The 144179-nt window shown below is 36.2% G+C and overlaps 1 protein-coding gene and 1 long non-coding RNA gene across 3 annotated transcripts; one reads left to right on the top strand and one right to left on the bottom strand.

Moving 5' to 3' along the window:
* Window positions 1-16072: 16072 nt before the first annotated feature.
* On the top strand, window positions 16073-44445 carry LOC149794938 (uncharacterized). The gene is made up of 3 exons (XR_016422075.1): window positions 16073-17483; window positions 18129-18439; window positions 43716-44445. It is a non-coding gene; the product is annotated as an uncharacterized LOC149794938 (long non-coding RNA).
* A 20791-nt stretch (window positions 44446-65236) lies between these two features.
* On the bottom strand, window positions 65237-143895 carry LOC149794937 (DNA replication complex GINS protein SLD5-like). Of its 2 annotated transcripts, XM_089964599.1 has the most exons (7): window positions 143715-143893; window positions 141524-141670; window positions 129319-129372; window positions 120668-120765; window positions 114169-114257; window positions 84021-84111; window positions 65237-65780 (listed from the first exon to the last, which is right to left on the bottom strand). In XM_089964599.1, exons 1-7 carry the CDS (start codon window positions 143796-143798, stop codon window positions 65684-65686), a joined length of 660 nt encoding a protein of 219 aa, XP_089820725.1. In that variant the 5' UTR covers window positions 143799-143893; the 3' UTR covers window positions 65237-65683. The 2 variants fall into 2 exon arrangements, with proteins under 2 accessions (XP_089820725.1, XP_089820726.1); XM_089964600.1 differs by lacking the exon at window positions 129319-129372 and having other exon boundaries at window positions 143715-143895.
* Between the last annotated feature and the right edge of the window lie 284 nt (window positions 143896-144179).

Here is a 144179-nt window from a genome sequence, read left to right as displayed (position 1 = left end):
ATACTGAATAGTAAGGAACCCTGGCGGAATAAAGAATCCAAACCTGAACGAAGAGAGATGACCAGATGAAACAGAGTGCTGCTGTACAAGTCGACCCCAACCGTCAAGCTATGTAAATTCACAGAGTGCTGCTGTACAAGTCGACCCCAACCGTCAAGCTATGTAAATTCACAGAGTGCTGCTGTACAATTCGACCCCAACCGTCAAGCTGTGTAAATTCTGGAGGGTGGCCAGCAATCAGATGAGATTATCCAGATATGTAGGACAATTCGGTTCGAAACGTTCGCTGATTCGTACTGAAAATTTGCTATATCTAAGTAAGCGGAACTGCTAATTGCAATAAAGAAATTTTGATTCGTTTATTTTCTAGTAGATGTGTATCGTACAAATGGTCTAGTGTTATTTTGTTTATCTGATGTATTAAATTTTTATACTCTGTACATGGAGCTCGTGTTGGTCTATTTTATATCTCTGATCAGATATCCATTTATTCCAACCATTAATTTCATATTTCTATATTCGCTCGATCCGGGCTATGACACCGAGGTTAACCATCTCTTTGACATCGATACCGTTATCAAAAATGGGAAATAAAATGAAACAACCACCCCACCTTCACAGATACTCAATGGCCAGCTATAGACTGCTCTTGTTACACTCTGTTTAATTACATATGTGATAGTAACTTCTAATGGTAATTTAATACATGCATTACTAGCTTCGGTAGTTGACACATACACCAGTCTAAATAACCCCCTATAGCTTCTTACCTATTAATTTCGGTTCATGGGACTGAGCAGTGTTGTATAGACGCTTGCTTAAACTGACATTGCCCGGGTTATTACCCGGTCGATTTTTTAAAAGCTAGGTTAATCTTTGTGAGGGGGAGAGACGGTCGGTCACCTCAGTTGTGACGGGACGGAACACGAATATATCTACTGCAGCATTGTTCCATTTAACCCCAGTAATGACGGTCAATAGAAGATATCCAGAGGTGGTTGTCTCTGGCGCATTTACCAGAACAAACTGATTCTCCTTTCAATTGTTGTCTGAGTGACCTTGTTTATTATTAAACTGTGCAGTGGGTTGGTCAGTCACCTCGGCTGCATATGGATGAGGCACTGACTAGTCTATTCTTGTTTGGAAAGAGAAGATAATATTGCTTACAATTTATCTGAACCAAGGTCACCAAAACATCTTAGTAGCTTGAAAAGCCCCTTAAGCATTCTTTTTAAAAAAATGTACACATGTGTAACAGTGTGACTTAATAACACATATGTGAAAAAATTAATTTCACACATATGAACTAAAAAAAATATATGAGAAAAATAATTTCACATATGTACAAAAAGACTTCAATTCACATCTGTCACTTTTATGTGAGACTGCTTTAACATATGTGAAACTTTCTTACATGTGTAAGATACGTGATTTATTTTATACTACTGCAAAAGATTTTTTTTACCTATGATGAAAAGAATATTACATATCCGAAAAAAGACAGATATAGAAAAACGCCTTTATTATGCATACGCACATATCTTCTTCATATGTCAAATAGTTTTTGTTACGTATCTGAAATAGCTTTTCTTGACATGAACAAGTAAATTTGTTGATATCTTTGAAGCAGTATTTCACATATGATAAATATTAACTGCCTTTTAATATATCAAATAGGTTGACTTTATCTCATATGTCGACAAAACATCGAAAACTAGTATTTGATATGTATGTATGTATTAGTAGGAAACTAATCTTTCGATGGAGAATATAAAACATCCTTTATTTAGCTTATCTAACCGCTAAACACTAGCAGATGCCCCCCCCCCCCTCCTCAATAACATAACATATTAAATCGTCCGCGGCGGACGCTCTAACCACTTAGACCACCTGAGCGGTCGGTCTGGAAATTAATAATGTTCCAAGAAAATAAATACTAACATTTCGGGAATTTTTTTTTCATATAAAAAGGCATAATTCTACTTGATATAAAAAAATATTGAAGAAATGTGAACGATAAGTCTTGTTTGAGTGAAACTAGTTATTTTAATTAAGGTAGCTCGCAATGTACTGAAAATATACCATTTCTCAAATCTGTAGTAAAACAAATTCAGTATTCTGTTCCCGTGAATTTAATGACTTGATTTGATCTGGATGTACATGTGAATTTATTTACATTGATTTGCATTGGGCGAACAGGTGAATTTTTTTTCTTCCGTTGATTTCTACTGGATGTACAAGTGCAGTCTGTTCTGACACTGACATAACATTTTGTTCGTTCTTGACATTTTATACCTGGAGGAATTGCATGTGATGTTGTATGCATGATATTTAGCTCACTGGCTAAGTGAGTTTATGGCATGGTGTTGTATATGTCGCGCGTCCGTCCACAATTGCTATTTAAAACAATATACGAAAAACAAAACCTAAGAGATACATTTTAGCCAAGTCTGACAGAAAGCATCCTAGAATAAAGTGCTTTCATATTTATACAAAGTATAGCTATTTGCCATCAAATGCAGTCACCATTACTTAAAAATAGGAAACATTTAAAAGACTTCTTCACCAAAAATATGGCCACATTTGACAAAAGTCCTGCTGGTGTAGAATTAGATAAACATTCAAATGACCCCTCATGAGAATCTGCTCAATATAATTAGAGAAAATTTCACAAAAAGCATCCGGGCATAAAGGGCTTACAAATTTAGGAACTGTCTGGTGATATGCGAGTGGGGGCTCTGAAAGGCACAAAGGTACTGTCTCAAATGCATACAATATGATCATTGATGTAATATTTTATATTATTTGCTGAATTTATTCATTGTAATTAATGCTCAAGTTAATTGCTGCTTTTATTTGTCTTGAATATAATAGAAATAATGTACTGTAGAAATTTCATGCATTACTCTGATAAAAATTGTGAGAATAAAAAGTCTTAAATGATATGTAGCCTGTATGTTTAGAGTAAATTTTACTATATATGAGTCAATTTATAGCTAATTAGCAAAGTGACGTACTTACGACAAAAAAGTGAATACAATTAATTCGTTTGTATAATTAAGTTGTGAATTCTTTTCAACCGAGAAGAGATGTTGTTAGCATTAGGAACGTGTGCCGACTGACATGGTCAGCTAGTGATTTACGGCCCACAGTGGCGTGTTACGGCTTATTTAGGAAGTCTAATTATGTCATGGTCCCAGTAGGAATGATAGCAACAGTTAGAAAAGATATTAATTTATAGTAATAGGGTTGTTAGTGTGTATTAAGTTGCGAACTGATTATAGCTTAGTTCTGTTGAATTACCACTGTCGATATCTGACGATAAAAGAGTGGGAATAGTGTTTGATTCCAGAAGGGAAAAACCTGACACCTATTTCGGTTGGATAATATATTTTATTTGAAGGAAAAAATAGCTCCGCAACTGTACTGCACAGTGAAAAAGAGCGCAGTCTATAACCAAAACTGTTTGATAATCCGAAGAGGCTAGAGGGGGAGAGAGAGTGAAGGTAAAGAAATACGACAACACTGACCTATCACCAATAGTGACTTGGAAAAGTTCAGAAGCAACCAGGTGATACTGACAAGGCGGCAATTTATGTTCGAACAGTCACTCGATTATATGATGAAATGGTTTCGTGGATGTCACAGAATGGCTACTTGAATTTCGAATAAATTTTGTAACACTATTTCTAAGAGCAAGTGAATTATTATTCAGGTGCCATGTTCAGTTTCATAAATGATTTAATTGTTATAATTTTCATACGGGGGCTCGTGTCATTCTATTCTATTCACATATATGTTATTCCATCCATTAATTTGATATTTTATTTTATTGTTTACTCCATCCGGGAAATAACACCGTTGATCGATCATCTCCAAGATAACGATAACCAAAAACCATTAGGAGTGGGGAGGTCGCATATATCCCACCTCTGACACAAACATTTTATTTATTGCTATTTAAATATACCTTCCATCGAAGTGTCCTTTAACAGCTCTCTCGGATTATATTTGTCAGATTTCAGAGATTTCAGTAAGACTTTCTTATATATGTTTTTGTTTCATACGCTGTAGAAAAAACATGTAAGTTTTTCCAACGAAGTACATACATTTCGTAAATATTCACTTTTTGGCAATTTCTAGTGAAAATTAAATTAAAACTTACCTTACTTTTGGATCACAGCTATGTTTCTGTCTGTCTGTCTGCCTCACTGCCTCATTCCCTCTCTATCTCATATATATATATATATATATATATATATATATATATATATATATATATATATATATATATATATATATATATATATATATAATAGTAGGAATCTGTTCCTAACATCTGTATAACAGGGGCATTGTAAAACAGTGATATTAATCTTCTATTATACGTTGATTGGGGGTGGGGTGCGATAATTCCGTCCTTCCTCTAGAGCTAAATTAGTAGCGGAACAACGGAGTCTGCTAATTGCATTTTGTAGATCAGTAGGTATTGATGATTATATAAGCCTAAACGGACAAAGTATCATAAAATTTAGTATAGTTGATATGCCTTCTGTGATTTATTTATGGCTGAATTCTAATCAGGAATTAAAATATCTTTAAGACGTTGTCTAAAATTCAACAAAAGTACTTTTTTCATCTCCTATATCACGTGCGAACCAGTAATAGCCCAATCCGTATTTGAAATGTATGTCTTTAACATTCGAAATCAACGTAACTTACCCGACTCGTCCATTTCTTTCAGCATTATATAACATTGTCTTGGATATTTATCATCCATTCTAATCATCAATTCGTAATATATTTACGGTCATTGTTAAAACAAAGAGGTAGTTCTCGACATTCTACTTCTGTTTTCTTCCAGTTTTATTAAACGTAAAGTATTCATCTGCAAAACCGTCAAATTGACTTACTTTTCCCCAAGTTTGACAAACGTTGCAGGTGTCAAATCTTGTGATAAACGACTGGGAGTTAGAGTGAGATTTACATTTGAACAAGCCTTTAGTATTCAAAACACATGCATATTGTTGTTTTCGTATGATGCGCGTCGGGTCCTTGACCGTATTCCTATGTATGTGTTGGTCATTGTGGCGTTGCAGATCTCGCTAGGTGCTTAATATCCATCCTCCTCGTCCGTGGGCGTTCCGCTGTCATCACGTGGGTTGTGGTAAACAAAGCCAAGTGCACCGACACCAGTTTGCTCAGATCGCGCGTATATTCTATCGTATTTCTCAACCAGATTTCCGTCGGGGTTTCGAATGACATTCAGTTCACCTTTGATTGAAGGTAAAATGAACAATTTTCCGTCTATAACCAGCTTATAGAATGAAAGATACACCATTCGATTGTTGTTTCTAGCTTTTATAATGAATTGTATCAACGTCCTACTAATCGTCTCTTACTTAAGATATGATGTAGATAGTGCCAGTCTATACCAAAAAATGCGGTTACAACACGACACACACAAACAGCATCACACCGGACTTTATGGCAAGTCACTCCAAAATAATACCGATAACGAAATGTTGATGGGAGCGGAAACTTTCACCCTGAACCTTCGCAAAGTGAAAACGAGTACGATCCTAAGTTTCATGCATGTCGGGTTCAAGGCAAGAAAAGAATCACAAGCACTAGTGTTGCAAGTATTGACCTGAGAATGGAAACCGACCTACATACCGAGTGGGAACGGAGTACAACTCAGAACCCGCATGCAAGGACAACTCGAAAAAATATGACAAAACGAAACAAAGATCAACCCTGACGAAAACTAAAAAATAAATAAATGAATACAAATAAAACAAAATCACACACGAAATCCACAATTGGGAGGACGGGGGATACATAAATCACAAACCATGACCTTTAGAAACGAAAAACAGGGTGACACCTCCAGCTCATTACCAGCATCTGCTGGAACGGAGTCATGGGGTGCCAACATAACTATTGTCTCTTACGTTTTGTGTGTAGTCTTTGTTGACGGGGTGGGGATTTGACCAGTTTGTACATTTTTTCTTTCTGTTTTTTTTTTTTTTTTTTAAGAGTTGACTGCACATTTTATTTATATTTAAAGTTTGCAAATTAGGCAATTGATTGGTCATGGCTTCGTACCGCTTCCAAGCCTATGTACACTATCTATCTGTACTGGATCAATATCCTTCTCAAGAACGTCCCGTATGCATGTTTTGATTTTCTCCTCGTACTATTCTCAGGTTTCTTGCTGATTCGGTTCATCGAATCATTCAATAATAGGTTATTCCGCGGAGACTGAGATTCTAGTGGTCACGGCGTTTCTTAAGGGTATGAAAACTGAACTGCAAGTCTCATGATCTTTCCGCTGGCGTTCATATTCGCAGGCGTTCATATTCTTCCCTTATCTATTTAAATAAACTTTCAACTTTACTATTCAAGCTTGAATAGTTGATTGAGTGATCTGAGTTATTGCTGTATGTCAGATAAAACGACCATAGCAACAGCCTCTCCATGCTCAAAAACACTTCGGCCTCGCCAAAAATACTGTCTCGGAATCCTTACCAACATCCATAGCTAAACCACCGTCTGTATTGACATACAACCTCGTCTGAGAGGGTTCTTTGTAAGTTCTTTGTTTCTGATCATTTTGTCTGGGGCCTGGGCTTTGCTCAATATCCGCCATTATCAGAAGAAGACCGAGTGGAAACAAGAGTCTGATTATTCTGTTTTCTTGACTCGCAGAAACTTTCAAACCTTGCACTCTCACATTCCTCTTGTCCGGTTGTATGAAAGCAGCCTACCTTACGTTTCCAAACTTTTGTAGAGATTCACATTTTCAGTCAAATTGATAGATTTTACTCAGCTGTGATTTAATCACTGATATAGAGAACAGTTTTGCTTCGAAATTCAACAGTTTGATTGATGTTTTTATACAAAAGAACAAGTACAAATATAAATTTCATTTGACGTGCAGATGGATTCGTATCGGGACTTTTTAATGTATTTGGTCAGTCAGTTGTGTACATGTGTTAAATTATATTACTCACGTGTAGAATCATTTTTCAAGTGTGTATTATTTGCTTTATATATATATATATATATATATATATATATATATATATATATATATATATATATATATATATGTGTGTGTGTGTGTGTGTGTGTGTGTGTGTGTGTGTTAAATTATTTATTTCACATATGGGGAAAACTATTTCAAATATGTAAAATTCTTTTTCACGAATGTGAAATATAGTCACGCGATTTTACACATAAAAAAGAATACGACGTAAAGGTTTTCCACACTAATCTGATGTTTTGCTTACCATAGTTCAGTTGAGAACCCCATGGATCAGTGGTTTTTCTAAGGGTTTTACTGAGTTCATCCTCCTTTAGCTGTGTATAGCCTGTCACTTGCTGGAAAATGGCGTCAAATGTCATTAGTGAAACAAACTCCATGATAAGACTAGACGGGTCAACGTCCCGTCCATATAGAAATGAGGTGACTGACGATCCCCATATTAGGGTTTAAATGAAATGTGTTTTGGTATGTATTCGTTTGTTTTCATAATAATCAAGGTCATCAAAGGACCCAAACAAGAATTAAATGGTGAACCAATTTGTCGGGGCACAGCGCCAGAACAATCATCTGAGGATAACTTGTATTGACTGACAGTCAGAAAAGCTATCTCCTTAATTGTTTTTCTTATTTCCTAAACGAATTAGAACATCTTTAACAAGTAAAGGTGTGTTAAGGATGCGCCGTACCCTCCATATGTGCTGACATGGTAAATATATGTTATGCTATGTTGCTTTTACACGCTGATGACACCGTACTTGTCGCAGATAATCCTGTTTACATGCAACACACTCTTGATTTATATAGTAGATACTTCGATAACTGGAAAATTACAATCAATACAGAGAAAACAAAAATTATAGCAAGTGGTTAAAAAAGACGCATACATAAAAATTTAAGATAAGGGATGTCGATATCGATGTTGTACATGAATATAAGTACCTAAGTCTTATATCTCAAGGAATGGAAAGTTCTCCAACGGCCTGAGTAATCTAGGATCCGTAGCGAATACAGTTACTTGAAATGCGTATGCACAAGTTAGATCGGACTATCTATCGATTGTCAGTTGAAACTGTTACATCAAACCATTGTACCGTTTTTAATGATTGCTTGTGAAATCTGAGGATGTATGAAATCTGATATAGTCGAAAAACTCATCTTTCTTTCCTCAGAAGCACGCTGAATATAAAATAAATTACCATTCATTATCAACATTAAAAAAAAAGTCCTATCATATACTACGGGGCGAAATTGGTTAGTGGTTGTGAAGAAAAATATCGCATGTGTCCTCTATTGTACAAACATTGGTATAATTCCTATGACAATAAATGTTTATCAGAAGTAAAATATAAATTAGATGATGTTGGCTTAATCTGTATATGGAGAAATCAAAGTTTTGTGTCAGTTTAATGGTTTATAAATTCGGTAGAACAACGACTAGAAGATCATCCATACACACAAGCCTGGGCAGCTAACATCAGTATGTCGTCTAAAGGTCTTAGTGACAGGTTTAAATAGCTAGTTTGGATTTGAAAAGATCTATTTCTCATTACAAAATCATATATTTAATATTTAATTAAATTTAGAACTACAAATCATAAGTTTCCCGTTGAAACTAATGTTCCTTATAATTACAGACATTGCCCACTCTGTCAGTCTCAAGACGTAGGGATGAATATCACTATATACTGTCATGTTTTTATTTTCTTGATGAAATACAAACATCTATACCTCATTTTTGCGCATCCAGACTAACGTTTATAAATATAATCAATTAATGAATACAGGTAACGTACGAATCTTAAAAGATGTACATGTATGGTTGTATATTGTATTTTCCAAATTTGTAATCCCTGTTGAGCATTATGTACTAATATCGCACGCTATTTCTTTTCCTAATCATTTTCTTGTATTCCTTATATGTTGTAACCTTTACAACCCGAGTGCAATAAATTCTTGTCTTCTCTCGTCCGCCCCTATACAGCCTAGGTGACTGACCATAGTACCAACTGATAAACATTTTCCCGAAATATTTGCTTTTAAAATGAGGCTAGTTAATGACCCCGGTAAGGTCAGTTCAGCAGGTGTCAGCCACATTCAACAAACAGTCCTAACGAGAACTGTCAGAAGTGGAGAATAATAGACGAATAGGAAGACACCGGGGCAATTTAGACTTGCGGTGGCCAGAAATGTATCTGCACATTAATGTATGTAGAAGTTTGACCTTTAATTGAACAGTATAAAACACGAGCAAATTTCACTGTCCATCAATTATCCGTATTTTCTATGTCACAGCTTTATATACTTCTATTTCGAGTAATTAAATTATTATTTCTTCTTTACACTTTATAATTTTTTTGTTCTTTTTGTGCAAGTATAACTACTTTTAATCATGGAATGCAAATCTGATGTAAAAAGAAAAATATTGGAGTATGGCCAGTGATCTTTAACATTAAATTCTATATAAACAATTGAAATGTAAACTTCTGTCAGAAATAATTTAACGTTGCAACTTTTGGACCACAGCTTTCAATCTGATTTGATAGTAAACGCATTTTCATCAGTTCCCTTGTTTACTTTAGTAAGTACGTTGATTTTGTGATTAAAAAATTTAAATATGCATTTTACATATTTCATGTTTGAAAGAGTAATGATATAGATCAGAAACTTCGTATTTAATATACGTCGACAACATACCTACGAACAAAATAAGTAATAAAGAAAAATAAGCTGATTGCCAAACTACAATAAAAAGTCAAGATACGTATCCTTTTACCCGTTAAAAAGAACCTGAAATAAAGCAATTTTTCTTTCGTCCATTAATAACATTCATTAATTGTTAAAATGTGTGAAAACTTTCGTTCTATATCAATTTATGCACTGAATTATGAATAAATTTCTGATTGCGAACGATGGGATATGCTCTGTTTGGAGCATGAGTGGATTTTAATTAGGACCCTTTCCGTTAAAGATTCGACAAATATGTCAGTGATGGGATGTATGGTCCGGGGAATGATAGGGTTGATACAAGCAATGTTCCCTCTAAGGTGCGCGCGCGCGTGGCCGTGCAGCTGCTCAGACATCTCCGCGCAGCTGAATTGTTCTCCGCGCAGCAGATCAAAATTACCAATTATTCAATCCAACATTAATGCTCAAGTCACCTTAATGCTTGCACAATGCAGCGCGCATAGCATGCACATCTACCATTCTCTTAGAGGGAACGTTGGATACAAGCCAGGACAAATTTGGGAAATCGTCGGCCATTGAAATAGGTGTCATAACATGATATTTTCCAGAATAGTTATTAATAAAGGCGGACTATAGAGAATTATTTTGGCTTCGATGGGCGTGTTAAGTTTTTGGCGGTTAGAGAAAATTAATCCTATATGGTGATGCTAAGCGAGGCTGGGTGGGTGTTCCTAGACAAAATCCAAGCGTTTAAGTAATCTCTGTCGCGAAATTAGTCAGTCCAAGGTTTTCTGCTGAAGCAAGAACATTGGTGAAAGTTTAACTGTATACATGTAGTAATATTATTCTTATTTGACAATGTACACGGCACATCACGGCGAATCCATAATGTTTGTCCTGGCAATACTTTAACTTGGAACTCAGTAAAAAAAAAAGCCTTGATTGAGAACAGGTCTGGTTTGAGCGGGTGAGGGGGCGGGGTAAGGAATCGATCTACGTCCGTGCGCACAAACCGACGCTGAACAGGGACGGGGGCCGTTAAAACCTGCCGCATATCTGAGACAATCTGTTAACAAAGCTCACCATTCCATCAAGCGATGTTACCAGTCATTGGAGATTAAATCAGTCTGCTGATGAAATCCTTAGCCTGAGGACGTAAGCTTCGGCTTAGCATTCTCTATATTGTTTGTGTGTCTTGGCTGAAAAGTTAAAAACAATGTCACATATGAAGCAAGAACTTCTTGACTCCATGGAAGTAGACACTGATCTCCCGTTATAAATTGTCCAAGAGGCAGGGAGTATGGAAATATGAGAGAACCGGTACCAGAGAAGAGACAGAGGAAATTCTCAGTAGATAAGCGAGCGAGGGATCGGGAAGCACAAGGAAAAATAGCTCCATACCTGTACCACGTAATGGGAGAAGACCGGAGACGGTTGGTGACCCGAAGAGGCTGAGAGAGAGAGAAGAGAAGAGAAGAGAAGAGAAGAGAAGAGAAGAGAAGAGAAGAGAAGAGAAGAGAAGAGAAGAGAAGAGATGAGATGAGATGAGATGAGATGAGATACAGCAGTGCTGACCTGTCACCTACAGTGCTATGGAAATGACCGGAAGCAATGAAGTTATTCTGACATACCGGCAATTTGAGTTTGATAAGTCACTCGATACTATGATGAAATTTGTTTTATCAAAGAAAACAACAACCGGCTAATTGGATTTCACATAAATTTTGTAATTATATTTCTAAGAGAAAATGTATAATACAAACTTTATTATCAATATCATTTTATTTATGTGATTTTTTAAACTGCTCGTGTTGTTCTGTTTGTTATCTGTGTTTGCTTAGATCTCTGTTATTCCATCAATTAATTTAATATGTTATGTTATTGAGAGAGAGAGAGAGAGAGAGAGTTATATGCTATCCAAACGTAAGGTCAGTTTGAATTTAAGTTCCTGCGCAAATTGCCAGAGGTGAATATACAAGAAACTTACTCACTTCATTAGAAAACTGTTACATATTTGTACCATTACAAGTCTACGTAGGCCTATCTCACCTATGACTCTCCATTTCTGAGTTTCATGTCGGACGTGAGGACTGTTATAGGTATAGGCGACGACTTCAACTGACATTGCTGAGGTCATTAGCCAGCCGACATTTTTTTTTTGGTAATGAAATCAGTTTGGGAAATCTGTAGCAGGTAGTGCGAAAGGTCAATCACCTCAGCTGTGAAAGATCGGGACGTTGATCGCTCTAGGGTTACAATACAGTTTAACATTTAGCTCTGACTGACTGTCAGTACAAGCTATCTGGAGGTATGGTTTGTTCTGGCTGCGTGCCCGAAGAAAAATTGATTAACCTTTTAATTGTTGTTTGGGTGATTGGGTGACCTTTCGTTTAAACCCTGCAGTGGGAAGGTCAATCAACTCAGTTGCACATGGACAGGACAATGACCCGTACACTATTATTATGAAAAGAAACCGTCTTCCGTAGTCTGTTTGTTTTGTGGGTTTAACGTCATTTTCAGAACATGATAGGCTATATACATAGTGACCAGAATGGCCGGTACAACTTTGGGAAGAACCACCAACCTATGTATTATTAGTGAAAGCCATTTTAATATGTATTATTTTGTATTTAACTGTGTAACCCTATTGCATATAGGTGAAAAAGTTTTATATCTATCTATCTATCTATCTATCTATCTATCTATCTATCTATATATATATATATATATATATATATATATATATATATATATATATATATATATATATATATTAATAGTTGTTCACATATGTCGAATAAAGTATTACAGAACTATGAAAACGAATTTCGCTCATATGCACAAGAATTGTACACATGAGAACAAGTTTTACTTACGTACAAAGACCTTGATTCACGTAGGTGTAATTTGTTTCGTATACGTGGACTTCTTTACGTATCTGTAAAGCTTTTAAAACATATGTAAATGAATGATCTCATGTCGATTTTTTGCAAAAGAGTTTAACCCACCTGAACAAGAATATAACCCACTTGAAAAAAAAGTTCACGCATCTGAACAAGAAATTTACGTATATGTGAAAAAGTCATGTATAAAAAACAAGCCCAAAACAAGCCTTTATTTCACATGTTTCAGTCTTTTTCACATGTCAAATAGTTTTTGTCACATATCGGAAATATATATTTTCTGACACGTGCAACTATTTTTGTCACCAATCTGAATTTAATTTTGATTTCTCGACACGTGTACATAGATTTCTTCACAGCTTCGAAATGTGAAATATCAATTTCCTTTTTAAATATGTGAACTAGTTGCATTTTATTTCGCATATTTGAAAAACAATATCACAAAATGGTATCTAACATAAATGACATAAATACTTCATTACATATATACATAAGAATTTCATACATGTAAAATTATACGTAAGTGGAAATTGTGTGCTCATATGCAAAATTGTGTGTGTGTGTGTGTGTGAATATTCTGTATACTAAACATAAGATCAACTTTTGTTTCTTATATAAAAACTTAGTTTTCTCAGGTGTAAAATAGTGTTTTATGTTATATGTGATCTAGTATTTATGCTAAAAAGGCAGAAGTCAACATATAATATTTGTTTACTTTATAAGATTTCACTTGGTGCGCCGACGACTGCGTAAGTCAAAATATATTTGCTTACTTTATAATATTTCACTTGGTGTGCCGACGGCTGCGTAAGTCAACATATATTTGCTTACTTTATAAGATTTCAGTTGGCGTGGAAGTAAAGACAGAATATTTGCTTTAAAAATTCATAATTTTCCCTTCCTTTTGTGATAGAGCAGACCGAGCTTCTTCAGTTCTGAAATTCTTTGAGGTGATTGTAACGTTGTCTCCTAGGGCATTATTGCTATTATCGTAGGAGGGCGTACAATTTTAAATTTTAAATAGATAGATATATAACTCCGAACCCCAGTCAGCAATGCCGAAGGTCTAGAAGATAATATACAAAATACAAATAAAATGTGAATAAAATGTGAGGAATGACAATTTAAAAACAGATCTAAATATTCAAAGAACACAAGTAAATTTCCACAATTTCTCCACCAGCCCATATTTCCCTAATTCAGCCCTGATTTTATACTGGGGTGTCTCTGAACTGTAATCTGCCTAGTTTCTCACGCGCATGTCAATTTTCTTTCTATCGCGGCTAGGCCACGGCTTGGGTGTGAATCAACAGCCTCTTTCGGTTTTACCAGTTACTTCGTCTCTTTGAAGACAGCCCCCCCCCCGCTTTGTTCCTTCCAGTGTCGATTCAAGCCTCAATCTTGCACAACAAAGGTCAGTTGTCTATGTCGTGGCGACATTATCCACCCCCAAGTAAGTTGTATACACAAGGGCTGTCTTTACAACGTGACAGTGATAAAGAATGGAGTTCGATTAGAAAGCAATTACAATCTACCGTGCTGTGTAAGTCTCTGTGCCCAAGAATCATACAGAATTACAACGCAACCACTCTCCCAGTTCGATTACACGGAAAGTTATACTTCATCCTGCGAAAAATAATACCTTTCTTAAATCTTGTACCAAAAATGCGACATATATGTTTGAATGATCACATGACCATACCTACCTAATGTTACACTGCCCCATCCTCATAAAGAAACAAAACCCAATAAAACGACTCGTTCTCGCACAATAATGACAAATTTAAGTGGTACGAGTAGGGATTTAGATTTTCGTTGTGCTGTAAATAGCATTATATCCATTCTGCCAGCGGTCGTTCACCTTTGCAGCTGGAACATTTGATCAATAGAAGTCATCTGATTTTCGTTCTGTTCCTCATGATTATTATTGTGAAAAGGGATCAATTCAAGAATAAATTTGATTATTATAATTGTGTTCGTTTTTAAGTAAGGTAGCACGTTACACTTAAACATACTCAACTAGCCGCGGTAGCTCATTTGGTAGAGGACACGGGTACTAATGATATGGTACAATGGGGACCAGTCTCGAAATGTGCGTACTTTTAATAGAGTATATATGGATCCTCTTGCCGAGATAGGTTTATAATAAAAACAAGATTTCAGTAAAAAGAATCTTTTGAGATATTATTCTAGCTGTAACTGAAAAAACTGAACATGCTTTACAGAAGGAATTGTATTCATTTACAGACTTGTTTGGAAAACTCATTACTGAAATTAGCACATGACCAATTGGTACGGAGGAAAAACATATGTAGATCCAGAAAAATGCCAAAGGCTCGTATCGTTTTCTACACAGAAGTGATCTTCAAGGCTATGTTTATAATGATTAATATAAGTTTGATCATGAACTTTCAGAAATTTAACGCTAATGATTTTTTAATATAGTAGTATTTGCAAAGATTTACTATGGGAGCTAAATTAATACAATGAGTCCTAGAAAATCAGACTCGTCTTTCAAGGGTATATTGCAAAGGGTACGCATTGCTTGCTTCTGTACTAATTCATTCTACGACTTTTAAAGTATATCACAAATATGTTTACATTTGTCGCTTATGCACAAATATTGTTGATGGAGTTTACTGTACAGATTGTGTATTTTTCGGACAGAAGAATTAAACAAAAGAACAACACATATTGCAAACAATTAATTGAACTTACATTACAAGGCTCTCGCTCGATGTAGATCTCTGTGTCTCGCGAGACTCAGGTTGAACGAGATTAATACATCTCTCGTGAGTTGTCTAAAATGCAGCTTTATCTCGCTGAACGAGATTCTTCACACTTCATATTACATTAACTGGAAGGTGAATTTTGTAATAATATTTTATATTTCGTCATTTCTATACGAGCCTATTTTCGCATAACTCCTTTTCAGCGACATAAATAACGACCAACGATCTGTCGACCAAGGGACCAATATATCAGAATTTTCTGACCATGTGCTTCTTCAAATTTATTCCAGTTTCCAAACACAGGTTTACATTTGCTTTTGTTTGAAAATGGAACAACAAATTGCAAAATTCCAATAAGCAGTCTTTGTAGAATATATCAAAACTGACTTCAAATCTGAATATTTTTAAAAATACTTGTGTAATCATAAACATAGACCAACTCTGACAAAACTCCAGGTGTCTTCTCATAAACTGAGAACTGAAAGTAGATGTCAAAACAACAAAATTGATAGTAGTGAAAGATATTGTATAGTATATAATTACCATGATACTGAAGATGAATAGTGTGTGTGTGTGTGTGTGTGTGTGTGTGTGTGTGTGTGATTATCATTTTCAAAGGGAAATTTATATGCACCGTAGTTCACAGATTCTATGCTGTCTAATTCTGACAAAAGAAATGATTATCATGGGAAATATTTAGGAACTGCTGCTTACAATTGGCCAGAGTAAATTAAGGCGTACACTTTGAAAGTAAATTGAATATAAAGTGACGACCTTGGTCGAAATTCTTTAGTCTTAAATATCCTGAGAGAGAAGAAGTCTGACAACGCGGAAGCCAAAAAAAGAATAGCGCTTTCCTCTTTAAACAAGAAAAGGGGACCAGGTGGCTCTCTTGTAAGAGAAGACAGGTTTTAGTGCTAGGACGCACAATTTCTGAAGGAGAACAGCATTAAGGTATGAAAATTTAATTTTCCACGTACTTTTCTATTTTTGATTGTTTGTTTTATGCAAATGTTGTTGATATGACTAGGATTCGTATTATGTATGGTTTATTCAATTTCATGGAAATCTGTTAATGCTATAGTTGTGTTGCAGTTTATCTCTTTCATTTTACAGTTACTAATTCATTGATAGAATTGACTATTGCATACTATGAACATTTTCTGTTGGGACGATATTGATTATCGTAAGTTAACGATATCCGCATATTTATATCTGATTTTGTAATGTTGAAATAATCTTGTAAGTTAGGGATTGCTGTGAGCTAGAACGTTGTGAATTTTATGCAATAGTAATCCGCATGTGGTAGCGTAGGTAAAGAGATACGTTAACGTTAAATATACCGCTAACGTGTTATTTATGGCTGGTCGCTGTGAAGCGAGGGTGATGTCCTATCGGATTAGTTCAGAATTTATGCAGTGTGAATAGCTAGTATTCTTACGCAAGTGAGGGAATTTTATATACGTGAAGAAAGTTGCGCATACTAAGATTTAGGAGTAATTTTGTCCTTTAAGGAACAACTTTCTGGGGAGAGACGGGACAGTCCGAAGACGGACGTCCGAAAAAAAGAAGTGACGAGTTCAGAATAAAGGACTAGGAAGTCCAGGAAGGGGTGAAGCGTAGAGAATAGGAAGGCTCGGGGAAATTGTTAGACGTTGATGCAGGGTCAAAGGAGGAAGGTGATGCAATCAGTCGTTGACAATGGTCTTTTTCACCACTCGTTATTATGATGAAGTAAATCCAAATTAGATACTGCTATTAAATTATGTTGGCATAACTTAGATTGAATTGGAGTTGCTGCTATTAATAGTTATTGATTTAAATTTTGCTATTTTTCTTGTCGAAGGGGGCTAGTAGTGCATTATTTCTTCCCAATAGTCTTGCTCAGTTCTCTGTTCAAATTCTATCTTTCCACTCCCACCGGGCTATACTATCGAGGGAGGCCATCCTTTAGATAACGCCAGCCAAAACCAATTAACCACCCCTCTTACTAAGAGGGCGACGTTACAGAGACACTAGACTGCGCTCCGAGTGCCGATGTTGCGCGCTCGTTAAAAGAGCGGGAAAGGGAATTCGAGGAACTTCAGAAGAGATTGGAACCAGGCTTCTGAGGTAAAATATCTTCGTCTGGATCGGCGTCACTTTCGTAATTAAGTGTCGTAAGATTTATAAACTATTATGTGCATTTAATTTAGTAAAAATGTAATCTTCCATATCTAGCTGAAGTATCAACATGTAATTTAGTGTATAGCGAATTGGTATTATTGAAGATTAATGTGTGTAGTTGTTAGGATAAATCGAAGTGGATGGTTTAATCTGCTGCGATGTTGCATCGTCGTGCAGAACTGAATTTAATAGTGAGTAGTTAGACCTTGTACTTGTTTGTTTTTGAATATATAGTTGTGGATTGTGCAGTTAGGCGTTGTTGGCATTGTGCACGTAACATCTAGTATTTATATTTGTATGCGTCTTTTATAATATGTAAGGTAGGAAATGGGTGGGAATATTGTTGATGTTGACAGTTTATTATATAGAAAATTAGGGATATGTATGTATGTATCAAAAGTCGTGAATTTATTGTTGTTGTTATAGCCTTCATTATAGAACAAGCATATGTGGAATATTTAGATGTGAGTGTACGAGTTGACCTAATGATTTAATTGCCATTATGTTGATGAAAGATCTGTGAGAGTGTATTAATTAATTCTTTTATGTTCGAACAAGGAGGCACAGTTATACGTCCCTTCTAATCCACAGGAAACTTTCCGCGTGGGAACGTACGCCACCGAAGATTAGAAAGGTGAAGACGTGGAGAGCACGTAGAGACTGGCAGTTGTACAAGAAAAAAGAAGGGCCGGAAGATGGAAAAAGGATACCGGAAGTACCGATAAGGAGGGCCGAGAGAACGAAAATGAGAGTATCGAAGTATAGACAAGGAGAGTCGGGAAACGGAAACAATGATACCGGAAGTACCGAAAGGAATACAAGACGGAAGTTACAGATGAGTAACAATGAAGGGACATGGGACGGAAACACTCTCACCTTTAATTTCGCGGGAAGAAGCTGCAGTGAGTATGATTTCATTCTTAGTACATATCATAGTACCTGTTAGTAGTGACAGTTGGCAAGAACAGTAATCCCGGCATTCTGGATATTTGATACCAGAGCATGTCATCATGTGGGATTTTATTGTTTATATTCCCTTGGCTAACTGAGCCTGGACCAGTTCATGCCCTTTGATAAGGCACAAATGTTAAATTAATTAAAATCCCTTATCTCTAACTTTTACTAAAATAAGAGCAGAGTGGGAGACGCAGGCAGTAATGTGACTGGGCTTGGTGCTATAGTCAACACTGATTTTACTTTTGTGTGTAGATTTTAGCTTTCAGTTTACATAAAGTTGAAGGACCCTTACTTGGTGTTTGTGTGTCCCTTGAATACGAATGTAGCTAAGGTATTGATGTTTTTCATTCGGTTTGGAATAAATGTCTATATGATGTGTGTTATTGACAATTTTAGTTTTTGTATCCAAAACTATATGGCCCAGCCGAAAGAAATATCAGAATATTTGGACTTCTGTATAAGTCCCCCTGTCTTTATAATACCGTCCTACCTTCAGGATACAACGGACTATCTCGTGAAAAGTAAAGCCACTTAACCGTCACCACCACCTGAAACAATTCTTGTCTCACTAGACGAAACATTGCTTTATACCTATATTCCGCGTGATAAGTGAATTCATGCATGAAAAGAAACCTGGAAAAAAGGACCTTTAAAAATGCTACCGACGGAATTTCTAGTTAAACTCCTGGAACTAGTTTTTAAACTCAACAACTTTAGTTTGATGTCAAGAATTACCTCCAGCTAAACGGAACAGCCATGTGGACTATGATGGCCTAATCATAAACAAATATCGTTATGCGTAGCTTAGAAAGCCGTCTTTCTGTAAGCCATAAACCATGCCTGTGGCTACGTTTCGTGGATGAAGTGCAAATACGGTGGAACGACGGGAAGGAAAAGCTAGACGAATTCATCATGCAGATCAGAACGTTCCATCATTCGATCAAATTCACTGCCAACATTTCAGACACAACTCAGACAGCTGGTGCGTCGCGTTCTTGACGTATAAGACTTCATTCATCAATATTTGTCTCTAACTCTTTGCAATATCGTTGTTTTATGACGTGGGACATTTGTATAATGGAGGAAGTACTGGGCTTCCGGGAGGTTTCCAAGGCTATATCAGAGGGCTCCCCATGTCCATGGCTTCTAGATTTCCAAACTTATTGAAATGCCTGATATGGTCTCTGTATATTTAATTTGCATTGTTTGTATTGTTTCTCAAAATTAAATAACCTCTTTAAAATTTCATTATATGATATTGTATTGTAACATTGCATGTTGGACACGGCCTTGTCCAAAGTTAAGTTCATTTTCTACCTGGCCTGAATTATTGATTTTGGCTTTGTAGTAAATGCATTTGTTTATCTCAATCTGTGTCTTGAACTTTGGCAATTCCTTATGAATTGCAGGGTCTACTTGTTGTTTACTACACATTTTATAGCATAATTTTAGTAACAGACTGCTAATTATAGCCCCAAAAAAATGTTGTAAACATTAAGAACTTTCTAGATGGTTATTTTCCATTAGGTAATGTTTTCTTTATTATAAAAAAAGTTAATAGTGTCCTGAGGTCAAATAGAGGACAATATAATCTTGGCACTGGAAATATTATTCATTCGTGCTTACATCTAGCAAAATCAATGTGTATTATTGTTGTGTTCAGTATTTATTTGGGTTGGAATCTATTTCTTCAAATCTTCAATTCTCTTTGGCAATAAAACGTGCTTTTATAACATTCCACCAAATAGATACCTGGATTTATAGCTAATTCAAACCTGGAATTCTATTACTGTGTTTCAACAAAAAACTGTCGGCACATCAACATTATACTGATCATCACAGGCACATTAACACCTCAACGTTGGACTTAATTTTGGATTTCTATTTAAGTTTATGTAGAACATTAAATTATTAGGACTTGTGTCTGTAATTCTGTAGTTATTTTGGGATTTAATTAGCAATACCGTAAGTTCTTTTTCCATTTTCACTTTTTATTCCTGGGAAATAAATTATTTGTTGAATTTTACAAAGCTTTTTACTTTTCACTCTTTTCTGTTACTTATTTTAAGAGCATAGACTCGTAACAGATCGTTAGCTCGTTTCGGAAGCTAGTAGATGATTCTTTCGTTCATTCTTTACTCAGCTTTGGATAGTGTGAAAGTAGTTGTACAACAATACAAACACGCACACGTATTTAGACAGACAGAATCACATAACTGATACCTTTTTATGAGTTCAGTGGTAATGATAAGTTTTCTGTCCCAGAGATGTAACAAGCTTTTTGTTATTAGACTACAATATACCGTTTAACCTTTTCATGAAGATCATCCCCGAGATTACAATGTGCTCTCTAAACTTTCCATCAAGTTCAATCCCTCCAGTGCTTTGTGCTTTCTAATCTTTCCTCAAGTTCATCCACTTAGACTACAGTGTTCTCTTTAACTTTTCCAAGAAGTTCGTCCCTGAGATTAGAGTGAACAGTCTTATCTTTCCAAGAAGTTCGTCCCTGAGACTAGAATGAATAGTCTTATCTTTCCAAGAAGTTCGTCCCTGAGATTAGAGTGAACAGTCTTATCTTTCCAAGAAGTTCGTCCCTGAGATTAGAGTGAACAGTCTTATCTTTCCAAGAAGTTCGTCCCTGAGATTAGAGTGAACAGTCTTATCTTTCCAAGAAGTTCGTCCCTGAGACTAGAATGAACAGTCTTATCTTTCCAAGAAGTTCGTCCCTGAGAAGTTCGTACATGGCGTGTGTGTGTGTATGTATGTATGTATGTATGTATGTATGTATGTATGTATGTATGTATGTATGTACATGCAAAGGAATATTCTAAATGTAAAATGAGAAATAATACTGTATGTATGTATGTATTTAGGTAGGTAAGTATGTATGTATGTATGTACGTACGTACGTACGTACGTACGTACATAGGTAGGTATTTAGGTAGGTAGGTATGCGTGTATGTATGTATGAATGTATGTATGTGAGCATGCGTGTATGTATGTATGTATGTATGTATGTATGTATGTATGTATGTATGTACATGCATAGGAACATCCCAAATGGAGAATTATAAATGAGTCTGTCTGTACATACATACATACATGCGTGTATGTATGTATGTATGTATGTATGTATGTATGTATGTATGTATGTATGTGCAAAAGGACATTCAAAATGGAGAATCAGAAATGTCTCTATAGGACACACAGTACTAATTATATGGAAGAACTGTGAACCAGTCTAGAAATGATAGAGTATATACGGGTTTGGTGGTCTGTAATTGGTTAATAATAAAAATGTAAGTAAATGTAAGAAGATGTAAGTAAACGAAAAACAAATACATCCAAAACCTTCATGTAGATATTATATGAATATTACTGTGATAATTGATCCAAGGTTAAAGAGGAGAAAAATCATGTCGTTGAATTAAGGTTCGCACATTCATTCATGTATAGAATCGTCATGTCCAGCGGAGAACAGAGACAATGCTATCTGCATCACTACGTGACTGCTGTCTGTCCTCTCATAACCTTGAACTGCAAACATAGTACAAGTAAAGTGTCACTCTTCAATTTCCATCGTCACTTGAACATTCTTTCTCGGTAATCAAGATGGGCATTACTTCCAACAGTTCCGTACTAAACGAGAGGCGGTTGAAAGGAGCGTCCCCGCAAACAGGATGTTTCGCAATGATGGGCCAAGCTACATGTACAGTTCTTGCAGTCCTATTTCTACTCTAAATGCCAGTGTGGTGATAGTTATATTTTAAACAAATAATATTCTCATTATTATATATGATGCGTATTGAATCAGTTTGAGATCAAAGTTTGATCGATGACTATATCATTATTTTTGTCTGTTTTGATCAATCTTATGGTATTGTTTAAAGTACCCAAAAGGACGAGAGTGAAATATTGCATGAAATCTGAATTCAAACTAAATGAAATTGTTTCTCCCTTTTCAAGCTTTAAATTAGATATAAAGTTGAAGTCTGTGTTTAGAATGAACCAACATGAAATTATGTTGAATTATGTTTTGTCTGTTTGGCCTTTATTGTACATAATCCAAACACTTTTTATCGGTGTAAACAGAAGTAATAGATTTGAATGCACCCATGAAAATATATAACCATACACGCAACAGTGTCTAGGAAACGAAGGTACCAGCGATAAAAGTGTCTGGCATACTTTGCCAAAGCATTTATGATAACGAGTGGCATACTTTGCCAAAGAATTTATGATAAAGAGTGTCTGGCATACTTTGCCAAAGCAATTATGATAAAGAATGTCTGGCATACTTTGCGGTATATATCTAACAACAGTGGGGTGGGGTGGGGGTGGAGAACGTTAGGGTAAAGGTTCACTCAGTAACAGATTGAATGAACCACATGATCATATTACACAACAAATGACATTTTTATACATTCCTCTTAATATTGCGGATCAAATCTACTTTGCTCCTTGGATATACATTTTGCAAGGGTGCACACTTTTGTAGAGTTTTCACGGAACATTTTGATGGGGTCCGCGTGACACGTACCCATTAAGATTGCTGTAGCCCCGCAGTAAACTGGTGACCGTGAGGGATATAATCTGTTATTCTTGTGGCATGAATTAAATTTTAATTAGGATTCACTTTTTAACAGTTAGAACAGAGAGGCTTGCTGTTAACGTGGGGGGGGGGGGGTCATAGGGGTAAACTGTCCAGGTTGACTTGTACCAGAGAAGAGTCTTAGGAAGTTGTGGGTCTTTGAAACAGGTGCCATACGATGGTATTTTACAGAACAGTTATTAATAAAGGCGGCCTATAGGAAGAACTTTTTGATTTCTATGAGACTGTTACAAATTTTGGCGGGTAAAGTAGTAGTCCTGACTGACTAGCTAAGCTAAACGTGGTGGTGGTGGGGCGTTCCCAGACGGAATTAAGGGGTTTTAAGATAGTCCCCTCGTAGAATTAAGAAGTCTAAGTTTCTGCTTGAAGGTAAAACATTCTTGACGGGAGGGGGAGCAGTAGGTGTTTTCCCGTTATAAATTGTCAAAGGGACAGGGGTCTGGAAGAGATCCCTATCCGGAGACAGAGGTAATTCTCTAATGTTAAACTAGCTAAGGTTTGGAGACGTGCAAAGGGAAACAAAATAGCTCTACACACACCTAACTACACAATGAGAAAATAAGGCGCACTCCGCAACTAAGAATTTGATGACCCGAAGAGGCTAGTAGTAGTAATAGTAGTAGTAGTAGTAGTAGTAGTAGTAGTAGAGAGAGAGAGATGCGAAAACGCCGACCGATCACCAGCAAAGATTTTGAGTATGACCGGAAACATTAGGTGGCGCTGTCATGCCAGGCAATCTGAGTTCGATCTGTCACAAGACCATATAATAAAACTTGTTCTATCGCTAATAGGTTATGTATATTTGATTTGATTTTTGTGTCTGATTTAATTGTTTGCAAGTTTTAAAATCTTTCTATTTTTTTTATTTTATGTCACTATAATGTAGTTCTCTGTGCTAGGAACTCAAACTTTTTCCAGAAAATAGTTTGACCTTCACTGTTCGTTTGTGTAAACACATAAGGCTGACCTGGTCTCCGACCTTAATTCAAATAGCAGCCACGTAAATAAGTTCCATTTTTATTTTAAAATGATTGGTTGTTGTCAAGGTCATGATGAAACTATGTGATTTAAGATGTAAACAATTTTTTAATTTTATTTCTTAGAGTAAAATGATTGGTTTTCGTCAGGGTCATGTTAGGCGTACGTGATATGAATACAATCACGTGACCCGCCGCCCCCCCCCCCCCTTTTTTCGATTTCGCAACTTGGGGAATTTCGAAACTGCGTTTAAGAATCCGATGTAAAACTGTCATATTGGGTAGGTCATAAAGATTAATGATTCATACAAGTATGAAAATCATAAAGATCAATGGGTTATAATACATACAGGTATGACAACCTGTATTATATACAAGTACATAAAACTTACTTACCATGGGTTCCCATTAAGACATAATGAAGCATATAAATGCTTCAGATGTTAGTTGCATGGGGTCGTAAGATAGTGTTTAATCTGGCTGTATGTTAAGGCGTGAGTGATATGTATTATATATGATCCCCCAACTGTTTTGTTATGGTGCTTTGATTATCGTTATCCTGGAGATGACCGACCAAGGGTGCGATTATCCGCGTTCAGCAAACAATAACATAAAATATGAAACTAATGAAGGGAATAACAGAGGTATGAGCAAAGATACAGAATAGAACAACACGAGCCCCGTAAATAATATATAACAATTTAATTAATAACATAAGCAAAATGAAACCGAACATTACAGTCGAATAATACACTTTATCTTAGAAATAGAATTACAATATTTATGAAAAATGCAATTAGCTGTTCTGTTAAACCGATAAAACAATTGTCCCCATAATATTAGGTGATCGAACTCAAACTGCCGACATGTCATCATCACCTGGCTGCTTCCGGTCCTTTCCAATCACTGTTGGATGGTAGGTCAACGTTGCAGTATTTCTCTCTGTCTCTCTCTCTGTCTCTCTCTGTTTCTCTCTCTCACACACACACACCTCTTCGGGTCCACAAATATCTGTTAGGTTTTTCCTTCTGGGATAGAACAATATTCCCATTATTTTTACGTCAGATATCGTTTTACCATAATTCCACAGAACTAAGCTAATATGGGGTCAGTTCGCAACCTGACACTGGTACACACGACCCTATTGTCAACCTGATACTGATACACACGACCCTATTGTCAACCTGACACTGATACACACGACCATATTGTCAACCTGATACTGATACACACGACCCTATTGTCACAAATTAATGTCCTTTCTAGCGGCTACTCGAACACTTAACTGTAACCACGAAATGACTAAACCTCTTAGTGAATAATACTGCGCCCCGGTTGACTTTAAATCACTAACAGAGCTATGTCAGTCGATACATGACGAATTTCTTAGGCTAAGAGAATTCACAACTTAATTACACATATGAATTAATTGACTTCAAGTCATAACTTTACGTGCTAACTAGCGATTCACTGACATAGATATAGTAAAATCAATACTTAGCATGCATGATACATATCATTTAAGACAGATAAATTAATTCTCGCAATTCGTGTCAGAGTAATGTATAAAATTTCTACAATACATGATTTCTATTACATCTGAATGAGGTAATTCGAACAAATTCATATCAATTCAAACAAATTCATATAATACATAAGTCACATAACATTCAAGACAAATGCATGCAAGCCCTTAGATTTTTAACTCACGGAAAATTGATGGATGAATTTAAAACGAAAAAATTCAACAATGATTACAAATTTACATCAATGGCCATAGTGTATGCGATTGAGACAATACCTGTGCTTTCACGAGACTCGCTCCCTTTACAACGAAGCCGAACCGCTCTTTTCCGTGTCCTCAAATTCCAGACTACCGACCCTTGTACGATTTTTTAAAGACAAAAATTAATTGTCAGATTTCCCTTTCGACGGAAAAAAATTGGACTGACTAATTTCGCGAGGGAGATTACTTAAACTTTGGATTTCATCTAGGAACGCACACACCCTCGTTAAGCTTAGCAAATCAGGACTAATTTTCGATAACCGCCAAAATGATACCGTTCCCTTCGAAGTCAGAATAATTCTCACTTGTCCGAAATTATTAAAAACTATTCTGGAAAATATCATTTTATGACATCTTTTTCAAATGTCCCCAACATTTCTCAAAATTTGTCTCTGGCTTGTCTCTACTTTGTCATTTAGTCATTTTCTCCGCTTGACCTTACAATGACATACCTGTCGGACCGTTATCTTGGCGGGTAGTAATTAAAATCAAATCATGCCTTCAAACAAGAGAGATTAATATATCGCAAGCAACCAAGGTATGGCGAACCTAACCCATACGTGAATCTTAATAGTTACCTGTCAAGCTGACCACGACAAAATGTACTGCAAAAATATCTATAAAACTTTACACCATTACACTGATTATACCCCAAATTAAACGTGTCAGATTAGTTGTGTCCTGGAAACTCCACGTGTACAAGGGTCTTTAAAGCACTCGCTTAAAAATGGTGAGATTAGTAGAAAACTCGATCCTTGCCATATATGGTATGTATATATTTAACATAAAAGGGAAATAACTTGAGGACGGAACGATATCCGCATGATGGCCGCGTGTCAATATTTTCTGCCAAATTTCAGGGCCCTTAATCAACTACTAACTGCACAACAGCATTAACATACATAAGAAGTACCTTTAACACCAAAAATGCGACAAAGCAGAATTACTAAACAATATGCGTGTGCCCACAATATTTTCCAAGTTTCCGGGCATTTTTCAAGATATGGGTCTAGCTTCACATGCAATAATTATGACACATAATAAAATAAATTTAACAGCAAAAGAGAACCCTTATTGTCAAGACCGTGTTTTATTTACTAGAGAAGACACACGTGGAAACTTCTGAACGCACATACGGATGGACACGCATGCGGACGCCAAAGTGATCGCAACGCTAAGCTCCGACAAAGGCGGGCTCGCCAAAAGGTTGCTTAACTCTTAGCAAGAGGTCTGCGAACGAGATATTATACACTCACCCAGGGTTTAAAAGTTCTCTTTGTATGCATTATTAGTTAGGCATAGCTGAGGCTGGAGAGTATTGGCCAACAAATATAAGCGACATTGAACTTTAGTAAAGGTAAGACGTCTTTAACAAAGCTTAAAGTGCAAAAACAGTTTCTTATTACAATTACCATAACCGCGACCTTTGACCTTTAGGCCCCAAATCTCTAGAGTTCTTTATTATCTTAAAGATATCCACAAATGTTCGTCAAGAAACATATATTAGAAAAACCCACTTCGTAAGTTCCGGTGTTTTTTCAATGGCGGAGAAACTCTACTTACGTTCTTTTGAGAGAGTGATGTTGTTGTTGTTGTAGGGTTTAACGCCATTTTTCAGCACGCAATAGGCTATACATGGCGGCCAGTATTAATGGTGGAGGAACAAACCGGGAAATCCCCGGAAAGAACCACCGACCCTCGAGAAGCTACTGGCAAGCTTTCTCACATATCCACATTGGCCGAATCCGAGACTCGAACCCACGCAGACAGAGGTGAGATGGCAGTTTTGAGAGAGTGATATGTGTAAGGTGATCTTGTGTGCATTTGTAACATGCACAATAGACAGGCCTCTTCCATACTTCAAGTGCAAACCCTTAAGAAACGTGGGTCAACTTGAAGTGATTATGCAAGAACAATTTCCCTTCTGTCAGTACATATGACCTTGACCGTTGTCATCTCGACCCCAAAATAAATAGATTTCTTTCTAACCCAATGTGTAAGCCATATACAAACATTGGTCAAAGTATAAGGTGGAGAACTAAATCTTCCTGCTGAAAACATTTAATATTTTAGTCACAACAACCTTGACCCTTGACCTTTCGAACACAACAGCAATAGCCCATTTTTTTACTACAGATGCAAGCCATCCACAAAGTTTATTTCAGATCTGAAATCTAAAACTAATAGTACTGTGCGGAAATTATAATTTTAAAATTTCAAACTGACCTTGAGTTTTGACCTTTTGACCCCAAAATCAATGTTTTTTTACTGTAAAAGTAAAACTGTGATCCAGGTCTTTAATGTAGAACTACTGTTATTACGTGGAAACCATCATTCTTTTATCAGTCACAGCGACCTTATGACCAACATGCATTTCCCTTACCCCAAAAGGAGACTATTTGCTAAGTCTTGTAACAGTACAGGGTGTAGAATGCAAATTATTGTAATATGAACTGACGGAGAACAGCATAATTTCCTACACTTTGACTTAAGGCGCGTACAAAAGTGAATCCGAGCGCGACAACAGAGCGAAATATGTCTGTGTTCTTAATGTCAATAATGTGTGCCAAATTTCAGGGCAATTCATCAAGAGCTTGAATACTAATTGCATATACAATAATTAATATAGATGTTATTAAAGTAAAGTTTCACGGCAGTTTATTAAGGTCTCACTCGATATTTTCGTATTTTGACACCTCCTCATTTTTAAGGTAGAAGGCATGAACTTAATTATCATAAGCCTAGCATTTATAAATTCACACAGAAGCTAAATCTGTAATGTGGTTTAGATTTACTTTGAGTTAGGCTTGAAAATGGGTTTGCATGTTTGGTGACTGCAGGTCACAGTTAGACTAGCACTGGAGATCAATTGCGTAACTCGAGCTGGAAATGAACAGCCTACATGGCTTACGTATTTACGTATGTCTGCTACAGAGGTAAATATCTAAAAATCGAGTTGGTTGAGGGGTTATGAAAAGTATGTTAATTTGTTATAGTACTAGTGAACTTTATTTATGTATAAGGCACATACTGATTCTATTAGCTGCCTTGTCGCAGTAAAATATTCAAAATAGCTCTTTGCTGCCAAAAATGAATGTAAAAAAGAGGGGTTGGTGGCAGTAATGATTCAGTATGAAAGCCACCAGCTGTATCAGGAATTAAACTGATTGCCACAGTCAAAATATCACATGCATGTCTTCTACAAAAATCATTAGTTTGCATGTCTTCTACAAAAATCATTAGTTTGCATGTCTTCTACAAAAATCATTAGTTTGTTTTTATTTGTATATTCAGTGTAAAATTATTCTCATTTTTTTTGCAATAGGTCATTGTCGGATGAAAATTCACCAGACAAACTGTCCAGTGAGACCTAAATGTTACATGACTAGTTGCTCATTCCGGAATAATCAAACAAGACAAAACGTTCAATGATGGTTGTATGCACTCATTTTCATGTATATGCCCATCTTGATTTAGTAGTAAAGTGTATCCAAATACAACTTCATGTAAAGTTCTAATACTTAAATTTACAAAACAAAATTTAGCAAATATTGCGTAAATAAAATTTCTCTTTGCCCCGCCCCCCTTCAGACAATCCCCTGACTCCCAAGAAATAAGTGGAAATATATATGGGATGCCCTTCATACAATCCTTTGACTCTAAGAAATGTAATCACTTAATTGTACAGAAATATAAGAATCATTATAGAATCAAACTGTAAGGTTTAGAAACTAAATTAATACATGCCCTTAACATGCCCTTAACCTTGTTAAGAACACAATGAAAGGTCCATAGAATCAAACTGTAAGGTTCAGAAGCTAAATTTATACATGCCCTTAACCTTGTTAATTACACAATGAAAAGTCAATTGCAATTTTCTTTGCGTGTGTACTTATTTTCACCGTGTATTTACAAAGGCCAAGATGTTACAGTATTAAATCAAAATCTATGGAGAAAGGGTGGGTGGGGGGGGGGGCCAGACTGCGTGCATGGAACTGATAATTTAATTCTATTTTAAGGTGCAGAACTAGTACTTATCCTAAAACAAGAGCTTCTGACCTCAAAAAGTTTTCAACAGATGTTCTGCTTGCAATGACCTCGTATCCATGAACCATTACCTAGTACCTATGAAGTGCGCCTTCATAAATGTCGACCCCTTTATCCCGACAATCTGCGTAGTGTGTGAGTGTGTGTGATTTGGATTTTTAAAGTAGCTTTAAAACATTTCCAGTCATATCGCTACGATGTCTGCAGTGTGGCAGTTTAAAGTGATGTCTAGCACTGGGACATCATGCCACAGACACGTAGCATAATGTCCCACCCAGTCACATTGTCATGACACCAGGCCGACCAGTCCTAACACTAACCCCTTAATGCTGAGCGCCAAGCAAGGCAGCTGTTAATACCATTTTTATAAGTCTTTTGTATGACTCAACTGGGGTTCAAACCCACGACCTCCCGAATCCGATGCGGACGCTCTAACCACTAGGCCACCGGAGCGGTTCTGCGCAATGCAACAAGCAGAATCCACGGCGTACTAGTACAACACATTTTCACAGAACAAGTATATGTCTGCACTTATCAACCAAGCTTATCAATAGTTTGTAATATCGTTTATCCTGTGACTTTTTGCAATATTGTTTATCTTACTGATGCGAACATGTGCTAATATGTGTATCCCATACTAGATAAGGGTTGCAGATGTCACACTCTTCTTTTATTGCAATATCAAATAGTGAACATTGAAATTTGATATCAAACAGAGAACATCGACATTTGGTATCAAATAAAGAACACTGAGATTTTATATCAAATAGAGAACATTTATAATTGATATTAAATAGAGAACATACGCTTAATAATAAATTCGTCCATTATAGCGTAGCATCATAAACACATTTGACACACGCAATATCGGGTAGCATCATATCGGGTTGCATCATAAACAGATTTGACACACGCAGTATATGGTAGTATCATAAACAGTTGGAAACACGCACTATCGGGTAGCATCACATCTGGTAGTATCATAAACAGATTTGACACACGTAGTATCGGGTAGCATCATAAGCAGATTTGACACACGCAGTATCGGGTTGCATCATATCGGGTAGCACCATAAACAGATTTGACACACGCAGTATATAATCGTAGCATAAACAGTTGGAAACACGCAGTATTGGGTAGTATCATATCGGGTAGTATCATAAACAGATTTGACACACGTTGTATCGGGTAGCGTTATAAACAGTTTGAAACATGCATTATCGGGTAGCATTACAAACAGTTTGAAATACGCAGTATTGGGTAGCATCATATACAGTGTGATACACGCAGTATCGGGTAGCATCATAAACAGATTTGACACATGCAGTGTATGGTATCATCATAAAAAGATTGAAAAACGCGGTATCGGGTAACATTATATGCAGTTTGACACACGCAGTGTCGGGTAGCATCACAGACAGTTTATCACATGCGGTATAGGGTAGCATAATAGACAGATTTGACACTCATATCGGGTAGCATCATAAGCAGATTGACACATGCAGTATCGCGTAGCATCATAAACAGATTGACACACGCAGTATCGCGTAGCATCATAAACAGATCTGACACGCAGTATCGGGTAGCATCATAAACAGATTTGACATGCGTAGTATCGGGTAGCATCATACACAGATTTGACATGCGTAGTATCGCGGAGCATCAGTTACCGAGTTGACACTTGCAGCATAGGGTAGAGTCAACGACAGATTTAGGACAAACTATTGAACGTTGCACGCTTTTGCTTCAAATATTTTGTTTTCATAATTTTATCAAAATTGATATTCATCTCCATTCAAAGGTGACCTCTACGATTCAAAACAGGCACATTCTGAATGTGCGACTGTTATGTACCTGTAAACAACTTGAGTAATATGCCCATTAGTATGAATATGATGATGAGCAGAGATAGGCATATTACGTGACTGTTTATAGCTTATACACCCTTCCGCTGTTACTGAGTTCTATTTATCCACTCTGTATTGTCACCTATACATCATGTATGGATGTGTTGTTTACATATACGGTTAATGCTTAACAAGCAAGGCAAAATGGACGACAGTACATTAGAACATTAATTATCTGTAAACACAACTGGAGACACGAGAGTGCTTTGGATAACGGAAAATTTGGATATTCGAATTTATATTTGTTTTTTGTCCTGGATATGTTAATCGACATCTTCGCTAGCCATGGTTTCGATAACCTGTTAATCCATCTACACCTTGGCGAATCGATCAAATATTTCATTGCCTCAGGTCTGTTTATTTCGGCCAGCCACCGCATCCAAATCTAGTCGTTCAAATATGAGCACAGTTCCTACATGATCGAGATAAGGGAAGCACTCGTCTGGAATGGAATCATAAATAAGCAATTTTCCCCTGCCGATCCGTGTTTGCACAAATACATCCTTTCCCTCAAATAATCCTGTAATGGCTTATTTCTGGTACGTTGTCAGGCTTTTGGTGTTAATCTTAGAAAGTATACTTTTGAAGCCAATTATCTCCACCATTTTCGGTCGATGTACAACGCACCGCTGTTAAACGCTGTTGTTTATTTGGCATTACATCCTAGCGAAGGCATCTTATGAAATCCAATAGATGTATCTAGGAAAAAGCACTGAAGTATCTGATCGATCCGCCAAGTTTAGTGAGGTTGACATATCGGAAACGTGGCTAGCGAAAATGTTTGTTCGGATGAAAAACGAGACTAGTTAATTAGGGTTCTATTTAATTTTCAACAAGATCCAATGAAACTTTAAGTATTTTAAACCTAGTTCTGAAATTGTAATGTTTTTATTGTATGTACAAGTAAAGAAAAAAAAAACTGAATGTAACTCTAAATGTGGTATTGTAACATGATTTAAAGCCATGGGCGGACCCAGACATATTGTTTGGGGGGAGGGGTGGGTGGGAAGAGCTAAACGAGTAGGCATGAGTTCCTAATGATGTATATGCTGGGGGTGGGGGGAGGGGTGAAGCCCAAGGAAGGTCCTTTAGTTGAAGGGTTTCCAGGGCACGCATTTGGCATCCAGCTATAAAGAAAACTTACTCTTGGAAAAGTTTCAGTTGTCTTGCGTCTTTGTTTTCGGGACTGAGTGTGGGGATAAGGCCTGCTCCCCTGGATTCCACGCTTGTAAAGAGGGAAATTATAAGTTTAAAAGTTTATTTTCCTGCGTAAAAATACAAAGTTTAAAGCTCGTGTTCTTTCTTTCCTTAAATTGAGTTATGTGCCTAATTATATATATATATATATATATATATATATATATATATATATATATATATATATATATATATATATATATATATATATATATATATTACAAACATAAAAAGGAAAATACGATTTTTAACAGGGCCCCGGGTGGTCACGTGAGTTCGAGTCTTTCGTTCGGTCAATGTGGATATGCTAGAAAGCTGCAAGTAACATTTCCATGGGTGGGTGGTTCCCCGGGCTCTTCCCCCATCAGTTTTATTGGCCGCTTTGTATAAACTATTGTGAGGGGGCAAATTTCTGTCGATCTATGAAGAACACATTAGTTGAGACCAGAGAACAATTAATTAGATTTATGGAAACAGGGGCTTGTTAAATCGCTATACTGCAAGAATTTCTAATGTCTGGTCGGGGTGCGGTATTGAGGCTAATTACACTTTTGTTTATATAGCAGCCAGACGGACTATTAGGGACACGGTTAAACTTCGATTTCATAGTGGAACTGTCAAAATTTAAAATTTCCATAAACCGTTAGTCGCAACGTAGAAGGTCAAACTGACCCCAGATTTGGCGCCTAGTTATAAAAGGCGGTAAATATATTTAATCCTGATTGGTTACGCTAAATAAGGGGCGTGTTCCCCACACGGAATTTCCTAAGAGTTAAATATCGCCACATCAAAAAAATTTAATTAGTCTAAGCTTTGCTGCAAGAGTAAACGTATGTGCACTCCGAGAGGAATTTGAAAGATATTCTCTCTCGTGAAACATTTGTCCAAGGGACCGGAATTATGAAAGTTCAACGGTCACAATTTTGGCGCTAGGGAGCGAGAAAGCGTTGAAAACACAGGTATGTGTGTCAAAATTTCCTGAAATTCGTAATTCGTTTATGCCAATATAATGTTTTGCTTGAATTATTTGATAACATGTGCATGAATTTAGTTGTTTACATTCGTAAATCTATTCTCTTGATATGAGTATAACTGTGTTGAATTTATATATATATATATATATATATATATATATATATATATATATATATATATATATATATATATATATATATGAATTCGTACAATAATCTTCTTTATATAAGATTGTCGAATTGTTCGAATTTGTCGTCTTCTTTGTATAGGAATTGGGTATTCGAAGAATTCATGTATAACCTTTATATAAGTTGACGAATTGTTTGAATTTGTCGTCTTGTTTGTATAGGAATTGGGTATTCGAAGATTTCATGTATTTAGTTGATATGAGTTACGATAATCCGTTTGAATTCACCGATCTTAAATAATTTCACGTACGGTAAAGACTTGAATGTGTGTATTCACTGAAATAGCGTAATTACGCCCTGTAATGAATTTCATTCATTCATTTGTGTAATTGAGACGAGAATGGAACTGTTATATCCATTAGGAAGTACATTAATATTATGAAACTAGGATTGTTTTGGTCTGCCATGCTTGGCCTGACTAAATAACCTTTGATATATGTTTGAATGCCGATAGTAAGATCTGATAACGAGAAGGGGAGGAAGGATCTATTCCCCAGTAAGATAGCAGACGGAAACTTTAGGTCGCTTTTTGTTTATTTTAAAAGGGGAAAATAGCTCTTCCGACGTATCATCAGATGTACCTACGCACTGACGCAACCAATTAGCTGTGTATCTACATGCTTACATAACCACCTACCCACACAAAGAAAGAGGACCGAAGGGAGACGAAGCAGTAGAACGGTTGGAGAGAAGAAAGAAAAAGGAAGGAAAGAAGTGGCGAAAGAACAGAGAACACTAAAGTGAAATTGGAGGGAACCAGAGCTAAGCAGGTTATGCAATTGTACAAGGCAACGACTTCGATTGTTCACTCGATCGTATGATGATTAATTCTATCAGTAAAACAAGACCGGCTATTTTTATAAATATATTTGTGTTTTGAAATTCGGTGAAAGATTTATTCCAAAGAAGTGTATCTTCCTAAGGTATTGTATTATCTCCAGTATTTATGTAATTGATTAAATTTTTATTCTTTTTGTACGGGGGCTCGTGTCATTCTGTTCTATATATCTGCTCAGATCTCTATTTATTCCACCTATAATTTTACTCGATCCCGGCAATAACACCGAGGGCGATCATCTCCTAGATAACGAGAACTGAACAAAGCGGACACATAGAAAGAAGGTATAATCCGCCAATCAACCCACACCCCTTGCAAGTGAGGGGCGTACCTTTACAACTATCTTGCGCTAAGAACTGGTGTTAAATCCGAAACAACCAGGGCCATGGCCAGGATAGGACAATGGATATGAAATTCCGGGGGCCCACAACGGTCAAGGGGGTTTTGCCGTTACAATTTTTGATTAACTGGGGTCAACTGGAGAACTGTTCATAATGCCCACAAATCCTGCAAGCTGCCCTGAAAACAACAACAACAACAACAACAACAACTAAGACGACGGCGACAATTTTTAACTTAGACCCTATCACTTTCTCACGACAACAGCGAGGACCCAGAGGACGCCTGAGATATCACCGTTGCAAAAATGATAACCGTTACTATTTCATCACAAAAACTCGCATGCCTCATTTGGCAGATCTATCTTCACCTCAAAACATTACTAGTATTTCATTCAAAATATTATTGTACCTCAGATATTTGTGAAGTCTTCACAGAATGTATACCTACGTTCGCCGTCAGTGGATGTAAGTACGTTGCATACCTTTGTCCAGGCGAACTACATCCATTGTCAGCATGAAAGTCGTAGCTAAAATGCAATAGACTTATTATTTCAAAAGAATCAAACATGCACTACTGATCAGGACTTGGTTGTTTCAGCCATGTTTTTAATCATCAAATATATTTCCTAACAGATGACTGCGTAATCACAACGTTCATTACGGTGAGTGATGCATGAATGCCTGTTTTTTATTATCGGTTTTTTTTAAAAAAGTAGTCCGCAACATGATATACTTTTAACGTCACATGTCACCTTTTAAGTACGGTTTATGCGTCCTTCTTGGTCATTACACAATGTATGTTGCCCATATGACTTCCAATGAGCACAGCAGAAGCCATACCTTGGGTGGCCGACCGCTCTGGTAGCCTAGTGGTTAGAGCGTCCGCATCGGAAGCGGGAGGTCGTGGGTTCGATCCCCGGCAGAGTCCTACCAAAAACTTATAAAAATGGTACTAACAGCTGCCTCGCTAGGCGCTCAGCATTTAGAGGTTGGTGTTAGAACTGGTCGGCCTGCTGTCAGGATAATGTGACTGGGTGGGACATCATGCTACATGTCTGCGGCTTGATGCCCCAGTGCTGGACATCACTATAAACTGCCACACTGCAGACATCGTAGCGATATGACTGAAACATTGTTAAAAGCTACGTTTAAAATCCTAATCACACACACACACCCTTAGTGGCCGAGTGGTCTAAAGAGGGGCGCCCGCACAATTATTGGGGGGGGGGGCAAACACGTACTGGTCAGCAAATAGGTTTCACGAATATAGTCCACAACATGCTTAGTGAGGTGAAATCCAGGGCCTTGTCCCTATGTGAGGGCGCCCGTGGGTCTAAATCGCTTGCATTTGCTAATCATTGCCATCTCACCTCTGTCTGTGAGTTCTAGTCTCGACCTGGGCCAATGTGTGCATGTGAAAAAGCTGCCATTAGCTTCCCGTGGGTCGGTGGTTCTTACCTGGGTTTCCCCGGGTTATTCTTCCACCAGTTCTATTGGCCGCCATGTATATATAGCCTATCCTGCGCTGAGAAATGGCGTTTAACCCCAAACAACAACAACATTAATCCTAACTGATAGGAGTAGTTAGACAACATTGTTGTAATTACAAATAAGTATAAAAATTAATCCGCTGACATGGGAACAAGCAATTTAATTTTTGTATAACAACACCATATTATCCCCCTATACATGTAGTTGTAAAAATGGAGAATACTCAACCATAACTTAAGTGATCGCTATGGTATGAAGACACATGTGCTCTAACTTGTAGGGTGTCAAAATTATTGTAAATTGTGCTCTCATGTTTTGGGATTTGTCATCTTCTGGTGAAGTTCTATAAACTAACAAAAAATAAATTGCTTGTTTAACTCATTAACCCCTGGAGGTTTTTGTCGTTTTCGCCTGAAATGCGAGTAGGAAACACATTTTAGGGGCTCTTTCTGAATACATCCTAATACATCGACTTCCAAGAGATTTTCCATTAGCCTAATGCCTAGTTGTGTTAGAAACATCGTTTCCCATTGGTTATTTTACTCGCGCACGAGCAGAAGGGTAATCGTTTTTTTTAATGCTTAACGGATCCATCACTGTCATATCGAGACCACACTTTAATCCAAATGGAATCGGGTCACAATTAGTACTTCCAGTTCAGTACCCACGAATGTAGTTCTAGTCTATTTTTAGAACATTTTTTCCTCTCTCATTTTGGTGGTGATAGAAGAGTTTTATTTATTTATGTTTGGTAGGGATTTAAAGGTAATTGTTTATTCTTGAGAATATGAGCTCAGCTTGTGGTTGTCCGTGTGTATTTTAGCGACAGTGCACAGAGAGTAATAAGGCCTTGGTGATGATCCGGAAGTGATATATGTGTTCTGTTTACATGCTGCTCTGTTGACAGTCCAGCATCTCAAAAAAGAGCAGGTCAAATTTTGACAAGAACTTCACCGTGAAGTCATATTTGAAGGTATTTTAGATTAACATATGATTTGTATTGATTGTCACACAGTGGAAAGGTCAGTACTGAGAAACAAATGTAGAGAACATATAGTACAATTAATTGTGTTCTAGGGCCAAATGCCCAGCTTATCCTACCTTATGCAAAGGTTCACCTGTGTGCAGTTCAGACCGGTCTGCCTTAGATCCGAGGCAAAATAGTCTAAAATCTGGACACAAAATCGTATTCCGACCACGGGCGAATTTTGGGTGAAAAGAAACTGGTCCAAAAAAATTGGTTTTTCCCTCTGTATTTTGTAGTGAAACTAAAACGTCCCGATTATTTTGTATCATTGTAGAGCTACACCTGTCTAACTTTCTATATTACCACCCACTTTAGTGTATCATACATGACCTTGACGCTACAGAGCTCGGCAGTGTTACTTCCTCTTGTCACGTAAACGCGGCGCCAGGGGTTAATGAATTAACAGGTAGTTGATTCCACATCTTTACCTATTTGTGATTTCAATACTGAAATATGCTTATTTGTAATTACAATACTGAATATATATATATATATATATATATATATATATATATATATATATATATATATATATATATATATATATATATATATATATATATATATGTATATATATGTATATATATGTATATATATATATCTTTGTAATTACAATACTGCAATATGTGTACCTACTTCTAATTACAATACTGTAATATATGTACTTCTTTGAAAGTTCAATACTGTGCTATATGTAATTACAAAACTGCAATATGTGTACCTCTTTGTAATTACAATACTGTAATATATGTACCTCGTTATAATTACAATACTGTAATATATGTACCTCGTTATAATTACAATACTGTAATATATGTACCTCGTTATAATTACAATACTGTAATATATGTACCTAGTTCTAAATACAATACCGTGTTACATGTATCTATATGTAGTTACAATACTGAAATAAAACTATTTGTAATTGCGATAATGTAATATATGTACTCCTATCTGTTAAAATAAATTACAATGTATAGTTTCTGATGGTTCTCATGCTACATGTCTGCGGCATGATGCCCCAGTGCTAGACATCACTATAAACTGCCACATTGCGGACATCGTAGCGATATGACTGAAAAATTGTTAAAGCTACGTTGAAAATCCAAATCACATCACAACACTTCTGATGTTTCTATTGGAAGTCATACGTCCAAATGCACTGTGTAATGAGTAAGAAGGCCAATAAACATCAACGGATTAACGGGGCGGGGAAGGAAGTTCCAAGTGCCCAATACCTGAATATATATATATATATATATATATATATATATATATATATATATATATATATATATATATATATATATATATATATATATATAGTGTTGGCGCTTGGATGCGTGTTATCCTAAGGCAAATACGGTACTTTAGGAGCATTGTATACACTTAAAATGCATCGACATCTCAGCCTGGAGCGACAGTCAGTCTGCTAGCAAATAACAGAAATTACATAGAACTGCTTCCTAGTCTAATGACATGGCTTACATTTCTTTCTCCAAGCGTGGGTAGGTCAAGCTGTCCTTCATGAACTTATTGGTCAAACGTACATGTTGGTCAAGCGGTCAGTCATAAGCTCAGCGGGTCAACTGTACATGTTTAACTATATAAAAGATACAATTTTAACTCCTTATAACTTTAAACTCTCGTCCAGTTTTCATGAAATTTCATTTTTTATATATAAAAAAGCTTGTACGATACGTATTGGGTGGAACATTCTTCTTGAATCTACAAGGCAAATAGAAAGATCTACTCAGTCATGGACGCCAAGCGTAAACTATTAATCGTCAAATAGATCTTCAAATATTAAATCACTATATATCATCAAATCTGATGATGAAAAGTTGATATTTTAATATTTTAAAAATGTCAAACTGCAACTCGAAAAGTCGCAGTAGGTATGGCATGCATTATTACATGTGTTGTTTGTCGACCAGACAAGAATAATATATGGTAGTGGTTTCCAACTTCAGGGTCGCAAGGACGTTTTGGAGGGTCGCCAGGATCTATTTTTAGGGTGGCAAAGCTCATGAAAATGTTGGAAACGGGGTGTGAGACTCAGAACAAATAGGTTGTGCCTTCGTGGCCAAAAAATGTTGGAAACAAATGATTTACGACATGCATGTGTCATTGGTCTATCATATAAGATTAATTTTGAACAAGCATGTGTCATTTGCCTGTCAGACAAGATTAATGTTACGGCACATAACAATATCGTTAGAAGACAATACAACCTGAATTTTTAAACATTCCCTCCAACATATTTGCAAACAATTAGCTTTCTCTGTCACAAAAAATACCCCATAGACTTTAGTGTATTCGTTATTTACTTAAAATATAACAATGCTTTTTTTATAGTTGGAGTATTTTACATTTGATCGTTAGCAAGTATGGTTTGGTTCTTCGGTTTTAACATTTTTAAGCACATAATAGGCTATACGTGACGTGTTGGCAATCTTTCTACCAACGTTGGCCGAGCTGCGACCCACGCGGATGGAGGTGAGACATATGTGACCTCTAAATGAGAGCGCCTGAGACCACTCGAAATCAGGGCTCCTACCTTTATCAAAACATGAACCTTGTGAGAATTGTAATATACCTTGACATATCACAGCTACTACGAACACCGAGAGGCTACAATAAGATGACCGAGGAAAGACAATTTATTCATGTTTACCGAGATTATAAAATACTGCATAATGAAATGAACCAAACTATAGCAACTACGACAAGAAAAGACTGCTACATGTCACGTAAAGATCCATAAACTCAAATACTCTAGAAGAACAAGAAGCCCAAGTGGTCGTGATTTTACTCACATATTGACATCGGCCTCGTAACCACACACAATAGAAGCTGGCCAAGTAATCTGGTTAAGTCATTTCAACCTTACTTAATGGGGTCTGGCATGGTTTGCGTTTGCCTTTGTAGGGTTTAACGTAATTTTTTCAACACATGATAGGCTATACGTGGTGGCCAGTATCTTTGGTGGAGGAAGCTCTACTGACCTGTGGGAATCCATTAACAAGCTTTCTGACATACCCACATTGGTCGAACCGTGACTAGAAACTCACGCTGAGAGAGATGAGATGTGTGAGAGATTTGTAACTGGGAAACGCTTTGGACCACTCGGCCACACAGGGCCCCTGGGTCTGGCATAAATACAAGTTGATATAAAGAATACTATTATCTATTAGATTTTACAATTGTGTGGATTTTGTTTCAGGCGTCGCTTAAAGTGTTTATTTTCTGCTTTTATACTATTATTTAGTAGCATGTCCATATTTAACCAGTATCATTGATACAAATTAGAAACGACTCTTAGTTCCAGGATGGTGTCCGTTAAATTTGGTCATTTATTACTGTAAAACCGCACATTATGGAAAGTATATTAAATATGCACTGTTGCCAAGCATCTGATATTTAATTACTAATTGAGGGACCAATATTTGTGCTAAATAGTAGTTCAACTGAGCTGTATAAAAGCGAGGCAAGATGACCTCTAGTAAACTGACTTTGCTCATTATATAACTTAATTCCTGAAATATTGTAAAAGTTGATAATGAATACCACTCTGGGTTGGTGATAAGGAATACCACTCTGGAATGGTGATAAGGAATACTACTCTCGAATGGTGATAAGAAATACCACTCTGCTGTGGTGATAAGGAATACCACTCTGGAATGGTGATAAGAAATACCACTATGGAATTGTGATAAGGAATACCATTCTATAATGGTGATAAGAAATACCACACTGGATTGGTGATAAGGAATACCGCTCTGGAATGGTGACAAAGAATACCATTCTGAATTTGTGATAAATAATACCACTCTGGGTTGATGATAAAGAATGCCACTCTGAAATGGTTATAAAGAATGCCATTCTAGATTGATGATAACATATCACTCTGGATTAGAGATATGAAATACCACTCCGGAATGGTGATAAGAAATACTACTCTGGAATGGTGATAAGAAATATCACTCTGGAATGGTGATAAGGAATACCACTCTGGAATGGTGATAAGGAATACCACTCTAGATTGGTGATAAGGAATACCACTCTGGATTGGTGATAATAAATACCACTCTGGAATAGTGATAAGAAATATAACTCTGGATTGGTGATAAGAAACACCACTCTGGAATGGTGATAAGGAATACCACTCTGAATTGTTGATAAGAAATACCACTCTGGGTTGGTTAAAGGAATACCACTCTGGATTGGTGATAAGGAATACCACTCTGGATTGGTGATAAGGAATACCACTCGGGAATGATGATAAGGAAAACCACTCTTGATTGATGATAAGGAATGCCATCATGGAATGGTGATAACAAATACCACTCTGGAATGGTGATAAGGAATATACTTTGGGTTGGTTAAAGGAATGCCACTCGAGATTGATGATAAGAAATACCACTCTGGTTTGGTGATAAGGAATACCACTCTGGAATGGTGATAAGAAATACCATTCTAGAATGGTTATAACAAATAACACACTGGATTGGTGATAAGTAATATCACTCTGGATCGGTGATAAGGAATACCACTCTGGGTTGGTGATAAAGAATGCCACTCTGGAATGGTGATAAGGAATGCCATTCTGGAATGGTGATAAGAAATACCACTCAAGAATGGTGATAAGGAATACCAATCTTGATTGGTGATAATGAATATCAATCTCGATTGGTGAAAAAAAAATACCACTCTGGAATGGTGATAAGAAATACCACTCTGGAACGGTGATAAGGAATACCACTCTGGATTGGTGACGAGGAAATACCACGCCGGAATGGTGATAGAAAATACCACTCTGGAATGGTGAAAAGGAATACCACTCTTGATTGGTGATAAAGAATACCATTCTGGGTTGGTGATAAGAATACCATTCTGGGTTGGTGATAAGAAATACCATTCTGGATTCGTGATAAGAAATACAACTCTGGAATGGTGATAAGAAATACCAATCTGTATTTGTGATAAGGAATACCACTCTGGAATGGTGATAAAAAATAAAACTTTGGGAAGGTGATAAGGAATACCACTCTGGAATGGTGATGAATACCATCCTGGAATGGTGATAAGGAACAACACTCTGGAATGGTGATAAGGAATGCCACTCTGAATTGGTAACAAGGAATAACACTCTAGAATGGTGATAAGGAATACCATTTTGGGTTGGTGATAAGAAATACCACTCTGGAATGGTGATAAGGAACACCACTCTGGATTGGTGATAAGGAATACCACTCTGAAATGGTGACAAGGAATGCCATTCTGGAATTGTGACAAGGAATACCACTCTGGATTGGTGATAAGAAATACCATTCTGGATTGGTGACAAGGAATAACACTCTAGAATGGTGATAAGGAATACTATTCTAGATTGATGATACGGAATACCACTCTGGGTTGGCAAAACACCGATACGGATTCTTTTTTCTTTGTGTATCATCATTAATACAATGCCAGTAACAGATGAAATAAATCTGCAGGTTCAGGCCTAATTTTCTTCATGTGATAAGTAATAATTGTCATCTTTTAGTTGATTTAGACAATAAATAATAACATTTGTAAAATTTAAACTCCTCGATAACAAATAACTAAAATAACTACATGGATTCTTGTTTAGAGGGAGCTCAACGATCAATTTAAAATAGAAACTAAACATTTAGCTAAACCTATCTCACTTGTTTTGGGAAACCATTTGCTTAATTTTAATGATTTCAGATGAATTCACCAATACAAATGCTGTCATTTTCAAAATACTTGTAAGCATTATTGTTTGTAGTGAGTATCAGTTTTGTGTTGTTATTTCCCATTTTATAGAACCTCCGAATGGTACCCACACCTGTGTGCCACTGGTATCAACTCCCAGTCTATCAACTCAGCATTGTGCATATCTAGAGACTTATCCACACCTCCAAGAGTAAAGTACCTTCAATTGTTGAGGATGAATTGAGTGACAACAGGCATACTGGTACACAGTGCATGATGAATTGAGTGACATCAGGCATACTGGTACACAGTGTAGGATGAATTGAGTGACGTCAGGCATACTGGTGCACAGTATAGGATGAACAGAGTGACATCAGGCATACTGGTACACAGTGTAGGACGAATTGAGTGTCATTAGGCATACTGGTACACAGTGTAAGATGAATTGAGTGGCATTAGGCATGCTGGTACATAGTGTAAGATGAATTGAGTGGCATCAAGCATACTGGTACACGGTGTAGGATGAACTGAGTGACATCAGGCAGACTGGTACACAGTGTAAGATGAATTGAGTGACATTATGCATACTGGTACAGGTGTAGGATGAACAGTGACATTACGTGTTCTGGTGCACAGTGTATGATGAATTAAGTGACATCAGGTATACTGGTAGATAGTGTAAGATGAACTGAGTGACATTAGGCATACTGGTACACAGTCTATAATGAACAGAGTGACATTAGGCACACTGGTACACAGTCTATGATGAACAGAGTGACATTAGACATACTGGTACACAGTCTATGATGAACTGAGTGACATTAGGCATACTGGAACACATTCTATGATGAACAGAGTGACATTAGGCATACTGGTATACAGTGTAAGATGAACTGAGTGACATTAGGCATACTGGTACACAATGTAAGATGAACAGAGTGACATTAGGCATACTGGTACACAGTATATGATGAACAGAGTGACATCAGGCATACTGGTACACAGTGTAGGATGAATTGAGTGACATTAGGCATACTGGTACACAGTGTATGATGAACAGAGGGACATTAGGCATACTGGTACACAATGTAAGATGAACAGAGTGACATTAGGCACACTGGTACACAGTGTATGATGAACAGAGTGACATTAGGCATACTGGTACACAATGTAAGATGAACAGAGTGACATTAGGCATACTGGTACACAGTGTAGGGTGAATTGAGTGACATTAGACATACTGGTACACAATGTAAGATGAACAGAGTGACATTATGCATACTTGTACACATTGTAAGAAGAACGGAGTAATAAATCGAAACAAAGACTGAGAGTTTATCTGAAAAGTGATTTAAAGGGTTTATGTTTATAGATAAAAACACTTAATTTAATGTTTAGGATAACAATGAAAGCTTAAACTCACTGATAACAATGAACTAATAAGTACATGGTAAAAATATTTATAATAAACCATCATTACAACATAATATACTTCATTCCTTTCTCAAAAGCACATTAGACTTAATGTTGCCAATATGACAATTTTTAAGCATGATTTCAAAACAAGCATTATACCAGGTTCTTGCTTAGAAGGAGGTAAACAATCAATTTAAACCAGAACTAAGCCTTTAGCTATACCATTCTCACATGTTTTGGAAAACCATTTACTTTCAATTAAAAACAAATGCCTTCATGATTTCTTGCAAGCAAGCCAAAGTATGAACCAAAGTCAAGCATTATATAAAAAAAAAACATGCTGTTTTACAACGGACCGCATTCTACTTTTATATTCGGTGCTTAAAATGATAAAAGCCAGAAAAATGACAATATTCTGTTCTTAGACTGAATCACTCAAATATAGTTTTTAAGGCGCTTGGCATGTTTGGCATACAGAACTCTGGAAACGATACATTTGAAACAAAATTAACATCAGACTCTTCAGATCATTGTATAAAATGTATGTAAACATCAATTCATGTGCTAGCTTTTCTAATAACAGGTAACATTAAAAAAAAAAAAAACATCCTTGTGGTTGAGGCAAGGTTAAATGTATCTAGTTGTGCCTTATTCTTTAACGGTGTTCAACTGGAAATAAAGATAATGAAATTATGTCTTACCTATATACTTTAGTATTCCTATACCTGGACAGCACAGTTACAATAGGTATTGATAAAGGGCCTCATCTGAATATTGTTGTTCATGGGCTTAACGCCATTTTTCAGCACAAGATAGGCTATACATGGTGGCCAGTATAACTGGTGAAGGAAGAACCCTGGAAAACCCAGGGAAGAACCACCGACCCACGAGAAGCTACTGGCAAGCTTTCCCACGCACCCACGCTAGTCGAGCCTTGGACTCAAACCCACGCAGACAGAAGTGAGATGGCACGATGAGCGCTTTAGACCACTTGGCCACTCGGGACCCCCCTGAATATTGTAAATTTGTTTGTGAACATGCAGACTTTGGGTAATTAAAAGTTAATTTTATTGAAAAATGAAGACGTTTTTGGTGTTAGAACTACTGCTAAATTCATTTTTGGCTTTAGAACTGCTGCTAAATACAGTTTCAAAAAGGATGTGAATATATTATGAGTTAAAGACCGCTTTAAATACTGCGGAATAATTTGTAAATTCAAAATTTTTAGAAGGCAAGAGGAAATTCAATGTAAAACAAATGAACCATGCATTAGATTTTCAAACAAACACTCAAGAAAAGTTATGTATTCAATTATTCAAACGAAAATGCAATTTCACATAACATTAGAGCTTTAAATGAAACTATTTGATCGAACCATAGTGTGTGTGTGTGTGTGTGTGTGTATATATATATATATATATATATATATATATATATATATATATATATATATATATATATATATATTGATATATGGTTGAGACAGTTAGATTATTGAAAATAAGGAGAGATATGCAAACCTTCATAAAGAAGTTTTATGAACATTTACTAAGTTTGTTTTTAAAGAAAGGCATAGCTATATAATATTGCAAGCTGAGCTTGAAAAGGTCCCTTTATATATAAACATAAGCAAAAGAATGATTCATTTTTGTCATTGTAACTGGTAATAGAGCACACTTTCCAGTCAACTGTCAACTTTACAAGATTATGTTATATGTTAGAAATCAATCATATGTAATGTTGCCCTCTTAGTAAGAGGGGTGGTTAATTGGATTTTGCTGGCGTTACTATGTGGATGGCCTCCCTCGATTTTATTGCCCGGTGTGAGTGGATAGATAGAACATCAACAGAGAACTGAGCAAGACTATTGGGAAGAAATAATGCAATACGAGCCCCATTAGGCAAGAAAAATAACAAAATTTAATCAATAACAATTAATAGGGGCAACTCCAATTCATCCTCAGTTATGTCAACAGAATTTAATAGGAGTGTCTAATTTGATTTATTTCATCATAATAACGAGTGGTGAAAAGATCGCAATGTCCACAACTGATTGCATCACCTTCCTCCCTTGACCCGTGTATCACACGTCTTCCTATTCTCTCTAGTCTTCCTATTCTGAATGCTTCATCTCATTCTCGACTTCCAAGTCTTTTATTCTGAACACGTCATCTCTTTCCGGACTTCCGTCTTCGGACTATCCCGTCTCTCCCAGAAAGCTGTTTCCTTAAAGGACAAAATTACCCCTAAATCTCTACACATATCACTTCCTATAAGTACAGACAATTTCCCCACTTACGTTACGCAGAAGCATAAATAGCTATCCGAACATTGCATAAATTCTGACCTGATTCGATATATCATCATTCTCGCTTCACAGCGACTGACCATAAACTAACACATGAGCGGTATATCTAACACTACCGTATCTTTTCATCTACGCTACCACATGCTCTATTGCTATTGACTAAAATTCACAAAATTCCAGCTCACGGCAATCCCTAAACTACAAGATTATTTGAACATTACAAAATCAGATATAAATATGCGATTATCGTTAACTCGCGATAATCAGTATCGTCCTAACAGACAAAGAAAATTAGTTCATTTAACCCTATGAAGTCTTACACATATTAAAATTTAGATCGCATGCAACCCGTCAATTCTATCAATGAACAGCAACTGTAAAATTCAAGAGATAAATTGTATAACAACTCTAGCATCAACATATTTCCATAAAACTGAATAAACGATACATAATGTGGATCCTAGTCATATCATACACATTTGCATAAAATAAACAATCAAAAATAGATAATTACGTGAAAATTAAAATTGCGTATCGTAATGCTGTTGTCTTTCAAAAAGTGTACGTCCTAGCAATAAAACATGTCTTTTCTTACAAGACAGACACCTGGTCCTCTTTTCTTGTTCAATAAGGAAAGTACTTTTCTGAAAGTTAATGGGGGCATACATCACATCTGCTGGCTGTCAAACAATGGTTGTAATCATAGAAGTGTCAAATTAAACATTAAGATTATCTTTACGTATCATTAACTTCGGAAATGCGCGGAAAGTTTACAATCCCATTCAAAAGGTCTAGCTTATCGAATTTTGAAGCATTTTATCAACTTCGAAACATTCCTAAACCTATGATCAAGATATCGTACTTGCCAATGTAACAATTTAGGTGCAGCAATGACATATTACCATTAAACATTCCTCCTCCACAGTTGCGCCGCCAGAAAGCAACCACAAAAGTGTTGGCTAAGGTCTATTTCAGTGTGAAACTTCCACTGTACATGGACATCACCTCACATCCAGCAGTCCGCTTGACTTTGAGACGCCCAATCTGGTTAGGTCCGTTGCCGGAGGATACGACATCTATTTCGGCATGGAGAGTCGAGTGGTCTTTAACAGATGTTGTAACCCGCTCCTTCGTAGCTGAGCCATCTGTGTGCCCTCCTGGCTTCAACCTTCCACGTCATCTGTGGACCACACTCAACCGCTTTCGGACAGGACAGTGTAGTTGTGCAGTCAACCTTGTTCGATGGGGCCAGGCCACTAAGTCTTCTTGTTGCTATGGACTCTTTTAGACCATGTCACACATTGTGAACAACTATCCACTGACAAATTTCCCCGGTGGACTTCAGGCTCTGCACCTTGCTGACGATGACGTTGTTAAATGGCTGAGAATGCACTGCACACGGTAATAACACTGGTCAACAGTGAAATCATTACTGACTTGAAAAGGCCCTAATCTGTAGTATTTTGGTGTGCCGAACACGAATATAACCGTGAAAAATTTGTATTGGCTCTCGTTTTGAAGATATTCATATACATCATTTTCTATGTTTCACTGTGTAAATTTCTCCAGTAGGACTGCAGCAACATCCGGAATATTGATGTAACATTGCATAATACCATCATGCTCACATCATCCACAGTTGATTGCATCATTTTCTGATGCAATGCAATACTAATGCCATGCGGCTGCTGAAGTAAGTTGACGTCAGCAGTGTACTATACATGTGTAGGCCTATTATACTAATGCCAGGCGGCTGCTGAAGCTGACGTAAGCAGTGTACTATATAAAGCCCAATCAGATAGGTTCAGCATTTAAAATATTTTAGACGTTGTGCGAGACAGTTCAAGCTACTGTTACATAAAACTTATTATTTTATCCATTTACGTACAATAAAGAACAGTAATGCCTCGAAAGTGTGTTAATACCGCGGACAATTTTTGCTATATTTGTGGGGAAGTGACATTTGCCAACCAGAAGAAAAGTATCAATTCTCAAGTGAAGAAGGCATATCATCTTTACTTCGGATGCAAGGTTGGTGACCAAGACAAGCCTTGGGCTCCGCATATATGCTGTGCTACATGTACAACACAGCTTTCACAGTGGTTGAATTGCAAAGGGTCATCAATGCCGTTTGCAGTCCCAATGGTGTGGAGAGAGCCAAGCAACCACCTAAATGACTGTTACTTCTGCTTGGTTCCTCCTCTTTCCGGCGGAATAACGAAGCGAAAGAAGTCGAGAATAGTCTACCCAAACATTCCGTCTGCATTGAGACCAGTTCCACATGGTGAGGGACTTCCTATTCCAGAACCTCCAGCAGAATATTCTCTTGATTCATCTGACGAAGACAAAGGTGAGTCGACCTGTTCTTCTCCTGGTCCATCAGCATGCAGTGATCCAGATTTTCACTGTGGTGCATCATCAACCCCACACAGAATAACACAGGAAGAACTAAATGACCTGATTCGTGATTTGGACTTATCAAAGAACAAGGCAGAATTGCTAGGATCAAGACTCCAACAATGGAATCTTCTAGAAGAAGATGTCACAATTACTGCATATCGAAAGCGCCACCAGCAATTGGAGCCTTTCTTCAGAAAGGAAAGTAATCTGATATTCTGTTCCGATATTGAGGGCCTCATGAATGCTTTAAAAATCACTCATGACCCACAAGAATGGAGACTATTTGTGGACTCTTCGAAACTGAGTCTCAAGGCTGTGCTATTGCACAATGGAAACATTCTTCCATCTATTCCAGTAGCGTATGCTGTCCACATGAAAGAGACATACGATAACTTAAGGCAGCTACTGAATTCCATTGAGTATAACAAGTACAGCTGGCACCTCTGTGGTGATTTGAAGGTAGTTGCCCTTTTAATGGGACTGCAGCAAGGATATACAAAATACATGTGTTTCTTATGCGAGTGGGATAGCCGAGCAAGGGAAATGCACTACATGAGGAAGGAATGGACTCACAGGCAGAATGTAGCCATTGGAGAGAAGAATATCCAACACCCAGCTCTGGTTGAGGCTCAGAAAATCTTGCTACCACCCCTTCACATCAAACTAGGTTTGATGAAGAACTTCGTGAAAGCCATTGACCGGACTTTGCCAGCATTCCGATACCTGCATGAAAAATTCCCTCGACTCAGCGAAGCAAAGATTAAAGAGGGAGTTTTTGTGGGTCCTCAGATTCGAGAGCTTTTCAAAGATGACCGGTTCAACAACTTGCTGGAAGGTGACGCGAAACAAGCATGGAATGCTTTTCGCCTAGTTTCTACAAACTTCCTCGGAAATGTTAGGGCAGAAAACTATAAGGAACTAGTAGAAGACATGTTGATGAAGTATAAGAAACTTGGCTGCAATATGTCTCTAAAGATTCACTTCCTTCATTCCCATTTGGATTTCTTTCCTAGCAACTGTGGTATTGTTAGTGATGAACACGGCGAACGTTTTCATCAAGATATCGCAACAATGGAACAAAGATACCAGGGAAAATGGTCCACTACAATGCTGGCTGACTACTGCTGGACACTCCTCAGAGATGCTCCCGAACAGCTGTACAAGAGACAGGCGAAGAAATCTAAGATGTAGTCAATGACTTGATTTTTTATAGGTAGGCTATTACAGTTGACCTTTTACTATTGGAATGCATTTCGTTATGTAAACATTAATTTCTTGCAGATTACAAAAAAACTAGAGCCAATTTTGCAATTTGACTGTCATATTCGTGTTCAGCACATAAAAATTGATAAGAATTGACTAATTTTATTTCAGTAACATGACTTTTGTAAAAATTTGTTGTCCAGTGTAATACTAATAACCATTTAAAACGGGAAAGTTGGAAAATACAACCTAAATGGATAGAAAATGTAACTTATGTAATAGTGACACGCTGGAAGATACATTACATTATCTTTTTGAATATGAGTATTTCATCAATCAAAGAAAAAAGTGCATGTCAGCATTTTTGTGTATACACTACACACACGCAAACACACATTTGATATTTTAATTAGCTTAGCTGTCTCTATTTCAGGCCAAGTGCTTGATTTTGCTTAACTTTCTCTATTTCAGACTTTGTGCCTAATTTGCTTAACTGTATATATTTCAGACCTGGTGCTTAATTAGCTTAACTGTCTCGATTTCTCTATTTCAGGCCTAGTGCTCAATTATCCGGTGGCCTAGTGGTTAGAGCGTCCGCCTCGGATGCGGGAGGTCGTGGGTTCGATCCCCGGCCGAGTCATACCAGAGACTTAAAAAATGGTACTAACAGCTGCCTCGCTTGGCGTTCAGCATTAAGAGGTTAGTGTTAGGACTGGTCGGCCTGGTGTCAGGATAATGTGACTGGGTGGGACATCATGCTACATGTCTGCGGCATGATGCCCCAGTGCTAGACATCACTATAAACTGCCACATTGCAGACATCGTAGCGATATGACTGAAAAATTGTTAAAGCTACGTTAAAAATCAAAATCACATCACATCACAGTGCTCAATTAGCTTAACTGTCTCTATTTTAGACTTAGTGCTTGTTTTGCTTAACTGTCTCTATTTCATAACACTGGACAACAAATTTTTACAAAAGTCATGTTACTGAAATAAAATTAGTCAATTCTTATCAATTTTTATGTGCTGAACACGAATATGACAGTCAAATTGCAAAATTGGCTCTAGTTTTTTTGTAATCTGCAAGAAATTAATGTTTACATAACGAAATGCATTCCAATAGTAAAAGGTCAACTGTAATAGCCTACCTATAAAAAATCAAGTCATTGACTACATCTTAGATTTCTTCGCCTGTCTCTTGTACAGCTGTTCGGGAGCATCTCTGAGGAGTGTCCAGCAGTAGTCAGCCAGCATTGTAGTGGACCATTTTCCCTGGTATCTTTGTTCCATTGTTGCGATATCTTGATGAAAACGTTCGCCGTGTTCATCACTAACAATACCACAGTTGCTAGGAAAGAAATCCAAATGGGAATGAAGGAAGTGAATCTTTAGAGACATATTGCAGCCAAGTTTCTTATACTTCATCAACATGTCTTCTACTAGTTCCTTATAGTTTTCTGCCCTAACATTTCCGAGGAAGTTTGTAGAAACTAGGCGAAAAGCATTCCATGCTTGTTTCGCGTCACCTTCCAGCAAGTTGTTGAACCGGTCATCTTTGAAAAGCTCTCGAATCTGAGGACCCACAAAAACTCCCTCTTTAATCTTTGCTTCGCTGAGTCGAGGGAATTTTTCATGCAGGTATCGGAATGCTGGCAAAGTCCGGTCAATGGCTTTCACGAAGTTCTTCATCAAACCTAGTTTGATGTGAAGGGGTGGTAGCAAGATTTTCTGAGCCTCAACCAGAGCTGGGTGTTGGATATTCTTCTCTCCAATGGCTACATTCTGCCTGTGAGTCCATTCCTTCCTCATGTAGTGCATTTCCCTTGCTCGGCTATCCCACTCGCATAAGAAACACATGTATTTTGTATATCCTTGCTGCAGTCCCATTAAAAGGGCAACTACCTTCAAATCACCACAGAGGTGCCAGCTGTACTTGTTATACTCAATGGAATTCAGTAGCTGCCTTAAGTTATCGTATGTCTCTTTCATGTGGACAGCATACGCTACTGGAATAGATGGAAGAATGTTTCCATTGTGCAATAGCACAGCCTTGAGACTCAGTTTCGAAGAGTCCACAAATAGTCTCCATTCTTGTGGGTCATGAGTGATTTTTAAAGCATTCATGAGGCCCTCAATATCGGAACAGAATATCAGATTACTTTCCTTTCTGAAGAAAGGCTCCAATTGCTGGTGGCGCTTTCGATATGCAGTAATTGTGACATCTTCTTCTAGAAGATTCCATTGTTGGAGTCTTGATCCTAGCAATTCTGCCTTGTTCTTTGATAAGTCCAAATCACGAATCAGGTCATTTAGTTCTTCCTGTGTTATTCTGTGTGGGGTTGATGATGCACCACAGTGAAAATCTGGATCACTGCATGCTGATGGACCAGGAGAAGAACAGGTCGACTCACCTTTGTCTTCGTCAGATGAATCAAGAGAATATTCTGCTGGAGGTTCTGGAATAGGAAGTCCCTCACCATGTGGAACTGGTCTCAATGCAGACGGAATGTTTGGGTAGACTATTCTCGACTTCTTTCGCTTCGTTATTCCGCCGGAAAGAGGAGGAACCAAGCAGAAGTAACAGTCATTTAGGTGGTTGCTTGGCTCTCTCCACACCATTGGGACTGCAAACGGCATTGATGACCCTTTGCAATTCAACCACTGTGAAAGCTGTGTTGTACATGTAGCACAGCATATATGCGGAGCCCAAGGCTTGTCTTGGTCACCAACCTTGCATCCGAAGTAAAGATGATATGCCTTCTTCACTTGAGAATTGATACTTTTCTTCTGGTTGGCAAATGTCACTTCCCCACAAATATAGCAAAAATTGTCCGCGGTATTAACACACTTTCGAGGCATTACTGTTCTTTATTGTACGTAAATGGATAAAATAATAAGTTTTATGTAACAGTAGCTTGAACTGTCTCGCACAACGTCTAAAATATTTTAAATGCTGAACCTATCTGATTGGGCTTTATATAGTACACTGCTTACGTCAGCTTCAGCAGCCGCCTGGCATTAGTATAATAGGCCTACACATGTATAGTACACTGCTGACGTCAACTTACTTCAGCAGCCGCATGGCATTAGTATTGCATTGCATCAGAAAATGATGCAATCAACTGTGGATGATGTGAGCATGATGGTATTATGCAATGTTACATCATTATTCCGGATGTTGCTGCAGTCCTACTGGAGAAATTAACACAGTGAAACATAGAAAATGAGGTATATGAATATCTTCAAAACGAGAGCCAATACAAATTTTTCACGGTTATATTCGTGTTCGGCACACCAAAATACTACAGATTAGGGCCTTTTCAAGTCAGTAATGATTTCACTGTTGACCAGTGTAATTAGTGATTAATTTGCTTAACTGCCTCTATTTCTGGCATAGTGCTTACATTTGCTTAGTTGTATATATTTCAGGCATAGTGCTGGACTTGCTTAACTGTCTCTATTTCAGACTTAGTGCTTGATTTGCTTAACTGTCTCTATTTCGCTTAACTGTCTCTATTTCAAACTTAGTGCTCAATTGATTTATGTATATATTTCAAACTTGGTGCTTAGTTTGCTTTACTGTCTGCATTTCAAACTAGTGCTTAATCTGCTAAACTGTAACTATTTTCGAGATTAGTACTTAAAACCAGTGAAGGGAGCTGCGGTGACTCAGTTGTTAACGTGCCGGACTCACGACCGAAATGGTGCGGGTTCGAAATCCCGGCATCGGACCAGCCTGTGTGAGCTACTTTGATGTGTCCTTGGTACTCCAATTGTCGCGGCACTAAATAACCTACTCGAGTTGCTATGCTGCAAAGCACCAAACGAAACCAATATCCACATATCTAAATTTATATATATCAACAGTTCAACAGGTGGAATTCTGACTCAAAACTTGTGTGGCCTGCACGCAGCAAAGAAGACCTTGACATTGATTATTTTGTGCTAGAAAAGCAATTATTTTCTGAATGAACTGTACTTATCTTGTTAAGCAAATAAGGCTTACGCACATGAGGTAAATCCAGAATGAAAACAATTGAGCCAGTGTGTGCCCAGGTCAACCAGGTAAATCTGGGTAGGTAAATGTGTGCCGAATCCGTACAGTACGTAATGTAGGTATTTAATAGTTGACACAACTTGTATTTAAAGGTGGACAAACTAATGAAGTTACAGGTCTGAAGTATTTCCATCACCACCAACAACAAAAAATATAATTTGCATCTAACGTGATATTCTGGAGACAAAGTCTTTCGCGCGCGTGCATGCACACGCTTTTCTTTTCTTTAACTCCAATAATGTCTCAATATGGATAAAATTAGGTATGCTGCATTATAGGTTAAAAAAAACTGTTAACAAGCAAATGAAACACTGTCTAAATGTTTTCATTTTAACAAGGTTATGTTTGATCTTGCCTCTGAATTTATAACAGATTTCGACTGTATGGGTTGTCTGATCTCATGGGAAAATAACTGTTAATCAAGTACATACGGAAATTGACACATTGCAGGTAGACGGGTAATGTAAGTACCTCGAGTAGAGCAGGTGAGGTTTCTAATAAAACATTAGATCATCAAGTCAGTGCATGTTATAGACCCTTCCCAGAGGTGGATAGATCACTGAAGGGGTGGATTACGGGATTGGGTGGAGGTGAGCGCCCAGGTCATAAGATGCGCGCGCACGTATGTGTGTACGTCGGGGGGATATATATCTACACACAAAAAGCAGTCCTTAAAATGTCCTTTATATGTGTGTAATTATTATAGCAATAAAAATTAGTCAATTTTGACACACAGATATATATATATATATATATATATATATATATATATATATATATATATATATATATATATATATATATATGCATATATGCACCCTGTGACTCCCCCCTTACTCCGGTCATGTGTCAATGCGTAAATGTCCTGAAAATCTATATATAATTATGAATACGTTTCATTTTTTTTTCTCAAACAGCTTTATAGATATTACAATCAGAGGAGTGGAGTGTGTTTCACTTTGACATTAGAGAAAGGTTCCTAGATGTGCTATGCGACATACCATATAGTTTAGTTACAAAGGTGGAGAGTGAGATGTGAGATCTCGATTTTTAACGTAGCTTTAACAATCTTTCTGTCATATCGCTACCATGTCGGCAGTGTGGCAGTTTATAGTGATGTCTAACACTGGGGCATCATGCCACAGACATGTAGCATCACGTCCCACCCAATCACATTATCCTGACACCAGATGCGCCAGTCCCAACACTATCCTCTTAATGCTTAGCGCCAGGCGAGGTAGCTTTAAGTACCATTTTTATTAGTGTCTAGTATGACTTGGCCGGGGTCTGAACCCGCCACCTTCCGCATCAGAGGCGGACGCTCTAACCACTAGGGCACCAGAGCGGTACAGTTATAAAGATTTAACTAGTTTCATTTACTCGTCTCAAACGGTTTTACTTACAGAGTTATCCATTTATCTCAAAGGACTTAGAAATTTGGGTCAGAAATGAAAATGTAAGGAAAAATATAACATATTGACCTGCGACCTTCACTTTGAAGATAGGACCCTAAATGGGAAACGCGTCACATTTTAATGTAGTGATGCATACATAAGAACCCAGTTTCATCCATTTATGGCTCAAAAACTACAAAGCGGAAACGAAAGTTTGACATATGGACCGACATAGAGGAAAAAAAATGCGAATGTAATGTTCTCTTTTTTTTTTTTTTTTGAAAAGCCCGAAGACAGTAAACTAAGTAGTAGGTCGTTTTCATCAAAGGGAAGTTGGATCGACGTTGAAGTGCAGATCACACTGCAATGTAATAGCAGTTATTACAATTGTGGTTCCAGATGAGATCACACTGAAGTGCAATAGCAGTTATTACAGTTGTGGTTCCAGATGAGATCACACTGAACTGCAGCAGTTATTACAATTGCGGTTCCAGATGAGATCACACTGAAGTGCAATATCATTTATTACAACTGTGGTTCCAGATGAGATCACACTGCAGTGTAATAGTAGATATTACAATTGTGATCATATAGCAGCGAGCACAAATGTCTTCACCTGACCAGGTAACAAGCATGACAATGCATGAGCAGTTTCCTTGAGAGGTTTTGACATTTAATTATTGCATTACATGAATTTCCCCTCAAAACTTATACGAATAGATTTTATTCTATGGTGCCATTATGTAACAGAAGTTTGTCATGTGCTCCAGATGTAATAACCACTGTTGTAATAAACTGACAAAAAAACTGAATTTTTTAGGGTATTTTATTTATAAAAATGTCTCATGGCAAGATTTTATATTTATGTAATAGAAAGTTTCTGACATCAATAGTACTTTCATTAATTGCCATCAAGAAATTAAGAATAATGCTAAGATCACTTGACTGATTTCATGTTTGAAAGCAAACCGCAAACATTATGAATATTAATTATACCTCTTTATCGCTTATCTCGTTCATGTTAAATTAATGTTAATTTTATTTCTTCCTTAAACTGTCATTCAATTTTGTATCTATTGCTGCATCATACAAATAAAATACATAAATCTGATTATTAATAATAATTTGACTCTATACTATGAGAGAGAGAGAGAGAGAGAGAAGTAAAACTTTACATAATATACCTATATGTTTTTCTGGACATAACTCCTCATTCTCTTATTTATTTACAACAGTGATAAGTGGAGGGCCAAAGGGCCTGTGGGCAATAAAGTTACAGACATAAAGACATGATATGGACTACACAGGCGGTACTTGTCAACACCGTGTCTACTGTTGACTTTGATATGTCGGTAGAGTGAGTAATCTACGTCCATGCTTTTCGTGATTTTTGCACTTGGAACGGATCGTGTTCTCCCAGTATCGAGCAATAAACCCGATTAAATATTAAAAAAAGCGTAAACACTATTCTGAGGTAATGAAACGTACTACATCTGTTAGAATAGTTATAGATCAGCTCCTGGTCAATTGCGGACGTCAGCAAGGTCGTCGTCGATCGTTCACCTTAGCTGCTCTTATATTTCGACGGCCATTAGTTTTCGAAAAGCAAGAACTTAAAGAAGCTTTCGCTATATTTAATTATGTCTTGTTGGGAAGAAGAAATATTAAAAACTATGAACATTACGTAATATGTTCATATAAATAAACTTATGCCTCTGGCCCATCCCACCCCTACCCCTTTAAGTGAGAAGAGCATATGGCTTGGGTCATCTGAAAGAGGTAGAATACGGTAGATTTCTTTTGTCTTTTGGGGTTGTCTTACATCGGAGTTTGTGCGCAATATTGTGTTTCCTCTTCAAATATTTTCAGGAATTACCTAATAAATATTTTGAATAGACCGCTTCGGCGGTCCAAGTGGTTTGAGCATCCGCCTCGGATGTGGGAGGTCGCGGATTCGGACCCCGTCCGAGTCATACTTAAGACTCACAAAAATGGTACATGCATCTGCCTCGCTTGGCGCTCAGCATTAAGAGCATAGTGTTAGGACTTGTCAGCCTGCTGCCAGGTTAATGTGACTAGTATGGACATGATGCTACGTGTCTGCGGCATGATGCCCCAGTCCTAAACATCACTTTAAACTGCCACAATGCAGACATTGCAGCGATAGGACTGAAATTGTGAAAGCTACATTAAAAATCCAAACCATACACACATTTTGAAAAAGGCATATTACTTTCGTCTCGTGTATGCAGTGCAGATCAAAATGCTCTTTTTAGTTGCATGGGGTATTTAACTAAACAAAATTTAAACAGACAAAATAACAAAGATTATGACCTTGTCTGTTCAACACACAATTCGGTAAGACTAATTCTTCATTCATTAAGATGTAATTGAGGCCCAATAGGTGTTAAAGGCATAGTCAAAGTGTTAATAGACTGTTCCATCTTATTTGTATATTACTGGCTGAAAAGACCTCAATGGACCTTGTGTAATTGTATCTAATTTTGTATATTATTGGACAAGAAGAGCTCAATGAACGATGTGTAATTGTATCTAATTTGGGATATTATTGGCAGAAAAGAGCTCAATGGACCCTGTGTAATTGTATCTAATTCTGTATATTATTGGACAAGAAGAGCTCAATGAACGATGTGTAATAGTATCTAATTTGGCATATTATTGGCAGAAAAGAGCTCAATGGAGCCTGTGTAATTGTATCTAATTCTGTATATTATTGGACAAGAAGAGCTCAATGAACGATGTGTAATAGTATCTAATTTGGCATATTATTGGCAGAAAAGAGCTCAATGGAGCCTGTGTAATTGTATCTAATTCTGTATATTATTGGACAAGAAGAGCTCAATGAACGATGTGTAATAGTATCTAATTTGGCATATTATTGGCAGAAAAGAGCTCAATGGACCCTGTGTAATTGTATTTAATTTTTTATATTATTGTCCGAAAAGAGCCCAAATGAACGTTGTGTATTTACAGCTTATTTTGCAAATTACTGGGCGGAAAGAGCTCAAGGGACATTATGTAATTGTATTTAATTTTGTATATTATTGGTCGAAAAGACCTTAATGAACGCTGTGTAACATTATATAATTTTGTAAATTATTGGCCGAAAATAGCTCATTTGACACTGTGTAATTATCTAAACATACCTTGCATTACTATCGTTTCGGATTGAGCATATGAAACCGGCGTTTAACATAAAACATAAGCTAGCTGTCGGCAAATAAAATTTAGTCCAATCAAAACTTCTATAACTACCGCATGATCAGACCCCTAAACAGCCCAGGCCAAATCGATTGACCCCAATATGATTAAAATCATAACTGTCTTCACGTAGGGCAGAGGGCAGATTGGATTTACCCGTACCATACCTTGTCTAATAAAGACACCAGACTTAAACACTCAAATTAGCTCCAATTTTCTATATAATCGGAGCCACAGATAATAGCGAATAAATCGAGTTGTGTCCTGTGGCGCTAGATGTTATTTTCCCAAAACAATAAAACAATTTCATTAAAGCGGATGCGAGAATTTATTTTCGCTTCAAGACCAATATATGAATAGCAAAAATGTTAATATTCATAAAAAATACATTTATATTTGATGGCATACTTAAATCAACTGCATCAACAAGTTGGTTAATATTACTGATTTCCCAAATAAATGCACCTATAATTATCTTATGTGCCAGAAATACCTGCCATAACGTCAACTTTCTTCTGTATGGACTAAAATGACAACCACCACATAAATCAGAATGTACCGAGCTTTGGTTGATGTGACTGCGCGCGCGCGCAGGGAGAGAGACAGAGAGAGAGATGGGCACCACAATAAAAATCGAACGGCTGTTGTTGGTACTGACATGTCAACTTAGTCGACTCTCTTGTGATATCGCCAGCAATCGATAATTAGTATCACAACTATATCTGAAAGCTTTAACGAGGAATGGTGTCTCAGACTCAGCACATGACCTTGCCGCTGTTAAGAAAACAAGCTGATGAAAAGGAAATCAGATTCCATTGTTTATAGCATGAGTGTGTGTGATGAGCACACGAAAGTGTCTTCTGAATAATGCACCGGTAGACTGGGACATACTATTTGTATACTGCTTTGCGTGTGGTTAAACTGATTGGAACATTAACTGATTACCCCTTCTCTTGCATCATAACTATTATCGTAACAAAGTGGATGTTTTATAACGCAATATTTTTTGTAGATACGTTTATTTAAAAAAAAAAACAAGTTTTTCTGTAGCCGAGTCATATACTTTTCCTAGCCGTCAAACAATCGCAACATATTCTTTTAAGTGGGAATAAAGTGTTACCATTGTCAATATGTATGTGCTTCCTGTGCAAGATGGCCAAGATTGTTTCCGCTCAACAACTTTTATTAGAATTCGTGGATTGAAACCAAATTTGACAGGAGGCGTGTTATATAACAAGAGCCATACAGAGACGATACATCTCACCAATTTCGGGCCCTTGGCGGTCTAAGGTGCTCACCTTTACAGAACATAGACATATAACATGTATTAGCTTGGGTTCGAGTTTCATGCTCTATCAATGTGGATATGTGAGCAAGATGTATGTATGTATGTATGTATGCACAGGCTGTATTCCATACTGAAGCTTTCACCTTCCAATCAGTTCTGACTATCGGACGCTTGCAACAAATTAATAAATTTATTTCGAGTGACCATTGTGTGCGGAAGGTAAGCAAATCCCCTCTTCCTTCTACTCATGGAATCCTTCAAAACTCATTTTTTTTCTTGCATTAATCCCAGTCTGAACAGTACACCTGTGCATCCATCTAACTTTTTAATGACTGCTGACGCAAGCGTGGAAAGCAGCATCACCCTGAGGCAAGAACAATGCTTTAAAACTTTCTAGCGAAGAGTATACCACTAGGAACTGACTAATGCTTGCAACAGAACTGTGGTTAAGTCAACACTGTTATTCCTGATTGGGGGGGGGGGGTATAAGTCTTACACCAGAATGAACTACATCTGTGTAAAGGGTAAAGTCCTCATCATTATCCAACCCCTTAGAAAGTTTCATTATTCTTGGTATAACAGTATTTATACAGTGTGCAAAAAATCCTGAGTTAAAAGCAAAATATAAGACAAGACGCTATAAATCCGATATCTGTACATTGTAGCCCCTTCCCCTGATGGTAGTTACCATGCAACCCATTCAAAACTGTTGCCTGGGACCTAAGAAGAAAGGGCTGATATTCAGTGAGGATGTAAATATGTGTAAGAATTTTTCTGTGTGGATGACAATGTCAGGGGAGCTTACTTTTCCACTGTAGACACGAGTTAAACACATCTCAAAATTCATATTGTAACATTTCTCCAGACACATTAAAAAAATATTGTACAATTTAAATACAATATTCATTATTTGAAAAAAAATGAAGAGCCATAATGAAGTAAATCAGCTCCTTCTGGATATGACGACTGATTGATGGTTTTAGACAATTTCATGTCACAGACTGATGACGCTACAATAATGACATGCAGTTTCATGGTACCTAACCACAATTACTCAGAGATGACTTAATTATATAGTTAAGAAATCAATCAGAGTCATAATCTATTAACAAACAAATGTATTTGTTATTCATTGTGGATTACTAATGCATTCAGGTCATAAAAGGTTTACTTAAGTACAGATAGAACTGTGTAATATCTACCAACTGAAAAATACAGAAATATGTGTCCCTGTCAAAATCTTGATGATTTCAAATAAATTCACCAATACAAATGCTGTCATTTTCAAAATACTTGTAAGCATTATTGTTTGTAGTGAGTATCTATTTTGCGTTATTTCCCATTTATAGAACCTCCAAATGATACCCACACCTGTGTGCCACCAGTATCAACTTCCAGCCTAACAACTCAGCATTGTGCATATCTAGAGACTTATCCACACCTCCAAGTGTAAAGTACCTTCAATTGTTGAGGATGAATTGAGTGACATCAGGCATATTGATACACAGCGTAGGATGAATTGAGTGACATCAGGCATGCTGGTACACAGTGTAATATGAATTGAGTGGCATCAGACATACTAGTACACAGTGTAAAATGAACAGAGTAACATCAGGTATTCTGGAACACAGTGTAAGATGAACTGATTGACATCAGGCATACTGGTACACAGTGTAAGATGAATTGAGTGGCATCAAGCATACTGGTACACAGTGTAAGATGAACTGATTGACATCAGGTATACTGGTACACAGTGTAGGATGAATTGAGTGGCATCAAGCATACTGGTACACAGTGTAAGATGAACTGATTGACATCAGGTATACTGGTACACAGTGTAAGATGAATTGAGTGGCATCAAGCATACTGGTACACAGTGTAAGATGAACTGATTGACATCAGGTATACTGGTACACAGTGTAGGATGAATTGAGTGGCATCAAGCATACTGGTACACAGTGTAAGATGAACTGATTGACATCAGGTATACTGGTACACAGTGTAAGATGAATTGAGTGGCATCAGACATACTAGTACACAGTGTAAAATGAACAGAGTAACATCAGGTATTCTGGAACACAGTGTAAGATGAACTGATTGACATCAGGCATACTGGTACACAGTGTAAGATGAATTGAGTGGCATCAAGCATACTGGTACACAGTGTAAGATGAACTGATTGACATCAGGTATACTGGTACACAGTGTAGGATAAATTGAGTGGCATCAAGCATACTGGTACACAGTGTAAGATGAACTGATTGACATCAGGTATACTGGTACACAGTGTAAGATGAATTCAGTGGCATCAAGCATACTGGTACACAGTGTAAGATGAACTGATTGACATCAGGCATACTGGTACACAGTGTAAGATGAACTGATTGACATCAGGTATACTGGTACACAGTGTAGGATGAACTGAGTGGCATCAAGCATACTGGTACACAGTGTAATATGAATTGAGTGGCATCAAGCATTTTGGAACACATTTGTAAGATGAACTGATTGACATCAGGCATACTGGTACACAGTGTAAGATGAATGGAGTGACATTAGGTATACTGGTACACAGGCATAATCAACAAGCAGAATTACAAATCTGCCAGGAGATTATTTTTTCATTTCCTTCAATCTGACATGTAAATTTTTTATGGTTTAGGACTATAATAACAACTATGCTCTTGAACATTTCCATCAATTACAATGACAGAGTACTGTATCATGCAATCTGTTTGTGCAACTAATGAATTGCCCAGACCTTTCCAGGATGTTATTGACTACAGGTGTACATGATGTCAGTGCACCGATGATTTATGCCAGTTGTTTCAGTTTGTTTTATCAATCTGGGAACGTCCATTAATTATGTCAACAATTTTTAGGCAATTTTTTTACCCCCCCTCCCCGCCTTGTCAACAACTGTCAAACTTTCAGTGACCCCCCCAATAAAATTTTACCCCCCCTTACAAACTAACAATATTTTATACAGCTGGCTTTTATGCTAAAAATAAAATTATGGAAATTAAAAGGTCTACAAATAAATTTTAATACATTTTTTTAACTTGTTTAACAGATTTCAAATTGACCATAACACTTTGAATTCGTGAAAAATTCAAGAGTTTATATTCTAGCTTCTATCATCTTCTCATGGGGAAGCCAAATGTTCCTCAATTGTTATAATGGGCATAGTGGTTGATTCATTAATTTCTTGTGGAACCGATACACCCAACAAGTCAACATCATCTTCATCTAACCATTCTGCACTTAACATCTCTCCATGAGCAATAATTGCCATCAGCTCTCTCCGTCTTTTGGCAGCCACTCGTATTGGCCGAATTCTTTGCGGTTGAGGAGCATGTGGTAATTGCCTAGGCCTAAGATCACGTTGTCGGTGCTGTTGAACATGCTTCTTCAACGTGACTTGTGAAGCAACATAGAGGTGACAGATTTTGCAGATCCGTTCAAGCAACGACAACTGAATGGAAGGACAATATAGATCATATGGAAGAATTTTGAATGCCTTTGCTGATCGAGGTAGCATGTTATCAACTTTCAAACACTGATTGAAGAAAAGAGATGGAAATCTGTGCAAGTCGCTCTCAGATGCATCTGGTGCTTTAAGACCTGTCTACAGTCTACAATCTACATTGAATAAAAACAAAATATGATGACGCAAGACTATGACTTCCTTGGCAAAAGCTCAACCAGTTTAGGATTAAACTGGTGGGCTGTTGACGGGCAAGTGAGTGTGTGCCATACCAACACACAGACTAATTTCCAATATTTTGATTTATTAAATTTTTTGTAAAAAATAACATTGTTGATGTCAATTTATCTTTAAATCCCCCCTCCCCCATGTCAACAATTGTCAAACTTCTTCAAACCCCCTTCCCCCCATTTTGTTGACATAATTAATGGACGACCCCTTTGAACTAACGTTTTGCATGTTCATATATGTATAAATGCATTATGTGCTGCAAGGACTAAAACCTCCACTTGTTGCACAACTTAACTTTTTAAGGCGGGGTTTGGGGTTGGGGATCGATGTCTGTCTTTATCTGTTTGGATAATACATGTAACAAAATTATAAAGAAATTCAATTTTTTTGCTGGGAGTGGGCAAATAAATTGGGTAATAGGACTATGAATAACTCAGAGTCTACTGCATATCTGACGTCCAGAAAAATGGCACAACTCTGGAAAAATGCAGAATAAAATGACACACTCTGCAAACTTATGTCAATAGGACAATTCATCAAAAGCTGTGGGGCATAAGTGGCACACACAAAAATTATCATATATAGACAGTATTTAAATGTAATGCCAAAATGGGGCATAAATGTGATTTTAAAAGAAATTTATTCACATGATGATAGAACATTGAGCAGGATATCACATGTCAATATCTGCCAAGTTTCAACACAATCTAAAAAAGGTGTAAAAATGTTTGGACTTTAATATGTATTTTACACACACACACACACACATGTGTACACATTTAGATAAGGTGCAAACAAGTATAATGTTATGTAACCATGTCATATTTTCTCTGCAGGTTTGACACTGAAAGTTACATTTTTTAAAAAGATTTTTTCAACTCAATCTGTATAAAATGGATCAACTAGTGCTTTATACAAATCATTTTTTTATTCTTAACTATATATAACACCAAATTATTAATGAGCACTTCTCTACTCACTCAATACATGAATAACATGAACATTTTGACATCCATGACTTTGAACATGTACACAACTTAGCATGTTTATTATTTAGGATTGTCCTTGTTCTAGATCAAGGACACAGCCCCAGAGGCCACAAGTGGGGCAACAGGACGATATCTCATAATGTGTTGGTCTCCTTTCTTCATGTCAACAATTTCTTCCCTGGAAAAGAAATCAAAAGAACTTTGAAAGCAGCTGTTTATGTGACTTTTAAAAAATATCTAACTTTAATGAAAATATTTTTTTAAGGAATAATTTAATCTTGTTCAAATGGATCCATGCCCTCTTGAAAAACTGTCCAATTTGTAACCAGCTTAAAGAAATCATCTGTTCTAAAGACAAGTATTACTATCACAAACTTTGACAAAATGCATCTAACATGTTTTGGATGGTACGTGAGGGTCTTTATGGGAAGAACCCTGAGAATCTGAAGAAAATCTCCTATCCCTGCATATAACAGCTTTAGTAATTAAACTTGAGGCTATCCTTGCATATAACAGCTTTAGTAATTAAACTTGAGGCTATCCTTGCATATAACAGCTTTAGTAATTAAACTTGAGGCTACAAGAACATCAAAATTGAACTTCCTGACAAGGCCAATTGATAAATTCTGACCTGGCAGTGTCCAACCTTTGTATTTTGAAATAAGATAGATAAAACTATCCCATAATACATCATGTCTAGAAGGTTGAATGCCATGGTCACTGCAAACCAAAGGTAACATCTGATTTGTTGTCTGGGGCATTCAAACTTAACACTGGAATAAACCATACCAACTGTATGGAGCTGCAAACTGATGTTCATAGTATTCTTGTATCCTTGGCCTTAGACATGTCTATTTTTTAATGATAATCTTTTATCCTTGCCCTTAGACAAGTCCAATATTAATGACTGTCTCATATCCTTGCCCTTAGACAAGTCCATTTTTAATGATTGTCTTGTATCCTTGCCCTTAGAGAAGTCTAATGCAGAACCTGCCAATTTCCAAGACAGTGCAGGAAGTTGTTTTTAGAATCAGAAATGTATTTTGAGGTGTAAGAGGGATGGGTTGGTTAGTGACTCTAACAAACGATATATGTCATATAATTTAAAAATAAGTTACCTTCTTTCATAAGCCCATAGAAAATGACTTAAATGTCAATTCTGAATAAAGACAGAAAAATGCTTTCTTTGAAGCACACACTTTCAAACAAAAGATAGTTCTTGAACATGCTTTTTATTTTATTTACCTAACTTAAGATGAATAGGTCATTCTGCTTCATGTACTTTACCCATGCAAATTAGCCTGATGGGTTCTCCCACAAAAAGTCGTAACACGACACCCTAGCTATTCTCAGTCAATTTAGTAATCTGTGAAAGGGCAGTTGTTTATTTCTGACCAATTTACTTTTTAATCCCCTATAATAATAAACTAAATATACTGCCCAGGGGTGAAAGTTTCCATAAGCATTAAACCAACACATTTTAAAGGATTCTATTTTTCTCACATTCCCACATAAGATCATATTTTCCAGTGTAGAACAATGGGAAGCACTGAAACTGGAACATCTAGTTGATTCTGAACTGATATCCTCTGATTGGTGAATGTATGTCTTTAATCAAATTACTTTTCTTCCCTGAGTAAATTTAATGTTTTATGCTCACTCTTTTACAGAGTGTAGATTTTCAATGGATGATTTGTTGTTTTAAAGTTGCATTAAGATAAGGCTAGATCTGGATTTTTAAAAAAAAATTAGTTCTTAAAAAAATGTCAGTCATTTCGCTATGATGTCTGCAGTGTGGTAGTTTAAAATGATGTCTAGCACTGGGGCATCATGCCACAGACATGTAGCATGATGTCCCACCTAGTCACATTATCGTAACACCAAGCCAACCAGTCCTAACACTAACCTCTTAATGCTGAGAGCCTAAAAAGATAACTGTTAGTACCATTTTATGTCTTTGGTATGACTTGGCCCTGGTTCGAACCCGTGACCTCCTGCATCTGAGATGGATGCTCTAACCCTAGGTCACCAGAACAGTCAAAGTTCCACTGAAGGAAACTGCATCAATGACTCAAATTTGCCTTCCAAATTTGATTTTTTAACAAAAGTTGTTACCCTAAAAAATGTACATGAAGTTAAAACATGCATAAACAACTAAACAAATGTACTTTGAATGGTACTTGCTATGCTTGTCACATGCTTAACAGTCTTCTATGAAGCTAACTGAAATGTTTGCTAAGAAACCAGTTTTTGTATTTTACTCTGACCACCAAATCAAAAATCCTCTTCCATACCCTAAGTGCAAGCCATCCACCAAGTTTGGGTCCAGTCTGTGATGCAGTACTAATGTTATTGTGCAGAAATCATTTCTTCTCAGTCAGTGACGTTGACACATAACCTCTTAAACCCCCAAGACATACACAAGTTTTGTTGATATATGTCATGTAAAACTAATGTTACTGTTTGTTATTCTTTCGGTTAATAACTTTTATCTCTTAACCGTTGACTCAAAAATCAATAGGTTTCTCTTCCTCACAGCAAATGCAAGCCATCCACAAAGTTTGGGAACCGCAGACGATGGAAAACTCGAGTGATGGTGGAAATCTTTATCCTCTCAGAGCTGAAATCAGCAGGGATGTTACTTTACGCCATGTGCATCCCATCCACAACGTTTGGCAACTGTAGAAGGTGCAGAACTCAATTTTATGTGTGGAAATCACTTTTCTTCTACCACAATGATCTTGCCCTTTGATCCCAAAATAGATGGCATGCTTCCTTAGGCCAAGTGCCAGTCAGCCACAGAGTTTAGTAACTGTAGATAGTGACATCTCAAGTTAATGCACATTAGTGAAATTGGTACAAGGTGGACTAATGGATGGACAACATCGTACCATATTATGTTCTGCCTTATTGCATGCAGATAAAAATTGTTTTAATCAAGTCATCTACACGTTGCACATGAATACATATAAGCCTACCAAATTATACTTCTTTACTTCAAATGTTCTTTGCTTCATTTAAGTACCTAAGATGTTATTCAAAATTCCATTAAGTTAAACAAATGTGAAGAAAACAAATTGCCAAAATGTCCTTAAAATGTAACCAGGTCAAATATATATGAATACAAAACAGGCTTACCTAACGCTGGACTTACAAGTTCAAAAGTGTGTACAAATGATCAAAATTGCTGCATAGGCTGAAAATCTTGACAGGTCTTCAACTCAAGATTTATGAAAACAATTACATAACTTTGTTGGTACAATAGCTTTTATGATATTGTCCTATCACATTTGGGGCATAAGAAGAATTATATTTATATAATGGCCCTGGTACGACACTGTTGTCCTTGATTGAAATGAATTATTATTATCTGGGTAAATAACATAAAAAAGGTACTGAGTACATATGGATTAAGTGGGTCTTTGTATTTAGACATACCACAAAGTGATTTGCTTGATTTGGAGGTGTCGGCAAAGCAAACAAGACCATGACCTTGTTTTGTGCTAGAAAATTGAGTTTTATAAATGAACTGTACTTGTCTTGTTAAGGAAACAAGGATTATGCATGCTTAGTTAACCCTGAATACTAGAGTCACGATAGTGTCATTTCAGAAGCATGCCATGGTAAACCAGGCAAATCCTGCAGAACAAAACCTTTGCTAATTATTTCAGGTCAAATAATATATTAGTTGTGACAAACTGTGTTTCTAATATTTTAAACATGAAACACTTTTAGGATGCTAACAGAAAGTATGTATAAGTAATATTTGAAACAACTAAGAGAAACTATTTCATCATTTACATTTATATTCCTATCCTGAATGTGAATCACTTTAAGGATCCTACACCAAGGATGCAGTTCTTCTGGTGCAAACAAACCTGCCATAACAAGATATATGACACAAAAAATATGACTTTTGGCTCCGAAACCCATGGACATGGTCGTGTTTCTAAATATTTTCAGTAATTGTAGAAATGTGAGGTCTGTATAAACAGTAAATAGTCATGGTTTGTGCTCATGTAAACTATCCTCAGCGACATTTTATTTACCACCAAGATACATTCTGGTAACCTGTAGCTTGTATAAACAGTAAACAGTCCAGCTTTGTGCACAAATAGAACTAATGTGCTCATATAGAACTATTCTTGAGCCAGTTTATACAGATGATTTTCTTTTGAGGTGGTCAGAGATAAACAACAACCATTTCAGATTACTCAACCAGCTAACAATAGCAAAAGTGAGGTCAAGTCCTTTGAGAACAACTGTGGGAGAGCTCATTAGGCTAATTTGCATAGGTAAAGTACACTACATGGAACAACCCAATTTGTTTCAAATTAGGTAAAACAAATTTAATGCATGCTGAAAAACAATAGTCATTACACATCCCTGCCTTGAATAACAATGTTCATGCCATCTTTATTTATGATTATTGACAAGTTCATGTCCAGTGGCAACAGTCTTTTAAACTCGAATCTTATTTCATATATAAAATACAAAACATATAGTTGGAACAATGTAGTGGATTGAATCACTGTAATGTACAGTAAAAGTTGGGTTAAGTCATCTTTTAAAGTAATTTATTTCTTAATTTATTGCACAACCTTTTTGTCCTCCTTTGCATCCTAATTCAAACAAACAATAAAAACAGCAAATTTGGTAAATACACAAAAGCGGACAAAAAACTGAAGTAGACTTAATTGATTTCAAGAACTGCTCAATAAAGAATTATACCAAAATAAAATAAATGTTTTTGCAGACATGGGAACTAAATATATTTTCAAAATAAGGTACAGATGTTCTTGAACAAAGAGGCTCCTCTTTACAGTGATCAAATAAGACAGATATTTTGAGTAAAACATAAGTGTGCTGAAGATAATAATAAATAATATCCCAAACAGTAACCTTAGAAATATTTTGATCTATGACTGATTATACAAAAATTAATACAGAGTGAAAACACCAGGCACATATGCAGAATTTGAAATTGTTTCTTGTGATTACTGTTTCAGTGATTCTATCCATCCAAAATAGCATAATTCATATTTGTACATATAAATGTTGAACTGTAGCTGTTATTTAATGAGGACGAGTCACCTGCAAAGTAAGCAAGAACCGGCAAAACTAAATTTCAGGACACATGGTTGATGGCATTTGACTGAGAAGCACAGCAGCAAGGGGAAGCATTTTGTTCTTTGCCAACATTTTATCGACATCAGCCATTTTGGAGTGTAAGACACCCATCAACACAGCAACACCATCAAGCATTAGAACAATGCATGAATGAAGAGATGAATCCAAAAAGCAAATGGCAGAAATGGTCACCTGTCCACTACCTTCAGGAAAACCGAGATATGAAAATCTAACGATGGGAGTTATTGCATACAGTGTGACACCTCTATAGCATGCTCCATTATAACACAAATTCGGATATAACATAGTCATGGCATGGCTCCCAAAATTTTATATACATGTATCTTTCTCATACACAATTTTCTTCTTCTTAAAAGTACAAAAAAAAAAGAGGTAAAAGTTTATTATCATTTTGGGGAAGAGATCGCACATGAATAATACAAGCTGATTGTGGTGTGGCTCCTGAAATTTTATATGTATTTTTCTCATACACGAAAAAAGTTTTTTCTTCTTAACAGTATAAAAAATAATGTGTAAAAAGTTTATTCTGGGCATAGGGCTTCTCCAATGTCACAAACTGAGATTGTATTTTCCATATTGGTGGCAAAATATACCAATTGGTGATTTGTTTTATTAACAATATTGTTGGCTGTTTTAACTTGTATATACAACCATTGGTTTGGAGTGGAGAAATTCAGAACCCCATGAAAGGAAACCACACTTGATATAAAATGCACTTAAATTTATCTCTTGTTACATAAACAATTTCTTTGTCCATATTGACAAACCATCTTAACAGTGCACAATTATATCATAATCCACTTATTTTGACATCTAGTACGAGTACTGTATGTTGTGAGATATCTGCTTTTTTTGTTGTTGACATTTCTGGTGGCGGAGATCAATCGGATGAGGCATTATCTTGTAATCTATCTTTTGTTGGATTTTCGGTTGCTTGCTAGTAATTAATATATATATATATAGACTGACATTTGTATGTGGATGGTAAGTAAAATTCCTCTTAGTTTCACTCAGAATTAAATCCTTCAGAACACTCACAATTTCTGTACTAATCCTTGTCATCAGACCAGAACACCTGCATCTCTATCGTCTGTTGACCCTTTGTTAAATTTCGGACACATGCGTGGAAGGCAGCATTACTCTGCTACCACAAATGTATTAAAAAAAACCCCCAAAAAATCCATCTTACTTGCTGCTCTATTCAATAGGCAGGGAGGATCAGTAGCTCAAATTGACCAAACGATGGCCAATTCCATTTTAAAAAATGTACCCTGATAAAACTGTTTGCTGAAATTTCAAATAAAACAGATTACCTTTGAAGCACCTACTGTTAAGAAATAAGCAAATGGGAAAAAATCAGTCTCAATCATGCAATACAATTATTTGATGTGAAAGTTTCTTTTTTGCATGGAAAAACTTTATGCTTATGAACGCTACCAACGGCGGCTTAAAATGCAAACTAACTTTTACCGACTTTGGGCATACTGAAACGTAAATGTGCTTCATCATTTGTTACGTGACTGTGCTATGTTTATCCACTGAATTCAGACCTATATGACCTGTAACAAAATTATTGAATATTTGAAATCTCAGTGTGTGCATATTTTCGATGGAATTACTTGTGGATTCAATTTATGTGATGAGATTTGATGGTGAGTACAGGGCGTTGATACTCTATTCATGCTATACATTAGACATGTATATATAAACAATATTCATGTATATGTACCAATTCGTGGTTCTCTAAATAAAGCAAAATATTATATATGCCTTCTCTGTTTTCACCAAAGGTGTATTTCCCGTTCAATATGCATTAACTTAAAATGGTAACTGCGCCAATGAAGCACGTATTTTACCGTTTGCATTTATTACCCACCTCCCCCCGCAAATTTTTTGGGGTACATGCATCATTTTCTTCAGCTAACTGACCTGGTTGCTTATAACACAGCTCGGTCTATAACACAGTTGGGTTCTATGGCTCCCAACTACAGTGTTATATCGGGGTCACATGTATTTGACACTCTCTCACAGCAACACCAATAAAGAAAGGTTATTATCTATGCTGTGTAGGGCCCTAACTGGCCATGTTGTCTAAAGTGCTCGCCGTCACAGATCATTGCCATCTCACCTCTGTGTGGGTTCGAGTCTCAGTTTCGGCCAATGTGGGTATGTGTGAAAGCTTGCCAAGCTGCTCATGGGTCAGTGGGTCTTTCTGGGGTTTTCCTGGGTTCTTCCTCTACCATTTATACTGACCACCCTGTATAGCCTATCTTGTGCTGAAACCCTACAACAACATCATCTATGCTCTGAAAAATTCAACAATATATTAAGGGAAGTGTTGTAGCTGTGTACGGTAGGCGGCAGCTACATTGGAGAATTGGTACAGCAAACAAACAAATGGCTAGGCTACGTATTTCTTTAATGGTTTCTTTTCACTGTACCAAATTCAAATTCAAAAGCTCTCTCTAACGATGCTATATAATAATAAAATTTAGGTCACCTATGCAGCTGGTGCTTTCACGACCGGTTCAGTCCTGAAGGTCAGGATTCTTAATTAGCTGCGTTTTTATGTGCAAATTCACACTCCTTAATTTTGGAATTTTGAATATGTCTAGGTGAGGCAAAGAGGAAAGGCACCCCGGTAACGCAGTAAGCCATTTGATGTCAGTATGCCCTGGAACACTGAAGCTCGTATGAACAAATTTTAGTCCAGTTTTGCAAATGGACAATTATTTTCCCAATAGTGTGTAAGCCATCTGTGCAATTTTCCAATTTCACTGAGTTGTATAATTTCCTTTATTATTTTAATGATAGATTGAAATTTTATGTATGTAGTGTACTTTTACATTTCTAAATGATACCAATCAGCTGGGTGTCAGGCACCCAATATGCTGGTTTTTTTTTTTGTCCTGTTTTTAAATTGTTTTAAAATTTTTTTGAATTTTGATGCTGGTAATCAAAGGATCATCAGGATTTTGTGGATAGAGCTTTTATCAAAAGAGGATTTCATAAGCCAAAGGAAGAACCTCGTGTAAGAAGGCAATTTGAAAGTCGATGTTAGTCTTTCTTTTGCTTTCTTTTTCTTCTGTCTTCTCTCTGTTGTTCTGACGGTGTTTTGGTTCTGACTCGACTTTCAATGTTATAGTCCGGCCTGATGTTTGCGACTGGTCTCTCTGGTTCATGCGCTTTTATTTCTTTTTACCTAATGGAATTTTGAAATGACATTGTGCCTCTAAATGTAGTTATTTATAATATGTTGGTCTTGTGGGTAATGTTGGAATTTAAATGTTGTGTTTCAATAGTTTGGGGTCTGTATATCTGGTTTGTATTTTATTTCCATTTTGTGTGGTGTCACCTTATATTCTTAATTCTTGTAGGGACCTAAGGCTTAGTGGTGTTTCTTTACACATTGCCAATCTTTGTTGCCTTGTGCAACTGGGCCTGGTGGCGGGTTAGCCACCTTATATATATATTATTGTTTCTTACGTAGTGGAGTTGGAGAGTTATTTGGGTAGTTTTGTCAGATCTGTTTGTTTATTATTGTATTAGTATCCTGAACACATGCAAACATGCAGTGGCAGAAGTTTATAACTATACACACACTTACATACACCTATACATACACACATTTTTTAAAAACGTTTTAAAGTGATATGGACTTGCCTTTTGGCCAGTGGTCTTACCCTACCGCTTTAGTCCTGTCTGGTGGTTGATGTTTGTTTAGAATGTGGTTATATTTATTCTTGTGGTGTTATTTTCAGGCTAGATTTATTTTTGGTTTGGTTTGGTTATTTCTAGTTTTTGTTTGAGTTATTTAGGTTATTTCTAGTTTTTAATTGATTTTTTTTGGTTATTTTTCCAGGCTAACTCTATTTTGATAAGACAGATGTCTTTGACGAGTATTTGAGTCGCAAGACTTTTCAAGGACATCTAGTCTTTTTCATTCCCTAAATTTAAGTTTGTTAGCCTGTTTCCTGGTTCTGATAGGGTTGAATTTTTTTATTTTGTTTATTTATCTATTTAGTGCTTGAAGTTTTGCTCGCTATTATGTTTTTATTTTCTTACGTTTGTTACATTTGTTAATTTGCGTAAGGTACCATATTATATATTTGTATGTAGTTTCGATGTTTTTGTTATATGCTTCATTTAATATTTTTGGGTATGTTGTAGGGGATCCGAGTTTCTGCTGTTTTTTTTTTTGAAGTTCGTTGATTAGGATATTTGGGGCAAGTGTTGAATACATGGTCCAATGTTTCCACTGTTGGACAATGGGGACAGTTCATGTCTTGGTTTGTTTCTTTGTTGCGATGTTTTCCAAAACTGCTTTTTAGTAAAGTGTTTCCTGTTTTTTATCCTATTAATAACGTGGAGGTCAGGTGTTTTTATGTCTTTAGTTGTTGTAATTGTTCTGTTGACCACTTTTTGTAGCTGGAATAGGTGTCTGTCCTTGTTGGCATTTTCCCAGAGTTGTTGCCATTTCTTGTTTATTTTAATTCTTATTTGACTATATACTTCTTGTACACTGTAATCAAGATGGGTTAGTGAGTTGTTCATGAGGTTCAGTTTTGCTTGTTGGTCAGCTTTGACATTTCCTATCAGATTAATATGCGAGGGCACCCACAGGAATTCGACACTTTGTTGTTTTCGTTCAATCTCTCTGATGGATATCCTTGTTTCGTCTAGCATGTTACCCCTGCCTTTTGTTGTACCAGTCTCCAAGGATCTGAGCACACTTAGAGAGTCTGTTATAATAATGTACTGATTGTATGTTTGGGTTTTAATCCATTTACGTGCCTCATTTGTTGCCCAGAATTCTGTTGTATAGATGGAACAATCATCCAGGAGTCTGTCTCCGAGTGTAATCCGGTGTTCGGGTATTATTATACTGTTCTGTTTAGTTCTTGGATTTTGGATCCACTGTATAGATTTTAAGATGTTCAGGGTATGTTTCCTCGATGGTATTGTGTACTTCTGATAGTTCTTACAGGGTTCTGTAGTTTGGATCCGAATGTTTGGGCAATAAAGTTGATTTTAGGGGTATTATTTTTCCATGGTGTGGGATCGCATATTTTGTGTTGTTCTGCTTGAATACCTGGGAGTTCCATTTCGTTGCAGAGGGTATGTACTTTTTAACCATTTCTGCCTCTGTATATATATCAGGCTAGGAGACTTCACAGGAGACATCCTGATATCATATTTCTATAACTGGCTTGATTGTTTCTGGTACACAGATCTGTGTTTCCTACATTAAACTAAACATTTGATATCTCAATAATGAGTTGTCTAGAGGCTGATTTGAAAACATACAAATGATTATAATATATCTGATCAGACTAACACTCACTTTCAACCTCTTCCTCAAAATATCAATGTTAAATAAATGTAGTTTATGTGTTAGGGTTGGCAAAGAGTGTCAGAGTTCAAGTATAAAATATCTATTTCTTTAAAATCTAATTATAAGATACTCTTGCTAATTAGAGAAACTTAATCTACTATCTTGTCTCTAATATCATCAGCATTTTCAAAATCTAAAACTAATTATAAGTCCTGTAAATAATCATTTAATTAATTCACATTAACACAAATGCCTGCTCTCACTTACATAGACCATAGAGCTAGACCTGTTAAACCAAATGATTAATGTCCAGGCCATGGGGTGAATGTGCTGTAAAGATTCTGCTTGTATTGTGTAGGACTGCAGATGTTGTTGTTGTTGTATGGTTTAACGCCATTTTTCAGCACAAGATAGGCTATACATGGCGGCCAGTATAATTGGTGGAGGAAGAACCCTGGAAAACCCCGGGAAGAACCACCGACCCATGAGAAGCTACTGCAGGCTTTCTCACGTACCCACGTCAGCCGAGCCTGAGACTCGAACTCACACAGACAGAGGTGAGATGGCAGTGATCCGTAACGGTGAGCGCTTTAGACCACTCGGCCACTCGGGGCCCCTGTAGGACTGCAGAAGCAGAACATTTCTTAAAATGTGGATTCTATCCAATATGGCTATGTACAAGACTAGAAAACTGGAAAACAGTTGAATCATATCAAATGTCCCTACTACATTTGCCCCATGTTTATATAGCTGGAAATCCTTGTAGAAGTAATCTGATGTGTGTGAAATTCTGGCCCTTGAATTTCTTCCTGCACAGGTCCGAATGATAAATCTCAAATTAGGGAGCAGTTGCATCTATCAGGTGACTTTCATCATTGGTTATGGTTCCATAAATTAGGCTGTAAAATCCAAATGAAATCCAATCATACTGCAATTAAATCCAGATTTCATAGCGAATCTAGAAGACCAGGACTGCTGGTTCTCCACCAAACTGTTGTAGCTGTGTCGGGTAGGTGGCAGCTACATTGGGGAATTAGCTGATAGAGCAAATAAATGGCTATGCTACATATTTCTTTAATGGCCTCTTTACACTGTACAAAATTCAAATTCAAAAGCTCTCACTAACAATGATGATGAAAAAAAATTTAAGTCGCCTATGCACTGAGTGCTTTTGCGAATGGTTGTCTCGAATGTCCAGATTTTCATATAGTCGGACTGGAGGAATGGTGCCACTACAGTCCGTGTTTACATGTGAGTGTCACACTTCTTGATTAGTCTCTCTGGATGAGGCAAGGTGAAAAGGAATCCAGGAACGGCACTCAAACCCAAACAAACAATTCCAATCTGCCAACTCCCAATCATATTTAATACCAGATATTCACAACTAAATGACAGAAGTTATGAATTCAGCTCTCAATTAGATATAATCTCTCATGTTTAGAGTAGAATTCAATCAGAGTTTTTGGCAGCCTGAAGGTGTTGCGGCGATTCTCAAAGTCACATGTATCTACTGCCATATGGTGATCTTCATATGTTTCATTGGGAAATGCCTCGTACCCATACATTCCTGTTAACGCAGTGGCATAATTCACAAGGATAGTGAGCTGCGTTTCTTGATAAGCCTTAGAGTAGTGTTGCGAGAGGATACATTGTGCAAAGAGCCACTGTTGTATATTGGGTCTTCTCTTCGGTTTAAGTGACCTCTAGGCTATATACTTTATTGAACTGATAAAGTTCTTGGCCTTTTTGGGGTCACTTAAAGTTTCCTTTAAACCTAATTCCTCAGAGCATTGCTCAACTGTGATCCCTTCTTCATTTTCCTCGTCAGTGCTTTCTTCTTCCGATGTTGTTGTTGTTGGCTCTCCCGATTTCTTCTATTCTATCTCCGTAATGGTGGTAGCATCACTTGTGCTTAGGTCCGTTTGCGTTTCTGCATCCTTCTTTTTCTTTTGCTGCTGATCACTGGTCTGTGTAGATGTAGCATTTCTAACGACTGGGGGAGCCTGTATCAGGTGTTGGTGTCCGTGTATACTGCCTAAGCTATTAGCAGGAATAGCAGAGTGGTTAGCTGCCTCTTTGTGGACAGGTTTCCTTCTCTGTTTATACTTCCTTTTGCTTTTTTTTCTTTTGGCTATACAATAGTCCTCCTCATCTCCGACATGTAGGTCCTCACCCTCTTTGTTAGAAGTCCAGACCAAAAGTAGAGTTGTTCTCTTTTCTCCTGCTCTCAAACTCCAATTTGAAGCTTTCTTTTTGCCAAGAGCTTTAATGGCTCTTAGTGCTGGAGCAGGTATAACTGCAATGGCTGGTAACCACCTTGGTGTTGGCACAGTCTGGTTCCTATACCAGCACATCCAGCTGTTTGCCAGTCGTTCATTCTTTGTGTTGCACTGTTGTGCTTCTAGCTTGTTCAATGTGACTGAATGATATATCAGCCTAGCGGACTTCACAGGAGACATCCTGATATCATATTTCTATAACTGGCTTGATTGTTTCTTGTACACAGATCTGTGTTATCTACATTAAACTAAACATCTGATATCTCACTAATGAGTTGTCCAGAAGCTGATTTGAAAACATACAAATGATTATAATATATCTAATCAAACTAACACTCACTTTCAGCATCTTCCTCAAAATATAAATGTTAATTAAATGTAGTTTATGTGTAAGGGTTGGCAAAGATTGTCAGAGTTCAAGTATAAAATATCTATTTCTTTAAAATCTATATAAAAGATACTCTTGCTAATTAGAGAAGCTTAATCTACTATCTTGTCTCTAATATCATCAGCATTTTCAAAATCTAAAACTAATTATAAGTCCTCATAATCATTTAATTAATTCACATTAACACAAATGCCTGCTCTCACTTACATAGACCATAGAGCTAGACCTGTTAAACCAAATGATTAATGTCCATAAGGCCATGGAGTGAATGTGCTGTAAAGATTCTGCTTGTATTGTTTTGGACTGCAGAAGTTGAACATTTCTTGAAATGTGGATTCTATCCAATATGGCAAAGTACAAGGCTAGAAAGTTGGAAAACGGTTGAATCATATCAAATGTGCCTACTACAGAAGTATGAAAAAGAGGTCCACTGAGTTCCAAAGAGGCTGAACATTTAATTTAGAGGGGTGTGTGAGAAACAGGTGGTAGGTTCTCTTTTTTCTACGGGTGGTAGGTTTTTCTTCCTTCAATAAATTAGAATATTTTTCTTGACGCTATTTGATATGATATGCTTTAAATGGAAGCTAGTATATATCATGGAGGAAGAACCAGGGAAAAACCAGTAACCCATGGGAAGCTATCAGCAACGTTTTCACATATCCACATTGGCTGAGTTGAGACTCAAACCCATATGGACAGAGGTTAGATGACAGTGATCATTAATTGCAAGCACTTTATACAACTTGGTCCTCATAACCCGTTTAATTTTTCTACCTGTTTATGTAAGTGTGGGGACTTATAATGTGGTGATGATATTTTACAATGCTATGTATAGCAACCAAGTGAATTAAATGCTTGAAACAAAACAGCTATCATTTCCTTTTATTTAGGTTTTTCATTTTCATTTTTTTTTCTATAGACTTAATGAATAAATAACTTATTCTAAATTGTTCAATGTCACTTTTTTTGGTCAAGTCCAGTAACACCAACTCTGCCCATTCCTGGCCATAGAGGCTGGCAGTGAAAGAATCAATGCCAAGACATTTTAATTCTAATAAAGATGGCCTTGTTCATGAGTTTTAAACTATTTAGCTTGTTCGGGTTACCTGACCACATATGAAATAAACCGCATAACGGTTCCAAATCAATTTTTTAAAAATATTGACCACTATCTATATCCACTAAATAGTCCAAACAAATGTTTTTCCTCTCGAATAATATCTAAGTACAACATGTCTGCAGACTCTAAATATCAGAATTGTATTTTATAATAGTTTTAAATTAGTATAAATATGACTTCATCTTTCAGTCAAACTGACAATGGCTTTTGATCTTTTGACCCCACAAGTCATTACTCCAAGCGCAAACCATCCACATGTGAAATACAACTAAAGCTATTGTGCAGAAAACATTTTTATTCTTTCAACTGGTTACTTTTACCTTTGTACCCCAAATCAAAAGGCTTCTTCTTTACAAAATGTACATCATAGTGAAAATGGGTTATTGTGCAGAAACTATTTTCTTCTGTCAGTAAGTAACCTTACCTCATTCCACTTAAAAGGGATGTTTTTTAAATTTTCTCATATTTCCACATACCAATTTTCATAAACAAAGATGAAATAGGGTCAAAGATGTTGGGGCTCCCACAATGTGTTTAAAAAAACACTGCTTCTTTCACATGGGGGGGGGGGGGCAAATTCTCCTCATTGTGAAAAATGTCGAATCTGAATGTAACAAGCTGCCTGTTAATATGGTGATAGTAGACTCTTTACAGAAGCAATATATTTCAAATACTTATTGCAAATACATGTTGAGATATTTCAGCTAGTTTCAAATATATGATGTTGGAGTGAATTGAGTATTAATTTTAATGTAACATTTTCTTTCATCCATTTTCAAATGAATTAAGCTGTTCACTGTATATAGCAATAGGGTGCACAAGCATTAGGTCAAAACCCAGACTGGAGTATTCTGCTGGAAACTGTCAAGGTTAGGTGATCCCCATTTTAATGGAAAACTGCCATACAGTTACATGTCAAATGTTATAAGCCCTGATAAGTAACCTGGTTCAGAGCTAGGTCATATCAGAGCTAGATCATATCTGAAAGCTGTTTACAAGTGCATACACTGTTAATATAACCTTGACCATGTCTGTAAAACCAAACAACTTTCTTGTCAAGCTGATATTTTTAAGCACAGTGCTATATACATGGCAAATTATTTGACCTTTATGAAACATGCAGTCAGAGTGTGTTAACTAAGGATATGAAAAAAAATTCTGCAGGTTGAATTTGTGGTTGGTAAATTAAGGCTTTACAATTTTCCTCTGAAACAAATATATTGAAAAAGTTTAAAGGATGGGTGTAATCGGAGAATTCTGCTTCTTCTCCTATACTGGTTGGAGGATTTTAGTGCAACTGTACTGGCTAGATTGGCTGGTGCAGATGCAAAGTAGTCTTACTTTCTTCCATTGACCCATTTTTGCTTGATGTCAAAAAAAGTATTTTGGGAATTTATTTTTTCATCACTTCTGAACTTTGTTGGTGAGGTGATAAGACCCCAAAATAATTTAAACTCTGAATCAATAAGGTATATGTGTGTACTTAATAAATGAAGTGATACTGCAACAAGTAAAATATGAACTATAGGAGCACCGTGTATTGTTATCTTTCCTATTTACATTAAAACTCCCATGGTATTAAATTTTTGAAATCCCTTTTGAAGCTCCCTTAGTATAAGTCACTGATAAGTGTAATACAACCTGTCATATAAAGAACAATCACAGCCAAATCATCGATGTAAAGTATATATACATTTTCTACTGACATCACTCAAGTCTATTTTACCGTCAATCATTCAAACTGTTTTGTGTGAATGAACTGTTTTAAGTGATTTGCAAAAATTATAGGTACAAAAAAGATAATTTACAGTAAATTACAAATTTACACTATCATATGATTAGAAATTTAAGAAAAATCTGCTTAAATGAAACTCTAATTATCACGACAAAATCAAAAATATGATTTTGGATGTTTCTGTCATTTAAAAGCAGGTAAACAATGGACTAACAATACTGAGCACTTGACTTTATGTCCAATTCTGCACAGCAAATTTAGAAAGGTAAAAAGCTGAACATTTCATTAAAGGGTTGACATCTTTACTTCAGCTTGATATCATACCAAATATGGAAATCAAATCTTACATTAGGAGTATATGATTTTACCTATGTTTCTGCTTTACTTCATCATTTGTTGTACTGAATGAAGGTCAGAGTGGATTGAATAACCACAAAGTCAGTGAAAGACTCCCTTAAAGTCCAGCTCAAGAGAAATCATTTTATGAATGAATTTAGAAACGCTTACGGGCTAAAGAGCAAACTTTTGTTGAAATCTAGCTGATGCATATAGTTTGAACCCACTGTTTATTTGTTGTTGTTGTTGTTGGATTTAATACCATTTTTCAGCATACGATAGGCTATACATGGCGGCCAGTATAAATGGTGGAGAAAGAACCCTGGAAAACCCAGGGAAGAACTATCGACCCATGAGAAGCTACTGGCAAGCTTTCTCGCGTACCCATATTAGCTGAGTCCGAGACTAAAACCCACTGTTTAAATTAAATTTTCTGTTAGTTTCTGAACATCATTCTTTCAAAGTTTGATGTCATGACACAAAATGTTGATGACAAAACTGTCCAGAAAGGGTTTAAATCGTACAGCTAATGTACATAGTTATGACAAATGTTTGCCTTACATACACACTCATACATTTGTAGAAGTTATCTGAGTAAAGAAATGTAGATTTAGAGTTGCATGCTTTTGTGACCTATTTTTAATTAGACTCCTTGGGCAGTTGTGGGCGTAAGTCTCCACAGAACACAAAAATAAGTGATGTAGAATATCAAGTAACTGGCATACATTTCATTATTTTAAACATGGAAAAGGAGCCAGTACTAGACAGTATTTTTGTGTGTTTAGCATGCAGGCTTTTTTTCACCGATTTTTTAAAATATTTTCTGGAGTAGGTGCAAATTGTTTTTAAAAAATTGATTTTTTTCACAGGTTGCTCAGACAAAAAGATCAAGGCACAAAACTGCTTACATGTCACGTCACATTGACTCTTTGTGAAATATTCTCTCATATTGTAAGCAAATTGTTTATTAACCTTATTAAATAAAGTTGATACACCTTGATAGTATTATTCTTTGTTTGCTTATGTTAATAAACTTGTTTCTTCTTAGTTTAGCTTTTTGTTGTGACTGAACCAGAAATAAATGCACATATAACTGTTAACTTTTTTCTATTCTGTCACATTTATAGCAATGATGTGCAGCTAAGTGCAGCATTGCAAATATGATCACCATACCCATCATGTTCAGTATTTAAGAATTTTTTTCTTTTAATTATTTCTTAATTTATTAGTATTTTTAATCATGGTTGAACTGAAACAATATTTAGTATTCAAGCAGTGTTTTAATGTTTTTATTGGATGCACAACTTGGGGACATCTTTTGTGACTGATTTATTTAAGTGATTTTTTTCTGTTTTTGTTTTAAGAAATTCCATATGACACAAAAATGAATTAATTCACAACTGATTTAGCAACACATAAAGAAAAGATTACATCCTGACAATGCAACTGGAGTAAAGTCTACTCGCCTGTACACAGTAGAGTGGCTGACCTGGCCTGTCTAGGCAGGATTCTAACCAGCTATCTTCTGTGACAAGCCAAGCACACTAACAAGTCTGCCACCATGGCTCCTTTTATACACATGAGAAAAGAAAATCAATTTTGATCACTTTCCATTAAAAGTTCCCTTGCTCTGCAATTAATATTAGTCACACTCCCCAAGCACAGTGGCCCAGGAGACAGACTCTTTGAATTGCTTACAAACAAGATGTATTTTCCTGAACTGACTGCATAAATGAAGTTTTGGAAAGAGAATACTGTATAAAAATTGCCAGTAACTTTTGCACCCAAGATGTCTCAACCCCTCTCATAGACCCCAGGGTAAGACTGTCAAGAATAATATCCCCATTTCTATAAGGTTATCATATGGACAAAATGACTTTAATAGTTCCCAAAGTGGTTTATGCTAAAATGTGATAATGGACAATATTTCCAGTACAGAAAGCATGGGGGAAATTAGAGACTAATGAAAAGTGGGAATGGTATGATGTAATCTTCTCTTTAAGTGCCTGAATGATCATTTTTCAGAGAACTAATTAAATACATAGTGCTGTGAGAAAATAAGGTTGTTGCAAACCCTGTGTCTAAAGTTTCCTCCTCCACCAAAACCCCTTCTGTGTCTTCATTCACTCTGAGGAAAACGTACTTGTCTAGGTTGGGTCGCACAGCTGAAAAACATTTTACACAATATATTATGCACTTATGCCATATAAGTTTTATAATTATAGGTTACTGTATTTAAGGGAAGATATGAGCAAGTTTTTCAGATGGAAATCAGCACAACCTTGGGAGTGCAGTATATCCATCCAACAAAATGAGTTCGTATTTTCCCATACAAATGCAGTAACCTTTTTATTATATGCTCATTTTCTTATTCTACCTAAGGCTTAATTATATAAACAAAAATACACTACAAGAAACAAAGTAACTGAACGTATGCCGTATTCCGAACTAAATACACAAGCGCAGATTCATCATTACACAACAACATTATTACTGTGCACATAACTCTGCCCAGATAAATTTGAACTTAGTTGCACGCTAGACATAACTTTTGAAAGAAAATAACATCTTTGTCTACTTAAAATTGAAATTTGGAGTCATATTGTGAATGAATGTGCATTGCAACAACTTTTCCATTTGATCTGGAATAGATAGATTCTGGTATTTTTTGTCGATTCTACGAACTTTCGTGATTATGGACTGGATTTATCTGTGCCAATTCTATATGAAGTACATCAGATTTCAACAGCATGTTGACATCTGCAAGTGTGTTTCTGTTCTGTCATTGAATGTTTGAAATCATAATGTGGGAAAAATATGAAGTCTTTCAATTGCAATTATCAAAAAGACGCTATGGAATACAATGTTTATTTAATTTTGAGTGCAGTAAGGAGGAAAAAATGCATTAGTCGAAATTAACAGTATGATTTAGAAATGTGTAATCGAGGTTGAGAACCCATGACATGGTTCATGTAATTCGGATTTGCCAAACTAAGAAAGTACGTTTTAAGGAAATTCAGGATGTAAAACTGTAAATATATTTTTTGCCATTCTTATTACCAGCTAAAGAAGACAGATTATGCCTTGTCACTTGCATGTTATTTGCAAGAACCCTGTCTGGCATCTATAGCTAACCTAAATCTGAAACATTGATTCAAAAATGTTAACACAGAATGTGGCAAAGCAGCTGGCATGTGGCAGTCCACGAAATATCTGCTTTAGTTCATTCAGAAAAAAATGTAATCAACCAAAATGTAAAGCATCTACTAAACGAGTGTACCTTTGTTTACAAAGTATTCCTGATACACTATTGGGCACGTGTTGTGCACGTGCATGTAAGTACAATATGAAGGTGTGCAATATCATAAAATATTACATGATTCTGACAATGCAAAGTTCATAGACAAAAACATGAGCGAATAATAATGTATATTATGCACTTAACTCATTCAGCCCCAATACCGCCTGTAGGTGTGATGAGGCTGTACCCTACTTCCAAGCTCTGCAGCATCAAGGTCATTTAAGATACACCAAAGTGGGTGGTATTACAAAAAAGCAGACAGATATAACTCTACGATGATACCAAATGATCTGGATGTTCTAGTTGCACTACAAAATACAGAAGGGAAAAACCTAATTTTTTGGACCTGTTTTTTTTCCACCTAAAATTCTCCTGTGGTTGGAATCTGATTTTGTGTCTGGATTTGAGACTTTTTGGCCTTAGATCTAAGGCAGACCAGTCTGAACTGCACACAGACAGGTGAACCTTTGCAAAAAGGTAGGATAAGCTGGGCATTTGGAATAAAGAGTGGTCTCAATACGAAAATGATGGGTTCATTAAGCAACAAAAAAATATTTAAAAAATAACTCCAACTTTTACCCTTCTGCTAATGCACCAGCAAAATAACCAATGGAAAACGATGTTTCTAACACAACTAGGCATTAGGCTAATGGAAAATTTCTTGGAAGTGGATGTATTAGATGTATTCAGAAATAGCTCCCAAAATGTGTTTCCTACTCGCATTTCAGGTGAAGAAAACAAAAACCTCCAGAGTTAATGCCATACAAGTTTTACACTCTATATTATGCACTAAATGCCATACAAGTTTTACACTATATATTATGCACTAAATGCCATACAAATCTTACACTATATATTATGCTCTAAATACCATACAAATCTTACACTATGTATTATGCACTTAATGCCATACAAGTTTTACACTCTATATTATGCACTTAATGTCATACAAGTTTTACACTATAAATTATACACCCTATGTCATATAAGTTGTCACATTTGCTCAGTGCTAGTTCATAAGTAGTGTATAAACTAAGGTATTAGTACATGCCATGGTTGCTGTCTCAACACTGCCAAAGGCTAGAGTTATCTCGTACGCAAGATTACTGTGGCCAGAGAAACGACCCCGCATCTTGAATCGGCATAGGCGTTAGATCGAGCGACTTCCCACCTGTGTGTTACAAAGATCAGAGGACACGCAAGGACCAGGGTGTGTTCTAAATCTGTCCCCATGTGGACAGACAGTGAGAAGGACATTGTTAGCTAAGTTTGATTGGATTGAATCAAAGAGACATCCAATTGGAATTGAGATAAAGTGTGTGGTAACAATTTTGATCTGAATTATAGCTTCTAACTAGCAAGCAAAAATTTAGTTCTCCTGGGAAGATTGCTGAGCAAATAGGATTACTCCGAGAAAGCCACTTGTAATTTGGTGGGAAAACTTAGAGATTCTAAGGAAAGACAAAGCTTCGTAAGGTCAGTAAGTTATTTGCTTGATTTTTTAAAGGAGTATGTATACTTAATTACTAGGATCATTTGTGCATAGAATTACCTTTGTAATGTTTAATTGACACACGTATTTGAGAAATGAGCTCAAGTATTATGTAAAGAATTATACAGATTGTTAGCTTGTGGTCAGAATTAATTTTGTAATTCGCTATTAGGTTTCATAGTAAACTAGTGCATTTATTCACATGATATATTAGATTTTACACATGCTTGAATTGTGAATTTGGAAAATGGTTGAAGTATGTAAGATTAGTTAATATGGATGTATGGATATATCAGAGCATGGATATTTGAACATTTGTGTACTTTGTATGAGTTGTAATGTAAAGAAATGCATCTGATCGCTGTGATATTGTTAGTATAATGGGATTAGGAATATATACTGATGTGTCGCAATTTATTGATGTTTACATGAGAAGTAATTGTTACCGTGCTTTTAATACAATGTTGTTTCACCATACAAGAACATTTAAGTATTTCGATGTGAATGAATGCGTGACCCAAAAAATTTAACAGCTGTTATCTGATGATAGGCTGGGTGTAGTATGAGATGAGAGGGCTTAAGAAAATATTTTACCATCCTTGTGTTTTAAAGGGGACAACTTCCGGTTCAGCGAGTCCCAAGTCCCTAAGAGGGGAGATGGAAGACTAGCAGTACAGTCGGAGTCAACAAGTCTAGTCGGTTGAGAGTCGAGGAGGAGAAAGTGGAGGAGACTGAGTAAAGTAGGGAGGAAGAGGAGAGGGAATAGGAGGAATAGGACAGAAGAATACACAGATGAGTAGAATACAAGGACAGGTGGAAAGCTATCTCATGGTTGAGAGGAAGGAGAGTACTTGGGAAATTTTAATCATTTGATTATTGCATTGGCATTAAATTGTTATCAGTTGAATTTCACTTAATTTGCATATTCAATCATTTAACCGTCAGCATTGCTGACTGGGGGCTCGGAGGTTTACGGCAAAATTGTATGAGTTGGCAGATCTAAGTGTGTGTGCATACATGTGTCTGTGTGCATAAATATGTATGTATGTAATAATCTCAAAAAAGTTATTTTTGATCTACTATTAACACTTGCTATTTTGGTACATGTGACATGATATCCCGCCAAGTCACATTATCCTCACACCAGGCCGACCAGTCCCAACACTACCTCATAATGCTGAGCGCCAAGTGAGGCAGCTGCCTCTACCACTTTTACAAGTCTCTGGTATGACTGAGCCGGGGTTCTAACCCACAACTTACTGAATCTGACATGGACACTCTAACCACTTAGGCCACCAAAGCAGTACTTCTCCAAAGTAATATATACCTCATTAATGTAACATTAACAATTTTGAAATTAACAAAAGTCACTATGTACAATGTACAAGCAAGTATGTGTGTGTACGAAATGTCTGCATGATTACTGCGACATGAAAATTAGGTCACTGTGATCTACCTTTGGCATGGTGGACTCCTCATAATCCATGGACTGGTCAATTTTCATGGCTATGCATTTAACTTTGTTATAGATACTGACCAACATATACAAGAAAGTGTAGAAGATTACTGAAGAGTCAAAAGTAGGTCACAGTTACCTAGTTTTTATATGGTTACTCTTGAGGATGATGGCCAATGTCACATGACAATGAGGACACTGGAGGTATTACATAAGATCTTCGGTACTTATGGCAGGCGAGCTAAAAATGTGTACAAATGTCCTTGGTTTGAAAATAAGAGGCAATAGGTTGTTTTGTTTAATGTCATTATTCAGCAGACAATACATGGCAACTTGTATATGATGGAGACAGAACCTGGAAAGAGCCCTTGACCCATGGGAAGCTGCTGGCAAGCTTTCTCACCTACCAACATTAGTCAAGCCAAGACTCAAACTCACATCAACAGGTGGTGGAATAGACAAAAAATGTCTACTCAAAATAATTTCCATAGCTCTATGAAAATCTTAAAACTGTTTCAAGCGCATTCCTACACTCACCTGCCAGCAATGGTTACCATACTGTTCATAAATTCTCATACAAAATTGCAGACAAGGCTACCTTACTGGCCATAAAATAAAGTCCCGTAAGAAATGCTACAATTAAACATTCTGAATTTTAAAATTTCCTGCCTAAAAACTCAAACAGATAAAAACTCTGGTGAGCATCTAAAAAACATGTGGAAAACCATAATATGTAATGACTAGTCACATGTTTCAGTACTGGTGGGTCATGACATATATATCTTTGCAAGTGCAAGTACATAAAAAGTTCCAATAAACTTGTCACTTGTAAAACATTTGTCTGCAGCCTAGCAAAATCAAAACATTTAAACTCTAAACCTACACTCCCTAATAAATGATTTGTTTTTTCCTCCTCTAAACCAACCATTAGCCTTACACTTCCAAAAGAATCTTGTATTTGAAAAATAAAATCAAGAGGTTTCAAGTGCCATATAAGGACATTATGTTGTCTCCATTTACACTCTAACGTACATTTTTATTAAAATCTACACCCATAAAATATTTAGTATCCAGTTATAACACCAAAAGGGTTGCCATGAAAATTGTTTCCTACCATTAAATATATACAGTAAACATCCTGTTAGATCAATTGTAATTTAAAACCACTGAACTTGTCTAGACACAATGGTTGATTGTAACAAAAAAAGAAAATCCTTGCTAGTCCACTGACTAAACTACCTCCAATGTTAACTGTGTCACGATTTCATGTTTATGTGTTGGAAATTTGTAAAATCACCCGGCAATGATTCAGTACAGATCTAACTAAAAGGACTCAAACTGATTACAAAATGCAAACATCAGCATTTAGCAGCTTTGAAGACTAACATAAAGATTTGAGGACAAAATGGATGAACGAATATCCCTTGTCCAACTCTTAAATTATTTGTCCTTGACATAGGTATCACACATATGCCTTAACCTCCCAGATAAATATATTACATTTTTGAATACACTGTCTATACCTACAAAACCCCAACACAGATAGCATTGTTATTGGTCATATATTTGTAAGCAGGAGAAAATAAAACATTATCATTGTTTTGTGAGTGGTTTAATAAAATTATGCACAAGTATATATAAAACCGTATTTCACAAAGAGGAGTGAAGACAAAAGACAGTAACCTGCAAACATGGGACTGAGGTCTGTACAACTTTAACTGCATTGGCCATTTCAAGGAGGTAAATCTCCAAGGGGCTAACATTAGACCTTAGGGGTTGCTAATTCAAAACTATGCTGTGCAGTCACATGCATGGGCTGATAAAGACTAATTTACCATGGTGACCTTCATCTCAATAACAAGTCCAATAAATATGTTCAACAGCTTGTTTTTCAAAATGAATCAGTTCGCATAAACAGCTAGCAAGGCTAATAATAGCTGCACCAAGTCCTGATTACAATACAGTACATTAAGGGAGTGGTATGACATTGAACTTGGACTATTTGAGAGCCTGCACTGGAATGATCTTCCTTTTATCCCCTTGAAGGAGCCATTAACATCTCTACCTTTTATTTATCACACTCCAAGGGGTTCTAGTTTTGATATGTAGTGATAGAACAAACACTCTTCCAAGTTTTAAGACAGCTGACCCGATATCCTATCCTACCAACAATACATGCATGCTCAGTACCCCTACACTTTGCTTCCATGACATTCTGTTGTAGGAATGCATGGCAAATATGATTACCATATGTAACCAACTATATGCTGAATTCAACTGCAAACAATACAGACCATGAACTGCTGTTGCATAATATGCTAGCAGATCTGAGTCCATATTACTTGTTCTACTGATTAGTCCTAAAATAATGCATATATATATATATATATATATATATATATATATATATATACACACACACACACACACACACACACAGAGTATATGCAGGCTGTTAGGGCATGCATAATGCTACTTGGTTTTGGTAAACAGTGGAACCTTGTTCAAGGTCAAATTTATTAAGCAATTATGTCTGGAAAACAGCCAGTTTTCCACCCTCCTGTAAACCAAAATATTCCAAAATATGCATCAGCCTTTCACAGCATGTCAGCACAATAATGGCTATGTGATGCCTATTAAAGGAAAGTTGTAAAATGTAATGACTAAAAATAGCACAAAAATGTGAGTGAAAGAGACTCTTCTAAATAAATGTAAATGTGTATTACAAATGAAACTCATTTCTCTTGTGAGAATGACTTTCATGTAAAATCATGCATACTGCATTGGAATGAATGTGCCTGCATTTTTAAGACCTGATCATACAGTGGCAAGTGAAATCCACTGATCTCTCACACATTGGTAATTACTCATATGACAGCAGCATAAAGCACACACACTGAAATCCACTTATCTCTCACATTTTCTGGTGATCACTCATACCGCAGCACAGTGATGATGTGTACAGATCATCAAATTTTGTGGGAGATCATTGATAGGAGAGCAGCATGATCATGCCTGTGGTGTGATGGGTTGTTTAGCTGCCACTGTGGTAGGTGTGTTATGGTTGGGGTGGGGTGCTCCCAAGATTTTATCTAAACTATTATGGAAGTCCCACCCAGGCTCAAGTTTGGTTGGATGTTAAATTAGTGAAAGACAAATGTAAAGCTCTGAGCCTAAGTCAGCAATACAGACGGTTAAATGACTGAATATACAAAAAAGTGAAATTCAACGAATAACAATTTAATGACAATTCAATAATCAAATGATTAACATTTCCCAAGCATTCTCCTTCCGCTTGACCCTGTGATAGCCTATTGCATCATTTGATTAATAGTGTGAGATAGCTTTCCACCTGTCCTTGTATTCTACTCATCTGTGTATTCTTCTCTCCTATTTCTCCAATTCATTCTCCTCTTCCTCCCAACTTTCTCCAAATTCCTGCCCCTCGTCAACTTCTCTATACCCCTCCTCCTTCTCCACTGTCTCCTCGACTCTCTCCACTGACTAGACTTGTCGACTCCAACTGTTCTGCTAGTCTCACTTCCGTCTCCCTTCTTAGAGACTCTGGACTCACTGAAGTGGAAGTTCTGTCCCCCAAAAATGCTTCCTGTAAAAACACAAGGATGGAACAATATTTTCCTTAGCCCTCTCATTTCCCACTACACCCAGCCTATCATCAGATAACAGCTATTAAATTCCTTCGGTCACGCATTCATTTACATCGAAATACTCAGATCTTCTTGTATGGTAAAACAACATTGTAATAAAAGCACAGTATCAATTACTTCTCATACATACATCAATAAATTGCATAACATCAGTACATATTCCTGATCCCATTATACTAAACAATATCACAGCAATCAGACGCATTTCTTTACATTACAACTCATACAAAGTACACAAATATTCAAATATATATGCTCTGATACATCCATATTAACTAATCTTACATACTTCAACCATTTTCCAAACTCACAATTCAAGCACGTGTAAAATCTAACATCAAATGAATAAATGCACTAGTTTACTATGAAGTAACCCAATAGTGAATTACAAAAATAGTTCTCACCACAAGTTAACAAGCTACATAATTCTCTACATAATACTCAAGCTCATTTCTCAAATACGCATGTAAATTAAACACCACAAAGGTAATTCTATGCACAAAATGATCCTAGTAATTAAGTATACATACAAAACATAATTACAATTACAATGCCATAATATTCTGCAAAAATCAAGCAAATAACTTACTAACCTTTACAAAGCTTTGCCTTTCCTTAGAATCTCCTAAGTTTTGCCAGCAAATTACGAGTAGCATCCTCGGAGTAACCCTATATTGCTCAGCAATCTTCCTATGTGAGACTAAATTTTAACTTTCTAGTTAGAAGTTATAACTCGGATCAAAATTGTTATCACATCCTCTATTTCAATTCTGATTGGATGTCGTCTTGACCTGATCCATTCAAACTTAGCAATGTCCTTCTCGCTGTCCATGTGGGGACGGATTTAGAACACGCACTGTTTCCCCCTTGCGGGTTCCTCTGATCTTAGGACAAAGCTGTAACACACTGGTAGAAAGTCACTCGATCTAATGCCTGTGCCAATCCAAGATGCCAGGTCTTCTCTCTGGTCATGGTAACCTTGCATAAGAGATTAACTATAGCCTGCTCCAATGTTCAGACATCACACCATGGCTTGTAATAATACATTAGTTTATACACGATTTACTAACTGGGGCTGAGCAACCGTGACACCATCTGTGCACAGATTGAAAACCAATCATACCTTTTGGTAGATCAGCATACCATAGCACTATGTGCATTGTTTTCTGCCTCTTTAGTTACTGTAGATCACTAATGTCATGGCACCATGGTATGTGCATAGAGAAAAAAAATCACTTTCCTCCCCAGTTTCTGGGAGATAACTCCCACTACAGCACCATGATATCTCCATCAACAGATAACCAGTTCTATCATATATTTTGGCCGATTACTCAAATGACTGCAGTATCGATGTGCAAAGATTAAAAACCATTGCTACCTCACACTTTTTGGCCGATCACTAACATAACTACAGTATTGATGTGCAAGGATTAAAAACCATTGTTACATTGCACTTTTTGGCCGATCACTCATATGACTGCAGTATTGATGTGCAAAGATTAAAAATGATTGTTTCCTTGCACGTTTTGGCCAATCACTCACATGACTGCAGTATCAATGTGCAAAGATTAAAAACCATTGTTTCCTTGCACTTTTTGGCCAATCACTCATATGACTGCAGTATTGATGTGCAAAGAATAAAAACCATTGTTTCCTTGCACTTTCTGGCCAATCACTCATATGACTGCACTAACAACGTGCAAAGAATAAAAACCATTGTTTCCTTGCACTTTTTGGCCGTTCACTCATATGACTGCAGTATTGATGTGCAAAGATTAAAAACGATTGTTTCCTTGCAGTTTTTGGCCAATCACTCATTTGACTGCAGTATCGATGTGCAAAGAATAAAAACCATTGTTTCCTCACTTTTTTTGGCCGATCACTCGTATGACTGTAGTATCAATGTGCAAAGATTAAAAACCATTATTTCCTCACTTTTTGGCAGATCACCTATATGACTGCAGTATCAATGTGCAAAGATTAAAAACCATTGTTATCTTGCATTTCTTGGCTGATCACTCATATGATTGCAGTATCGATGTGCAAAGATTAAAAGCCATCGTCTCTCACATTTTTTGGGCCAATCACTCACATGACTGCAGTACCTATGTGCAAAGATTAAAAACCATTGTTTCCTTGTACTTTTTAGCCGATCACTCATATGACTGCAGTATCAATGTGCAGAGATTAAAAACCATTGTTACCTCACACTTTTTTGAAAAACATACCATGGCACCATGATGTTGTGCAAAGACAGAAAAAAACTGTCCTCCTACACTTTCTGGAAGATTGCTTTTATCATAGCACCATGATGACATCTATTGACTGAAAATCATTTTATCTGACAAGTTTCTGAAGGTCACTGATACCACAGTACCACGATAATGGGCACTGATGAAAAAACAGTTTTCTCCAACTTTATGTGATCATGCTTACCACAACAACATGATGTGCACAGATTGAAAATGTTTCATTTCTCCACACAGTCTAGTTTCCACTCCTTATATCATTCAAGCTTTCAAGTTTCCACACCTTAAGATGGCACTCTACAGTTTCATATTTTGCATAGGGTTAGAATTTTAAAGAAAAAGAATTTCCCTGGATTTCCTCACTGGTTATACTGGCTACCGGTATTTTAAAAAGACCTTGTATATGTATATCTTAGGTATAATTCAAAGAACCTTTAATTCCCTTTATTTTGGTGTATGATTGATGGGTGTAATATGGGTTATAGAGTATACAGCTTGGCCTTACTCCAGATGTGCACCTTTCAAAAAAGTGCTAGCCCCACTTGGTAATTTTCACTTCCTGAACTTCTGAGGTAAATTATATAAAAAAGAGGCAATAACTTTTTTTACATTTTAAATATTGGTAATTCATTCATTGCACTTTCAGAAACTGGTATTGTCTAGTCTGGCAAAATTCATTTTCCCTATTTTAATAGCTGCAATGGATAGTGTACTTTACACTAATTCAGGCTGAATTTTTAGCACAAGGAGCAGTCATTTTAGTTAGCAGTGTGCTTAGATCACGTACAGTTTCCAAAAGTACAATATCCAAAGAAATATCATCCACATTACATTAATGTAGCATAGCGGTATGCCAACATTCTCTCCACTGTGCATGTTTTAAATGCAAACAACTTCACCTTACATATGTCATTCTCTCAAAAGTACATACTAACTGGTGAGCACCCCCTTAAAGAGAACATAGATATTATTATTGTATGTTTTAATTTTGATTGTATGGCTGAAACATTTAAGTTGCAAGCATCAAACCAGTCCTTTTGAATAATTCTCCTGTATTCCCCACCCCAAGAACAGTATTTATGAGTGTCAGAGTCTCTAACAAGTTCAGCCCACCCCTTATGATAAAAAGTGAGCTATTTTAAAAATGCACATTACATTTTGTAAACATAGCAACCAATGTTTTGCTGAATGACAGGAACATGAAACTAGCCAGAATTATTTGAGATATCAACAATAAATTTTACAGTTTGAAAAGGGATGGAACAGATCAGGTTCATAAAGGTCAAAGTGTAAAATATTTGCTTATTGTTTAATATGGAAGACGTGAATTTGCTTTCTCATGTGGGAGGTCGTGGGTTAGATCCCCAGCTGAGTCATACCAGAGACTTATACAAATGGTACTAAGCATTAAGAGGTTAGTGTTAGGATTGGTTGGTCTGATGTCAAGATATTGTGACTGGGTGGGACATCATGTTACATGTCTGTGGCATGATGCCCCAGTGCGAGACATCACTTTAAACTGTCACACTGCAGACAGTGATATGACTCATTTTTTTTAAAGCTACATTAAAAATCCATTTCACACACATACACAAGCAGTCTGGTTTCCACTCCTTTGATTATTCAATACAAACAGCCAATCCCAAAAATGTCAGGACATGTTGGTGAATCACCATGGCATTATCCTAATGATAAATAATACTTTATTAACAAGAAAATCTGAAATGGTAATTTAAATGCAATTTTGTCCGTAGTTTACCTAAATAAATTTCAATTCTGTATTCTTTATTCAGATAAATGATAAAAACCAAGTACAAGGGAACAAGTATGTTCCAAAATTTAAATGATAAAACAGAACTCTTTCATTATGTACAGCACACATTAGTGATCAAATTGCCTTCATGTTACTAATACTTTACTCAAGTAATATTGATGACTCACCTATTTGTTTCAGTCTCTATTTTCTTTTAACCAGTTCTTATTCAAAATGTTGAACTTCAAACAAAGCAAATGCTCAATCTGGCATATTGGCGATTAATGTTTTTTTAAGTATTTTAAAAGTTCAGATGACCAAAGACTTAAGATTTTCTTCAGTGAAAAATACGAAAATATTTTCATTTTAATTTTGAATGTAAAATAATACTATAGAAAACCATAGAAAAAAAGATGAAAATTAAGGATGATACTTAAAATACTTGAAGAACTTCCACTAATTAGCTGATCTAAAACAAATCCAAACATTTTGTAAAACACACTGCCGTTGGTCAGCAGGTGGTGATTCAGCAAATCATAAGCAAGTTCACAAAATTGACTAAGGATATAAACAAATGCATTAAATCCATGTATTAACCTCTGCCGAGTCTAATCTACACATAAATCATGGTGACTTTGGTATTTGTCAATTTATTTTAACTTCCCATGAGATCAGTCCAAAATGTGAAACTACTTATATGTAAACCTCAACCAAGCTGGGATGGATGGATGGACTTTACATGCCCCTATCACTTTCATAGTGCATACCCCCCCCCCCCCCCCCGTGAGAATATCACAATATATTCTGCTAATTGTCTGCCAAAAACCAGTTTTCTTCAGTCAGTGACCTTGATCTCTGACCTTTTGACCACCTTACTTACCCCAAGTACAAGCTGTCTACAAAGTTTGGTAATTGTAGATGGTGATTAACACAAGTTATTGGGGTGAAACCATATTTATTCTTTCAGTCAGTGACCTTAAATTTGGAGTGTTGACTCTTAAAATGAATAGGTTTCTTTATCTCAGGTGTAAGCCATCCACAATGTTTAATAACTGCAGATTGTGGACAAACAGTTATTGTGTGCAAATGACTAGTAGCATGCTTACTGACATATGGATAGATATCGTATCATCTACATGCAATTTGGTCTGCTTTATGGCAGGTATACAAAAGTAAATTATTATCAATAAAAAGAAGAAGTCTGCCATACATGGGGTTTCAAGGGGCAGTGCCCCAAATACAGGGGTCCAAAACACAATTTACACTCATAAAAAACTGCTCCTGGTGCAACTTATGATCATAAAATAAACCAAAATAAGCATCTGAAAAACTAATAAACTTACCAAAAATGTTCAACTTAAAAATTGTCACAATATTTATTATCACATGAATTTGTTCTCCAATACTATTGATGCTGAAATTATTTCATGAGCATTCAGTGTTCACATCGTAATTAAGTTACAATAATTTGTCAATTTTTATATACAAAAAATCACATACATTCACTTGTCTTTTTCTCCAATGGATACAGCCTGTTGATATGCTCGTCAAGCTCTTTTTGCGGCTTTGGCAAAGATTTCTTTAGCCTTCTTTTTTGTCACCACTTAGTTTTTTGGCTCAATGCGCAATTGTTTCTTTTCCTTCTCAATGAGAGCCTTTTTCCTTTCAAGCTGGTGCTTGTATTGGTGACATGCAGTGTGCATATTCTGACAGTGGGCTACATCTGTTCTCTCATGCTAGAAATCTTTCTTCTTACAGTAATTAACTGCACTTTTTCCAAAATGCCTTTCTGAGCTTCAATTTTTCCATATGCAGCTTCTTTTGTAGGTGCTGTTCCAAACTTTCAACCATGATTACCGTAATTCAGATCTTTCTTGCAGAGGTCACAAATTGACAGTCCTCTAGTGTTCAGTTTATAAGAAAACTGACCAACTAAATCTCCATCAACTTTTCGCTCCAGCCATTCCCATTTCCATATGTTTTTCAAACCTTTATCTGAACGTTTCATGTCATGGTCTCTGTCAACAACTCGGGACGCCATGTTTTGCAAGCATGCTTCTTCTTTCCATTGCTATCAGTTTCCATTACAAGAAGATTCAATGGATGAATTTAAACCTTTGACCAATCAGAATACTCATTATGAGAGTAATGTGCTAACTAATATATGGAACAAATAATTCACAAGGGTCGTTGCGGAATGGGACTGGACAGACCGTTTTTTTAAAAACTGGATTGGAGATGACATAAAAAAAAGACTACATCAAGACTGATCTGATTCAAGTCAAGATTTTTGCATATTTTAATAAAGTACTATTCTACAGTAAACATACTAAAAGGCACTTGATATTTAAAAAAACTGAGAATAATATATATATATATATATATATATATATATATATATATATATATATATATATATATATATATATATATACATATACAGCGTGACCCCCTATAAGATGGAAGTTGGGATCCATAGAACCCAACTGTGTTACATACTAAACCATGTCATATGCAACCAGGTCAGTCAGCTGAAGAAAATGATGCATGTACCCCAAAAAAAATTGCAGGGAGGGGGGTAATAAATGAGGGCGGTAAAATATGTGCTTAATTGGCACAGATACCATCTTAAATTGATGCATATTAAATGAGAAATACACCTGTAGTGAAAACAGAGAAGGCATATTTAAATATTTTAATTTATTAAGAGAACCACAGATTGGTACATATATGTATGTATTGTTTATATATACATGTCTAATCTATTGTTGTTGTTGTTGTTGTTGTTGTTGGGTTTAATGCCATTTTTCAGCACACGATAGGCTATGCATGGCGGCCAGTATTAATGGTGGAGGAAGAACCCAGAAAACCCCAGGAAGAACCACCAACCCACGAGAAGCTACTGGCAAGCTTTCTCACATACCCACATTAGCTGAATGTCTAATCTATAGCATGAATAGTATCAACACTGTGTACTCACCCAAGAATCTCATCACACACATTGAATCCACAATACAAGTAATTACATCAAAAATATGAACACAGATTTAAAATATTCAATAATTTTGTCACAGGTCATATAAGTTGAGAATTCAGTGAGAAAACAGCACAATCACGTAATGAATAACAAAGCCCACTTACTTTTCAGTATGTCACAAGATGGCAGAAGTTAGGTTGCATTTTAAGCTGCTGCCGTTGGTAGCGTTCATAAGCATAAACTTTTTTCCCTGCAAAAAGGGAACTTTCACAGCACAGCTAACGTGTTCAAGTCACGCTGGAAAATGCAGAAATCAATCAGATTCCATTGCTTTTATTTAAGTTTGGAACTGACTTCCTTTGAAGAAAGTTTTTTTGTGGTTTTTTTGAAGATTGTAGTTGGCTTTGTTTGATGAAGGGTGCATGTGTTATTGAAGTCATCACTAAAGGACAGCTTTGGAGAACCAAACAAATGCCCATTTCTTATTGTGGCGGCAACATCAAATAATTGTACTGCATCACTGAGAAAGATTTTTATCCCATTTGCCTAGTACATTTTCATAACAACTGGTGCTTCAAAGGTAATATGTTCCCTTTGAAATTTCAGCAAACTATTTTATCTGGGTACATTTTTAAAAAGGAACTGGCCATTGTTTAATCTATTCAAGCTACTGTTCCTCCCTGCCTATTGAATAGACCACAAGTTTTTTTGTTTTTATTTCTTCACGGTAGTGGAGTGTTGCTGCCTTCCACACATGTGCCAGAATTTTAACAAAGGGTCAACAGACGATAGAGAAGCAGGCATTCTGGTCTGATGACAAGGATTAGTACAGAAATTGTGAGTGTTCTGAAAGATTTAATTATGAGTGAAAAAAGAGGAATTTTATTTACTACCCACATACAACTGTCAGTCTATATAAATATATTAATTAAAATAGTGAGCAGCAGAAAATCCGAAAAAAGATAGATTATGAGATAATGCCTCATTTGGTTAATCTCCGTTACCAGAAATGTCAACAATAAAAAAAGCAGAAATCTCGCAACATACAGTACTCATGCCAGATGTCAAGATAAGCGGATTGTGATATAACAGTGCACTGTTTAGATGGTTTGTCAATGTGGACAAATCATTTATTTATGTAACAATAGATAAATTTCAGTGCATTTTTATCAAATTTGTGGCTTTCTTTCATGGAATTTCTGAATTTCACCACTCCAAACCAATGGTTGTATCTACAAGTTTAAACAGCCAACAATGTTGCCAATAAATTTTAAAAAATCGCCAGATGCAGAGCTGCCAACCCGCCAGACTCACAATTAGTGAGAAGTGCAATAAAAAAATTAGTGAATTTTGAATGCACTTAGTGAAAAATTATATTATGACACTAATTCCATCCACTTCGATAGTCAGTACTGCGTTATATGACAATACCAAAATAAAACATTATTTACACTGATTACATGTACTGCTTTATTTGCAGACAAATTTACTGACATACACAAACTTCATGCTATTTGTCATGATACGATGCTGTGGCAGTCTTGAACTTCCTCAATCAGGCTATGGTAAATTTGTTTTTAAAACAGTTTAGGCTTCTTGCCTGCTGGTTAATCTTGGTGACTAAAATAGTTGCCAATTTTCATCACCTAAGGAGGCATTTAAATTCGGTTTATTTTTCCTCACAATAGGAAATAATCTTTCACTGTCACTGTTCTCCAACTGAGAAAGACGGGTTATGTTCAACAAGAAAGCTCACAAACAATGCTTCAGCACTGGTAGCATTCAGGACTTGAGAGGTGGCTTAAAGTACTCCAAAACTGAAATCTGCTGGGGGTGCTAGAGCAGTGTGCTTATTCACATCATTCTTACACATGCCCCAGAGGCTTGTATCGTTGCATACAATTTATGTCATACATGTACTATATAATATTACTATATGGTACATATATGACAGGTAAACTGCAAGCATCAATACCAGCCCCTGTGCACATTCAAATTGTAAAATTTGCAGCACACTACTGTGCGAAAAGCATAATGTACATTGATGTCTGATGGCTGAATACTAGGCCAAATTTTCATGTACTCCAATTTATACTTCACTTTTTGTGGAATACAAATCTTTTTCCTTGGAGGTGAAAACAGTTTAACTGAAGTGTAGCCTATTTATGAAATGGCATTAATCCAAAAGATGAAACATCAAATGGTGAACGATTAGTGGTGTTGGTGCATGCGTGGAAAACTGCGAACTCAAGCAAATTATGATATATGCCAATCTTTCAATTAAAAAAATTCTGACACTTGAAAAAAGCTGTCTTCATGTAGTTTCCCAAACTCTATGTGCTTTTTGCTACCAATATACTTTCTCAGTGTCCCTGCCACCATGCTAAATGCTGGAATTTGTGACACACTGTGGGCAAAAAGCATGATGTATATCAGTATTTGATGGCTGAATGCATGAAATATTTTGGGTATATTCCAAACTAAATTTCCCTTTTTGTGCAGTACATTTCTTTTTCCCTGGTAGTGAAGATATTTTCTAGATGTGATGCCGAACACAAATCAGTGTTGGTGGCACATACAGGGAGAAAACTTCCGGTTAGTCCCCAGCTTCATTCAAAAGATTTGTAAAACTACTCTTGTATATATATATATTAAAATACACTAGAATGCTTGCTACTGGGCCAACTGTACGAATTGGTTCTAGTTCTACTAATATCATGACTAGCAGTACCAGACCATTTTGGCAACTGCCGATATCACGACTAGCACTTAATAGTAAAATTTTTAGAAAAAAGAGAATTGGGGAATTCGTGATGTTATGGCATGCGGCATGAATCCGTGAATCACTGTAGAAAGTTGTGAAATTCATGCCAAAATTGTGAGGGTCGGCAGATGGTATAGTTTGCCGCCAATAAGGAAAAAAATTCAAGTTTGCAACACTGGCGAAGCCCTACGCGACCCCAGAATAAACTTTTTACACATTATTTTCTGTTCCTTTATGAATAAAAAACTATTTTTTTTGTGTACGAGAAAAATACATATAAAATTTAAGAAGCTACACCATGGTCGTCTTGTATTATTCATTTGCAATCTCTTCCCCAAAATGATAATATTTACGTTTTTTTCATACTTTTAAGAAAGAAATATTTTTTTTTCATGTTCGAGAAAAATACATATGAAATTTTGGGAGCCATACCACGACCATTATATATTCAAATTCATGTTATACTGGAGCATGCTATAGCGGGTCACACTGTGTGTGTGTGTGTGTGTATATATATATATATATATATGAATGTTAAATAATCCAGGATTTCCTTAATGTTTGAGTAGACACAAGCAGATTCAACATAATGACTATACCAAGAGGTTTTATTCTACTTATTATATGCAACAAGAAAGTTTTATTTATTTGCAATAAAACAAACAACAGCATTACGATGGACCATTAAATATTCAAAGAAATGCCAGTAAAGTATGCAGAGGCAAACAAAACAGATTGTTCAAAATCTATAATAAGTTGATTTGTGTGTGTGTATGATTTGTAATGTTACTGTAGCTTTAAAATTGGTTGTCATATCGCTAAAATGTTTGCAGTGTGACAGTTTATAGTGATGTCTAGCACTGGGGCATCATGCTGCAGACATGTAGCATGATGTCCCACCCAGTCACATTATCTGGACATCAGGCCAACCTGTCCTAACACTAACTTTTAATACTGAGCACCAAGTGAGGCAGCTATTAGTACCATTTATATAAGTCTTTGGTATGACTTGATCAGGGTTCAAACCCATGACCTCCTGCATCCAATGCAGACACTCTAACTACTTAGGCCACCAGAGCAGTCTGTAAGAAGTAAACAATATTGCCCAAAATCTATAAGTAAACAATACTGTCCAAAATATATTGCCCTTATGTTGTATCTTAAATGCCAAGTATACAACCCGAATAATCCAGTCATTATTCTCTGCCTTTCTCCATCTGCAACATTAATGCCCAAAGGTAGGGGCAACTAAAATGTGTCCTAATTGGAATAGTTGAGTGTCCTCTAGTAAAGAATGGAAATGGATGGAAAATTGATTATTTGCATTATTTCTTATATTTTAGTGCACAAAGAAGGCAGTGTTAGAAAAATATCTTAAAACTGTGTAATGGAGCGTGCATAGATAAATTATTTACATTGAAAAACTTCATCTTATATTTTGAGTTTTCAGTTCAGATCAGGCTACTTGAAATGTGAAAACTCATTAGTAGCTAGCTGAGACAGCACGTGATACACTTTTAGTACTGCCCTTACTTGGATGTATCCAACTGACTGTCTAGCTCAGACACGTGATGAACTTTTAGTACTGCCCTTACTTGGATGTATCCAACTGCCTGTCTAGCTCAGACAGCATGTGATGAACTTTTAGTACTGCCCTTGCTTGGATGTATCCAACTGACTGTCTAGCTCAGACAGCACGTGATGAACTTTTAGTACTGCCTTTGCTTGGATGTATCCAATGGACTGTCTACCTCAGACAGCACATGATGCACTTTTAGGTATGAAGCATTCAAGTTCTCATGTAGTGGATGGAAGGCACTGAATTATTTGAATTACTAAGCATCCAAATTTTATGCTTCATGATGTCCTATTTTCTTTTACCAGTTTGGTACTTGTAAACAGCAAGTTCAATCTGCTACCACTGAATGAGTTTTCTACGACAATTTGATGAGACCAAGCTAGACAGAGCTCAAGGCTTCAGGATTTTAAACAGGATATGTTCAGGCATGAAGGAACAAGATGTGGGCAATGTTCTAGATGTCATCCAACTGCTACCAGCACATAACAGTGAGAAGTGAGACAACATTCAATGCAATGAAGGAGGTCAAAAGTAAGCGGAGGGGAAGGAGGAATATCAGTAGGCTCATTGACCTGCTACTTGTACATTTGGAGTCACCAAGCATCGAGTTTGATCCCGAGCCAGCTGTCAAAGAATGGATGGCAAGTTTAACATGTTTATTATTACAAGTATTTATTGTCAAAAATAAATATTTTATTCTTTGCAGCATGTTGAAAATCAGCTTCCTGAAAATATACTTCATTGACGTAAAATTGCCCAAATAAAAATAAAAAAATCAGTATGAATTTACTTTAGTGTAAGATTTGTTACTGTAAGCTAACAGAAATACTATTATTTACAGATAACACTATCTGGCCAAAGAAGACAAAGGCTGTAGCACTGATGAAAGCAGGTCATTTTGTTCATGCAAAGTTATTATACATCCTAATGAGTATGCGTCCAAATGTACAGTCATGATTCTATTTGGCAAAAATTCAGTTCATGCATTTCATATAAAAAAAAGACTCTTGCAAGGTTACTCCCTGTTGACAAAAACTATAAACTAAACTTTACATTTGTAAGGATACTGGAATACTTGAATCATTAGCCATATAAAAATGTAAAGAATACAGTGATTAAACATGGGTTGCTATGTGCCAATGTTTCCTGGTACACTAAGGAAGAGTTTAGAAGAACCCATATTCAAACAGTATACTCAAACAATACTCATACCCATGCTATTCTGACACTTGAAAATGGATGTTCTTGCAAACAGCCCTTGTCAAACCAGAAAGAAAAGACAGCATATTAGCCCTTATCAAACCAGAAAGAACAGGCGGTAAATTATCCCTGTCAAACCAGAAAGAATATGAAGCAAATTATCCCGTATCAAACCAGAAAGAGCAGGCAGCAAATTATCCCTTGTCAAAACAGAAAGAACAGAAAGTATATTAGCCTTTGTCAAACCAGAAAGAATAGTCAGCGTATTAGCCCTTATCAAACCTGAAAGAATACACAGCAAATTAGCCCTTGTCAAACCAGAAATAACAAAACTTGCCAGTACCATCCTGTGGGTCGGTGGTTCATAAATTGTGTTTTCCGGGTTCTTCCTCTACAAGTTAAACTGACCACCATGTATAGCCTATCATGTGCTGAAAAATGACAACAACAACGAAAGTTTTAGCTTTGAGATTGAGCTTCAGTTTCTTGTCAAACAAATTTTGATAATTTTAAGACCTAATCTTTTAAGAATCTAATACTGTAAATAGGAAAATGTAAATGATATGTTAAAGTATTGGAGAATATTAATGCAGACTGCACAAAAATATAAGGCTAATGGTGAGTTGAGTTCAAAGTGGGTGTTGTCATCCCATTTTATTTATATTTACATTGGCCTGAACATGCAAATTTGTGCAAATGAAAATATGATATCCCTGAAGGGCACAGAGAAAACCTGTACAAAGCAACGCTCCAAAGATCTGTTCAAAAAGGAGTGCTGGCCAATGACACCCTAGGATGCATAGAAAGTAATGTTTACCAAGCATACAGAGTCAAATGTATTCGATCCACTAATAATCATAGGAATTAAAAGATGATAAAATGAATTTAAAAAGACCAGCATTAAAATTATCATGGGTTATCATGATTATTGACTAATTATTATGCAGGTCACGTACCATACCTGACAACAACATACAAAAGAAAACTAGTTTGGTTCCAATAATACTTTGTGTCCATTGTTGCATTTTCCAATATGGCAAATCTCATTATTCCATGATCTTGTCTTTTCTTCTGTCCCACCCATTTATGAAATGCATAAAACAGCAAAAGGTCAGCATCTAAACTACAACAGTATATTCCTCTCGCTTAGATAACTTGCACACAACAAAAACACGCAGTATAAACAATGTTTAAAGTTACCAAAGGACCTCTGAAAAATTAAGGTGGTACCATCCTGGCTGGACTATGGCAATAAGATGAGGTGGGCCTGTTTGTTTATCTTTTAATCAAGTTGGGAACAGTTCTCAATGAAAAGCTTTTTCTAATCAAGTTCTCTTCTCTATAAATTACCTTTATCATCAAGATACCCAACCTCTGAAAGATCATTGAAAACATTACTCCAAGAGGATTCAGCAAGCGTAACATTCACCATGTCACTAGATTTTGCACGTGAATGTGGATATATTCAAGTATTATTGGTGATTCACAATAAAATAAGATTTTCTTTTGTCAAAAATTAATGACATTCGTGAAACAATAACTATCAATGTAAAAACTCAATTTTAAACAATTGTTCTATTAGTGATGCCAATATTTCATTGCAAGTAATAGTAAAAGTTCTGCTCATTCTTGAGTAAATGTCTGAGTGCTTATGAAAACATATTAACTTTGGAACTCCTTTCTCCCAAGAAACAAAGCTTTTCATGCACCAAGCACTCCTTTTGCTTGCTTCCTTTGCTATTACTGATCATGACTGCAAATGAGTACAATACAAAATGTTAGATACTTTAGCTGTTACTTACATGATATTTATTACAGTGTGCAAATGGTAAATTGAAATGAGTTGACCAGACACACTTCTCTGACTGCTAGGTTTAATTGCAATACAAGTTTTATCATGTGCTCTGGTAACTTGTGAAAATATCTGGTTAACCTGAAAGGAGCTGAGCCATGGGATTTTCCATCCTGTATCCTGCTCTCTCCTTTCATTTTAGTGTACATTCACCATCTACCAGCATTTATTATATTAAATACCAATGTTTTCCAAATTACTTTCTTTCCAAAAGAACAAATCATAATTAAATGAGAGGCTGCTTATTTGCATAAATTTAGTCTCTTTTGTTAATCTCAAAATAAATCAAATCTTCTTCACCAAAGGCGTGACTTTAACTTGAAAATACGTTACACTAACGTCGGTCAAATACATTACATTGCAACTTGGCCAGTTATCTCAAACTTTGAATGTTCTCATTTCTAGATACATTGTTTTAAAATAGATATTCATTATCAATATACAGTTTTATCAACTCCTGTAACACTGCTAGCACCAGCAGAGACATGGGGTGGGCATCCACTAATGAAAAATTATAGGGCTATTTTTAAAACATTATCAGACAAAGAGGCTAAAAACAAAAAATATTTTTGTGTTTAAAACAAATAAATGAGACAATGAAAATTATCAATAGAAAATTCCAAATTCAAACAAGTTTAAGAGTTCTTCATTGGAACTGATGGCCTAAAAAGAAAGCATTTCCAGGAATTCAAGAAAAGTCCATTTTTTTTTCATTTTCACTGCTGAGAATAGAAAATATCTGATATATAACCAAATTCTCCCCAAAATGTGAATTTTAACCAAATTTGAACACTTCTTGAAGTTGTTGTTGTTGTTGTAGGGTTTAACGCCATTTTTCAGCACACAATAGGCTATACATGGCAGCCAGTATCAATGGTGGCGGAAGAACCCGGGAAATCCCCGGAAAGAACCACCAACCCTCGAGAAGCTACTGGCAAGCTTTCTCACATACCCACATTGGCCGAATCCGAGACTTGAACCCACGCAGACAGAGGTGAGATGGCAGTGATCCGTAACGGAGAGCGCTTTCAACCACTCGGGGCCCCACTTCTTTAAGTAATCAGTACCAAAAACACATATAGCATAATGCTTAGGTACTTTCAAGACTATACTGGTCCCCTCTGATACGTTAAGCAAGCTTCCCATCTGGCTTATACAGCCCCTATCTTCCACAACACAAGAGTTGCCTGATGAAACCACAAGCAACAAAACCACACCTCTCACAAGATTTGCCTGATGAACTCCTGAGCAACAAAACACAACATTCTGAGCTTTAACATTCAGAATATGCTGGTAAAATGGTTAAACATAATAACCTTGAACTTCCAGAATATGCAGGTAGAACAATTCATATTCGGTACCTCATTGTGGTTCATGCTTGCAGGTTCCTCATCCAGACTAATATTCTCTCCACACTAATATACAAAGCCTTAATATAAATCAAGGCTGACTTTATATTATAATTAATCTTCTGATGAAAGCACATATTGAACATGGGTTTCCATTTATTAGGAGTAGCAATAACAAGATTTTGATGAAGGCTGCAATTTATTAGGAGTAGCAATAACAAGATTTTGATGAAGGCTTCCATTTATTAGGAGTAGCAATAACAAGATTTTGATGAAGGCTTCCATTTATTAGGAGTAGCAATAACAATATTTTGATGAAGGCTGCAATTTATTAGGAGTAGCAATAACAAGATTTTGATGAAGGCTTCCATTTATTAGGAGTAGCAATAACAAGATTTTGATGATGGCTTCCATTTATTAGGAGTAGCAATAACAAGATTTTGATGAAGGCTGCAATTTATTAGGAGTAGCAATAACAAGATTTTGATGAAGGCTTCCATTTATTAGGAGTAGCAATAACAAGATTTTGATGATGGCTTCCATTTATTAGGAGTAGCAATAACAAGATTTTGATGAAGGCTGCAATTTATTAGGAGTAGCAATAACAAGATTTTTGATGAAGGCTTCCATTTATTAGGAGTAGCAATAACAAGATTTTGATGAGGGCTTCCATTTATTAGGAGTAGCAATAACAAGATTTTGATGAGGGCTGCAATTTATTAGGAGTAGCAATAACAAGATTTTTGATGAAGGCTTCCATTTATTAGGAGTAGCAATAACAAGATTTTGATGAAGGCTTCCATTTATTAGGAGTAGCAATAACAAGATTTTGATGAAGGCTTCCATTTATTAGGAGTAGCAATAACAAGATTTTGATGAAGGCTTCCATTTATTAGGAGTAGCAATAACAAGATTTTGATGAAGGCTTCCAATTTATTAGGAGTAGCAATAACAAGATTTTGATGAGGGCTTCCATTTATTAGGAGTAGCAATAACAAGATTTTTGATGAAGGCTTCCATTTATTAGGAGTAGCAATAACAAGATTTTTGATGATGGCTTCCATTTATTAGGAGTAGCAATAACAAGATTTTGATGAAGGCTTCCATTTATTAGGAGTAGCAATAACAAGATTTTGATGAGGGCTTCCATTTATTAGGAGTAGCAATAACAAGATTTTGATGAAGGCTTCCATTTATTAGGAGTAGCAATAACAAGATTTTGATGAAGGCTTCCAATTTATTAGGAGTAGCAATAACAAGATTTTGATGAGGGCTTCCATTTATTAGGAGTAGCAATAACAAGATTTTTGATGAAGGCTTCCATTTATTAGGAGTAGCAATAACAAGATTTTTGATGATGGCTTCCATTTATTAGGAGTAGCAATAACAAGATTTTGATGAAGGCTTCCATTTATTAGGAGTAGCAATAACAAGATTTTGATGAGGGCTTCCATTTATTAGGAGTAGCAATAACAAGATTTTGATGAAGGCTGCAATTTATTAGGAGTAGCAATAACAAGATTTTTGATGAAGGCTTCCATTTATTAGGAGTAGCAATAACAAGATTTTGATGAGGGCTTCCATTTATTAGGAGTAGCAATAACAAGATTTTGATGAGGGCTGCAATTTATTAGGAGTAGCAATAACAAGATTTTGATGAAGGCTTCCATTTATTAGGAGTAGCAATAACAAGATTTTGATGAAGGCTTCCAATTTATTAGGAGTAGCAATAACAAGATTTTGATGATGGCTTCCATGGTGGCAATGCTGTATGTCAGATTGAAGCCTTATTTTTAAATACTTAATACCAATACAACATCATAAGAGGTCTTCATGTGAAAACCCATTGTCGATTGTCTTTTCATCTAGTAGGCTAAAATTCTGAAAATGTTTTTTGGGGAAATGGAAAATAGTGGCATCCATAAAATTCAACCAGCCTAAGTGAGGTTATTTAGAAAAATACCCACCCACCCAAACTGGTTTTTGTTTCTGCAACAAAAGTCAAACCCATTATCAGCCTGCCCAACAATTGGGTTTCTGTACTGAGAAATTAATTCCACATATTTGAGAAACCATCCACAGCTAGAATGTTATTTTGAACACTTATGTCTTACTATGACTATATGGTCTTAAAAAAGTAAAAGAAAAAATTGAAATGCACCAAGCTGTATAAAATTCAACAAATAACATATCTCCCTAGAATACAAAGTGAAAATGAAAAAAAAGGAAACTAGAGGTATTGTGAATTAAATTCTAAATAATCATAAAATTACAGAGACAAGTGCAAATAATTAAAGTTCTGAATAAACTTTAGTGGAAATCTGAATCAAGTCCAACACTTAAATGCTAATAATGATACTAATAAGAAACCCAAACACATTCAAGTCAAGTAAAAACTTGATTTTGGACAAATTTACATCCAACATACAATGTTACATTACAATAAGATATAATGAAATAAAAAAAATTCAAACAAAATAATTAACAAATAATGCAAATTAAATACACATAACAGACTAAATTTTCCTCTTGAATACTGCTTTGGAAAAAATGTAGGATATTCGCTACACATTTTATCTTCTCTCCGTTTTCTATCCATGATCATCAACCATGTATCCATGCTATCAAAATAAGTAAATCTTAAATCATTTCTGACCATTTTATGCATCTGTGACACAAAACACATTCAATTCAAATGAGGCTGATTACTAATACACCACTCCCTCGATAACTCGCGCACATCAGGGTCCAGAAACATCGACCACACTATAAGTGAGGCACGAGTTATCGAGGGACCTATAAAATAAGCCCAAAACCAATAAAGTGATTGACGACATAATGGAGAAATAAGGGGTGGGGTGGGGTGGCAGATTATACTGTTGAATACTCACTTTATAATCGTTCTGAGATTAAATGTTAATAAATATCTCTTCATAACGGTGTACTTTATTATTTCCTGATAGGACAACATTAATTTTAGGATAAATTACAGTATATTGAGGCGATCATCGAAAACATTATTCCACGTGGTTTCCGTTCGCTTAACATGTGTACAACTTCACACATTCTGTACTACGTCACTAATTTTTACGTTGAATTGGATACATTCTAGTTTTATTGTTTGATCCAAATTAGACTTTTTTATATACAAAAGATCGACTCTTTTCGAGAAACAGTGTCAATCAAACGATAGAAAGATAAATATTTTGAATGTGATAGAAGTAAAATGGAAAACAAAAAAAAAAACAAGGGTTAATCAGTACAGACATATTTAATTGGTCTACAAATTTAAAACAACGTAAATTAGAACAAGTTAATACTTGCCGTTTGTGCCACGCTTGACAAATATCAATTCACTTTTTGAAAACAGTTATTTTTTTGTGTGTGTTACTCCTTGGTTTGTCTGCCGCCGAGCAAAATCCCTCAGATTTCTCAACTGCATGAGCTTTACGTAGTCAACATTTTGGGTCTCCAGCCACCTTACGGCAATATCAACATATCTGATTGCTTCCTGTGTAGAGGGGTGGGGGGTGCAACATCTGCATCTGCATCACTTTCAACACTTGTGTTACTCCAGTTAGAATCGTCTTCTGCTGCAAATTTGTTCGCTATAGAAATAATTATAGTTTCATCTGACATGTATTCGGCTGTGGGGCAATCATTGTCAGCACAAATCCACTCCTCCATATCATCAAGAGAAACGCCCATCTCAGGACCATGAGTCTGTACGAATTTCTCCCAAACAGCCTTGGCATTAATGACATCAGTTTCACTGAAACATTCAAAGTCACTATCATCGTTGTTGTCTCTGTTACTGTTTTGCTTTACGTCAAAGGCAGCTCCAAGGCCCTTAATCCAGCACCGAGGTCTCTTGTAATCGATTTTTTTTAAATGCAACAAACACTTCCCCAAGTTGTTGATCAAAACAAAGCCGGCATGTACATGTAATTAGGTTCTCACAGAAGTACTCACGGGTTTCGATGTGACAGTCGATTGACTCTTTTCATGTTTTCAATGAAGAGAATATGTTGTGATTATAATGTTTACACTGAAACGGAATTAAAGGATTAGAACGTGACTTTCACACAGGAAGACGTTTAATTGGTGTTTATTTCATTCTCTGTTGCCACCTGTTAGCATTTACCAGAAGTTTTCATTGATCGCTATTTCACCAGACTGTTTATTTACAGTATACTGACAACTATTTATCATAAAAACTTACATAATATATATCTTTAAACAGAGGTCTCACTAAGATTTTAAAACTGGGTCCATCTACCTCTGAAGTCAATCACTAAATATCAGTACATTTTCTCACTCGGCCGCTAGTCAAACGCCTTTGAACTAGCTGCCTAGCTGTTGCATCATGTTCTTTTTTTTTTAATGTACTCTTATAAAATGGCAACAGTACATCAAAGAGTCTTTCAGTCACTGAATTCTGTCATTGTAAATATCAGCACAGTTAACTGATCAACACATTTTCCCACAAAGCAGGTGGCTGAAACAGGACCGGCAAATCTTATTTTCCCGCGCACCTATTACATGCATACGGAGGACTCCCGCCTCAGTGATTTTCTGCGTCCCAGATCAAAAATTGGCGCCCAAATACGCGTAATTAAGCGTTTTCGAGATCTCTGAAATTAATTCTTCTTTAGAACTTGCAAATTTCAAAATATGGATTATATTTTTATGGGCATTAATCACCATTTTCGATGATAAAATGAGCAATGTATCAAGGTTTAATTTATCAATTCTTATTGTAATTTTTTCATGTTCAGCATATTTTAAAGATATTTTAAATACATTTTCTCTGGAAAAAATCGGGAGCCGAGACGGACACCGCGTTATAAGCGGGATCGCAAGTTATCCGGGTGCGAGTTATCGAGGGAGCAGTGTTGCTGAATCAACACAGTATTCCTTCATTTAAACACACTGGGGTGGTTACAATCCCAAAAACGGCTGAGTCAACACAGTATTCCTTCATTTAAACACCCTCAGGTGGTTACAATCCCAAATGAGTAGCTGAATCAACACAGTATCCCTTCATTTAATCCCTCTAAGGTGGTTACAATCCCAAAAACGGCTGAGTCAACACAGTATTCCTTCATTTAAACACCCTCAGGTGGTTACAATCCCAAAAACAGCTGAGTCAACTCAGTATTCCTTCATTTAAACACCCTGAGGTGGTTACAATCCCAAACACGGCTGAGTATTCATGAGCACATATGCAACCAACTGATACTCTTTTCTAAAATGTATGATTATCAGACAAACTAGGAAGCTTGTTTGTCAAACTTGGTCAGGTTCTCTTGAACAGTTTTTAAGTCATTTAAAAGGTTTTATATTTTAAAAAACATACAGTAGCCATAACTGATGGTTGCTATGTATAACTTGTTCACATTTTAAGTTACCCAAACAATATTGCTTTATGCCAAAGTTGGTAAGAAGTACTTGAAACATCATCATTTCAGGATGCTTCCTGTCAAATTTTGTCTATCCATTTTGAGATGAAGTTGTTGAAGGTTTTTCTGTTTGCCATGTCTCATTTCAGGATGCTTCTGTCAAATTATGTCTATCCATTTTGAGATAAGTTGTTCAAGGTTTTCTCTTTGCTGCAATGTCTTCATTTCAGGATGCTTTCTTTCAATTTTGGTTGAACTCCACCGAAAAGCTGTTGAAGAGTTTAAAGGTTTCTATTGTTTAGTAATAGCAGCCATACTGGATAGCAGATCGGTTCAGTTGTATAAAATAGTTGTGTCGTCAAATGACAATGCTTTCTGTTAAATTTGATACAATTATTTTAAACAGTATTTGAAAAGCTGCATACAGGTTTTCTAATTTCAGTAATGGAAGGCATATGGCCAACCAGCACCACTGTTAAGTGACCTTTATGCCTGGATATTCTGTGTCAAGTTTGGTTAAAACTGGTCAGGCAGTTTTCATAAGTTTAAAACAGGCTTTGAATTTTATGGTGGCATTATCTGATGATGAATCAGTATCACTTATATAAACTTCTGTCAGGATTCTTTCTGCCTAATTTGATCAAACACTGTTTGAATTAGGGGAAATAGTTGTTTAAAGGTTTTTCTAATTTTAGTAATGGTAGCCATATTTGATGGCTGACTGGCGTAATTTGTACACAATGTTTTTTTTAAAGGTCTTACACCAAGAAGCTATGTCTTGTTTGCTTGGAACTGGCCTGATGGTTTTAGAGAAATCATAAATAGTAACTGTTACACAAAGGGACATACCATAACCTCATTTAATGTTACAGTCAGGGGAGTTAAAAAATCAAAATATAATCCATGTTACAAATCATTACTAGAATGAAAGGTGAACATGTGGTGAAATTGTATCTACAGGTGACTTTGATTTAGGAGAAAGACTGGTAGAAAGATATTGGGAAATAAGTATCCCTTGTACTGTCGCAGAAAAGCCTGGTGATAAGGTAAATGTCCATTTACAAAATATTATCCCAACATTTGACAAATTTACTGAATGAATAAGGATTTTCTTTGGAAATTTCTAAGTGTGTCCTGTATTTAGTGATATACTTAATGCATTTGACTCTGGTGCTGTTACCTGTTTGTTTGGGGTCCAAAGTCTGTATGTGGGCTGGCATGTGTCGAAGAGCCAGGATCCTTAGGTGAGATTCAAGTGATTTATCATACCTGGAATGGAAATTTTGAAATACATTAAATTTTATAGTATTACTTAATTTAATTCCATATTAAGGAAAAACTAATTAATTAGAAAAGGTTTTACTTGGACTGTACAAAAAGTTTCAGGTCAGAAATGTTTAAAAAGATAGGAGCAAAGAAAAGGGATAAATTTATTTCACACCAACAAGAAGATATCACCGAGTAAATAAAGGATTTTCATTTCCAATGAATGAATAATGGATATACTTCAAACAGTGGGTGAAAATATTTAAGTTTTTCACCCACGAGATGAAATATATCTGCTATTCACTTGATAGCAAGCAAAGTATGTTTTTTATTTTATGCCTAAATGTATTGGCTAGCAAGATGTTCTCTGTGTGCAAACTATATATAAAGAATTAAGTAGCAGATTTTTTTACTGAATCCTGCCCGATGTCTGCAATTTACCATTTATTTTTTGCAGTGTTTTGTGATTATTCACACAGAAAATGTAAACAGTTACATGATTCTCCTTCCGAATTCAAAGTAAAATAGCACATTAAGAAAAATACAATTATTTGTACCTTGTTCGATTTGAATTGGAATCAGCTTTAACATGGGCAACCATTTTACTGTAAGGCCAAGTAAGCATCTAAGAATAGATTCTGAATTTCACCGTTATCTTATTATCGATGCAGCAGTGAAATTATTTGTCATAATTGAGGGGCCCCTGAGTGGCTGAGTGGTCTAAAGTGCTAACTGCTATGGATCACCACCATCTCACCTCTGTCTGCGTGGATTCGAGTCTCGGATTGGTCTATGTGGGTATGTGAGAAAGCTTGCCAGTAGCTTCTCGTGGGTCAGTGGTTCTTTCCGGGGTTTTCCCCCATGTTCTTCCTCCACCGTTAATACTGGCCATCATGTATAGCATATCTTGTGCTGAAAAATGGCACTAAACCCAACCCCCCCACAACAAAATTTGTCGTAATTCATGCTAAAGAATGAGCACTTTTATTGTACTTGGAAAATCTAGTAATTCATGGCCAAGCATAAACTAAAATCAAATAATTTATATTTTTAATACCTTTGGCAAATATACCTGCTAAATCATGGCCAACCTATACAAACTAAGATGCCCCACAGGAATATATACCTGCTAAATAATAATAATAATAATAATAATAATAATAATAATGTGGACTAAGTAGAGCACCTAAGTTTTGGAAGCTCTAAGTGCTTTACAATACTAAATAACACATACAAATTTAAACAACAACAAGATTACAAAATCAAACACCATGAAATTACAAAACAAAAACATGCTGATATTAAACAAGGAAGAAAACATTATTAAGTCTTCAAGTATCTTACTGTAGTCAAAATAGCTGAGTTATAAGAGTACTCTTGAATGAGATCAGTGTCCTTGCACGTAAAGTCAATGGGCAATCCATTCCACAAAGCTGGATCCTAGTACTCAACACTATATGACTTCATTTTAATATGTGGGAATACTATATACATGCTATATCACAAGGCAACAACTTGCTAAAACCATGCCATAACAAGAACACCACAAATAGCTAAAATCAAAATATCTGTTGGGGGTTACAAAGTGATGGTCTGGCAACTGCTTCACATTATACTTTGTTGTGACTTTGACCTTAGGCATTTGTTGTGACTTTGACCTTAGGCATTTGTTGTTTCTTTGACCTTAGGCATTTGTTGTGACTTTGACCTTAGGCATTTGTTATGACCGAATTTAGTTTGGAACTTTACAGTAAAGAAACACAACATATGTTTTATAGTGTAATATGCACGAGGCCCTCATGTCAACATAAACAGGCAAATTATGCTAAAATAAAGTTATATCAATGCAAGGAAAGAAGACAGATTGACTCCCCATTCATGTTTTGTTCTAGTTTTATTTACTGCTCTATAGGTATGCATGACTGCAAGCATTACAATAACAGTTATGAATGACTGCAAGCATTACAATAATAGTTCTGCATGACTGCAAGCATTATAATAACAGTTAAACTGCTTGTGATTTGTGGTATTTAGAAAAGTGATGCATATCAGTATGCCTGGGTAATATCATGTCTTACCAACTGCCTGTGATTTGAGATATTCAAAAACTCAGGTTGGTCAACTGCACCCACATCACCTGGCTACGAACTTTCGTAACTTACACTGTACTGAACATAATACAGCAGCTGATGCAGAACTTATATCACTTTCAAAAACCTGAACACAGAACCTCGGAATTGTTATCACTACTGCGACCAGAAAATTGATTGATAGCTAAGCCATATCCACCAAGACAAAAACTTGAACACAGAACCTCATCATTTTTATACAAGCATTGCCAGCTGGTAAGTGACACCAGTTGCCTGCCATATCCAAGAGACACAAGCAAATCACGAATCCAGTAGCAAGTTAATGAAATGCATTCAAGATCCCAAACCCTCAAGTCTATTAATATACTGATTAAGTTTCTTTTGTCTGCCTTCATAGCTGCTTGGTCTTCTTAACCTCTCTTCTATTAACAACCATATATTCACAACTGAACAAATTCCACAAATTCATCAGTTGCCTAACTACATTTACAGCAATTTTTAGTACATGAAGCAAACTAACATTTTGGATGGTGCATTTATCATTGTTGATTTTTTGATCCCAAAGATTCATACAATACACATGTATACATGTAATGAACAATTCCAATAAACTTTGTAAAGATTGATACTGTTATAGTGAAAGATAAAGTCCAAGAAATCAAGTGGCCATATTCCAGGAGCTTCCTGAATGCTTATCTTGGTTATCATATAGCTATATCACAGAAGCAATCAGAATGTAGAGTCTAGGTTTTCAAAGTTACCACAATGTCAGGTCTGGGTTACCAACGCTAACAGGATGCTGGGTCTGGATTACCATTTAGTGAATTCTGATAGCTGTCAGATTCAACACTGAAGTGTGACTCGTTATAAATTTTTTCAACAAAGAGAACAAGAAAATTATTTTACAGGAGGCTAGCTAACAATGACTCAGTACCAACAGAAACTCGAAAATCCCGTAGCTTAATATTTAAATGTCTACCCATAATTACTGAATTTAAACAGGTCTATGTAATTGTTTTCATTATAACCAAATACACTGCCATAATATTTTTTTAAACTGCTGGACCCTGGCTGTAATTTGAAATTATTAATAAACTGATGATTCTTCTTAAAACCTACTAGTATCAATTATACACATGTCATTAAAATTAGAGCATGTGTCACAAAACCATTGTTTGTACAAGTGGTCCTTGCCCCACACAAAAATGAAAACAAAACGAAAACAATATATTTCTAAAAAAACAACCGCGTTTGTGTTTCTCCCAAAAATAAAGAAAAAGTGCTATAACAGCATCATAATCTAATCAAGGCATCTCATGATGCATCCAAAAATGCATACGAACTTGCACTTGTCTACGTAAGTGTTTTCTGCTGAATTGTACTATGTTTTTGTAAGGCATCTTGAGAAGATAAAATATTAATAATATTTTTAAAATAGGTTCCATATTCATGAACTTTTTTAAAGTATAAAACATGCTGGAGGTCTTAACCCCAAATCCAATTCAATACCTGGAGTAAATCTAGGTCAGTGAAAATATATGGGTACTGGTCATTGATAGATGAATATCTATAGATGAATATGGGGCCAGGCCATCATCAGATGAATACAGGACATGACTATTTATTGATGAATATGGGACCAGGCCATCAACAGATGAATACAGGACTTGACTATCTATAGATGAATATGGGGTCAGGCCATCAATAGATCAATATAGGACTTGACTATCTACAGATGAATATGGGGCCAGGCCATCAATAGATGAATACAGGACCTGGCCATCTACATATGAACACAGGGCTTGATCAGCTACATATGTATTTAGGCCTGGCTATCTGTCAACAAATACAGGGCCTGGTCATACACATATGAATACAAATAAACTTTTCAAATTTCATTTTTTCTGTATGAAAGGGATTTTGCCTGATTACGCCAATAAGGTTTCTGTTTTGAAAAATCCAAATCCAAAGAGTTATAAATGTTGTAAATACAATCACAAACTGCTTGAATGGAATGTAAATCTAATCAGGATATCTACATAATGGATATAAAAATGCCAGCCAAATTTTAACTGTCTCTGTTGAGTGTATTTTGTTCTTAAGATGAATGGACATGATAAACTCAGGATGCCCCATTACAAACACTGAAACTGTACAGAAGCTTCTGATTCTTTCCTATGTTTTACACATCCATACCACTGGTTCTGTAGTTGTCAATAAATCAAGTAACTTAAGAAGCATTAAAAACATTAAATAAAGGTGAATAGTTACCAGGTTAAGAGATTAGACTTTTTGCTTATTTAGTTTAATTCATAAGCATTCTACATTTATAAAGTAAGATATTGTTCATCTCAATATCTTTCAACAAATGAGGATAAACAATAGTTCATGAATTTCAACTTTATTACGTAAAAAGCATAAGACCATTATCTTTTTTACAGTGAAACTAATGAACAAGGTAATAAGGTAACTATCAAACTACATGATAAAGGGGAGCTAACTTTTACAATAGTGCAATGCTACAGTGATCTAAACAGACTGAATTGTTTCCCATCAAATTGTCACAATCTCAGAAATAGGATTATATAAACACTTAAAAGAAAGACAAACCCCAAAAGATCACAAAAGTTCTAACATTATTATATATCTTTTTTTTTCTTCTTTAACATTAGAGTGTCAAAATCGTGCAGTATTTTATGATACTGAACATCCATACTGCACGATGAATGTCTAAAAATAGATTAATGTATTTTAGGAACTACTTTGTAAACAAAACATGTACACCCATGTAGTAGACATTTTAGGTTTCAGTTTATTAGATTTGTTTGTGGATGAACTAAATAAGCTGTTTCATCGATTTGAAAGTAGAGATGATAAAGCAAAGATATTGTTTACAGAGTCACAAATGAAACTTTCAAACAAGCGAACAAATGAATGATATTCACAATGTCATCATCAAAAATGAGAAACCGTATTGAAAACACCATTCTGATCATTTAAACAGTTATTTATGTGAAATGTTTATAACTTTTTGTTAATGGGACTATCACCACTGTTTTCTTGGCCATATAAAAATAGTTGTAATTTCAACTACATTTCCAACTGCAATAAAATTCTGCTTACAGCACTCAAAATGAAATGTACAGGATATTCCAGTGTCTTTTTGATAACTTCAATTGAAAGAGTTCATATTTTTCCAACATTATGATGACAAACATTCAATGACAGAACAGAAACATACAGGCACCTGAGTCAAAATGCATTCCTCCTTCCTCAAATCACATGTACTTAGTGTGGAATTGACACAACTAATAAATGCAGTCCATAATGAGCAGAACTGAGTAGAATCAACATCAGCCCCAATCCAAACAAATGCTCATTTATTCAAAATATGACTCTACATTTCAAGCATGGAACAAAGTTAAAAGGTTGCTGGGTGGTGCTATGTGTGCAGTAATATTGTTATTGCGTATTGTTGAATCTACAGTTGTGTATTTTAAAGTAAGAAAATGAGTTTATAATTTAAAAAATTACTGCATTTGTATGGGAAAGCATGAATTCAATTTCTCAGAATAATACTGCATGCCCAAAGGTCATGCAGTATCAATCCGAAAAAACTTGTTCATATTTTCCCATACAAATAAAAAAACTACACATAGTCAATACAACTTTGTTAATATAAGAACAAGTGACAGTAGTGGCTTTTGTTAGCATATAATAAACATTGCAACACCCCCCACACACAAATATATTACAAGCACAGAACTTTTTAATAAAACTATAAAGAAAATGTGGTGCTTAAGGACCAAATGAGATCTCGTGTTTCTAAATTAAGGATTCTGACCACTAATTGGGTAATAGTCCTTGAGGAGAACATTACAGAATACATTTAAAACTGCAAGATCATGCAACTGGCTTCAGTATCAGTATGGATTTATAAGTACTTTAAATTTCTGACTCAATGTGTGCACATATATGAATTTGACCTTTTTCAGAAGAAACAGAATTATCAAGTGCCCACTAAATTTAGAGTGTCGATTAAGGTAGTTTTTACCTATATCCCAATTTCAGACCATCATTTTTATTGAAAATGCATCAAAGTACCATATTTTAATTATTCAACAAGTTTGCAAAGAAGCCAATTAAGAAATAGCTGTCCTGTATAAAAGATTATCTACTGCAACAAATAGATTTTGTCTTCAAATGTTGACACTTATCACCTTAAAAAATATTAGAGGTCGGAGCCCAACATTCTGATTCCTTTTTGAAAGAAAAAAACAAAAACAATCTCTGATTAAATATGTGATGTTTGATTGTACTCACTCTTTTGCAAATGTGAATTCTTCAGGAGACAATTTGGATGGTTCATCATCCTTTCGCAGTTTTTCTTCTTCTAATAAATGTGTGGCAAATTTTTCTATCTGGAATAAGGACAAAGCAGTCTTACTGAACAGAGAAATGTTGTTGCTAACATATTTATGTATAAAATATGTCAATAACCAGGCTACAATGGGGAAACAGATGGTCATCTGAAAAAATGAAGTGACAGAAAAACTTCCCAATACATAATAAAAAAAGTCACTAAATAATGTATTGGATGACAAGATAACACAAATACTTTCAAACAGACTACCTGTTGGTTGTCAGTGAGTTTTATTCAATGTTTTAACCCATTTAATGGTCGCTCCATTTAACTCACTTTAACCACCAGGCTCCTTGTTTCCACAGTTGAATACTTTGAAAACATCTTATTATCAAGTTCATGTCTCACTTAAACTTCGAAGGTGTTAAGATGTTCAAAACAGAAGACTTAATCCAATTTCCTTGTGCAAATAAAATCTTATGTAGAAGATATCATGACATGGGAAAATGAAGATGAATACCAACAAAAATCTATCACACTGTAATTCCTGCAGATGCAAAAGACTGCTGCAGCCATTGGTACTTGTATTTATTATTGATGAAGGAGAACTACTGATCACACCCAGTCCTATTCTATAAATTTTTTAAACTTACAGAAGGTGATAAACCGAGCATTTTGAAATCTTCCCCATCCTGTGCTAATTTTTTGTAAGTCTTTGGTATGAATTGGATGGGGATCGAACCGACAAGCTCTAGCTGGATTAATTCTGATTGGAGGTTACTGTTTAGCCTGGATCAAAACAATAGCCACCAATGAGAATTCAATGTCACATATTTCACCCTGTGACGCAACAGTAGTGTAGCTGTCACATCAACCAAAGTAGATGTACAATTCAACATAGGAACTTTGCATAAAAGTGGTTAATAAATGCGTAAAGTACTTCATCATACATGTGGAACATGTTTGGAATGTACAGTATATGCTGAAGATGCTGCTGGGTTAAGATAATTAGCATGGAATGGGAGTGGCACATTGCGAACTGTGTCACTTTATGTTAATTTGTAGACAGTCAGCAATTATTCTAAATAGTCTTTTCCATTTTTACTAGTAAAAATGAGTACCTGTGACTGCAGATGCTGTTTCTGATGAATTCTAATTTTAATCAAAACATGGCAAATTAATAATAATTATTAATGACTGCTGATGACCAAAATAACCTGCATGAGGTAAGTATAGTTTTATGTCAATTCTCCATCTTTCATATCAATATGTGTACCATTACAGGAAAAGTATTGATGCATCGATATCTAGATTAATCTTACCACCCCAAATATTATAGTTATCAGAAGAAAATGACAGAAATCAGGATTCATAAAAGCATTCATTAAGTGTAATAATACGTGTGCTTGTAATGACAACAACACTGGAGTTCTTGCAAGTAGTTCATTCATACTATCTTGTTGTTGTTGTAGGGTTTAACGCCATTTTCCAGCACATGATAGGCTATACATGGCAGCCAGTATTATTGGTGGAGGAAGAACCCGGGAAAACCCTAGAAAGAACCACCGAACAACGAGAAGCTACTGGCAAGCTTTTTCACATACCCACATTAGCCGACTCTGAGACACGAACCCATGCAGACAGAGGTGAGATGGCAGTGATCCGTAACGGAAAGCGCTTTCGACCACTCGGGGCCCCCATACTATCATGTACAAAACCCAAATCCTTTCCTTCTTGCCCAACTAGTACTGCAACACTCATGAGGGTTCTATTTGTTTAATGCATGCACAGCTCTGGCCAGTTGACCAAAACTGGTATTACTGGTCAATCTGGCCAAAATCTCCCAAAATTACAACAAAAAAATGGGCCGATTTAATTCATTGAGTTGAATAAGTAGAAGAAGAAAAAAAAATGAGAAGTGCTAAGACTCTATGGTCTCTCTATGGTCTATGGTCATAAACTAAATAACAGAAAGAAGCAAAACCAACAAGTTTTGTAAAACTTAACAAACAATCTAATTATCAAAGTTATAAATGAAAATATAAGAGGAACTTATAGTATTATGAAGTGAATCCAAAATAATCCTGATAAAGTTCTATGAAAGTCCAAAATAAAGAAAAGTTCCACATAAATATAAAAACTGGAAATATAATGGTCTGCCAAAAATTGTGACATTGTCTAAATTGTGTTGTCCAAAACTCTTTGAATAATTCATAATAGTTACTGAATAATATAATATTCCAGTGAGTACTTTGTATTTCCATTGAACAGTCCAAACAAATAATATCTAAGTACAACATAAAATATTTCTGCAGACAATTTTAAAACAAGTAATAATTACCCCTAAAAATAGGAATGAATTTTGATTGCTCAATTCTCTCCTAATGCACACCTCTGTTACGACTATATATCACAACATACCCCCACCTGATCATACTACTCAATAAGTATTTCAAAATGCCTGTTCATGTGACCCAACCCATCCAATACGAAATTACTTAATTCTTCGAGAACTGTCCAAACCCCACCAGCCAATGGGAAAAAGGTCCAATCTTGTAAAACTATTTACTAATAAGTTTGTTTTTAATAACTTCAAGACATAAAAGCATCTACTTATAGATCATATGCAATTTTCTGTTCCTTAATATCCCTAAAACAAACCCAGCCATGTAGGCAAAATCTACCTAAAGATAAAAACTACAATTTACAGCCAAGAATAAAAATTACAAATATTTGATAAAATCATGTATGAGGAGTTACAAAAAATAGAATAACAGAAATTAAAGACTTATAACATGTAATACCATGGGACACTTGACACAACATGTTCTGGTATGACTACATCTCAATTAGGAAATAATTTAATGAAACATTAAAAAACACTCTATAACAATGTTTAAATCTGCACTGGCAGTCCATTATAACACTATTTGAGATGAAAAGATGAATATCACTTGCACATCATTATATAAGTGTTGACATTGTTTGTTGTTCTAGTAGGATATTTGTTAGATATTTATTTCAAATGTTTTCAAAGTAAACTAATTTGGGTTGAAACCTTTAAAAGCCTAAATAAACAGCCAAACAACCTACAAGTAGGTATGTATCTATGTATTTGTGTGTACAAGATGTTAACAACAGCTCCCAGTGGGTTTTGCATTGAGAATTAAACTGACACACTGCTTACAGGTAAATCTTAAACTGATTAGTAAAACAAATAAAAATTAAAGTATGACACCAAGTCTCTATAAAATGTGGACATGGCAGCTTGGAAATGATCACATGATTATATTATGGTGTGGTTATCACCTGTTTGCCAAAGGTCAATTAATAGAACATACTGGAATCTTCAGCTGGAAGTTTTTACAAAAATATGTGTACTGCAGAGAGAGAGAGAGAGAGAGAGAGAGATGGGTGGTAGTGATAAAATGGACTTCAAGCTTTTCATTGCAAGTGTTTTGTTATCATAGTTCACATCCAGCAGTTAATCCTGTTTGTTTTCCTTTTTGTTTTCGTTTAGGTGAGGGGCAAGTAGTGCAAGGTGCTTGCCTTTATAGATTACCTAAACCTCTGTTTGCATGGGGTTCATGTCTCATCTCAAGCTTATATGGATTAAGTGAGAATGCTTGTCAGTAGTTTACCATGGGTTGGTGTTTCTTTCCAGGGTCCTTTCTCCACGAAATATACTGACCATACTTTGTACCCAAAGTGAACTTTACCAAACATGTATTTATTTACCCACTATGTACAGCACATGTGTGTATAACATATACAAATATCCTTCCTGGTCCCATGTTTATGTGAAAACTCTTTCTCACACTACCCTATGATCCAGCAATATCAATTAATATATGCTACACACTGTCTCTATGGTAGCATTAACAATAATCATTCCCCTCCCCCCCCCGAAAAAATGTACAACTGGAAACATGAACATTAGATCTATAAAGATAGCTGTAATGAAATGTTGTTTATTCTTGTTTTTGTAGGGTTTAATGCCATTTCTCAGCACAAGATAGGCTATACATGGCGGCCAGTGTAACTGGTAGAGGAAGAACCCTGGAAAACACCACTGACCCACGAGAAGCTACTGGCAATGGGTAATGCTCTCTACAATTTGATCCCCAAAACTTTAAAGAGTGGAACTTGTGTTGGGAAAACAAAGTTAGGAGAAGATAATAATAATAATAATAATGAGGACTTTGCATAGCGCCTAATCTTTTAACATCAGACAACACCTATAAGATAAGAAACATAATAATAATATTACAAAAACAAACAAAATGAAATTAGAAAAACATTATAAAAAAAAACAAGCTGAGAATAAATCAGGTAGGAAACAATATTAGGTCTTTAAGTTTGTTCTTGCAGTCGAAATAAGTGAATTTTGAGAGCCCTCTTGAATGTGATCACTGTGTCTTTGTGTCTAAGTTCAGTGGGCAATTCATTCCATGTTGCTGGGCCCTGGTATGCAAAAGAACACTGTCCATATGACTTTGTTTTCATAGTGGGAATAATGAGTATACGATTGTCAGAAGAGGAGCGTAAGTATCTTGCTGGTGTGTACACATGGGTGAGGTCAGATAGTAAGTTGGACTAGAGTCCAACGTGAAATGTAGCACAGAGAACAAATTTTTTGTTTGATTCTGGATCAAATGGATAGCCAGTGTAGGGTACAGAGCAGTGGGGAGGTGTGCTCTGATCGTGGTACTCTAAGTATGATCCGAGCAGCTGTGTTTTGAACTTATTGAAGTTTCTGGAGTAGATATTGAGATGAACCAGACAGAATTGAGTTACAAAAGTCCAGTCTTGAAAGTACTAATGAACACACAAGTGTTTTAGTGGCATCAACTGAAAGATATTTGCGAATTGAGCTGATGCGTCTCAGCTCAAGATATGCAGCCTTGCATATGTTCATGACATGTTGGTGCAATGTGAGAGTACTGTCCAGAGTACACATAGGTTTCGTACTGATTGTGCGAATTTAATGTTGGCGTTGCTGATATTTATTGTTTGAGGTAAAGGATGTGAATGAGAAAGTCTTTGTGCTGTGATCAGAATGTCCTCAGTTTTATCATCATTCATCTGCAGCTTGTTACAAGTCATCCATGACTTCACATCAGAAATGCACCTCTCTACACCTTGGATGGTAGCATCAACTTCAGTTGGGTGGCTAGATTTGTATATTTGGGTGTCATCAGCGTACAACTGGTGAGAAACTGGATGATGATCTATGACACTTGAGAGCGACTGAGTACAGAATGAAGAGAACAGGTCCAAGAACAGACCCCTGTGGAACACCACAACATAGATCAACTGGGCTGGAGTGTATTCCATTTGCAGATACAATTTGTGTCCTGTTGACCAAGTAGGACTTACCATAGTAAGGCTGTATCATAAATGCCAAATACATGCTGGAGACGGTGAAGCAATATATCATGGTCTATTGGTCAAATGCTGCAGACAAATCAAGGAGGGTGAGGACTGTAATCTTTCCGCTATCCAACACAGAGAGAATGTCATTAACTACTTTTAGAAGAGTTGTTTCAGTACTGTGGCAAGGGCAATATGCAGATTGTACACTGCTAAAAAGACTGTTTGAATTTAGATGAGATACAAGCTGGGATAGAACAACCTTTTGTAAGATTTTTGAAATGAATGGGAGATTAGAAACTGGGCGGTAGTTCTTTAAATTGTTATGGTCTAGTGTTGGTTTCTTCAGCAGAGGCTTTACAATGGCAGTTCTGAAAAATGATGGAATTCCCCAGATGAGAGAGAGGTATTAATAACATCAGTTAGTGAAGGCAATACTGGATCTAAGCACTCAAGCAGCAGTGATGTTGGAATTGGATCAAGTTCACATGACTTTGGTGCACTCTTCATCACGATTTTACATACGAAATCCATAGAGACAGGTTGAAATGCTACTAATGGTTGCCGCTCAAATTCTGTATCCCAACTGTATGGTGACGATGAGTCAGTTGAAATTGTGGTGTCAAGCTTATCTCGAATGGTTTGTACTTTGTCACGGAAGAAATTTGCAAACATGTCTGGAAGGTCGACTGGAGAGAAGGTAGTTGGAAGTGGTGTTGATTTGTTCCTTGACATTAGCTTGTTAGTAATCTTGAAGAGCTCTTTGCAGCTGGAACTTTCCATGATCTTATTAGTGTAGTGGGCTGATTTCGCTGCATGGACTGTATTTGTGACATTCTTCTTAGTGACTTCATAGATTTGCTTATGAATAGTGAGGCTGGTGGAAAGCTGAAGTCTCTCAGCGTTAAGGCGGTCTCTTTTATCAGTACGAAGCTGGTCCCTAACACTGCTATACCATGGAGAACACTTTTGAATTGATACTCTGCACTTGGTAGCTGGGGCATGTTTGTCAAGTAATGAACGCAGACCGTTATTGAGCTGTTCTGCAGTAGGAGGTAAGCAAGTTGTTAGGTTAGCTTGGATGTCGTGCATTAGTTTGGTTCTATTTATCATACGGAGGTTTCTCTTAGTAGCAGATAAAGGTGGAGGGTTAGGGACTGATACGTCAAGATGGCATATAATGTAGAGGTGATCTGATGCAAGGTCAGGTCTATGAAGAATCCAGTCTAAAATGTGACCATGTTTATGGGTGGGTTGGTTAACTGTTTGAGGTTGAAAACATTAATGGAATCTATGAGTTTTGATGTATTTGAGTTTCCGGGACAGTCAAAGTGAAAGTTGAATTCTCCAAGAATAATCAGGTTGCCACCTATAGAATTTCCAAAGTCCAGGAGATTCGGAAACTGCTCCAAAAAGAGAGAGTCAGCCAGCTTGTTTTTTCTACTTGGAGGAGGGCGGTATAGGCAGAATAAATGGACTGACCTTTGCTCCAGTGTGAGTGTGGTTTGGACTAGTTCAAACGATGTGTGGTCGAAATTGAATGTTGTGGTATAGTTACGATGTTTTATCATGGATTTCTTTGTGATGACAGCAATTCCACCTCCACGAGAATTACGGGGGAACAACTTGATGGGGTAACCAGTGGGTGTCAGATCCGCACACTTGGGCTCAGCGCCTGATGTTTTTAGCCATGTTTCTGTCACAAAAAATATGTCAACATTTTGGTCGTTGATAAAATTAACTATTTCTGTGCGCTTTTCCGGTGGTCCTACTGACTGGGCATTGAATAATGCAATGCGCAGAGGTATTTCTTGGATAGTTGACACAAAGGTTGATGAATTTATTGGGATTTGAATTAGGTTATCTAAATTAACAGTCAAAAAATTTTTTAATGGTTGTGCCGAAATTAGGGAGATAACTGGAATTCTTCTTCCTGTTCTACGCTGGCCAGCTCTGAAACAACGTTTCTTTTTTCGGTTCTGTTTACATTTAGGTAATGATGAATGTAGTCCCAGTTCATTTAGTCTAGAGCACAATGTCACATGGAGAGACAAGGAGTGAACATTTAAAGCAATTAATGAGGGTCCATCGTAGCATAAACGGGTTGACTGGCGAGTATCACGTGATGGCAACTGGTTAAAAAAAATTGGAGCAAGACAGCTGAGAAAAAGTCTAATTATTCTCGTTTCCAAAACAAGGAGATGAAGAAACACATACGAATTTAATAGCCAATATATAATGAACACAATAACGAAGATGAAAACAGGCAACAAGCACAAATATCATGAAAACGGCACTAAAAAACGGAACAGCTGCTTCAAGCCAGTTAAGCGATAGTGGCCATCTTGTTTCCAAGATGGGCCAAGGTTACTAGGAATGATGATGTGGTATGCCTGAAGATGGGCCAAGATTTTTAGGAATGATGATGTGGAACGTTTGAAGATGGGCCAAGGATGTCAGGGATGATCATGTGGAATGCCTGAAGATGGGCCAAGATTTCTAGAAATGATGATGTGGAATGCCTGAAGATGGGCCAAGATTTCAAGGAATGATGATGTGGAACATTTGAAGATGGGCCAAGGATGTCAGGGATGATCATGTGGAATGCCTTATGATGGGCCAAGATTTCTAGAAATGATGATGTGGAATGCCTTATGATGGGCCAAGATTTCTAGGAATGATGATGTGGAACGTTTGAAGATGGGCCAAGGATGTCAGGGATGATCATGTGGAATGCCTGAAGATGGGCCAAGATTTCTAGAAATGATGATGTGGAATGCCTGAAGATGGGCCAAGATTTCTAGGAATGATGATGTGGAACATTTGAAGATGGGCCAAGGATGTCAGGAATGATGTGGAATGTCAGAAGATGGGCCAAGGATGCCAGGAACAATGTGGAATGCTTGAAGATGGGCAAAGGTTCCTAAAAATAATGATGTGGAATGCATGAAGCCTGGCCAAAGTTGCTAGGAATAATGATGTGGGATACTTGAAGATTGGCCATGGTTACCAGGAATAATGTTGTGGAATGCTTGAAATCCAATTCCTTCAAGATCTCATTCAGACAAGTAACATCATATGTATAAATATGAAGCTTATTGACAGGAGCCAAACTGTCCAAAAATGACTTCAATAATAGCCATTAAGCTCTGGGCACAAGAATAGCTAATGCAAGGAGAAAAATTGGAGATGATTAGGAAGCTAAGCTAATGGGTCATACATCAACTAATTCACTTACCTTAGTGAGTCTACTTCTGAGGTAACTACTAAGGACATATCTGATTCGATCAATCTGAAAAGCAACATTATGTGTTATTACAATACAGGAATTGACTTTCAGAGAATATATAGAAGGGGTTAAGAAATCTGAATACAATATCTAATGAAATGTGTGTAAAAAAATATATATAGCATTAAATATTATTATATATTGGCTCTACATCAGATCAAAGATTACTTTACATACTAATTAGCATACAATTTCCTCTGATTAGAATCACATCTTCCATACAATCTGATGTATTGCTCTATGTACTAATTAGCATACAATTTCCTCTGATTAGAATCACATCTTCCATACAATCTGATGTATTGCTCTATGTACTAATTAGCATGCAATTTCCTCTGAATAGAATCACATCTTCCATGCAATCTGATGTATTGCTCTATGTACTAATTAGCATACAATTTCCTCTGATTAGAATCACATCTTCCATTCAATCTGATGTATTTCTCTATGTACTAATTAGCATACAATTTCCTCTGATTAAAATCACATCTTCCATTCAATCTGATGTATTGCTCTATGTACTAATTAGCACACAATTTCCTCTGATTAGAATCACATCTTCCATCCAATCTGATGTATTGCTCTATGTACTAATTAGCACACAATTTCCTCTGATTAGAATCACATCTTCCATTCAATCTGATGTATTGCTCTATGTACTAATTGGCATACAATTTCCTCTGATTAGAATCACATCTTCCATACAATCTGATGTATTGCTCTATGTACTAATTGGCATAGAATTTCCTCTGATTAGAATCACATCTTCCATTCAATCTGATGTATTGCTCTATGTACTAATTGGCATACAATTTCCTCTGATTAGAATCACATCTTCCATTCAATCTGATGTATTGCTCTATGTAAAAATTAGCACATAATTTCCTCTGATTAGAATCACATCTTCCATACAATCTGATGTATTGCTCTATGTACTAATTAGTACACAATTTCCTCTGATTAGAATCACATCTTAAATACATTCTGATGTATTGCTCTATGAACTAATTAGCACACAATTTCCTCTGATTAGAATCACATCTTCCATACAATATGATGTATTGCTCTATGTATTAATTAGCACAAATATCCTCTGATTCGAATCACATCTTCCATACAATCTGATGTATTGCACTATGTACTAATTAGCACACAATTTCCTGATTAAAATCACATCTTCTAAACAATCTGATGTATTGCTCTATGTACTAATTAGCACACAATTTCCTCTGATTAGAATCACATCTTCCATGGAGTCTGATGTATTGCTCTAGTTACTAATTAGCACACAGTTTCCTCTGATTAGAATCACATCTTCCATACAATCTGATGTATTGTTCTATGTACTAATTAGTACACAATTTCCTCTGATTAGAATCATATCTTAAATACATTCTGATGTATTACTCCATGTACTAATTAGCATACAATTTCCTCTGATTAGAATCACATCTTCCATTCAATCTGATGTATTTGCTCTATGTACCAATTAGCATACAATTTCCTGATTAGAATCACATCTTCCACACAATCTGATGTATTGCTCTATGTACTAATTAGCATACAATTTCCTGATTAGAATCACATCTTCCACACAATCTGATGTATTGCTCTATGTACTAATTAGCATACAATTTCCTCTGATTAGAATCACATCTTCCATACAATCTGATGTATTGCTCTATGTACTAATTAGCAGACAATTTCCTCTGTTTAGAATCACATCTTCAATACAATCTGATGTATTTCTCTATGTACTAATTAGCATACAATTTCCTCTGATTAAAATCACATCTTCCATGCAATATGATGTATTGCTCTATGTACTAATTAGCATACAATTTCCTCTGATTAGAATCACATCTTCTGTACAATCTGATGTATTGCTCTATGTACTAATTAGCATACAATTTCCTCTGATTAGAATAACATCTTCCATTCAATCTGATGTATTTGCTCTATGTACCAATTAGCATACAATTTCCTGATTAGAATCACATCTTCCACACAATCTGATGTATTGCTCTATGTACTAATTAGCATACAATTTCCTGATTAGAATCACATCTTCCACACAATCTGATGTATTGCTCTATGTACTAATTAGCATACAATTTCCTCTGATTAGAATCACATCTTCCATACAATCTGATGTATTGCTCTATGTACTAATTAGCAGACAATTTCCTGTTTAGAATCACATCTTCAATACAATCTGATGTATTTCTCTATGTACTAATTAGCATACAATTTCCTCTGATTAAAATCACATCTTCCATGCAATATGATGTATTGCTCTATGTACTAATTAGCATACAATTTCCTCTGATTAGAATCACATCTTCCACACAATCTGATGTATTGCTCTATGTACTAATTAGCACACAATTTCCTGATTAGAATCACATCTTCCATGCAATCTGATGTATTGCTCTATGTACTAATTAGCATACAATTTCCTGATTAGAATCACATCTTCCACACAATCTGATGTATTGCTTTATGTATTAATTAGCACACAATTTCCTCTGTTTAGAATCACATCTTCCATACATTCTGATGTATTGCTTTATGTATTAATTAGCACACAATTTCCTCTGATTAGAATCACATCTTCCATACATTCTGATGTATTGCTCTATGTACTAATTAGCATACAATTTCCTCTGATTAGAATCACATCTTAAATACATTTTGATGTATTGCTCTATGTACTAATTAGTACACAATTTCCTCTGATTAGAATCACATCTTAAATACATTCTGATGTATTGCTCTATGTACTAATTAGCATACAATTTCCTCTAATTAGAATCACATCTTTCATACAATCTGATGTATTGCCCTATGTACTAATTAACATAAGCCTTGAGAAACACTCAGTGGCTATAAATATAATAACAAAATATGTGAAAAGCCTCGAGAAACACTCAAGTTTAAATTTACAAAATAAAAAATTCATATGAATAGTCTTGAGAAACACTGAATGGCTCCATACTCAAACTTATTATTATTATTATTATTATTGTTATTATTATTATTGTGATTTTCTATTTCTACCAAACTGTAATAAGCATTATTATCTGGACAAAGTCTGCAAGAAACACTTGACCCCACAATATCATTGAAATACTCTCAGATTACAATTTAATTGATTAAGCAGATATTTAAGCTAAAGTTGCTGATTTAAAAACTAACTTTTAGACCTGCGGTATTTATAAAGGCATCATGGAATAGCTGTAAATTGCTGAACCATGAAAAACTGGGTCTCATTCAACCTTGTCAAAACCTATGGTAAATTCCATTTGGAACACAAAGACAAGGCCTTCGCTTCTTTGAGTCCAAATTTCACTATAATATCCAACAGGATTTTGTTTCATTCTATATTCTCCCTTCCATGTTGCTGAAAATGTATCTGAGATTGTAATGGTAACCTTTTAAATTGATGGGTGCTAACTTCTTCACCTTGAAAAGCCACAGGATAAGGTTAGCTTGCAGGAGCAACAATGCTTTAAGCAGCATCCTGTGTACCAACACCCTACTGGAAAAGTCTCAAATTACACTCATATGTTTTCAGATAGTCACAGGGCCCCAAGTAGGTCTAATGTACTGGTTGCATAATTTCTGCCAACTTAAAATAGTTGTCATTTGCAAATATTTGGTTGCCACATTATACCATGTGAAATGTAATTTGATATATCAGAGTTGATTCCTAAATAGGTCACATGAGAAGAGTCCTCCCTTGTACTTTTTTGTAAGGCAAAAAGAAATACATGTTTCCTATTGCACCAGTTTTAAAATTAGGGTAGGTCAGTTTTGGTTTTTATAACTTTTTTTTAACATTATGTATATTATAATTATTTTTATGACTGGTATATTTAATATACTAAGTGCTTCAAGTACTTGATAAAACTGGCTCAATTATATGCAAAAATCAATTTCAGGAAAGAAGTGCTAGGGTTGCCAATGAAAAAATAGGAACAGTGGGAAACACACAATTATTTTTGCCTAGTATCATAGGTAGGTAAGCTGCAAGCAATGATACAAGCCACTCTAATACATATAAATGAGCTTGAACCTTTGCCTGCCAGTGACTGTGCTGCAAAAGTTGCTTGAAATTTCAAGCAATTTACTCTCAACTTTGGAGCCCTGTGGGGGCTTCTCACTGAAGTGATTCTGTCCACCACTTACTTTGGGAAATATTTTCCCTCTGAATGGCTTGTTTGATATAAAGATGTACATGTTCAACAGATCTGGATTTGAATTAAAAGCCTTTCATTGGGGTTGTCTGAGCAGGTGAAGAAAGAACCCAATTTTCTTTGTGATTTCAACTGTCTGGTTGAAGAAATTGTTTATTCATGATTTTTCACACCTGAAGGGAGCAATAAGAATAAGCAGCATTCTGATTTCCTCACCACTTGCATATTTAGTATCAGTGGTATTATAGGATAAGTGTATGTGTCCCTACTGTTCCAATCTATGGAGAGCATCAACTGCCCAGATCTTCAGATCTCAGACTGGGGTGACAAAGTTTTGCATTCCACTTTGTTAACAACCGATTAATTTATAGTCAGCCTCAGTGGGCAGATTTGAATAAATACAGTGGAGTGAATCAACCATTCAGTTTGGATGAACTGATTCCAGCATGACACTTCTATCATCATGATGTTTACAGTCTGGGATGAGACAGGCTTAGATGTTCATCTGTTGTTGATGACACCACCAGAGAAAATCCCAACTTATGACTGAGGCATAGGTTGGGGTTTGTCCATCTTTGCTTTCTGAATTAATTCACCCTGGTCGATTCTCCAAAAGAATGAGTATGCCCTTTCCATGTAGTATGTCCAGCACTAATTCATCCTTCATCTCTATAATACTTATATGCAAAACAAGGTCCTGAGGAGGCCACAACCTGCAGATTTCCCAAAATTATTCCTTTCTCTCCCTTAGAAACTATCTTGCTTCTGAATAGGTGTTAGGACTATAACTCTGTGTCCCTGTTGGGTATGCCCTGGGACAGGAGTCTTTCCTCTTCCTCTTGTCCCCCATCTGGGCCAGTAGGCATAATGGTGGATGAAACTAGTCTACTTTCTACCAGCTTGAAGACTGACATTGATGCCAGGTAAACCATTGAGCCTAACTGCAACAATGTTCCAGACTAACTGTTGATTGTCAATGAGATGTTTCCAGTCTATCCACAATGAAGACATCCCCAGGCTTTTTACATCTGAAAGTGGCACAGAATTCTAACACAGGCTTGTGTTTCTTAAAGGTCTGTTGATGCTCAGGTCTTGTAGCTGTCTCTCTATATAATACATTCCACCAGTTTGGTAACTGCCTGAAAGTGAATCATCTTTCTTTGCCAAGAGATAAACTGAAGCTGAGATTCAATACATTTCTGCTGACAGAGTGAAAATTGGGCAGAAGCTGGCAGAACTTCCTTGATCAATGCACTGAAAGTTAAGTCTTCTCTAGTCATTGCTACCAAATTTTGTGGATGGCTTGCAAAGACAAAAGAACTTATGTAAAGCTTAAAGTGGGATAATCAGATACCACCAATGACAAGATGATGCTGGTGAATCATGCCAAGACTGACTGCAGTAAACCATACTGTCTAGAATGTGATACTGTAACTTGACAGTGAACCATACTGTCTAGAATGTGATACTGTAACTTGACAGTGAGCAATGACTGAATCATGCCAAGACTGGCTGCAGTAAACCATACTGTCTAGAATGTGATACTGTAACTTGACAGTGAACCATACTGTCTAGAATGTGATACTGTAACTTGACAGTGAACAATGACTGAATCATGCCAAGACTGACTGCAGTAAACCATACTGTCTAGAATGTGATACTGTAACTTGACGGTGAGCAATGACTGAATCATGCCAAGACTGACTGCAGTAAACCATACTGTCTAGAATGTGATACTGTAACTTGACAGTGAACCATACTGTCTAGAATGTGATACTGTAACTTGACAGTGAACAATGACTGAATCATGCCAAGACTGACTGCAGTAAACCATACTGTCTAGAATGTGATACTGTAACTTGACGGTGAGCAATGACTGAATCATGCCAAGACTGACTGCAGTAAACCATACTGTCTAGAATGTGATACTGTAACTTGACAGTGAACAATGACTGAATCATGCCAAGACTGACTGCAGTAAACCATACTGTCTAGAATGTGATACTGTAACTTGACAGTGAACAATGACTGAATCATCCATGGCACTGGCATGATTCTAAGGAATGAAACATCACCATAGGTCAGGCATGGGCAATGTCCTCCTGTGTGGCATGGGCCAGATTATAACCTACAATGTAAATCAACAGATAAAGCCAGGTTATGGGCCAGATCCAGCCTGTGTTGTGTATTTTGCCCACCAGTGCCATTCAACATTGGTCAATGATGGCAATGGGATGAGCTGGAACCATACAATTACCAGGTATACTTGGTTCTGTCTTAGGTTTGGATCACTGCATGGCTACAGACTATCATGTCTCCACTACAGAAACCAGGCAATGTCACAATGAACTGGCCATAGAATAGCATCATTCACACTAATGGTGGGTTCTCTCCTGTGCTGGTATTGCTGAAAACATTTTTTGGTTGGGTTGAGTGAATAAGGAGCCAGAGGCAGTACATGATGCTCAGTTTGCCTACTTTTCTTTTTGGCTGGGTCACTTTCTGCTTCCATAAGGAAATTACACAGTAATGTTGCATCAGAGGCTATGCTAAAGATTTCTTCCTCTATAATTTTATTTTTATATCCCTTCTATTTGAAACATGTCTGTCTTGCCAAAAACTGAAGCCATCAAATTTCCACCAAGCAATAAATATCACATGCAGGGGCTGAGTCATATCCCACATATTCAAAGCAGGTCGTCCAAGTATCATCTACCACTTTAAACAACTTGCATCAAGTGCAATTTGTGCTGCTGACACCTGCTAATACAGGTAGCTAAAAGACAGCATATACAGGTGGCATTATATAAGCATCACCTAACTCGCTGAAATGTGGGTGCTAGTGAACAAGATAAATACCTATATGAATTACCAATGATGCTCTGCAGTCACATAGTCTGTGACTGAAATGAATCACATATCTTACTGTAAAGTGGATAACAATAAACAAATAAATGTCTATAGAAACTGTTTGGTCTATTACCCCACTCCCTCGATAACGATAACGAACCCGCTTATAACGTGGATCAGACGTAGATCCCATTTTTTAAACCAGAAAATACCCCCAAAATTGATCCCTAGCTATTGAACTTGAAGAAAATCACAATCAAAATTGGTAATGGAAACTCTGATGTATCGCTCGTTTTATTGTCGAAAACAGTAGATAAGACCTGGAAATTTTAATCAACACTATGAAATATCAAATTTAAAAGTGGGTCAAAAATTTTTTACAATTTCTTTTCAAATGACATTCCTAGTACACCGCAATTTACGATATGTAAGGAAATTTTGATCAATGAAAATGTCACTCATGCCGAGTGGAGGCAGTAATTTAATAAATAAATACAAATTAAATAATTTTTTTATCAACTGAAATTTGTGTTCTACTTCTATCTTTTAGTACCTTTTAAGTGTAATCGTCATAAATGCAATGTGTTCTCTTGTAATTAAAACATAAAATGCATCAATCTACCATAACAGATATGTCTGCAAGCGTTTCTCTGGGAACCTAATTAGGTGCCGACCATGTTTTGATAACTGACTTCTGGAAGTATTTGTTGTATTGTTGCATTGAATTAAAAGCTGGCCTCCATTATATTATCATGTTAATTTTGTCTTTTGAATCAAATAAAGGATGTGGAATAAAATAAAAGTTAAAAGGCACGATAATCCTACAAACTTAAAATCCAGCGGCCCCAGTTGAATGTAAGGTGTGCTCACTTCATTTGATCAATCGGACACTTATAAATGTTATTGTGTATGTAACAAAAAGTACCTTAAATTAACCGACTCTTTCATAACTGATCAAAGATATCAAGACAGCCAAACAAAATGAATACTTCGTAAAATAAAGAGTTTGATTTCACAGATACAGACCATTGTGGGCAAGCGAGTTTCAGTGAATTCTTGAACTGGCGCTTAGAGATATCCTCAAGGAGGATAAGAAGTTTCATTATTAATAACAATTAATTAATTCAAGACATCAATACTGTACTAACTGAGCAATACAAAAATTGAGTTTCAAGGTAGATGATTGTCTCATGAAATAAATGTCGCATGTTTTTGACAAAAAGGAATCTTGTTTGGTGGTGTATCAACATTTAGTCAAGTTCCCCGCCCTTGAGACTCCCAATTTTGCAGATTAATATTAAACACCATTACGGGAACCAGACACATCAAGAAAACAAAAAGCAGTGACGTAATACACAGATTTTTTTTTTGTTGAAACCAGTTGGAACGATCTTTCATATGCTGGACATTTTGAAAATAAATGTTATTTAAACAGAGTAACAAACAACTTCATTAGAAAAAGCGTGTTTATAAAAATTATTATCAACATGATTGTAAAATGAGGATTCAGTCAATAAACAGCTCAGTTCCCTAATGCTGCTTCCCTACCCCAGTTTTCTCGATGTCAAAGCTATTTTTTTTCTATTTTTGTATGTCCCTCTGTCAGACCTGCCAACCCCAACAAGAACCTTCAAAGGAGATTTTGAGAAATTTTCAGGGAGATTTCAATTATTTCAGGGAGGATTTCATCAAGGGAGAAACATGTTGAACATGTTTACAAAAAGTGGATGATTTTGAAATAAACATATACTAATTCAATTCTAAAATGGTTTATTTTTAGATAATAAACAACAATATATAAATAACAGACTGAACAAAACTTAACAGTGAAACCCAGCAAAAAGTGCTTCAGCTTTGCTCACAGCTTCTTCAAGGGATGAATCCACAAGTTTGAAAAAATATTACACATCCTGGGTGTTTCTCTTTGTGTAGATGTTACATGCCTGTGAAATAAAGTACATGAAATTTAAAATAGACTCAGAAACAAAAGACAACAAAATATAAATTGCATTCATTCGCAAAAATGAACTGCATTTAATGTTTCTTACTTTCTATTAAAAGTTCAGGCACAATTAAGTATTTGTTTCTCTTCCCGACCTTACTATATATCTTAGGCAAGTAGATGTTCTCAGGAAAGAGTTGATAAATCTAAATTGTTAAAGTACATTTTCGGGTTTATGGGCCATCCATTTAGTACATATGCAAAAATCTGGCGAATCTTGGACCCTCCCATCTCCCTGCACACATGCATACTTTTTACCCACCCCCCCGCGTACGTACGCTTGACGCACCCCACTCCACCCAGTTCTATAGGCCTGCCTATATTTAATCCACGCAGAAACGATCAAGGATTAATAATATTAACATGTTTAATAAAACAGATAGTCCACCGACTTTGAATGTCTGACTACATCAAAGAGATAAGCTGCATAACTTTAAAAAGTTTGTCCAGTGTCCTCTAAAATTCAAACGCTGACTAACCCAGTTGAACAGGTTATGTATTTTTCAAATTATTATTGAGGTTTCACACACCCCATTTATGCATACGTACATTATCAGTAGCCTTCCCCTATATGCAAGTGTATGCATTTGGGTTACCCCCCCTCCATGTGTACGTACTAAATGGACGGCCCCTTATGGCTAAATAATAATAATAATAATAATGAAGTCTTAGTATTTCTATTATCTGCAGATGTATCAATTCAATTGTCATTTATTCAACTGTACCCGATTTAACTATCTATCAGTGTATCCTAATTTCGCTAAAGATTATCGTAATTTTAATGCTGGCACACAAATTATAATTTGCAGCATACAATTAAGGCCATAAAAATAAACATTAAAATTAAAAACTTACTTATGTGACTGGAGATGTCGACGACAATCATCGTGCCCGCCACTGGCAACACTGAAACATGAATTGCACGTCTTGCAAGATGCTGTATGTTTATCACTACCACGAGTCAGGCATGGAAATTCCAGGCTATAAGAAGTTTGGAAAGAACTTTTATATTTGTTTGACCTTCCAACTTCAACCGAATCTCCCTTTCTTTTAGACACTGTAGAAGAGATCACAAAACATAAGGATTCAAGTTTGCACGCTATTCAAAGAACTTCTGCACACTTCCAGTCTTACACACTGGGGAATTTCCAAAACATTTTTCGTCAAACGAAACGAATCTTTCCCGATTTCTTTGATAAAACAAATTATTTCTGGGAGAAAAAATAAATAATGTGGGAGTGCGGTTGAATTCAGGGAGTCTCCCACAAAAAAAGGGAGGATTGGCATGTCTGCTATGTAACTCACAACTCACTTATGGTGCGGTCTATGTTTGAAAACCCTGTTGTGCGCAAGTTATCGAGGGAGAGGTGTAGTTAGAAATATATATAAAGTACACTTTTCTTATGTGAGAAATGCTTTCAGTTTGCTCTTTATTGTTGAGAATATCATCTGATAACAGGATTTTTACGAGGAGGTATCTCAAAGAGTGCTTCCTAGTACAAGTAGAAGTAATACCTGCAGACCGAATGGGATTTGGTGCCAACCTATATACAAGGAAGATTCCTCTGGCCTGACTACTACCTATGTGGGCAGACAACTACTGGCTTTCTAAAAGATAAAAAACGAACATGGAAGGGTTGGATTTGTGAGGTTACACTCCTAAGTATTATGATCAGGTAATATATTTGAAGTAATGTTGAATATTAAACATTGTTAACAAGAACCTGAAAGTCACAGTATATGTCCACCCTGTGCTTAACAGTCATCCATGTAGAGCAAGGGTATCAAACATGGGTTCCACAGGCCGCATACGGCATATAGAGTCATTTCCTGCAGCCCATATAGAAACTCAGAATTTGTAAAACAATTAATGTTGTATATATTTTTCTTCACAGTCAGCCAGTTCTGATAAAAATTCAACTGTTGCATCATTTACTTCTTTTTTTCCAACATTTCAAATGGCTATCTTTTTTATGAGCTGCTTTTTCTTCTATCAGTCAAACTGACCTTGATCTTTGGCATGCATATGTTGACATGTTAAGGACATGTATTCCTTTGTAAGACTGATACTCATCCTAAGATTTACAGGAAAAGTCATTTTCTGTTTGAAGTTAACATAATTTTTCCTGTCCACTAAATATTTATTGTCTGTTTAGTCAGTGTCTGATGTTTACTGGTCCTCCTGTCATAAATACCTTTGCCCAGAGTTGACATCCCACTCAATGTCTCCTTGGCCAATATATCATTTGTGTAGCAGCTTCAGTGTCAATATTTTTTATTCTCATTAACAACCTCTTTCATGTCAGCACATTTTTTACCAGGTGTCAGCTATAGTGGAAGCTGAATCATCCCACTTTAATTAGAGTTTTCAGATAACTTTACAGTCTTGAACATGTACATAACAAATTCATCTAATATACAGTGTCACCTTTTAATTACGGGGGTCCCGAGTGGCCAAGTGGTCTAAAGCGCTCACCGTTATGGATCACTGCCATCTCACCTCTGTCTGCGTGAGTTCGAGTCTCAGGCTCGGCTAACGTTGGTACGTGAGAAAGCCTAACAGTAGCTTCCCGTGGGTCGGTGGTTCTTCCCGGGGTTTTCCAGGGTTCTTCCTCCACCAATTATACTGGCCGCCATGTATAGCCTATCTTGTGCTGAAAATGGCATTAAACCCTATAACAACAACAACAACTTTTAATGACGGATGGGGGGATTGTGCAATTTTATTTTAGTTTACTTTATCTCAAGATATTATGCATCTAATATCAGTAATAAAGCCAGAAATAATGAGAGAAAAAACAAAACAGGTCCCTGTCTCAGAAAAAAGATTATTGGTACCTAATATTGCTGCAGTATACCATGTTGCCTATTGTGGCATGCTCATAAATACTGAGGTACACAGCAGTACAAAATTTTAGTGGTACCCAACATTACACAAAACATTTGCAAATCTCTGTATATTTTGTTCATTTATTGGTAATTTTAAGCAAGCATCATCCATTTTCTCAGTGCATTATGGGAAGGCACATCTGGGTCTGTGCTGCTCACAGCAGTTATTACTCTGAAAATCATGATGTCCATGCATCAGAATATATTTTCTCACCTCTAACCTATGGATGCTGACTTTGAAATCACCCTTTTTTGCTCTGCGAATATTATCTTCCATCTCTGAAATCTGCTCCATCATACACTCCACCAGGTCCGTCTTAGCCTCAAGCAAGTCTTCTGCAAACTTCTCATTAAGCCAAGCCTAAAGTAGGAAAACAAATCAGGACTACATTTGTGTATCGACAACAAATTCTGAACCAATTTAGCACAAGTGCTGAAAAGTGTTAATTAGACAGCTCTGGTAGTAGCTGAAGGTGACCAGATGCGAGAAACACTATATACCTCCACCTCTTTATAAATGCTTGTACAGTATGGAGAAAATGCATTTTGCAGTTAAATAATAACAAATATATCTTGACTTAATGGCAGATGAAAAATTGCATAAAATAGAGGTAACTGACATTACCCTCCAATCTGACTGTTGATGTCACACCTTCCCCTTACATAATGAATCCTTTTCTCAAAATTTCAAAGAAAACGTGCAAATTATATTTTTATTTCAGTGTGAAATATTGTTGATATATCCAAGAGTTTTCACATAATAAGATCAAACTACAATCACAAGACACAATATGAAGATTTATATTTTTGCAGAAATCTTTTAGAAGGGCTGAATTTAATAAGCTCTCGCTTAATAATGCATGGCCACATGCTGCTATTGAGCTCTTTGAAGCAGGTGGTCACTTGTGAATCTGATTTTACTAATGATTTATTTTTTACCCACTGCCATGAGTAATGCCATCTTTTAGTTAATTCTGATCTAAAACGGACAATGAATTATGTTGTCTTCCGCTTTATTCTGATTTAAAATGGACAATGAATTATGTTGTCTTCCAGTTTATTCTGATCTAAAATGGACAATAAATTATGTTGTCTTCCAGTTTATTCTAAAATCATTCTCAAAATAAATAAATCACAATATTTTAACATCATCTGATTTTAGCAAATCATTCATTTCAGCATACTGGCAAAATAGCATTTTAGAAAATTAATAATTTCCAACAATGTCAATATTTTGTGGTTATGGTTTTACATTACAGCACTGCTTCATTTATTTTTTTATTTCTCCACCCCTTGCAGAGTCTGTTGAAGCACTGCAGGTTGATGGGTTAAGTACCTAGTGTGTATGTGTTCTGTATCTCCTCCACTGATGGTGTTGGGCAATATTAACATTAATGACTGACATTCAAATAGTCAATGTGTAAAGACCATTCATCAGGTATTCAATAAAGGCTCATCTTCACATAATTAATATAATGAGTCATATTAAATGCATGTATGTAAAAATAACAACTGGTCTGTTTCTCCAGACACTACCTATTACTAATGAGACTAAATTTATGCAGATACATAAATTTGTCTTTAATTAACACAGTTTGCACTGTTGGACTTCTGATGTCATGGGCATGTAGGTTGCAAGATTTGGGTAGTCATGTGACTCAATGAAAATGGCAATACACAAGTCAATTTTCATCAACTCTGCACTTTTGTCTCGTCAATGGATTGAAGAAAACAAATATGTTACTCAAATTCCTGAGAAAACAAATCATCTTCCTATAAATTTCATGCAGGCATGGCTCGATGTAAGGTTGTTTAAGTCTGCTAATAAGCATCTACTTTATTCTGACACTACACGGTGATGGCAAATTCCTACTCTTCCATGGGCAATGTGCTCTGACCCCATACCCCAACAAACATGACAAAATATCTAAAATGGAGTGGGAAGGGTCACAGAAAACTTGGAAAAGCAGTGGGGGTCTTGAGAATATGTCCTTGGAACAATGTTACAGCTAACTACAGCCTTTCAGGTAAGTACACCTATGATCTGCAGCCCGATGGAATGGCAAGCCTCATTATTCCTTTGATCTCATGGTTACAGAGACCACTGGCAGCCTTGTCTACATTTCAGCAGAAGTAGGCATTTAGTATTGTTTTCAATCCTCTTGGTATGACTGTACAATGTGCTATAGCCGTTTCCAATTTTTGAATTTTTGCATATTGCTGCTGCTAACAACTATTTGTGCCAACCAGTATGCTGTGACATCGTTTGGCACGACTATTACTTATTTGAGAAACCTTTTCTATTAAACTTTTAGGACTGAATTTGGAGACTACATCATACAAGGAGTATATTGGAGTACAAAGACGCGCCCGAGTTTGCCCTATATTTAGTATTAATGTATTACTTCCTCCAACTTGCTTAGGACTTCTGCTGCTGTCATTGTTTCCACTTCGTCGCTCTCATCTTCCAATTCCTCAAGTGTCGACATTCTTTTATAATTTAGAAAACCTCGGATAATATTGTTTACAAGACATTGATTTTGGCGCGATTATGCGTTTCTAGTAATGAACTCAGTGTCTCTAAGGCGCATGGTTTATTAAGGGAAACAACTCAATCAAAAAAATCTTTGTCTGAAAGATTATTCTCCCCTAGAGCATATGAGCGTACTTTAATAATAGTCATCATACATAATCCCTCAAGGATAATAATAATAATAATAATAATAATGAGGACTTTGTATAGTGCCTAATCTTTTTAAGCTCTAAGCTCTTTACAACATTAGACAACACCTATAACATAAAAAAACATATAATGATATTATTACAGAAAACAAACACAATAAAATTAGAAAAGATAAAAACATGCTGAA

The sequence above is a fragment of the Sinohyriopsis cumingii genome, chromosome 7 (genome assembly GCF_028554795.1).
Source record: "Sinohyriopsis cumingii isolate HCF-2022 chromosome 7, ASM2855479v2, whole genome shotgun sequence".
Taxonomy (NCBI): domain Eukaryota; kingdom Metazoa; phylum Mollusca; class Bivalvia; order Unionida; family Unionidae; genus Sinohyriopsis; species Sinohyriopsis cumingii.
The sequence above is the reverse complement of the archived record's forward strand: the minus strand, read 5'-3'. Positions and strand labels throughout refer to the sequence as shown.

Excerpts from the sequence above, each read along its gene's own strand:
- LOC149794937 (XM_089964599.1), bottom strand. The coding sequence starts at position 143,798 with ATGTCGACACTTGAGGAATTGGAAGATGAGAGCGACGAAGTGGAAACA. Across the intron at positions 141,671-143,714 it reads TCCTAAGCAAGTTGGAGGAA|GCTTGGCTTAATGAGAAGTT; the intron begins GTAATACATTAA and ends TTCCTACTTTAG. Across the intron at positions 129,373-141,523 it reads TCAGCATCCATAGGTTAGAG|ATTGATCGAATCAGATATGT; the intron begins GTGAGAAAATAT and ends GTTGCTTTTCAG.